The 139,551-nt window shown below is 49.8% G+C and overlaps 7 protein-coding genes across 13 annotated transcripts; 2 read left to right on the top strand and 5 right to left on the bottom strand.

Moving 5' to 3' along the window:
- Positions 1-44,346: 44,346 nt before the first annotated feature.
- Positions 44,347-53,661, bottom strand: CHRD (chordin; the record flags this gene model as incomplete). Of its 3 annotated transcripts, XM_081087577.1 has the most annotated exons (23): positions 44,347-44,810; positions 45,361-45,460; positions 45,631-45,785; positions 46,278-46,380; positions 46,829-46,932; positions 47,204-47,260; positions 47,376-47,469; positions 47,554-47,829; positions 48,149-48,262; positions 48,696-48,916; positions 49,259-49,415; positions 50,037-50,156; positions 50,275-50,381; positions 50,541-50,688; positions 50,767-50,849; positions 50,934-51,074; positions 51,187-51,328; positions 51,904-51,991; positions 52,116-52,215; positions 52,308-52,436; positions 52,591-52,720; positions 53,186-53,289; positions 53,514-53,661. In XM_081087577.1, 23 exons carry the CDS (start codon positions 53,659-53,661, stop codon positions 44,755-44,757), a joined length of 2,877 nt encoding a protein of 958 aa, XP_080943703.1. In that variant the 3' UTR covers positions 44,347-44,754. The 3 variants fall into 3 exon arrangements, with proteins under 3 accessions (XP_080943703.1, XP_080943704.1, XP_080943705.1); XM_081087578.1 differs by lacking the exons at positions 52,116-52,215; positions 52,308-52,436; positions 52,591-52,720; positions 53,186-53,289; positions 53,514-53,661 and having other exon boundaries at positions 51,187-51,278; positions 51,904-51,952; XM_081087579.1 differs by lacking the exons at positions 51,904-51,991; positions 52,116-52,215; positions 52,308-52,436; ... (1 more) ...; positions 53,186-53,289; positions 53,514-53,661 and having other exon boundaries at positions 44,347-44,807; positions 51,187-51,501.
- A 1,417-nt stretch (positions 53,662-55,078) lies between these two features.
- THPO (thrombopoietin) lies at positions 55,079-61,376 on the top strand (the record flags this gene model as incomplete). Its single annotated transcript, XM_081085965.1, is given in 10 exon segments — positions 55,079-55,088; positions 56,040-56,077; positions 56,080-56,130; positions 56,133-56,171; positions 56,173-56,279; positions 57,668-57,855; positions 58,119-58,246; positions 58,528-58,614; positions 60,329-60,496; positions 60,732-61,376. Coding segments are annotated over 10 exon segments (1,461 nt in total).
- Positions 61,377-65,319: 3,943 nt separating this feature from the next.
- On the bottom strand, positions 65,320-71,386 carry POLR2H (RNA polymerase II, I and III subunit H). 3 transcript variants are annotated; one of them, XM_081086588.1, is made up of 5 exons: positions 69,967-71,386; positions 68,345-68,428; positions 68,169-68,262; positions 66,624-66,707; positions 65,320-65,681 (listed from the first exon to the last, which is right to left on the bottom strand). In XM_081086588.1, exons 1-5 carry the CDS (start codon positions 70,037-70,039, stop codon positions 65,564-65,566), a joined length of 453 nt encoding a protein of 150 aa, XP_080942714.1. In that variant the 5' UTR covers positions 70,040-71,386; the 3' UTR covers positions 65,320-65,563. The 3 variants fall into 3 exon arrangements, with proteins under 3 accessions (XP_080942714.1, XP_080942716.1, XP_080942715.1); XM_081086590.1 differs by having other exon boundaries at positions 69,958-70,911; XM_081086589.1 differs by lacking the exon at positions 68,345-68,428 and having other exon boundaries at positions 69,967-70,172.
- Positions 71,387-71,999: 613 nt separating this feature from the next.
- On the top strand, positions 72,000-88,677 carry CLCN2 (chloride voltage-gated channel 2). The gene is made up of 24 exons (XM_081086585.1): positions 72,000-72,086; positions 74,381-74,537; positions 74,682-74,813; positions 75,154-75,282; positions 75,371-75,504; positions 75,611-75,688; positions 75,764-75,842; positions 75,962-76,087; positions 76,186-76,270; positions 76,358-76,459; positions 77,572-77,656; positions 77,795-77,950; positions 78,764-78,833; positions 79,067-79,177; positions 79,376-79,589; positions 79,873-80,006; positions 80,232-80,404; positions 80,528-80,642; positions 80,863-80,936; positions 81,150-81,209; positions 81,346-81,384; positions 81,560-81,664; positions 87,841-87,927; positions 88,058-88,677. The coding sequence occupies exons 1-24, from the start codon at positions 72,015-72,017 to the stop codon at positions 88,250-88,252; spliced, it is 2,712 nt and encodes a 903-aa protein (XP_080942711.1). The 5' UTR covers positions 72,000-72,014; the 3' UTR covers positions 88,253-88,677.
- On the bottom strand, positions 88,588-97,066 carry FAM131A (family with sequence similarity 131 member A). Of its 2 annotated transcripts, XM_081086587.1 has the most exons (7): positions 96,862-97,066; positions 95,642-95,702; positions 94,487-94,635; positions 92,249-92,342; positions 91,830-92,012; positions 91,538-91,654; positions 88,588-90,230 (listed from the first exon to the last, which is right to left on the bottom strand). In XM_081086587.1, exons 4-7 carry the CDS (start codon positions 92,316-92,318, stop codon positions 89,758-89,760), a joined length of 843 nt encoding a protein of 280 aa, XP_080942713.1. In that variant the 5' UTR covers positions 92,319-92,342; positions 94,487-94,635; positions 95,642-95,702; positions 96,862-97,066; the 3' UTR covers positions 88,588-89,757. The 2 variants fall into 2 exon arrangements, with proteins under 2 accessions (XP_080942713.1, XP_080942712.1); XM_081086586.1 differs by lacking the exons at positions 95,642-95,702; positions 96,862-97,066 and adding an exon at positions 95,290-95,481.
- A 631-nt stretch (positions 97,067-97,697) lies between these two features.
- Positions 97,698-117,156, bottom strand: EIF4G1 (eukaryotic translation initiation factor 4 gamma 1). The gene is made up of 31 exons (XM_081086584.1): positions 117,106-117,156; positions 116,408-116,494; positions 115,176-115,352; positions 114,826-114,925; positions 113,657-113,769; positions 112,760-112,852; positions 112,495-112,561; positions 111,336-112,175; positions 110,638-110,726; positions 110,363-110,549; positions 110,143-110,276; positions 109,857-110,015; positions 109,508-109,693; positions 109,140-109,337; positions 108,787-108,933; positions 108,347-108,583; positions 108,074-108,178; positions 107,796-107,955; positions 107,495-107,598; positions 106,791-106,893; positions 106,423-106,525; positions 105,959-106,191; positions 105,703-105,821; positions 105,405-105,577; positions 104,966-105,091; positions 104,742-104,823; positions 102,105-102,203; positions 101,874-102,008; positions 101,680-101,761; positions 101,399-101,539; positions 97,698-98,314 (listed from the first exon to the last, which is right to left on the bottom strand). The coding sequence occupies exons 2-31, from the start codon at positions 116,432-116,434 to the stop codon at positions 98,133-98,135; spliced, it is 4,701 nt and encodes a 1,566-aa protein (XP_080942710.1). The 5' UTR covers positions 116,435-116,494; positions 117,106-117,156; the 3' UTR covers positions 97,698-98,132.
- An 8,562-nt stretch (positions 117,157-125,718) lies between these two features.
- On the bottom strand, positions 125,719-135,015 carry PSMD2 (proteasome 26S subunit ubiquitin receptor, non-ATPase 2). Of its 2 annotated transcripts, XM_081088289.1 has the most exons (22): positions 134,838-134,986; positions 134,493-134,589; positions 134,344-134,400; positions 133,804-133,968; positions 132,756-132,877; positions 132,351-132,575; positions 131,896-132,054; positions 131,615-131,759; positions 131,396-131,456; positions 131,002-131,148; positions 130,729-130,835; positions 130,409-130,536; positions 130,105-130,192; positions 129,252-129,414; positions 129,025-129,126; positions 128,698-128,843; positions 128,354-128,437; positions 127,968-128,136; positions 127,780-127,874; positions 127,460-127,586; positions 126,211-126,329; positions 125,719-126,061 (listed from the first exon to the last, which is right to left on the bottom strand). In XM_081088289.1, exons 1-22 carry the CDS (start codon positions 134,867-134,869, stop codon positions 125,879-125,881), a joined length of 2,721 nt encoding a protein of 906 aa, XP_080944415.1. In that variant the 5' UTR covers positions 134,870-134,986; the 3' UTR covers positions 125,719-125,878. The 2 variants fall into 2 exon arrangements, with proteins under 2 accessions (XP_080944415.1, XP_080944414.1); XM_081088288.1 differs by lacking the exon at positions 134,493-134,589 and having other exon boundaries at positions 134,838-135,015.
- Positions 135,016-139,551: the final 4,536 nt, after the last annotated feature.

Below are 139,551 nucleotides of genomic sequence, written 5' to 3'. Positions count from 1 at the left end.
TCCTCTCTAACCTGTGGATGTATCTCAAGTCCAACCTCATTTGGGGTGGTCACCTGAGACCCCGTCCTCAGCCCCTGGGCATTCAGCTCCAGCCTTTAGCTACTGGGGAGCCCCACAGAGGAACGAAGACATGGAGTCCCTGCAGGACCTCTCTACTGTGAGGCCCACATCTGTCCAGAGGAAACTCGCATGCTTCTTATCCCCACAACCCCCACCCCCCCACCCCCCCACCCCCCAAAAAAACTCTGCAAGTGCAGGCTGGTCCCAGCATAGTGGCAGCAGCCCAACCAAAGCAGCTTGTGAGCCCTCCTCTCACTTTCCAAATTTCCCAGGTGGGACCAGAGTCCAGGCCAAAACGCCCAGCTGGGGGGGGGGGGGTCACACATGCTGCTCTCAGAGAAGCCCTGTCCCCCAGACACAAGACCTCAGGAGGCTTGAGGTAAGGGAACAGGAACTCACTTGTCCCCAAGATGGGACTCACAGCACAGCTTTCTTCAAGCAAATTTGCCCTCACAAAATCCTCCTGTCTCCTCTATTTTTCCTTTTATAGGGTCTCAAAGTGGACAAAGGGGTTTGAAAAGTCTTGGGACAGATTTAGACATTTCCATAGGTCACTTGGCACCTCCATTTGGATTTTCGCATCTATGATACATATTGGTGTCTGGTGGAAATTTTAGTTTTAAGGCCCTGTTATACTTACATGCATTGACCATTTTTATAGTCGAAAGTACAGATAGCATGGTTTCTCATTTTAAAGGTGAGGAAAACCTATCTCTGGGGGCTCGAAGAGGTAAGGCCAAGGTCACCCAGCCAGTCAGTGATGGAGCTGGAATTCCAACCAGGTGTGTCCCGCGACATCCGGGAGGTGTGTGCTCCCTGGCCTGGTACCCAAGGAAAGCATTTAGAGACACAGGGGGAGGTGCTCCCTTCGTTTAGGGCCCAGGCCCCAAGTCACAGCAAGAGGCTCCCGGCCACTAGAGAGCTGATGTAAGACGGCTCCTGAGGCTTGCTCCTGCCCACACCCTCACAGGACATCTTCTGGGACCTAGTTTCAGAGAGAGGGCTGGTAGGACTTGGGTTGTGGGAGAGACCAATAAATAATTCTACTGATCTGGCAGCGACCCCATCTCAGTGAGACTCGACGGGAAGGAGGATGCCAGGAGGGCTGACTCACCTAGTCTAACATCCAAGCCAAACACTGAGGAAAGGGCTCCGCTCAGCCAAGAAGACTGTAACTGCAGGAGGACGGGGAGTCTGTGCTGGGATCCCAGCCATGCCTTTGCCTCGATGTTTTCTCAGAGTGCTTGGGCCTCTTTTTCTCCATGAATTTTGTGTGCTTGGGAGCAAGGCATGCCAGGGCTCCAACTGGTGGTGCAGAAACACCACACAAAGGTGTTGAGAGGGGAGATAGGGAAGAACTGACTTAGGGTCCTTACAGGAGGGGGCGAACACGGCAGTGACCAGCTCCCAAAATGAGCTTAGTTTGCTCTTCAATGAAGTCCAGTCTGGTGGGTGTTTCCAACACAGGAAGTTAGTTAGTAAGCCGTGGTCCTTCCACAGTGAGAGGCCACTGAAGAGCACGACATAGCACACTTAATTATACGGAAAGATTATCAAGGGAAGAATGTGGAGAGCAGAATCCTGTGTGTCCTGGGATCACACCCTTCAATTAAGTTCCTTCTTATCCTCAGGCTGACCCAAAGGTGTAAAGTCAGGACAGGGCCCAGCCCCTTCCACTTCCTAAGGTCCGAACACCTCACCTCCATCGCTCCCACATCCTTTCTCGGGGATCTGTCGGCTGGTCTTCTACACCCTTCAAATACAGCGTTATCATTCCCCACAGCATTAGTCCCAGACAACTGGGCTCACTCTGACGAATGCTCCCTTCGGTGAGGAAGCCTTGCCCCATCCTACCCCCAGTTTCTGATGGGGCCACATCCCTGAGGCCAGAATGTGTTTTTGGCACTTCCTCGGTGAAGAATACAAACCAGCACGAACACACGTGCACGCACGCTCTTGTTTACCGTAATCTAGGACAATCTACCTTAACACAAACACACCTATAAATGTTGTTTGGGTTTTGTTTTTACACGCAATCGGCTCATAATAGGCCTATTAGTCTGCCACTAGGATTGAGCTAAATTCATGCTTAGGACTGAAACATTTCTCCAAGGATACAGTCTGCAGAGACGCAGCCTTGATGAGATGATCTTTCAATACGTTGGCAGGGCAGCCAGGTCTCGGCGCCTCAGACCTCTGCAAGCCAGACGAGGCTACAGGACTCTTAACGAAAGACCTGGAGGCAGATTGCTCAGGACAAGGAAGAGAGGTCAAGCAGCTATCTCCTCAACACTGTTGGTCGCTCCAAAATTGCAGGGTTTGGATTTTGGATTCTGTTGGGTTTATGTTGACTCTTATTCTCTCTATTAGAAGGAGGGCTGACTTCCTTGTTACGTATGTATGCCAGTATATGTATGCTTAGAGCAAATTCTGGAAGTAAATACAACAAAATGTGTAAAGCAGTTATGGAAATGACTTGAAATTAAAATATTCTTTTTTCATTATTACCTGTGTTTTCCTTCTCTGTTTTGCCAAAGAAATTGAAGCCATTGGCTTGAGCTGACTGAAATTCCTGCTGCCTTCTCTACACCACTCCCCTAAGTTCTCATCCATCTCTGTGACCACATGCATCCTTCCCTCCTTCCCTCCAAAATCAGAGACTGAGGCAAACTCTCCTTCCATGCCCTTATTTCCTCTCTCTGTGTTCTAACTATACCTAACGTGTAAAACTGATCTATTCATGCATTACAGAGTTGTCAGCAGTCATACTTCTGATAAATAAAAAGAGCACAGTAACGAAGATGATCATGTTTTGTCTCTTCGTACCTCAGTTTCTTCATCTATAACAGCGATGGCGAACCTCTGACACACGTGTCAGAGGTGACACGCGAACTCATTTTTTTGGTTGATTTTTCTTTGTTAAATGGCATTTAAATATATAAAATAAATATCAAAAATATGTCTTTGTTTTACTGTGGTTGCAAATATCAAAAAATTTCTATATGTGACACGGCACCAGAGTTAAGTTAGGGTTTTTCAAAATGCTGACACGCCAAGCTCAAAAGGTTCACCATCACTGATCTATAAAATGGGGTGATTATAGTACCTACCTCATAGGACTGTTGTAAAGATTAAATGAGTTAATTTTATGTTAAGGACTTAGAAGAGCACCTGATATACAGTAGGTGTCTATAAGTGGTTGCCAGTGTTAATATTACTGTACTAATTAGTGTTGCTAGTATTAATATTAGTGCACTAGAGGCCGAGTGAGTGAAATTCATGCATGGGGGGTGGGTGTCCCTCAGCCCAGCCTTCACCCTCTCCAATCTGGGACCCCGCGAGGAATATCTGACTGCCCATTGGACAGTAGGACATCCCTCTCACAATCCAGGACTGCTGGCTCCCAACTGCTCACCTGCCTGCCAGCCTGATCACTCCCTAACCACTCCCCTGCCAGCCTGATCAATGCCTAACTGCTCCCTTGCCAGCCCTATTGCCCCTAATTGCCCTCTCCTGCTGGCCTGGTCACCCCCATCTTCCCTCCCCTGTAGGCCTGGGTCCTCCCCAACTGCCCTCCCTTTCAGGCCTGGTCCCTTCCAACTGCCCTCCCCTGCTGGCCTGATCACCCGCAATTACCCTCCCCTGCTGGCCATCTTGTGGTGGCCATCTTGTGTGTTGGAGTGATGGTCAATTTGCATATTAACTCTTTATTATATAGGATTCCCTCATTTCTGCCAAAACTTTGATTCATCAACTATCTCCCCATATATATATACATACACACACACACACACACACACACACACACACACAGAGCCAGGTGCATGAAAATTCATGCACTGGAGGGGGGGCCCTCAGCCCGGTCTGCCCCCTCTCACAGTCCAGGAGCCCTCAGGGGCTGGAGGTGACCCAGTGATCAGGGGAAGATGACGCCCCCATCACACCTAGATTGGCTTTGGTTACCTGCACCTCAGGCAGACCTGAGCTGCTGGGCAGCCAACATCTGAGGCTTACCTGCGTCTTGGGCCAGCCCTGGGCGGCTGGGGGGCTGAGGGGACTGGGCGCCACCATCTTGTGGCTGTGGGCGCTGCCATCTTTGAGGGAGGGGCAGTCAATTAGCATATTCCCTCCTTATTGGCTGTGGGCGCTGCCATCTTTGTGATGGTGTAAGAGTCAATTTGCATATTTCTGCTTTATTAGATAGGATTTTTTTTAATCCCCACCAGAGCATATTTTTCCATTGATTTTTAGAAAGAGTAGAAGGAGGGGGAGAGACAGAGAGAGAGTAACATCAATATGAGAGAGATACATCAGTTGCCATGGCCCTGAGCAGGGCCAAGGATTAAGCCTACAACCAAGGTATATGCCCTTGACTGGCATCGAACCCGAGACCCTTTATTCTGCAGGCTAGCACTGTAACCACTGAGCAAAACTGGCTATAACCCCCCTCCTATATTTTAAACCTCTCTCTCTCTTCAGATTCCTTCCCTTAGTTTATTTAGAGTCAACAATCTTCAACCCCTAACTCCACCCTTGATTTTACTAACCTTTCTCCCCCCTTCAAGTCCAGACGTCTGAAAGAAGTGGGTTTTGAGGTTCACTTTCCACATTTACTCACATTCAGCACTTCGTCACTCATGATATAATACAATCTGCTGTCCCTCTCACATCTCCAGTGAAACTCCTCCAGCAAAGACCACAATGGCCTGCTTTTACCAAATTCAAAGACACTATTTTGTTCTTATCTTTCTGGACCTTTCTTTCTTATCTGACCCCACTCTCTCTCCTGAAACCTTTTTCCTTGCCTCTCCTGTCCTTCTCCTTCTCTGGACTCTCATCTCAGCCTCCTTGCCTGGGTTCTTTCTCGCCACTCAGTCCTCAAGCGTTGATGCTCCCCAAGGTCTGTGTGCAGCTGCCTGCCCTCCTCATTCTGTCCTCTCTCCCTAAGGAAGCATAGGCACTGCTAGACTACTTATCCTCATTTTCCTATAACAACCAAATTACACTTCTAGCTCTGGCCTGTCTCCTAAGCTACAGCCCATTTATCCTAGTACAAGCTGGATATTTACACCTGGAGGTCTCACAGCACTGTCTAAACCAGTGGTTCTCAACCTTCCTCATGCCGCAACCCTTTAATACAGTTCCTCATGTTGTGGTGACCCCCAATTTCATTGTTACAAATTGAACATAATTAAAGCATAGTGATTAATCACAAAAACAATATGTAATTATATGTGTTTTCCGATGGTCTTGGGCGACCCCTGTGAAAGGGTCATCCGACCCCCAAAGGGGTTGCGACCCACAGGTTGAGAACCGCTGGCCTAAACTTAAACTCACTGTCTTCTTAAACTTACATGTCCTTCAGGATTCCCCGCTTAAACAGGCAAAACTGTCATGGCCATCCACCATCGCCATCTTCTGAGCGAGAGCCTCAGGAAACAGCCTAGACTTCTTCTTCTAGTCATGTCTCAAGTCCAGCAGAGCTCATTTTCCTAGTTTTTCTCAAGTCCATCCACTTCTCTCCATAGCAGGCCATGTCAGATGCAGGCAGTGAAAGCATTGTCTCAATCTCTTTATCCATCCTCCTCCTAACTTTCCTCCTTTTTCATTCCCCTCTTGATCTGTTTACTCATTCAATCAGTCAGTCAACCAACAAACACAGGTTGGACATCTACAATACTCTAGGCCCTAGGGATACAGAAAGGAAATAGGCAATGTCCCCGAGGGAGCTTGGGATCGGTGAGAAAGGGCCACCCAGAAGCCCAGGTCATGAAATATGCACACAGGAGCTCAGGAGTCCTTCTGTCTGAACTGAGAGGATTTTTATATAATATTTCAAGCAAACAAAGAAGTATAGACACCAACATATCTTACATCTAAACACCCAGCTCTCTGGAATTCTGATATTTATCTTTCCCCTGTATACTATAAAATATATATGTATCTGTTATAATATTCCATGTTTTCAAACTTCATGTAAAATGTCCTTATGACATTTTTTCTCAACACTATGTTTTTGAGATATATTCATTGTTTACATCAGGAGTATTTTCACTGCTTTGTAGGATTCCATTTGCTTATTCTCCTGTTGATGGATATGTAGGCGACTTCCAGGTTTTCCAATATGAGCAATGTTATAATAAATTTTTATGCATGTCCCATAGGTGTCTCCTTGTGCACATGTAGGATTTCACTAGAAGTCCATTGTAGAGTTGAAGGACATGCATATCTGACGTTCCTTAGACATTGCCAAATTGCTCTTCAAAGTGATTGTACCACCAGCAGCCCATCAGAGTTTCTGTTTATCTACTCTACATCCTCGTAAACATTCAGTAGTATCCCTTTTTAATTATTGCCAACCCAATGGGTGGGAAATGGTATCTCATATAGCTTAAATTTTTATTTCTTTGATTATTAGTAAAGCTGCCTATTCAGTTTTCTTTTTGAGTAGCAAATACCTTCCCCTAGCCTGAGTCCTGTCTCCAAATGTATTTAAGATGTCTTCCTTGAACAGAAGTTGTTCTGTGAATGTCCTTCATTCCCTTTATGGTTGATTTTTGTGTCCTGTTTAAGAAATGATTACCTGCTCAAAGCTCATAAAGATTTCTCCGTATTTCATCTAAAAGTTTTAAAGGTTAGCTTTTTAGTTATTTATTTTGGAGGATGGAACTAAGAACCTAATTTAATGTTTTTCCACGTGGATAACAAATTTTCCAAGCATCACTTATTTCTAAAAGTAATTTCTTTCCCCTGCTGATTTGAAATGCCAACTGTTGTATATCATTTCCATATGTGCGTGGGTCTCTTCCTGGGCTCTCTGTTCTGCACCATCACCCCACTCTCTGATTATCATTCCTTTGTAATATCACTAAGTCCCGTTATCTTGTAGGTTAAGTCTTCCTCCCACCCCACCTCCTTGTGTTCTTTCTAAAATTATCTAGCTTTGCTCTTCCATATGAATTTTAAGATCAGTTTGTCAAGTTCCAGAAAGAAAAAAAAAAAACTTTATAGGGATTTTAAAATTGAAATTCAATTGAATTTCTAGATTATTTGGAAGAAATTGGCATATGTAGGATATTGAGTCTTCTGATCCATGAACCTATGCCTCTTCACTTGTTTTCAGGTCTTCTTTTGTATTCTTCCCACAGTGTTGTACAATTCTCTCCATAAAAATCCTCCTATCTTCTGTTAGATTAATCATGAGGCATCTCATACTTTATTGTGTCATTATGAATGAGATGTTTGTTTTTCCTATTACATTGCTAACTGTCCATAATTGATGTGTAGGAAGACTAGTAATTTTTCTCTGTTGACCTTGTGTCCAGCAATATTGCTGAATTAATTTAATACTTTTAATAGTTTATCTGTACATTCTTTTGAATTGTCTATGTAGATGATTACAGTCTGCATAACAAAACACATTTTTTTCTTTCCAATTTTTATACCTCTTCTTTTTTTCCTTGAGTTGTTGCATAGACTAGGTCCTCCAATGTGGAAAAGAAGTGATGATAGTAGGCATCTTGTCTTACTCCTGAATATAAAAGAAATGTTTCTGAAATTGCACCATGTGAGTATGCTTGCTGTTGATTTTTTTATATATTTTTATTGATTTCAGAGAGGAAGGGAGAGGGAGAGAGAGATAGAAACATCAATGATGAGAGAGAATCATTGATTGGCTGCCTCCTGCACACCCCCCACTAGGGATCGAGCCTGCAACCTGAATATATGCCCATGACCAGAATCAAACCAGGGACCCATCAGTCTACAGGCTGACGCTCTATCCACTGAGCCAAACCGGCTAGGGCATCCTGTTGATTATTGATGGATAACCTTTATCCTGTTCAGAAAGTTTTCTTCTATTCCCAATTTGGTGAGTTTTGTCATGAATGGATGTAAAATTTTATCAAATGCTTTCTTTTTAAAAAAATATATTTTATTGATTTTTTATAGAGAGGAAGGGAGAGGGATAGAGAGTTAGAAACATCAATAAGAGAGAAGCTTCTCCTCACTGGGGATGTGCCTGCAACCAAGGTACATGCCCTTGACCAGAATAGAACCTGGGACCCTTCAGTCCCCAGGCCAACGCTCTATCCAGTGAGCCAAACCAGCCAGGGCCCAAATGCTTTCTTTGCATCTGTTAAGTTGTTCATGTATTTTCTCCTTTATTTTTTTAATATGGTAAATCACATTAATAAACTTTCCTAAATTAAATATTCTCACATTCTGAAATAAACTCTAATTATACACTGCTAAATTCATTTTGCTAGTATTTTATTTATAACGTTTGCATCTAGGTTCTTAAATGAGTAACAGTTCTTCATGACAATAATAACAATTATCCCAGATTAGCTGATTAAAACAGCAATAAACATTTATTATCTCTCAGTTTCTGTGGTTCAGGAATATGGGAGCAACTTAGTTGGGAGATTCTGTCTTAGGGCACTCATGAGTTTACAATCAAGCCAGTGCTGCAGTCATATGAAGGCTTGACTATGACCGGAGGAACCACTTCTAAGATGACTCCTCATATGACTGATGATTCAGTGTTGGATGTTGGCAAAAGGCTCAGTTCTTCATCGTGTGGATGCAGCAGTTCTCAATATGTGGGTCGTGAACAATGGAAATACATCCTGCATATCAGGTATTTACATTACGATTCATATCTGTAGCAAAATTACAGTTATGAAGTAGCAACGAAAATAATTTTATGGCTGGGGGTCACCACAGCATGAGGAACTGTATTAAAGGGTCGCGGCATTAGGAAGGTTGAGAACCACTGCATAGGGATGCTTGAGTGTGCCCATGACATGGCAGCTATTTCCTCCAGAGCGAGGTATCCAAAAGAGTAAGGCAAAGAAGCTGTACTGTCTTTTATGAACAAGCCCCCAAATCATTTCTGCAGCATCCTATTGGACATACAGACAAGCCATGATTCATTGGGGGAAAGTACTACACAAGGATGTGAATAGCAAATGAAGGTCATTGGAGGCCATCATGGAGGCTGGCTACCAGTGAGATTGGTTTATAGTTTTCTTTTCTTGAACCTACCTTTTTTGGTTAATATCAAGAATATACTAGCCTCAAAAATTCATTTCCCTGTTTCAATTTTCTGAAGCAGATTTTTGAAGGTTCAGTAAAAAACCTTCCTGCAAAATTCATGTCTTTTGAAGGGGGATTTTTGATTAGTTATACAATTATTATCGGTTCATTCAAACTATTTCTTCTTCAGTCAAGTTTGATTACCTATATTTTTTAGAAAAGTATCCATTTCTTATTGTCAATTTCATTGATGTGAAGTTGTTCTATTGTTCTCTTACTATTTTTTAAAATTTCTGTTCCATTTCTAGTTTTGCCTATTTTTGTTTCTAATATTATGACTTTTTTCCTTGATAAGTCTTGCTAGAAACTTGTCTATTTTGTTAGTTGTCTTTTTTAATGAACCACCATTATTTTTACTCTCTCCCCCCTACTTTCCTTGGGTTTATTCATAATACCTTTTTAGTTCCTTGTATTGAGTCCCTAATTAATTTTAAACCTGTTCTTTTTGTAATAAATGCCTTAAAAATTATAATTGTTTTTGCTTTATAGTATAAGTTTTGCTATATAGTATTTTGTTATCATTTGGTTCTAAATATTTGGTAATTTTTGTTGTGATTTATTTTTAACTCGCTTTTTTAGGAATTGTGGGAAACCGCCTATTGTCTTCTCTAGCAGAGAGGTGTGGACAAGGAGCCCGAATGCTGGTGACCCTTGAGCTCTGGCAAAGGTCAGAGCTATGCACCCATAATGGTGGCTGAAGCAACTTCCCCACCAGATAGTCATGTAAATCCTTACTGATAAGATAGTCTGCCTGTTACTGGAACTTGCCTGCCTTAGGGCTATAGGTGTATCCCAAACTGAATAAAAGGATGACAAGGCCTGAGCACAAGCGGAGTCCATCCTCTTTGGATGGGCTCTCGCCTGGCCCCCCAATTTCCAAATTATTTATTGTCTCATCTCTTTCATTTGTGTGCGACCCCTCTTCCAGATCCTGAACCCTGAACCACGCTGGACGTGGGGGAACATTACACATCTGGTGCCTCAATGGGACATCTGGAAGAGAAGACTTTGCCTAGAGCGAAAAAACGAAGATTCCCCGTATAGGTAAGGGAGAATTCACCGTATAGTTGGGCACACCGTATAGGTGGGAAGATATTTTACCGCACGCAAAGTCCATGATCAGCTGCAGAATCGCGATCTGTAAGTAGGGTGGGAATGTGTCTTTCTAGCCAGGCTAATGGGGCAGAATTTGGCTTAAAAAGTAAGAAACTTTATTGAAGACTTTTGGTTTGCATGCTTAAGGAATTAAAGTTTCAGAAGGTATTCTCTTACAGTTTTTGCTTGATGTTATAGAACATAACCCTCGGTTTCATGAAGAAGTTAGATCTTGAATGTGAAGTATGGTAGCAATCATCTCAGGTAGAAACTATAGTTTAACTTTAACCCTGCTGTTTGGCTTCTGTACTTATTTGCTTTGTTTAACAATAGAAAAGTTATTTTGATTTTCTGAATTGTATAAATCATCCCATTCGATTGAATACCTTATTGATTGTAATGTGAATATCCCATTGATTGTGATCTTACTGGTTATCGAAGCACATTCTTCTGTACCTGGGAAACAGGACAGCACAATTATCCTAAATTGTCTCAGTGGCCACAGATAATGCGTTCCAGTTAACTCAGTGGTCCCAAGACCAGGACAGCACAATTACTCTAAATTGCCTCGATAGCTCTAGAAAATGTGTTCCTGTCAACTCAGTGGTCCCAGATAATGTGTTTCTGTCAACTCAGTGATCTGGAGACCCAAAACTATAATTAACCTGCTTAATTCTGCTTCTGTAAACTGCTTTTTTGCGAACCAGGTTCCTCATTCCAAACCCTGGGATGTAATCAATACCTTTGTGACATTTGCCTATAAATCTGGTGGTGGGCATGGGGAGGGCACTGTGAGATTTGGAGTGCATGGCTCCCTCGTAGTCCCAGATTGCAATAAATGTGACTCTTTGATTCGACTTCTTGAGGTGTCCTTCTGTGATTCGCGGGGTACATTACAACAAATGTTTCGCAAAGAGTTGGCCAGAACTTGAAAAAAGCTCAGCAGCAACTGAAAAACTTGCCTCCAAATTGTTTCCTTGTGAAACACGGTATTTCATTTGCTAGAGCCTTTAAGAGAGGCCAAGGAGGATAAATCTCCTCCCCTTACACCCTCAGCCCCTAAAGAAGAGAGAAAAGATAAGAAAAATTGGAGGAATGGCCTTCATGGCGCCCTCCACCTCCATGTCCTAATCCTGAAATGTTTAATTCGCCATTAATAGAATAACCTATGCAAAAAGCCATCAGAGAAGGATTGAAGGACATGATGCTTTTCCTATCATAGAAATGTCAGGAGCAAGCCCACGCAAGCTCAAATAACTTGTGAAAAGCAAGCAGGAGGTGGGGGAGGGGAGCCACGTGGCAATCCAATATGGACAACACCTCCCCGAGTATGCTAATTTAAAGTGTCCTTCTTATAATTGAAAAGTTTTACAAAATTTAGAAATGCGTCTGGGATTTCTGTGCACATGAAAAGAGAGAAACTAGCTTAAAACAAATGTGCGCACAGTCTGATTTCGGATTTTAAAGTTTTGAACTAAGCTTAAATCTCTTTACAAATGTACATGTTGTGCCCAGATTTCAAGGTTCCCAAAAAGCCCATCAGGGAGCCAGCGAGTCCGATGCAAAAGCAAAGAGTCCTTCATTTCGAACTAGTTCGGCTCCCTGACCACACTCACCGATGCAACAACGGTAAGCCCAGTGGCCGCGAGAGAGTGAGGCCTGATGGGATTGTGGGTTTTATAGTAAGGGCAGGGGAGGGGACTGTGGGCCCTGCCGATTGGCCAGGTGCGAGTCGGGTCTTGTTACACAGGATGTGGTCATATTGATGGCGTGCACTTCCCTTGATTATCATTGGTTAGTCCAGAGAAATGCTGGGTGTGGCCAGCAGAGGCCTGGGCCTCCAGGAAGAAGCCCCCACCAAGCACATGGCTCTGCCCAAAAATGGAGGACCCAGGGCAAGATGGAGGGCGCAGTCCTCGCCCCCCCAAGGGCGAGCTGAGCCCGGGCTCCAGAGGCCAGTCCGGTTGCCGGAGGTCCAGCAGATCGACCAGTTCCAGCCCAGACAGGAAGTCCACATCCTCCGTCTCGTCCCCGGGGGTGCCAGCAATAGCCTCCTCCTCCATCTCCTCGGGCAAGGGCACACACCCCGCCCCGCCGCCGCTGCTGCCTCGTGGGTCCTGTCCGGGGCGGCGGGCGGGTGGCGGCCTGCGCCAGGCTACCACCGTGGGCTGGGGAGTCGGTGCCCAAGGCCGCCAGCAGCGTGGTCAGGTTGTGCCTCATGGGGCCTGGCGGCCGGCCCACGTAGGCCCCGCAATGACTCGCCCTTTCATACAGAATAAAACCCCCCAAAAATGTTTTTTCCTAAGAAAGATGGCAGATTTGACCCAGGGAAAAAAAATACAGGCTAGGTTCTAACAACAAGATTGGTATTTCCATACTAAAGAGTAGTTTTTAAAATGCTAATGAAGCGTGTTCAAAAGTAAACTTTAAGGCCGCCAAAAGAAAATTCAGTAAATAGTCTCTGTTATAAAAATTTGCCAAAGAAAATGCCTTAAGACAATTATAATTGAATTAAAATTTCAAAAAATTGTTGAAACATAGATAAGTAATATGTTAATTATAAAGATCCAATCGCACAGGGGGGAGGCTAGCTATGCCTCTCTAATGGAGGAAGGGGCTAGTCGCCTTTCCCCCAGCAGAAAAAATATGGTCGTTTTAAAAATCAAGCAGCTAGGCCCTCGCCAGCCAAAAACCTAAGTTTCCCATCAGTAGCAACTTCTAAAGACAAGCGTGCTTCCCGGCTTCCCCTCCTTGGGGCTGGTCACATTTCCAGACCGAACTCTAGCAGCTTAATCTAAAAAATGCTAAATATTTGACTTGCCAGCTCTAAAAGTTCAAATTAAATTGGAAGAAATTAGGTAGTTGTGGTAACTAAATGCCTAAAGTATAGAAATTTCTTTTTGAGAAAATCTTGTATTTTCTCTAGAAAATTAATAATTCAAAATATATTATAGTCCATGTAGTAAAATTTCTACATTGACCTAATTAAAAAAGAGGATTAATTCTGTGATCCCAATGGAAAATTTTTAAATACAAAAACCAGTTTAAATTTAATTGCTATTTTAAGATAATTATAAAAAGTATATAATCTTTAAATTATATATATATATGTTTGATGGTCTTTCCAAGTTACATTTCAAGGATTTAACACAAGGAATAACCTTGAAGCATTTCACGGGCCCTGAAATATTTTCAAAAGTTTGCTAAATATTTTTTAATTTAGCCAATTTGATATACTTGAAATTGCATGGAAAGCTTTATCAAATAAAAATTAATAACTATAGTTTACTTATACACATATGTTTTGAATGTTGTGAAGGTTTTGGCCTCTAAGAAGGGCAAAATAAAGTACAAATATATTTCTTAAATACAGCCAAATTTTTCAGACAGAATTTTAAAAGACCCAGCCCATTTTTATTTTTTTTGAATAGTCCATTGGGGATATACTGAAATTTTAGAGAGGGGCAGTTCCTGAACCAGGGACAAAAGACACTGCTTTGGTAATTTTTAATGCTGGGCATTCTCTGGTGTAAACTTTTAGTGTGTTCTGCGTGCCTGTATAAGAGTGTTGATGTTTTTTGTGTTTCTTTGTTGTTGTTCAATTTATTTAAAGAAGAGGCAAGTCCCACTTTGGGAAGCCTAGCTGTGTGTGGTGGGGTTGAAAGTGTGAGAGCAATTGCAAGAATGTCCCAGCAGCTGCCGAGAATTCTTAATCTTGGGGGCTCTTCTTGCTCTCCCTCTCGGGGTTCGGCCACCAGAAACAGCTAGTGAGATTTCTGTTTGTCTGCAGTATAATGTTGACTGTCTATCTTTTAGGGATTTTGGATTGTTGTTCCCTTGTTTATTGTGAGACTAAGCAAATCATCTTTTCTGTTGAAGAACAGCTTAGACAGCCACATGTTGGCCACATGGCTTGCTGCTCCCCTGGGAGCTGCCATCTTGAAACAGCAAAGGCCAACCCCTCCCTTTGAATTAGCCAATCGGGAAAGACCGTGCACCTGAGCTCCAATCAAGAGCAAGGGACAGGTCACGTGTGTTGTTGAGGCACTCTGCTTCAGAAAGGAACTTACAAAGATTCTGAGCCACGTTCAAACAGAAAACTTTCAGGGGGGTAGCATGTGTCCAGTCAGGGACACTGGGCAAGCCAAGAGTCATCATTCCCTGTGGGGGTGTCTGCCAGTGATCCTCTGGGTATTTGCATTTCACAGATTGGGAGTTTATGAATTATTTTCAATGCTCAATACGCTGTTTGCAATAAGCCATGTGTCTCATTTTAAAATCTCACATATTATTTATTCTTTATATGCTGAAATTATAATTGAATCCAAGTAAAGTCTAGGAAAATTACTGAAACCTTCCATAATCCCTCTGTATATGCAAATAAGCCAAAGGGGAGACTCTTTAAAAATATAATTGCTAATATTTACAGGGTAAACTAAGATTGTTGTTAAAATACTAAATTTGACAGTAATTACAGTCACCATACATGAAAAATCACTTGAAATATATGGCTTTGCCAGCAGTATTTATTAAAATCTCAAAAAGCAACCATGTTTGTTACATTTGTTGCTTGTTGTAAAAAAGAAGGAAAAGTGTCTGGAAGGAAATAAAAAGAGGTTTCCTTCAGATGTCTAACTGTAATGAAAAATCAATATATTGGGCCTCATAAGCTAAATTAAGTAATTTGTGTTTTTGCCTTCCTAAACAAAGTTTATGTAAAGTTACCCAAAGACTAATAGCAGAAATTTAATTAAAGTCATTTACTGTCCATAACTTAGGACAAGTAAAGTTAAAAAATAAATCTTGTTTCAGATTGATTTAAATTGGCTAATGAAAATAAAAAAATATTCATAAAAACTTTGTTGTACTGGGCAGGAAACTGTTCCTGAAGTATTAACTAATTTTTTACTAATGGTTTATCTCATAGTAAACCTGCTTAACATGGAATGAATCCAAAGCAGTCATATTTCTGTGCAGAAAATTAAAATTAAAAAGTTATCAAGACTGCATTGCAAAATTTCCAAAAGCCTCTTAATATTATTTAAATCAAAAAAAGAAGGGGGATAGTGTTGTTGCAGAAGACCAAAGAAATACTAAGCACGCTTCCTAGAAAAAGGGAGGGACCTCGTTTATTAACACTAGATGACTCCAGGAATAATTTCCAAAGCAGAGTGAAGAAACATGCAGAGGGCTTCACTTTTTATAACCTTCTGGGGTCTTTGTCTTGCAGATATGATTCCGCCCCCTTTCATGGGCTTACAGAAAAGCCCCCAGGTGTTGGGGGTCCCCAGGACATATCCGATAATCTGTCCTGGGGCCAGTGATAATGACCTTCCCCCCACCCCAGGGCAGTGCATTGTTCACAGTTTTTATGGCCTGACACACCTTGCAAGACCAGTTTCCTCTTCAGAAGCACATTCTATAATGATTCTTTCAGTGAGGTCTTTATCTGTATGGAAAGGTTCCTTTTTGTCTTTATTTTTTTTTCTCTTTAATATTTTTTAAAATAAATATTGTTCAGATTATTACAATTGTTCCTCTTTTTCCCCCCATAACTCCCCTCCACCCGGTTCCCACCCCACCCCCTACTCTTATCCCCCCCACACACACTGTCCTCATCCATAGGTGTACGATTCTTGTCCAGACTCTTCCCGCACTCCCCTCACTCCCTTACCCCCGAGAATTGTCAGTCCACTCCCTTTCTATGCCACTGATTCTATTCTATTCACCAATTTATTCTGTTTGTCAAATTTTTTATTCACTTGATTTTTATATTCACTTGATAGATATGTACTTGTTGTCACTTTGTTGTTCATAATTTTTATCTTTACCTTTTTCTTCTTCTTCCTCTTCTTAAAGAATACCCTTCAGCATTTCATATAATCCTGACTTGGCGGTGATGAACTCCTTTTGCTTTTTCTTATGTGTGAAGCTCTTTATCTGACCTTCAATTCTAAATGATAGCTTTGCTGGGTAGAGTCATCTTGGTTGTAGGTTCTTGCTATTCATCACTTTGAATATTTCTTGCCACTCCCTTCTGGCCTGCATAGTTTCTCATGAGAAATCAGCTGACAGTTGTATGGGTACTCCCTTGTAGGTAACTAACTGTTTTTCTCTTGCTGCTTTTAATATTCTCTCTTTGTCTTTTGCCCTTGGCATTTTAATTATGATGTGTCTTGGTGTGGTCCTCTTTGGATTCCTTTTGTTTGGGGTTCTCTGCACTTCCTGGACTTGTAAGTCTATTTCTTTCACCAGGTAGGGGAAGTTTTCTGTCATTATTTCTTCAAATGTGTTTTCAATATCTTGCTCTCTCTCTTCTTCTGGCACCCCCATAATTCAGATGTTGGTACCCTTGAAGTTGTCCCAGAGGCTCCTTACACTATCTTCATATTTTTGGATTCTTTTTTCTTTTGATTTTCCCGTTGGGTGTTTTTTGCTTCTTTGCATTTCAAATCTTTGACTTGATTCTTGGGATCCTCTCATCTGCTGTTGGATCTCTGTATATTTTTCTTTATTTCAGTCAGTGTATGCTTAATTTCTAATTGGTCCTTTTTCATATCCTTGAGGGTCTCACTATATTTCTCAAAGGTTTCTAGAAGATTCTTGAGTAGCCTTATAACCATGGTTTTGAACTCTATATCCCATAGTTTGCTTTCCTCCATTTTTTTCATTTGTGACCTGTTTCTTTGTCTCTGCATTTTTGCTGCTTCCCTGTGTTGATAGAGTGGCTTTGTGTGCTAGGTGTCCTATAGGGCCCAGTGGCTGAGCCTCCCCAATTACCTGAGGTGGACACTCTTGGTGCATCCCTTTGTGGGCTGTGTGCACAGTCTTGTTGTAGTTAAGCCTTGATTTCTGTTGGTATCACTGGGAGGAATTGACCTCCAGGTCAATTGGCTATGAGGACCAGTTGTGTCTACAATGGGAGAACTTCTGTGCTGGAGACACCCTTATGGGGCAGGACTTGCTTCAGTGGGGCTTTGGTGCTCACTGAGTCTGCCCCCTGAGTGTGTCTCTTATGGATGCGAAGAGTTGTAATCTGGATGGTCTCACTCTGACCACTGGGTAGACTGGCTCTTGGATCTCCAAGGAGGTGCAAAGTAAGTCAGCCACTGCCTGAGGCCACCCCTCAGGAGCTACAGAGAGATCTGCAGATTCCTCCTATTTGTTTGGGGTTTGGAGGTGCCCAGATGAGGTGCAGCTGTGAAGTAATGCAGGCTGCTGAGGAGCCTTAGGCCTTCTTTTGGAAACTCTGAGGTTCTCCGACCCAGCTACAGTTTGACAGGTTTTTAGGCAGAGAAAGGCCAGGCCATTCGTATGCAAAAGCCTCTGCATACAGCTTGGGTGGGGTTGTAAATTGGGTGGGGCAGGATCTTAGGGAATCACCAGGGCGGAGCAAACCACAATGGCTGCTAGTCTGCTTTGCCTCAGAGAGGTCCCAGGGTCTGTGTCCCTCGGTCCCGTGCAGGAACAATGAACGTTGCAAGCACCTCTGCGAGAAAGCTGCCCTCACGTTCTGGCCCGATGCCAGACAGTCCAGTTTCTCTCCGTATAAGTCTGGGTCCCCAAATTCTCACCCAGAACTGGAGTTCAGAGCAGTTGGGAGCTTGTATCTCCCTCCCGATTGAAGAAGACAACAGTGTACCCAGCTTCCAGCCCCTTTCGCGCGCACCTCCGTACCTCCACACTTCCACACCTCTGCACCTCTTACCGGACTCAATGCGCTTTTCTCTTTCCTTCTAGGATTTCCACTCAGCCAGCCTTCCCATGGTTCTGGGTGATATTCGTTTTGTCTTTTAGTTGCAGTTTTAATGTGGTTGTACGCAGCAGCAAGTTCAGGTGTTTACCTATGTCGCCATCTTGGTAGTCCCCTTTTTGTCTTTAACGTCAACTGTAAGTTCACTGGGTATAAAAGTCCAGTGGTACTTTGAAAATACTACTCCAGATGGAGTATTATTTTTTTGCTGAGGCTAGAAGTTCCTTTGTAAGTAATCTGTCTTTCCTCAGGCCTATTGTATGGTCTTTTTCTCTTTGCCTTTGATGTTCTGTAATTTCCCCAGGGAAATTTCTCTGCTACTATTTCCTCATATATCACTTCACTGTGATTCCATTCCTTTTTATTTTTCCAAAATTCTTATTGGACATACATTGTCATTTTACATGCCTTCTTTCATGATTCATAAGTGCTTTTATATTTTTAATCTTTGTCTCTGTTTACTGTATTAGTATTCATTCCTAAGCAATGTCTTCTAATTCACTAAATCCCTCTCTTGTGTCTAGTCTAACAGTTTATTCTGTCTAGTGTATTTTTTAATGATCACTGTTTTCATTTCCAAGATTTCTTATTGATTCCTTTTACATCTACTTCTCTTTTTTTTTTTATCCACCCTCATTCATGTCTTGTTAAATTTCAATGGATATTAAGCCTTCATTTGCCTTTTTAGGCATACTAAACATTTTTTTTATAAGATTTTCACAAAGTTAATTTAATCCAGGATGGATTCCTATTACAAATGTTGATTCTGTTGACTGTTTTCTTACCACATTTTCATATATTTTGGTTCAAAATCCCATAGTGAGTTAAAGAATTTTTAAATTTTGTATTTACATCTATTTTTTAATCTGTTTCTACATGTCCTGAGCTGAGACCCCAGGCTCAGTTGAAAACCAGGTCGTATAATAGTGCTGCAGGGCTCCTGCTCTGCCGTGGTATGAGGACATCACAGATCCAGGAACATAGCCAGCGGACGGCTTGGCTCTGCTCCTAGTCAAGAGTTTGTCCTCATCTTCCCACATTTCAGGCCCCAGGCTGCATAGGAACAGCTGGCTTTTTTTCTTGCCTCTTTTCATAAACAGAGGGACCCTCACCCCACCTCGGACTACACGGAGCCAGGCTGCTGTCCCCTGTCTTACACGGAGCACTTTAGTTCTTCACCAGGAGCTAAGCCTCTGGCAGCTCTTGCTGCTTTTGGACCCCGAGGCCAACCTGCCCTCAGCCCCACATTTCTGATCTGCTCCTGGTACACAAAGATATCCATTTTGATTTGGGGTCCAACTATGTCCTTTTATTTATCATTATAAAAATTGTGTTTATTATTGTTATGTGTTTGGAGGAGAGGGAATAGGCCACAGCATGAACTCACTATGCCATCTTGGCTGGGAATTGAGAGCTGAATTGTGCGATAGCCATACCTACAGAGAAATCCCACGTTTCCTTTTATTAAATGTAAAAGACAATATGTCACTTTGTAGAAATTCGGTAGGCATTTATACGTGGGCTTTGCTATGAATACTGCCTGAGGGCCAGTGGTTCTGATGGAACACATTTCCTCCTCCTCAAGACAAAAGAGGTCCTCAGCCCTAGCCGGTTTGGCTCAGTGGATAGAGCGTCGGCCTGAAGACTCAAGGGTCCCAGGTTCAATTCTGGTCAAGGGCATGTACCTTGGTTGCGGGCACATCCCCAGTAGGGAGTGTGCAGGAGGCAGCTGATCGATGTTTCTAACTTTCTATCCCTCTCTTTTCCTCTCTGTAAAAAATCAATAAAATATATTTTTTTAAAAAAAGAGGTCCTCAGTTACTTATGTACCCACAACACACATGCGCGCGCGCACACACACACACACACACACACACACACTCATAGTGGGTTGTTCTTTGAAAGGGAAGACCACAGGATGGATGCAAACAATGCCTTAACAGCATCCACTCTTCTCTCCTCAGAGCAGAAGTAGGCCTGAGAATAACTGCAGGGAGTGGCCCTGTGCCATTGAAGGGGGTCGCCCCCTAGTGGCCAAAAGAGGAAGCTGCAGTGCTCGCAGCTAAGGAAATGTCCACAGGAGTTACGGTTTTCCACATACATCCAATCTTGGCCCACTTCTGACCTGTGGAGAGGGTACAGTCAACTCAAAGGACCACTTATACAGGCCCCAAGGTGGAATTCTCTCTACTGTCTCCCCTGGTGTGCCAAAATGTAGCCCACCCTACTCGGGCCTATTCTGTGAAGGCTGCCACTTCCTGTCTTGCCCTTCTAAGTATCAGAACCTTTACTCCAGGGGCCACTTGAATCAGAGAGCTCTTTGAATGGGTTCCTTAAGTCAAATATCCAGACTGTCCCATGAAGGCTACACAGAGGATTATGGGAAGTCAGAACATGGGTTTGGGGATTAGATCAACCTAATCATAACTCTGTCACTCACTAGCTGTGTATCTCTGAACAAGTTACTTAACCTCTCTGTGTCTCTGTTTCTCCCTCTGTAAAATAAAGATACTGGCTGCACATACTTTAATGGGTCATTGTGAGAACAGAACCAGATAATCAGGTAACTCCCTGTGTCCCCTATATGTGGTCCCTCTTACAGCCCCTTCCCATCCCATTCCTGGGACCTGAAGTCTTCAATCAGCCTCCTTTGGCCCTTGGGTAGCAGGGATGGGGGAATTTTTTAGAATAAGCCAAACCCAAGTGGAATCCACACTGCAGAGGCCCCACATGAAGGCCAAAGTCCTGTCTAAAGCTGCTCCTGAGTGTCAAAAACTCACTGACTGACAGTGCCTGGGTGGCTCCTATTTAACTATTTCCCACCCAGTGGCCTGCAAACCATATTCTCAGAAGACACATGCAGAATTCTGGAGCCCAAGCCAGAGGCACGATTCAAGCACAGCCATGCTGGGCACTCAGCTGGTCGGAAAGTTGTTAGGTGCCTGCTCTGTGCTGGCCCTGGGTTCGAAGGGAAAAGAGGTGATCCCTGTCCTCAAGGCATTCACAGCAGGGTGGGGAGACTGGCATGCAGACCCTCATGGCATGACTCTGATAACTGCTTTGAAGAGGGTTGCAGTGCGCACAGGAAGAGCATAGATCAAGGCCAGTCTGGGCTCACCAGGGACGGCTCCCAGCAGAGGGGCCTCCGGCGAGGCACTTGAATGTGGGGTAAGAGTCGCCGAGCACAGACTTCATCAATTCATTCAACACATTTCTATTCAATACCTACTGCCCTCTCCTCCAGTTTCTGTTCTCTGCACTAAGGATTCAATGATGATGAAGAGAAAGCAATCCCTGGCATCCAGGTTTTGCCCTGGCACCCACAGCCAAGCCGTGGCATTCTCCTGTTGAATATAAACCATTTCACAGAACATCAACCCCAGACAAGGCCACTCTGTGACCACGATGGATCTAGACAAAAACAAGCCCAAACCCTGCAGGCCCTTTCTGACGCCCCCATACTGAGGAGCTCCCGGTTCCCGGGGGCGGATGTTCTCCTTCACTGCATCTGGCAATAAACCCAACGCGCTCCACTGCAGGTGGGTTCCTGGCGGTCTTTGGGTGGAGGGCATGGACGGTGATGACCAAGAGGTAGGACTGGAGTGGAGACAATGAAATGAGGGGCAAGCCACGTGGAGACGAGCGGAAGACTATTCCAGGCAGGGAGAACAGCCAATGCAAAGGCTCGAAGGTGAGAATATGACTAGCATGTTTGAAAAACTAGGCTAACCTAGCTGGAATAGGAAAGTTACAGTGGGTATTCCAGGCAGAGGGAGCAGACTGCAAAACTGCATGTTCAAGAAAGTAAGCCATTGCCTGGCAAGTACGGGGAGTTCCGTGTGGTTGAACTAGAAAGTCAGTGTGTTTTGTTTTGGGGAAGAGGGATAAGTACAAAGGAAAGACACAACGAAGAGTCTGCATTGCCTTTTTTGAGAGATTCTTAGCAAAATCACCCTGGGTCCTGACACTCTGTTGGAGCCACTCAGGGTGGCACTTTTATCTGGCAAGGGAGTAAATAGATGAATACGTTCTCTTTTTGAGCAAGGTCTACCAAACACAACTTCACTTGTTCATAACTATCCTTCGTGTTATCACTAAGGGAAAAGAGAAAACAGATGCCAATCCCCCCCCCCCCGCCCCCACCTTTTGGTGATCCTGTGGGCTCACACTGTGGCTGTGTCGCCCTAGTCCATCTGGGGGAAAGCTTGTCCCTCTAGTCCAGTGGTTCTCAACCTTGGCTGCACATTAGAATCACCTGGGAATCCTTTTAAAATCCTGATTTCTGGGCCTGGTCCTCCGGAAATTCTGTTTCTTTGTTATGGGGTGAGGCCTCAACATTAGTAACAAAGAAACAGAACTTCCAGAGGATGAGGCCCGGAAATCAGGATTTTAAAAAGATTCCCAGGTGATTCTAATGTGCAGCCAAGGTTGAGAACCACTGCTCCAGTCTATCAGGATTACCTAAGCCAAGTATCTGTGTGGTCCAAGGTGATGGCATAGTGAGGAGACGGAACAAATTTTATCACCAGCTGTAATTTATGCTCCAGAAAGAATACAAAAAGGAGTCTGCCTTCTCACTGCTGGCAGCGTAAACCGGAAATTTCCTGCAGCTGCTCAGGGCTGCGGCCACGGGTGTGAACACACACACACACACACACACACACACACACACCATCATTGCACCCCAATTCCGACCAACTCAGGGCTCAGAGCAATTCAGCACTTAAAGTTTCCCAGAGAAAAAGGGACAGAAGTGATGCAGGTGAGCGCCAAACACTGTTCAGCATTGACATTTAGTAAAGAACAAAAGTGAACTTTTGACTCTATCTCTAGGTGTCCTGAGATTCCTGTTTCATTAAAATTAATAGAATCCAATAAAAAGTCTGATTTAGAATAAAGCCTTCAAAAAGTCATGCACAGTTTTCTATTTTTTTTATCGTGCTGCCAAGGGGGAGCAATGGGAGTATTTTGAACAGAAGGGAGGAGTAATCAGATTTAAATGTGAGGGATTTCAGATTAAATGTTAGAGAGCTCGTTCTGTTAGCTGAACAGCGGTAGACCGGGCCAACACCTTCATCCCCCGCGCTTTCTGAAATCAATTTATTTTAATATGTTTCTATTGATTTCACAGAGAGGAAGGGAGAGGAATAGAGAGATAGGAACATCGATGAGAGAGAAACATCAGCTACTGGCTGCCGCCTGCATGCCCTCTACTGGGGATCAAGCCCGCAGCCCAGGCATGTGTCCCGACTGGGAATGGAACTGTGATCTCCTGGCTCAACCACTGAGCCACACAAGCCAGACTGAAATCTTTTTTTTTTTTTAAGGTTAAAAATTCTTAAGGAAAAGAGAATAGGAGTGTCAATAGCAACATGTTAGAAGCTGGAAAGCAACTAGACAAAAGGTAACCAATGTACTTAAAAAAAACAATCCTGAGCTGTGGGGCAAGTAAAGGAAATATCCTATTAAAGCCGAAGAACTGCCAAATGGTTCAGGAATCAGTGGCACCAGGTACTTCTGAAAGTGGAGCGTGAGGAGGGATACTGGTGACGGTGGAGCCAAAAGCAGGACGATTGAGGGCCCTGCCCATCCCATTCCATGCCTCATTCCAACAAACGCTGGAGGTGGTTGTTTTTTTCTGAACTGGCATGGCAGGCAGAGTGAGGACAGGGCACCACACTGAACACGGGGCCCAATGCAAGGTTATGTGCTAAATGCTGAGACGTGCCCCCTCCCCTCCCCACAGCCTCCTCCCGCACACTGGCAGCCAGGTCCCTAACCCCCAGCCAGGACACTGGAACAGACATCTCCAGAAATCTGACCAGCTCGGGAAGAAATCCCTAAAAGTTCTAATAGCCACACTCCTGTGAAGCAGCCCCGCCCATGCCAGTCCCACATCCACGCTTGAGGCGAACTGGCTAGATCTGGTGACAGGGGGTCAGGGAGGGGAGAAGCCCAGACAGTGCCTGGCTTCTGTTCATCTGGTCCCAAAAGAGACTTCCCCCATGCCTTCTCACCAATCTCTTCCTCCTGACTTTCGACCTGGCTAGCTCTGTGAATCTCACTGAGAGGAAATGATAGCAAGGCTGTTATTACTCACAGTGCATTGGTTCTTCAGGAACTGTTTATATTAAAACTAGAGGCCTGGTGCACAAAAATTTGTGCACTCGGGGGTCCCTCAGCCCGACCTGGGACCCCTCGGGGGATGTCTACCTGCTGGCTTAGGCCCGCTCCCCGGGGGATCAGGCCTAAGCTGGCAGTCAGACATCTCTCTGGCAGCCCAGGGGCCCTTGGGGGATGTCCACTTGCCAGTGGGGAGCAGGCCTAAGCTGCAGTTGGACATCCTTAGCGCTGCTGAGGAGGCGGGAGAGGCTCCCACCACCACTGCTGTGCTGGCAGCCATCAGCCTGGCTTGTGGCTGAGCAGAGCTCCCCCTGTAGGAGCGCACTGACCACCAGGGGGCAACTCGTACATTGAGCATCTGCCCCCTGGTGGTCAGTGTATGTCATAGTGACCAGTCATTCCCAGTTGTTCTGCTGTTAGGGTCAATTTGCATATTACCCTTTTATTATATAGGATAGAGGCCTGGTACACAGGTGGGGGCCGGCTAGTTTGCCCTGAAAGGTGTCTTGGATCAGGGTCGGGGTCCCAGTGGGGTGCCTGGCCAGCCTGGGTGAGGGGCTGAGGATCGTTTTCATGCTGCCCACAGCCCCTTCAGGGTGCGGGAGTCCTGCTGGGGTGCCTGGCCAGCCTGGGTGAGGGGCTGAGGGCCGTTTTCAGGCTGGCCACACCCCCTTCAGGGTGGGGGTCCACACTGGGGTGCCTGGCCAGCCTGGTGAGGGACTGATGGCTGTTTGCAGGCTGGCCACAGCCCCCCAGCGTGGACCCTCACCCCATGGGGTTGTGGCCAGCCTGGGTGAGGGGCTGAGGACTGTTTTCAGGCTGGCCACACCCCTTCAGGGTGTGGGAGTCCCGCTGGGGTGCCTGTCCAGCTGGGTGAAGGGCTGAGGGCCATTTTCAGGCTGGCCATGCCCCCCGGCGACCCAAGCTCCCAGCCTTTCCTTTCTTTCTTTTCTGTTTTTTTTCTGGTATTTATTTATCTTCTATAATTGAAACTTTGTAGCCTTGAGCGGAGCCCAGGCCAGCCAGGGCAGACAGGAAGCTTGGCTTCCTCTATTGCTGGGGGCAACCCAAGCCTCCTGCTCACTCCAACTCCATGGCCACAGCCATCTTAGTTGGGTTAATTTGCATACTCGCTCCTGATTGGCTTGTGGGCATGGCTTGTGGGTATGGCTTGAGCATAGCGGAGGGGTGGTTAATTTGCATGTTTCTCTTTTATTATATAGGACTAGAGGCCTGGTGCATGAAATTCGTGCACCGGGGAGTGGGGATCCCTCAGCCTGGCCTGCACCCTCTCCAATCTGGGACCCCTCAGGGGATGTCCGACTGCCCTCTTGCAATCCAGGACCTCTGGCTCCTAACTGCTCGCCTGCCTGCCTGCCTGATTGCCCCTAACTGCCTCTACTTGCTGGCCTGATCACCCCCTAACTGATCCCCTGCTGGCCTGGTCACCCCCTAACTGCTCCCTTGCCAGCCTGATTGCCCCCAACCACCTCTGCCTTGGCCCCCACCACTGTGACTTTGTCTGGAAGGAAGTCAGAAGTCTGGAAGATGTCCAGTTGACTCAGTCTAATTAGCATATTACCCTTTTATTAGTATAGACCAGTGGTCGGCAAACTCATTATCAACAGAGCCAAATATCAACAGTACAACGATTGAAATTTCTTTTGAGAGCCAAATTTTTTAAACTTAAACTATATAGGTAGGTACATTGTTATTAACTTAATTAGGGTACTCCTAAGGCTTAGGAAGAGCCACACTCAAGGGGCCAAAGAGACGCATGTAGCTCGCGAGCCGCAATTTGCCGACCACTGGTATAGACAATATGGACCTTCCTGCCTCTGCAGTTCCCTAACACTGTTTAATTCATGCCAGTTCCATCACTACTCATGACACTGCATCACCCACAGTGCAGCCATGAGTGCTGGCTTCTAGGACTCTTCAAAGGTTGTACGGGGCTCCCTTGGTAATGATCACAAATGTAAGTCTTCCTAGAGTATGCAAAAAAGTATGTGCAATTATTTCTTTTCAGATCATGTTCAATTTACCCCTGTCTGGGGACTTCATAGCATAAACACAGACAGCACATTTCCAACCATAACTCCTCTAGAACTCTTTAGGCCTTAATCACTGAATTCCTAGAATATGATCTCTTTCCCTATTGACCACACCCATGCCTTCCACAGGAAGGAAAGGTGATAGGGCCCATGGCCAGAGTCCAAAGAACAGTCTCATTCATGCTCACCATAACATCACAGCAAGTAAAAGCATCCATGGGAAAAGCCCCTTGTTGTTGAGCTGGTGTTGAAAGCCCTGGGAGGAGATGAGTGACACCCAGAAGACTGCCTGGAGTGACCATCCTAGTGCCATTGGCAAGGTAGGGAGGGTGCCAGAGAGCCCTTGCTGCCAGCCCCACCACCTCAGGTGCTGTCGACCCGAGGCAGCGCCGCAGTTGGAGCACCGCCAGGAGAGAACTGAAGCCTGGCCACACATACAGTCAAGCCCAAGAGTTGGCAGTTGACCATCATTAGCCCAGAGCCTTGAATTTGTCCTGTATCCTGAATGACTCAGTTATATGATCCCACAAAAAAAATACTGTGCTGGCTACAGGAGCAATCCACTCACCAGGCTGCCCTCCTGGAAATGGGGCCCGGACCAGGATGACACCTGGTCCTGGTTCAACCATTCTGCTAGGAGGGCAGCTCTGACTGGTCTAAGTGGGCAGAGTGAGACTTCAAAAATTTTGAGCAACAGGCTTCTGGAGACCATGGGCCACACAGGCCCAGTGCAGGCTCAGGACACCTAGCCCAGCTGGTGCTGCCAGCTCAACCCAGACATCGAAGGGGATGGAGGAGAGGTTAGAACATTTTGAGGAAGGCACTCAGAAGCATTGAGTCCTCTGAGGCCTGGCCCGGGGCAGGGACCAGCTTGCCTACCTCTAATGGCAGTATTGGCCCAGTTTACCTCCAAGCTGTCCTCTCAGCCCTGAGTTTTGGGGGTCCTTAGTTCTTCTGGTGCAGATATGTATGATATTCAAGATCCTCCTCCACAGTCTTCCCTGGCCTGTCTGTTCAACCTCATCCCATCATCTCCTATTCCTTCTCCAACCCCACTGAGTCTAGGACTGAGTCTCTATAAACAAGTGATGGAAACCCAGATGAAACCAAATGGAGCAAAAGGGGGCTGCTCTGGCTCACCAACTGCTAAGCAAAATACTGCTTTGCGTCAGGCCCAGCTGTGTCTGTGTAGCAGAGTTTTGTCCTTCTCTCCACCTCTTGACTCTACTTGGATCTAGTTTCTTCCCATCATAGATGTAAAGGCCTTTAGAAGTGCCAGGGAAATGAGAATTCTTCCCATCAAGTTTACGGCTCTTACCACAAAGATTCTTTTCTGCCCACACTCTTGTGATTTCCCATCCCAGGGCCCTGAGGCCTTCCCTCCACTTGCAACATCTAAAGCTTAGCAATCCTTCAAGGCTCAGCTGAAATGCTACCTCCTCTGTGAGGTCTCCATTCCCCAAGCCGGGAGTGTGTCTGTCCCAGATCTCTATTGGCCTGTTGTTCTTATCATTTGGTGTCATGGGGACTTTATACGTATGTCAGGTCTCTCTAACTAGACAGTAAACACTCAGAAGACCAGGTCTCCATGGAGCAGAGCCATGGTTAGAATAGGAGCCCAAGAAAATAGCAAAAGGGCCCAGTGAAGGAGACAGGAGGAGGGGACCCATAGTGAAAGACAGGTTCTAGTAGCCATAGACGAAAGGAACCAAGTTATTGGTGGCACCAGGACTATTGCTGCCCACACAAAAATGTACCTGTCACATCAGGACTCTTTGGCTCCTAGGAAACATCTCTAAGGTGCCTGCCCGGCTCACAGTGGTTCTCACTATGAATTCCTCTGCCCACCTACTTACCCACACCCCCACAGAGGTAATTCCCTAGCAGCCACATTTTCCTGTGTGACTCCATTCTCTGGACAAATTCCCGCTCCAGGGACTTGGGGTTCAACCACAGCCAGGGAATCTCTGAGCTCAGCTAGGACTGAGTCTCTATAAACCCCACCCTACCCTTGGAAAAGCAGCAAAGACCTTTTACTATAAAAGGGAACTGAGGAGATGAGCCAAGATAGGAGGTATTGGCCAGGTCTCATTTAGAAACAAGTGATGGAAACCCAGATGGAACTATTGGAGCAAAAAGGGGCCGCTCTGGCTCACCAACTGCTAAGCAAAATACCGCTTTGTGTTAGGCCCAGCTGTGTCTGTGTAGCAGAGTTTTGTCCCTCTCTCCACCTCTTGACTCTACTTGGATCTAGTTTCTTCCCATCATAGATGTAAAGGCCTTTAGAAGTGCCAGAGAAATGAGAATTCTTCCCCTCAAGTTCACGGCTCTGCCCACAAAGATTCTAGCTGACACTGCTTGGACCACATGCCAGCCTTGAGCCAAAGTATGCTGATGGATGCCCTCCCCCAGTGTGTCTACCTGTGTCTGGGGGCGGAGGTGGCCTGGCTGAGGAGTCCCCAAAAGCACTAGAAGAAGGGGGTCGATCTCGCTGAGCAAACATGGTGAGAATCCAAACGTCCACTGAGCTCAGTCCTATTCAGAGCAAAGACAGCAATGCCTGACCCTCACAGCCCCAGAAAGCCAAGCATCATCTTATTAGAAATGATATCTGTTATATGTAACCAGAATGGCAAGGCAACCCCATTACATGCATCTATAACAGCACAGGCAGAAGACTAGATGGTTACATGAAAATCTTTTTTTTAATCATTTTTTAATTTCCACTTACAATTGACATGCATCATTATATTAGTTTCAGGTGTACACCCAAATAACCAGATATTACATAACTTAATAAGTGATCATCCCAATAAATCCCACACCCATCTAGCACCACACCTAGTTATTAGAACATTCCCTATGTTGTTACTTTACATCCCCATGACTATTCTGTAACAACCAATTTGTACTTCTTAATCCCTTCATCTTTTTCATCCATCCCCCTAACTCCCCTCCCTTCTGGAAACTAACAAGAAGTTCTCTGTATCTATGAGTCTATTTCTATTCTGCTTGTTCATTTTATTTGTAGATTCAATTGTTGATAGATATGTATTTATTGCCATTTTATTATTCATATTTTTTGTCTTCTTCTTCTTAAAGAAGACCCTTTAACATTTCATATAATACTGGTTTGGTGGTGATGAACTCCTTTAGCTTTTCTTTGTCTGGGAAGCTCTTTATATGTCCATCAATTCTACATAATAGCTTTGCAGAATACAGTGATCTTGGTTGGAAGTCCTTGCTTTTCATCACTTTGAATATTTCTTGCCACTCCCTTCTGACCTGCAAAGTTTATTTTGAAAAATCAGCTGAGAGTCATATGGGACCTCCCTTGTAGGTAACTAACTGCTTTTCTCTTGCTGCTTTTAAGATTCTCTGTTTGTCTTTAACCTTGTGCATTTTAATTATGATGTGTCTTGTTGTTTGGGACTCTTTGCACTTCCTGGACTTGTATGTCTGTTTCCTTCACCAAGTTAGGAAAGTTTTCTGTCATTATTTTTTCAAATAGGTTTTCAATTTCTTGCTCTCTTTCTTCTCCTTCAGCCCCATGATGTGATGTTGGTATGCTTGAAGTTGTCCAGAAGCTCCTTATACTCCTCTCTTTTTAAAAAATTTTTTTATTCCTTTTTTCTTTTTGCTGTTCTGATTGGGTGTTTTTTGCTTCCTTATATTCCAAATTAATGGTTTGACTCTCAGCTTCACCTACTCTACTGTTGATTCCCTATAAATTATTCTTTATTTTACTTAGAGTATTCTTCATTTCTGACTGGTTCTTTTTTATGCTGTTGAGATCCTCACTGAGTTCCTTGAGCATCCTTATAACCAGTGGTTTGAACTCAGTTTATAGTAGATTGCTTGTCTCAATTTTGTTTAGTTCTTCTTCTGGAGTTTTGTACTGTTCTTTCATTTGGGCCATGTTTCTTTGTTGCTTCATTTTGGCCACCTCCCTGTGTTTGTTTCTATGTGTTAGGTAGACTTGCTACATCTTCTAGGCCTAAAGCAGTAAGTGTCCTGTAGGGTCCAGAGGCGGGGGGCGGGGGGGGGGGGGTGATAAGATCCATAATAGAAGCAGCAACTAGAACCCCAGGAAAGAAATTACCATGAGGAAGTGGGCCAGACTCAACACCACAATGTGAAGATCAGGGGCAGTAGTGAGATAAAGGCTCCTGATTACTATAAACTGAGCTCCACTTGGAATGCAAAGATCTGAGGTTAAAGGGGCAGGGGGAAGGAGACATATATCATGGGGAACCTATTCAACTATGTTATTTTGGAAAATTACTTCTATGTACCTTGTTTTTCTTATCTGCACAATGGGGATAGGAGGATAATAATAACAATTTCATGTTCCTTGCAGGACCACATGTATATTAACTCTTATCATACTGCTCTTTGGTTCATGGTAAATATTCAGTAAACGGTCGTGATGGTGATGATGAAGGAAGCAGGCCTCATCCCAGAAGGCTCAGAGTAAAACTGGGGCCAGAGCGGTGAGGGGAGGAAACACCATTAGGAACTCAAGCATGGGACATACACATCTTCTCCCCTTAAAAAGCTAAACTGAAATAGAAGGCTTGTAAGCCCAGACATTTGGGAATAGGTGACAAGGCACTCTTGGGCACAGGCAAAAGAGTGAGTATTGCCCTAGCCGGTTTGGCTCAGTGGATAGAGCATCGACCTGTGGACTAAAGAGTCCTGGGTTCAATTCCGACAAGGGCACATGCCCAGGTTGTGGACTCAATCCCCAGTAGAGGGTGTGCAGGAGGTAGCCGATCAATGATTCTCTCTCATCATTGATGTTTCTATCTCTTTATCCCTCTCCCTTCCTCTCTGAAATCAATAAAAATATATTTTTAAAAGAAAAGAAAAGAAAAGAAAAGAAAAGAAAAGAAAAGAAAAGAAAAGAAAAGGAGTGAGTATTGTCCCGAGACCCAAGGACAGGGTGAGGATGTGTCATCATCTCTGCATGGGCAGCCAGCACCAAGAGGTACAGGAGGAGGCAGAGACTGGGGGTCAGAGATGACTGGCAAACAGTAGGGACAGATGCCCATGGCAGGGAGGTAGGAGATAGTTGACAATACAGCAGAGAGATGGTGAAAGCAGCGACCGAGAAGAGCTTCAGGGGCCTGCTCTAATGTAAATGAGACACCACACACACACCCTACCCCTGTCTTCATTCTCATCTTTGATCCCAGGACACCTGGAGAAATACAATAAGAGGAAAGGTTATGGTCCTACCTTTTGAAAGTTGATGGCAATTGACCCAGTACACTGGGGGCGGAGGAGGGGAGGGCGAGGGTAAACTAGTAACCTTACCCAGAACCCACAAGTGTGTGGGGTTTAGGAGACTTCTATGGGAGATCGCTGAACCTTCTGGTACTACCCAAGAACAATCTTCTCTTGGGCACAGAGAGCAGATTATCACCATTGCTTCTGACCACAGTATACCGAAGTTGCTGCGCCCTTCTCCGACTGGCTGCTCTGAGGGAGAGCTCTGAGCATGGTCACATCGCCTGACCTGCCTTGTCTTCATCCCTCACCTGCATCAGCATCCCATGGGGAGCTTTTTAAAACTGTTGAAGCCAGACTCCCACCCCCAGAGACTCTGGTTTAGGAGCCAGGCATAGGTGTTTTGTAAAAACTCCCAGGTCACAACTACTCCTCTACATAATCTGGACCTTGCAGACCTTTTAAAGACCTGCGATGAAACAGACACGACTTGCTTGAGAGTGCTGTGACCTGGATGAGGCCCCATGGAGCCTTCCCCAAGGGGACCCAGGCCCGGGACACTGACTCTGGGGATCCTTAGACATCCTGTCCCTCCCCTTAAAACTAACATGATCCCACCCAGCCAGTGTAGCTCAGTGGGTGAGCATCAACCCAGGAACCAAGAGGTCATGGTTAGATTCTCAGCCAGGGCACATGCTCGGGTTGCAGGCTCCATCTCCAGTAGGGGGTGTGCAGGAGGCAGCCAATCGATGATGTTCTTTTCTCATTGATGCTTCTATCTCTCTATCCCTCTCCTTTATTCTCTCTCTAAAAATCAATAAAAACATATTTTTTAAAAGATAAAGTAGCCTTAGCCAGTTTGGCTCAGTGAATAGGACCTTGGCCTGCGGACCGAAGGGTCCCAGGTTCAATTCCAGTCAAGGGCACATACCTCAGTTACAGGCTCCTCCTCGGCCCAGCCTGGGGCCCTGGCTGGGGATTGTGCAGGAGTCAACCAATCGATGTTTTTCTCTCACATTGATATTTCTCTCTGTCTTTCCCTCTCTCTTCCACTCTCTTTAAAAATCAATGGAAAAATATCCTTAGGTGAGGTTTAAAAAAAAAAAAAAAAAAAAGATAAAATAAAACGATCCCTTGAATTCATGTCCCCAGAGTCAGATCTGCATTTGAGCCCGCGCCCAACCACTTACTATCAGCGTGTCTTTGTATGCCTTGCCTAATCTCCTAAGCCTCAATTTCCTCTTCTATAAAGTGGGGATAATAGTACCTACCCCAGGGCATTATGGATGAAATTAAGAATGCATGACACAGCCCTGGCCAGTGTGGTTCAGTTGGTTGGGCGTCATCCTGTGCACCGAAAGATTGCAGGAGGCAGCCAATTGATGATTCCTTCTCTCTAAAAATCAATTTTAAAAAAAATTTTTTTTAAAGAATGAATGGTACAGTGTAGGCATGTAATAAATAATAGCTGTTGTCATTCATTATATTATTACCCCAAACCAGTAAGGACAGAATGAGCCCATTCGCACATCTGCCACAACCCCACACACACATCACCACCTCCACAAAGTACAACAGTGGGGGAACCAGACTCCACTGCCTGAAATGTGGCACTATCAGGACCAAGGATAGACACTCCCTTGTACCAATGACTGGCCTCCCTGATGTGGGTTTGCCCTGGATTCATTACTTGGTCCTTATCTTCCTCTTCTCCCATCTGCCTCTTTCTCCATTGATACTTCTATTTTTTCCCTTCTCCTCCTTTCTACCTGCTCTTACCCTATTTGTATCATAAAGTTTCATGACTTACAAACAACAGAAACTTATCCTAGCCATTGTAAGCAAAATGGGAATTGGTATGATAAGGAGGAGGAAGCAGGGACATTCTTGAGAGCAGTAAGAATGTCAAGGTCTCAGCACAGGACCATCTAGCCATATGCTGCTGCCGTTGACACAACAGAATTCACCTACCACCATCCTCAAACCTTTGGTCACTGCCCAGGAGAGGGTATCCAATTGGTTGAGCCCAACTCACCTGTCCACTCACAGCTGTCCCCGAGAGAGGGGTAAACGGTCTCTTTGGTTTATACAGGGGACTGTGCCTATTCCTTTTATCAAGACTTCTCTGAGTGGAGAACTAGGAGGCTGTGGGTGATCTCTGAGCCGGTGATCCTGGTGATCTGGGAGGTAATAGGATTGGGAGATTTGATTGGCAGCCTCAAAATGACAAGTAATCACTACACTACCATTCCCCATCACCCAGTTTGTATTAAGGTATATTTTACATGTGATAAAATTTACCCTTTCTTGAATTCAGTTCTGAGAGTTTTTGATAAATGTATATAATCATGTAAACACCACTATAATCAAGATATAGCCGAAACCGGTTTGGCTCAGTGGATAGAGCGTCGGCCTGCGGACTGAAAGGTCCCAGGTTCAATTCCGGTCAAGGGCATGTACCTGGGTTGCAGCCACATCCCCAGTAGGAGATGTGCAGGAGGCAGCTGATCGATGTTTCTAACTCTCTATCTCTATCCCTTCCTCTCTGTAAAAAATCAATAGAATATATTTTTTTTAAAAAGGTATAAAATTGTCCCATTCTCCTGTGCTCCTGTGTAGTCAACCTCTTCCTCAGCCCCAGTCCCTGAAAACACTGATCTCTTTTCTAGCCATATAGTTTTACCTTTTCTAGAATACCATATGAATAGAATCATACTTTTGAGCTGGCTTTTTTCACTGAGCGTAATGAACTTGAGATTCATCCACATTGCTGTGTGTCTTAGTAGCTCATTATTGTTTACTAGAGGCCCAGTGCACAAAAATTTGTGCACTCGGGAGGGTCCCTCAGCCCAGCTTATGCCCTCTTGCAGTCTGGGACCCCTCAGAGGATGTCCACCTGCTGGCTTAGGCCTGCTCCCTGGGGGATCGGGCCCAAGCTGGCAATCAGACATCCCTCTGACAGCCCGGCAGCCCTCAGGGGATGTCCACTTACCAGCAGGGAGCAGACCTAAGCTGCAGTCGGACATCCTTAGTGCTGCTGAGGAGGTGGGAGAGGCTCCCGCCACCACTGCTGTGCTGGCAGCCATCAGCCTGGCTTGTGGCTGAGCAGAGCTCCCCCTGTGGGAGCACACTGACCACCAGGGGACAGCTCCTGCATTGAGTGTCTGGCCCCTGGTGGTCAGTGTATGCCATAGTGACCAGTCATTCCCAGTTGTTCTGCTGTTAGGGTCAATTTGCATATTACCCTATTATTATATGGGATAGAGGCCTGGTGCATGGGTGGGGGTCAGCTGATTTGGCCTGAAGGGTGTCCTGGATCAGGGTGGGGGTCCCGGTGGGGTGCCTGGCCAGCCTGGGTGAGGGGCTGATGGCTGTTTGCAGGCTGGTCACATCCCCTTCAGGGTGGGGGTCCCCACTGGGATGCCTGGCCAGCCTGGGTGAAATATTCCTGTGGAAAACTTGAACCAGCATCCAATCAAGACTCTATATTTAACTTTCAGTTTTCTGGAACATAGGGGACGCGGGAACAAATTATATGGCACTACAAGGAGCCAATAAATAAATAAATAAATCTAGAATGTGGATCATTCTGTAGAGATAATTTAGTTTCTCCAACAAATCACTGGCATGAAATAAAGGGGAGACTATAACAGAATTATAAGACCTGAGAAACATAATAAGAACAAAAGATGCATAACCAAAGTTAAACAGAGAATTGCCATATAAGCCAGCCATGCTGCTTCTGGGTAAATATGCAAAGAATTGAAAGCAGGGACTCAGATACTTGTACCCCAGTGTTCATGGCAGCATTATTCATAAGAGCCCAAAAGTGGAAATAACCCAAATGTCCATCAACAGGTGAATGGTAAACAAAATGTGAAATATGCATACAATAGAATATTATTCAATCTTAAAAGCATGAAATTCTGATACATGCTGCCACATGGGTAAACCTCAGAAATATTATGTGGGGTGAAATAAGCCCAACACAGAGGGCCAATATTGTATGATCCCACTTCTATCAGGTGCCTAGAAAAGGCAAATTCAAAGAGACTGAAGGTATAATAAAAGTTATCAGAGGCTGGGGGGAGAATGGGGAGTTAGTTATTGTTTAATGGGTTCAAAGTTTCTGTTTGGGATGATGAAAAAGTTCTAGAAATGGATAGTGGTAATTGTTGCACAACACTGTAAATATACTTAATGCCACTGAATTATACACCTAAAAATGGTTTAAATGGTTGATTTTATGTTATATACATAGGGTGACCCCCAAAAGGTATATACATTTTAACAGCTGATAGCTCAATTTTGAAAATGAGATGTATTTTAATAAAATAGTGACTTTATAGTTATTCAATGTGTGTATATACATTTTTGGACACCCTATATATTTTACCACAGAAAAAGAATTCTATTTTTATTCATATCTTGAAAAACATTAAAGGAAACCTATAATCACAGGCCACAGCAACCTGTTAGAGCCTCTTTGCTCTCATGGCTACTTCCCTCTCATTCACATTGCTGCTGCACACTTCTCCCGCCCCAGAGCCTTGGCCCTGCCCCGCATCTCGCTCACCACTTGATTAGGTAGATTGGCTTAGCCTCACTCCCAGCAAGAAAGAATGTTTCCTCTTCTGGGCTGGGAAAGGAGGGTGAGGATTAGGCTGGCTACGAAAGACTCTCTTTGACAGTAGAAAGGCAATAATAATTTCTGTCCTATCACACAATAGAGGCCTTAGCACTCCATTTCCTCTCCCCAAGAATAACCTCACCCTTCCATGGGCATGCATAGCACTTTATACCTCCCTAATGAATCCCATCCCAATCTGGTCTAATTATAGTGATGTCATTGAGTGTCAACTCTATGCCAAGCATATTACATATCTTTTTTTCTTAGAATTGTTTATTTATTGATGAGAGAGAGAGAGAGAGAGAGAGAGAGAGAGAGAGAGAAAGCATTGATTTGTTTCACTTATTTGTGTATTCATTGGTTGATTCTTAAATGTACCCTGACGGGGAATCAAACCTCCAACCTTGGTGTATCAGGACAACTCTCTAACCAACTGAGCTACCCAGCCAGGACTGTACCTGCCTTATAACAACCATACAGAAAACCATCATTATCACCATTTTGCAGGAAACTGAGGCTCACATATGTCAAATGACTTGCCTAAGGCCACACAGCCAAAAAATGTCAGGCCTTGGAATGAAAGGAGATATTTGCAAATAATATTCCCAAAAAGGAGTTATATCCAAAATATATTTAAAAAGTCATACAACTCAACAATAAAAAAACTAACAACCCACTTTTTTAAAAAATGGGCAAAGATCTGAATAGATATTTTCCCAAGGAAGACATACAGATGGTCAACAGACACATGAAAAGATGTTCAACATCACTAATTATTAGGGAAATGCAAGTCAAAACCACAATGAAGTATCAATCACCTTACACCCATCAGAATGGCTATTATCAAAAAGATGAGAAATAACAAGTGTCTTTGAGAATGTGGAGAAAAGGAAACTCTTGTACACTGTTGGTGGGATTATAAATTGTTGCAGCCTCTATGGAAAACAGTATAGAGTTTCCTCAAAAAATTAAGAATAGAACTACCATATATCCAGCAATTCCTCTTTGGGTATTTATCTGAAGAATATGAAAACACTAATTCAAAAGATATATAAAACGCTATGTTCACTGCAGCACTATTTACAATAGCCAAGATGATTGGATAAAGGAAATGATAGCACTAGCTGGTTTGGCTCAGTGGATAGAGCGTCAACCTGCAGACCAAAGAGTCCTAGGTTTGATTCCGGTCAAGGGCACATGCCCGGGGTTTCGAGCTCGATCCCCAGTGGGGGACGTGCAGGAGACAGCCAATCAATGATTCTCTCTCATTATTAATGTTTCTATCTCGCTCTCCCTCTACCTTCCTCTCTGAAATCAATAAAAATATTAAAAAAAGAAGATGTGATATAGATATGGATGATAGATATAGATACAGATATAGATACATCTAGGTAATGGAACATTACTCAGCCATAGCAATGATGAAATATTGCCATTCATGACTACATGGATGGACCTTGAGGATGTTATGCTAAGTGAAATAAGTCAGAGGAAAAAGGATAAACTGTGGAATATAGGTGGAATATAAAAGAGGGGAAAAAAATGAACTAACAAAACAAAACAAACTCATAGATACAGACAAAAGATTGGCGGTCACCAGAGGGAAAGAGGATGAGGGAGAGTGAAATGGCTAAAGGCGGTCAGATGTTCAGTGATGGATGAAAACAAGACTTTAGGCAGTGAGCATGCTATACTGTACACAGATATCAAATTAGAATGTTGTACACCTGAAACTTACATAATGTTATTAATCAATGTTATCTCAAATTTTTTGAAGTGTCAGGCCCTGGATTCAAACCGCTGTACTAAGCTGCTGCTGCTTCAAGACATGCCATGTTTCTGGGAAGTTTTTACAAGTAAGTAAACTGAGGCAATAGAGGTCAATTGACCACGAGGGTCTCTCGCAAAGCAGTCTTTTCTTGCTCCTCAGGCCCGTCTCCACCACCATCCCCAACAACTGCCTCCCTTCTTCTCACAAAATGTTATCTCCTGAGCCCAAATCCACTCAGCTGAGTCTTCTTGGCAACCAAAACGAATACACACGTTGCAAACTATTAAGGTAACCACAGCTATGTGGAGAGAGCTCCTCCAAGCTTTGGAACAGCTTTTGCCTGATCTCTGGGGGACAGCCCCTCCCGCCCTGAAGGCACATCTGTGACTCCCTCTAACTGCCACTTGCCAGCATCTTCATGGCTTCCCACTGCTTCAGACTGTGGTTCAACTTAGGTGTCCAAACTCATTCCTTCTTTATTCCCGGCGCTGTCGCCACGTATCTGCCCTGCCATTATCCCACCAGACCGAGGGCCAAGTTTATCCCACGCCCGCACTCAGGCTGTGGGGTTTCAGCTTATCCCTCTGCCTCTGCGTCTGGCTTCACCCATATGTGGAAAAAGAGTCTCTTAAAACCCCAACAATCCATGGCAAAAGCTCATGAGATATGCAATAATAGGGCCAAGCAGAGAAAAGAAGGATATAAAAGTATAAACACAGGATAAACTCACCAAAACACACAAGAGGAAGAACGTATCTCAAAAAACTTTGTATTCTCTGCAAAAACAAATTCTGGATTTTTTTCTTTAACCAGATTTCCTACATTGTGCAAGCATTATTGTTATAATTTTAAAAGGTGATTCACTAGAAACAACCATCTGAAATGTTCAAAATAAATCATGGTATATTAATGTTCAGAAAAAGATTAGGAGGGAAATCAAAGTTAAATGAGGATTATTTCTGAGGTGGTGTTTTAATTTTATTAGGTAATTAACATTAAATTTCTTCACTTTACCCTTTTCTGTTTGACAAAACTTTTTTTCAATAAAAATGTATTAAATTTTACAGAGAGGAGGGGAGAGGGATAGAGAGTTAGAAACATCAATGAGAGAGAAACATTGATCAGCTGCCTCCTGCACACCCCACACTGGGGATGTGCCCGCAACTAAGGTACAGGCCCTTGACTGGAATCAAACCTGAGACCTTTCAGTCCGCAGGCCTACGCTCTATCCCAGTGATGGCAAACCTATGACACGCGTGTCAGAGGTGACACGCGAACTCATTTTTTTGGTTGATTTTTCTTTGTTAAATGGCATTTAAATATATAAAATAAATATCAAAAATATAAATCTTTGTTTTATTATAGTTGCAAATATCAAAAAATTTCTATATGTGACACGGCACCAGAGTTAAGTTAGGGTTTTTCAAAATGCTGACACGCCGAGCTCAAAAGGTTCGCCATCACTGCTCTATCCACTGAGCCAAACCAGTCAGGGCAAAACACTACTTTTTTAATCCCTGTCGGGAAGTTCCCTCGTTCACCTATCCCTGGAGGAGGGCTGGGGGAATTAAAAACTACCTCTGGCCCAGGCATGGCTCAGTGGTTGAGTATCCACCTATGAACCAGAAGGTCACGGTTTGATTCCTGGTCAAGGCACATGCCCAGGTTGCTGGCTCAGTTCCCAGTGTGGGACTTACAGGAGGCAGCCGACCAGTGATTCTCTCTCATCATCGGTGTTTCTACCTCTCTCTCCCTCTCCCTTCCTCAATAAAATCAATGAAAATACATTTTTTTTTAAAAAAACTACGTCTGAAGATCTTCCCTGGTGCCATTCCCAGTGGTACCTCATTTGGAACCTAAGTGATACCTCAGTTGAAACCTATGAGAAAAAAGTTCCTTCATAATAACGTCAGCCTTTCTTAAAAAAAAAAAAAAAAAAAAAAAAAAAAACTCTGAAAGTCAGGAAAAACATCGTTGATGTGAATCATATGTCTGAGTGGCCGAGTTCCCGCTAAGCTGGGAGAGTGCACAGATGTGCAGGACAGAAATTCCATCTCACACAACTATTCCTCGTGGAGGTCTGGAAGGTAACAGCCCGGCCCTTGTCAATGTCCCTGCCTGGACGGCTGTCTGTGCAGTCCCATTTCCTACCTCCTCACCCTTCCGTCGTTGTCAGCCTCTACCTTTTTTCTAACTCCCCTCTTGTCAAAAGGAAGAGAATCTGACAATAGTCATTTGCATTTGTTGACTGATAGGTTATACTTTAGCAGATGACCTAATATCTTAACCAGTTGTTTGCATTTTAAAACTCCCATCTTCCGGCGGTGGAAGGAAAAAACTCTTCTAAAGGAATTTCTGGCATCAGCCAGCAGGTGCAGTGATGTTTGTGTCAAGGGGAGAGGGGGATGAGTCCTGAAAGTAAATCTGATTTAGACCTCCTGGGACCTGGGGGGAGAGGGCTCAGAAGGAGCAGTGCTGGGCCACTCCCCAGGTGGGCTCCCCACTCCCCTGGGAAGACACCTGGGGCTGATCTGGTTCCAGCTGCAGGAGCTGCGGAAAAGGGGGGGGGGGGGGGAGAATGAGGCATCTTTTGTCCTCCAGCATCTAGGCCAGTGGTTCTCAACCTTCCTAATGCCCCGACCCTTTAATACAGTTCCTCATGTTGTGGTGACCCCCAACCATACAATTATTTTCGTTGCTACTTCATTACTGTAATTTTGCAACTGTTATGAATCATAATGTAAATATCTGATATGCAGGATGTATTTTCATTGTTACAAATTGAACATAATTAAAGCATAGTGATTCATCACAAAAACAATATGTAATTATATATGAGTTTTTCCGATGGTCTTAGGCGACCCCTGTGAAAGGGGTCGCAACCCACAGGTTGAGAACCGCTGATCTAGAGCCTTTCCAGGGCAGGTACCCGCCCCTATCACCTTTCCTTGCCCCCCTTCTTTCGCATGAACCCCTTTCCTGAGCGGTTTCAGGACCCCATCTGTGTTTTCTGCGTGGTGCTTCTTTAGGTGGCGTTCAGTGAGATTTTCAACCTACAGCCCCACCAGCCAACCTCTGCTGCCCACATGAGGACCAGACAACCTCGAGGCCTACCCAACACCCCTCTGCTGAGGAGCTGGTGGACTCTAGTCACTGCCCTGAAAATCAAATCACTGAATACCAACCAATCTGCCAACTTCTCTGAGTTGGTGAAAATTTTTTCCAAATTTCTGGGGTTTTGCCTCCCCTGCCAATTTAAATACAAAGGGTCAGATTTCCCTGAAATGCAATCTCCTGCTTTCCTTATTTGTGCAGACTTACATGTGCTCCAACTCCAGAGGTTATCACACGAATACCCTCAACTGGTGCAAGGACAGGCATCACAGCCACTCCACAAGTGGGGACAGAGGTGCTGCAGGGGCAGGACCCAGAGTGGGGGCAGGGCTGGGGCTGGGCAAATAAAACTCAGAAAAATACTCAGTGAGTTATTAATAGCGATTATGCAGGGGTTGGATTCTATCTTTCTAACAGGTGAATTTTTCTTTCTCCCCCACACATTTGTGTTTTACTATAATTGTTCGCAATGATTTACTTTTATGGTGAGCAAAAGTAATCCTGAGGCCCCCTTGACCCATGAAAACATACATTAGAGCCAAGCAATGTTAAAGGGGTGGCTTCGCTCTCAGAACTTTATAATCATTAACAGTCTCAAAAATTCCCTCCCTTTTGTCATCCTTAACAATACATTTCCAGTGTTCCATACATATTCTGTTTTTTCCTTCACATTTCATCTCTGACTAGCCGAAAATCTGATAAGCGAAAATGTGTCCCTTCCAGCATGCCTGCTGAATGCCCTCCTGGTCCTAATCCCGTTGCTTTATGAGACACCCCCTTCTGTCACTGTCATTGTGTCAGAAGGGTCACACTTTTGCCCTGGCCGGTTTGGCTCAGTGGATAGAGCGTCAGCCTGTTCAATCCCATTCAATCCGGTTCAAGTGTGTCTCTCTCACATTGATGTTTCTCTCTCTCTGTCTCCCCCTCCCTTCTACTCTCTCTGAAATGGAAAAATATTAGTCTCGGGTGAGGATTAACAACAACAAAAAGTGTCACACTTGTGTGTGTCTACTTCCCATTGTTTTCATAAAGACTAAGGGTGAAATGCAATAAAACAGTTGTCTGAAACTTTTTAGAAAGCCACCGACTCTTCTTTCTGAGAAGTGCAGCAGCCAACGTGGAAGCTGAGTGGGGGGCCCTGGACTCGCCACTCCCAACAAGCACCTGGGCTGTTCCACCCTCCACAGCCCCCATTCTCCTGCTGCCTGGAGGCCCTTTCACGTGTCTGAGGGTCTGAGGCAGAGTTTGAAAATTACCACTCATTGCCATAAACTACCCAAATACCTACACAGACACTGCTCCAGGTGACGGGCCCAATGCCAGCTGCCAGCAGCGCCACCATGTCACAGCCCACATGGCTGTCCCTCACCAGACACCAAAATGTGGATGTGGCAAATAAAAGATGGCACAGGGGTGTCACCGCAGAACGCACAAAGTGGAGGACTGCATGGGAAGGACACCTCAAAAAACGGGTGTATCAGAACCACCCCCTCTCTCCTCTGGCAGCCAGCGCCCCTGTGTATTACCTTCCATCTCTTTCCCAGGAGAAGCTCAGAGGCCCAGTCCAACCCTCTACCACATAGAAGGCTTGACTGACCCAGTTTTAAATCTTTCCAGCAGCTGATCTGAGACACTAAAATCCTTGCCCAGGATGGGCTCTCCTTGGGTTTTGTTACGGTTTTAGGGTTGCTTTTGTTTTTTTAGGAAGGCAAAGGACTCTCTGAGGTGATGCAGTTGCCTAAAGGTGAATGGATGGGTGCCCTCTTGAGGTCTCTGCAAGTCAGGGCTTCCAGGTTGTCTGACGTGTGGTTCCCATCTGCCCAGGGCGGGACCTCTGCAGTCACTGTACCAGGTCCCAGGATCTGGGGACAGGGCAGCTCTGGTTAGAATGCAGGCCCCTGAGGGGAAAGGTGTTTCAAGGACTGTGGTCTAAGAAGAACAATGGTCTGCCTGGATCCATTAGCTGTTCATTCCTTTGCTCAACTGACATCCACTGATGCTGCTCTGAAGGCTGGCTGGGTGCCTGGGGGCAGGATCCAGGAGCGAGGCCCTGCCTCTCGGAGCCCATGGAGCCACCCCGCGGATGCGCACTCTTCCTCTTGTCTTGTGTCAGTAGCAAACTCATGTTAAATCTAGGGATCAACATTTCCTTTCTCAACCCTTCTTCCCACCAAACTCCCTCATCGGTTTCTGGGCTAAATCCTCCATCACACCACACCTGGAGCTGTACTTGGTTCCCTGCATCTAGCCCCATGCCAATCCTGCTGCTTTTTCTTCCCTCTCTGACCCTCTAATACCCCTACTGACGCCAGGGCTCTGGGCCAAGTCCAGTCTCTCCATCCTCATCATCTTCTCATTGCCAGCCTGGCCTCCCCATTCAGCCTGAGCACCCGGCAGACTATCACACCAAAGTTGAAACCCATCGCCACTCTCCCCCCCAGATCTCTCCCTGCCTTTTATTTCAAACCAGCTCCAGGAACCCTACCTCAGCTCGAATGTCTTTGCAATGAATGTATGCCAAGCACTGAGCTGTGTGATTCACAAGCTCTGACTGGATCCTGTGAGGGAGATCTCTGTTTTACAGAAAGGAAATAGGGACTCGCGGAGGTTAAATCACTCAGTGAGTTAATAGCAGAACTGGAACTTGATGCTTCAATGGGCTAAGACCATAACTTCTCAAGCACAACACACCACGCCTGTCCCTAAATAAGAAGGCGCTGGTTTCCCCTTCCTACTACCCCACTAGGTCATAAAACTCCAGGCTCGTTTCATCCCACATTGTGTATACAAAAGACAAGCCTGCAGGTGCGTGTATTTGACAGCTCTCGATCCTGATGCTCCTATTTCCCACAAGCCTGTGCGGTCTGTGGGGGTGCCCAGGTGCTGGTGGCAGGAAAGGGGAGAAAGGAACAAGGGGCCTTATTCCGTGCATCACTTAGATAAGCTCAGCAAGAACTGGACTAGGGCTGATTCCAATCCACTCTGACCCAGAATTTCCCCGGAACTGGTCCAGAATGCACTTAGTTTCCAGGAAAGAAGATGAACCGGAAGTGTTTGCCTCATTTTAGATAAAGAAAATAGAGGCTGGTTATACTTTTCTCTCTTTGGAGCAACTTCAAACATGGAGTCAGCAAAAATGCCAGCCCCGGGTAGACCAGTGGAAACCAAACTTGCACCTAAGTTCTGCTTCAGAGTGCCTTCGTTCTTGAGGCTCTAGTCCACCTCAAAGATAGGCCCAAGCTTCTCTGTGGGATCAGGCCTGGCAGCCAGCTGCTGTGCCATCTGCTTCGCCTCGGGTCTCGTCCCGCTCCCCAAGGGTCCGAGCAAAGCTCCTGGAGCCAGAGTTCATCCCTCCACCCTCCTACTCTCAGCCCCTTGTCCATGGGGTCCCCGGCCATAAAGAAAGACCTTTAGCTCAAAGATTGAAAAAGATGTTTTAATAAATACAAAAATCTTCAATAATGACTCTGCTCAGCTCAGGGGCAGTAGGAGTGAAGTGGTGGGGGGCCCTTGGTGCTGAGTGAGGATAAATTAAAAATCCCAACAAGCCAGTGACATTATGTACAGAGGAAAGGGGGTGGGCTTCCAAGGCAGAGGCCAGAGGGTGACAGGGCAGGCGTTGGAGTGGACATGGCCTGGGTCTGCCCTGACAGCCCCTCCCCCTCGTGGAGTTGTGGTCCCAGAGGTAGTGGGGGAGGGAGAAGAGGCGGAAAAGAGGAGCCAAAGGCACTGGGTTTCCCGCAGGAGGATGCAGGGTCCTCGGCGCCACTCCTTCTCCCAGCCCAGGCCCCGTCCTCTTGGTCATGGGCCTTCCCGCTGCTCCCTAGGAGCCCTGGGCTTCTTTCTTCAGCTCTGGCGCTGTCCTGGTCTCCAGGGCTGCTGAGGACGAAGGGAGCGAACTTTGGAGGAGGCACAGAGAGCCCAGCAAAGTATCCCTGTTCTGGTCCCAGAAAGGTCAGTATTTTCTGAGCAAGTCAGCACAGAACAGCTGCGTAACCTTAACCCGATAGCCTAATTCCTCGAGCTTCAGAAATCTCATTTGTAAAGAAAGGACTACGCCCAGCCAGCGTGGCTCAGTGGTTGAGCATCGACCTATGAACCAGGAGGTCCCGGTTCGATTCCCGGTTGGAGCATGTGCCCAGGTTGTGGGCTTGATCCCCAGTGTGGGGCATGCAGGAGGCAGCCAATCAATGATTCTCATTGATGTTTCTCTCTCTCTCTTCTGCTCTTTCTAAAAATCAATAAAAACATATTTTAAAAAAATAAGTAAAAGACTACCAATAACAAGCCCACCAGGTCAGCTGTAAAGGCAGAATGGAGTGGCAACTGTGAAGCAGAGGGCACTGTCCCTGGCACACAGCGGGTGCTCCTTCCCTCCTCAGCATCCCACGGTCAGCCCAGGACCGCTGCCCCGGGTCCCCTCACTTACGCCGGCGGGACGTGCAGTGGGAGCAGCAGCGACTCTCCTTCCCTGAGCCGCAGGACAGTGGCAGCGAGCAGTCATCTCGCTCACAGTGGGGCACCCCTGCCTGAGGCAGGACAGAGAGATCCTGAGGGTCCCCAGAGGCACGGGGCACAACAGCCTTCAGCCTCTTCAGGGAGGGCTGCCCCCAGGAGCCTGCCCGCCCTGGGAAGGTCCCCCTAGTCCAGGTGAGGCCTCCAATGCCCACCTCACACAAGCCCCCCATGCCGCTCTTACCCCACACCTGCAGGTGATACAGCTCATCTCCCCAAAGGGGGGCACTGAGGGGTGCCAGCTCTGGCTCTCCGGAAACCACTGCCCTGCAAACCGGCAGCCCCGGGGCCCATCGGCCTGCATGGGGTCCCCCAGTTGGAGGTGGGTTCCTGACCCCACTGTTGGAAGGGAGAGAGGGAGAAGAAGAGGAAGAGGTCAGTAGATCTGCGCGCTATGAGGGCCACCCAGGTTTTATTTGTCTTTGAATCTCCAGCACCTAGCAGTTTCTGGCCCTTAATAGGTGATAAATCTGGATGGATGGATGGATGGATGGATGGATGGATGGATGGATGGGTGGATGGATGGATGGATGGATGGATGGATGGATGGATGGGTGGATAGGTGGATGGATGGGTTGGTTGGTTGGCTGGTTGGATGGATGAATGAATAGATGGGGCAGGAACTAGAACCCATCATAGCCCACTAATACATGCACATCTTTCCACTGTATTTAGAACCCTAGCTCCAGACTAGGCACAGAGTGGTGCTCAGGAAATGCTGAATTAGCTGAGAAGTCCCTTCCATCCACCCTCACTGTGCATCCCCTCACCCAGGACAAGGTGTGAAGGGCCCTATCTGCCCCAAGAGGCCTCAGTGCCCACCCCCCTCACCTGGACACTGTTTGCAGCAGTCAGTGGGGTTGGCGCGGACAGGCTGGGCACAGGCCAGCCGGGGACACTGCACCTTCTCACAGTGCACCTCTCCCGTGTCCCCCTGTAGGGATCCATTGTGTGAGGGGTGTTAGGAAGGAGGGGGAGCACTCCTGCTTCCTCCCTCTCCTTCCGCATACCTCGAGTAATATATCCACAGCCTTTTACTCAGGCCCTGGGCTGGTGCTTTATATTCCTGAACTAAATCCTTATTGTAGCCCTGCCAGGTAGGTGCTAGCATATCCGCTCACAGGAGAGGAAAGTGCAGCTCAGGGGGGCACAGGAAGTGCCCGCGTGATATGGAGCTAGTCAGCTGGCAGAGCCAGAATTCACACAGGTCACCCTTGCCCTTCTCCTGCAGGAAGCCAGCTCTCAAAGCCCAAAGGACTTTCTCATATTAATTTGATCCTTGAGCCCCCCTCACAAGGCTGGGCTCTTCCTCTCCTGAAGGCCCCTTCCCATCTCTGCAGCCCCACGGGGGTGTAGCACTGGAGAAGACTGAGCAGCCATACCTTGCAGGTGCAGATGGCACACTTAATTAAGCCAAAAGGGGGAACGACAGGATGCCACCGGGTACCCGCTGCCCGCCAGCTCCGGTCACCATCAAAATAACAGCCTGGTGGCAGACAGTGGCCAGCTGCCATTAGTACTGAGCTCATTGGCTGGATCCAAACACCAAGGCTTCAGGCTCAGGCCAACCCCACACCCTCTGACCCCAGGGCCCACACTCGGGCCAGTCACTCTAATGAAGCCTGTGAGGTGTCACTGAAACCTGTGTCCCTCAGCCTTCACCCACCCATATATACCCTCACCCCACCGTCCCCCTCCTGCTCCCACCCAACAGCGCCTCTTGGCTCCCCACCCTGGCTCATACACTGCCAGCTCACCCTCTCCGGGGTCCCTGCTCCTCTGCAGCCCTGGCAGGTCTCTGACATCTTGTTTCTCTGTGGAGCCAAAAAATAGTGAAGGCAGAGGGTGACAGCCTCCTTCCCTTCCTAGAGGCCTCATCCACCGTTGGCGGAGTCCCCATGACTGTCTCCACCCCTGCATGGCACTCACCGGGGCACACAGGGCAGCACTGGTCCGGCACCTGCACTGGACTCGGGCAGCTGAGCAGCGGGCACACCACAGGGTCACAAATCACTGTCCGCCTCTGCAGGGAGAGGTGGGAGGCTGACTGGAGCCCTTGCCCCAGAACCCAGGCCCCAGTACGCCCTGCCCTTCCAGGGCCTCCTACCTGGCAGGTGCAGAGTGAGCAGAGCGGGTCGTAGTTAGGTGCCCAGCGAGCCCCATGGGGGCGCTGCTGTCCCTCGAAGAAGCAAGTGTTGGGGTCTCGGGCTCTCCAGGGGCTGCCTGGTTTGACTGGCGCTGGGGCATCAGGGCCAAGCACAGCGGGCAGCATGGGCAGTGCAGCTGCGCCCACTGCCTCGGGAGCCCCAGGCTTCCGGGCCTCCTCCGCCCCTGCCTCGGCCAGGCGCAGGCCGCCCACCTCGCACTGGTTGGCGATGTGCACCTGGGAGGAGAGGTGAGCTGAGGCAGCGCCCGGGCTCCCCCTTGCGTCTCCACCAGCAGCAGCCAGCCCGCCAAGCAGAAACACCTCCTCCCCTGAGTGCCCCTGTGCCCCAAAAGGATGCTCTTCATCCCAGCAATCATTCTCGCTGCCAGGCACAGGGTGCCCTGCTGCCGGCCTTGTTATTTATGTGCCTTGTATGGCTTCATCCTCCCAAGCAGTAAATAAGTGTGATACTTCCACCCCCCAGGGCTGGGGGAGAGCCAGTGGCACAGAGACACACGGTGCCAGTCCAACTCTGACCCATCCCACTGCTGCCTACCTGCCCTCGAAGCTCCCCTTGGGGGCTCCCCTTGGTGGAGATCAGCAGGGAGGCAGTGCCCTGGGCCAGGTGCAGCAGCAGCTCAGGCTCCAGGTCCTTCACCACGCCCTGGGCCTGTGAGTAGATAGGATAAGGGATGGGAACAAGGCACTCTAGGGCTGAGTCTACTGTTCCCGATTTGCAGATGAGGAAACTGAGACCCAGGGAGATGAAATAAGGTCTCCAGGATAGCAAAGCTCATTAGCAATGGTATGGAGCTCAGGAACCCAGTCTCTCTGACAAGTCCCTGACCACCCATCTACTTCAGGGGGCTTGGCCACCCCACCTACACCCCTGGAGGTCCAGGATATTACATACTATTCAAGCGATCCCACCAGAGAAGGACGCAGGAAAGAGGATGAATAATAAAAGGCTGGGTCAGGTCACAGCCCGGTCTGTCTGACTCCTGAGCCCATGCCAGCTCTGCCATACCAGGCAGCCTGGTCTCTGCTTACACACACACACACCTTTAAGCTAAAAAGCAGATATTTTCCAATCACATCCTCACCTCTGGGCCATAGAATCCTTTCAGCAGCCGCCGGGGCCCTGGCATCCCATGTGGACCGAGGAGGTGGGCAGTGACAGTGCCCTGTTCTGAGCCACCAAGCCCAGCCAGCAGCACTTCATAGTGCAGGTGACAGTGGGTATCCAGGGAGAGCCAGGCATGCCCTGCTGCCTGACTCTGCACAGGGGGCAACACCAGGGCTCCTGCCAGGGGCACAGGCAGTGCTGGATCCAGACAGAGGAGAGGGGACAGATGAGAAGGTGGCCTAGAGCAGCCACTCAACCCCAGCATTCCCATGTTGCCCAGCACAGACTCCGTGAGCTGGCAGACACTGCCCATAAGCCCAGGGCTGGGGGAGCAGCAAGTTTGAGACCCCTGCACCATCGCAACAGGGAGGATCTCCCAGGAGGGCCACCCTTTACATCCCACCTATACATCTCCAGATGCAAGCCTAGAGCTCAGGCAGAGAAAGCCACATCAGGCTCTAGCGCTCTGACACCATCCCTTATGTACTTGAGTCACTGATTAGAGGGCAGCAAAGGGCAGGCAAACCTATGGGCACTCACTGTCATGGCGGGCGCTGTGCCCACTGTAGGGCAGGGCAGCCACATGCCCCCGCAGCTCTCCATCTGGAAAGTCCTTGGTGGCCACGTTCAGGAATAGCTCATTCTGCAGCAGCATATGAGCCCCTCGGGCACCCAGCCCAGGGCAGATGCCCATGGCCTAGGGGACAGTGAAGGGTGAGCCCTAGCTGGAGCCTGCCAGACCCCAGATGAACCCTCCTCAGCTTTCACACAAGCCTAAGATTCTGAAGCCTTTCCATGTTTTGTGCCTCCACTACACCCACACACACTTCCCCACACCAGTAACACTGAATAAGAACCTTGCAGGCCCAAGTTCAAGTCCCTTCCCTGCCACTTCCTACGTATGTAATAACCTTGAAGAGTTATCCTCTGACCCTTCACTTCATCATCTCTAAAATGGGTACTGCGAAGGCCAAAAATAACATAAGTAAGGCAACCAGTCTCATGCGCGGCACCTAGAAAGGCTCAATAAGCGGCAGCCATTGCTCTCACAATTAGTATGTGATCTCCTGCACTGGTCTCCCTGTCTTACGCCTCTCATTTGACATGAGCTTGCTGAGGACAGGGGCCATATCTGATTTTCTTTGTACTCTTTGGCCTGAGTCTCACTAAAAATGTGTCCGGTGAATCAATGTATCAATGAGAGAGCCTGTGAATGAGTGAATGATGCTGAACCTATCTGCTCACCCGACTTAGCTTCCCACAGCCCCCACATTGTGGTACAGGGGCCCTGCGGCCCAGCTCTGCCTGTATCACTCACTGTGTGTCCTCCCGCCTGGAGTCCAGCCATGTGGCACAGGACAGTGCGCTGGTCCCTCCGCTGAGGCTTGGTCTCCAGCGTCATGGCCACCACCTCGCTGCCTGTACCTACCACTTGCACCTGGTGGGCAGAGTTGGGTAGAGCAAACTGGAGTGGCAGAGAAGGCCTGGGGCCTGAACTGCAGGCCAAATCTCCGCCTCAGTCTACTGCCCTTCACCTGCTGCAGCCCCTGACTTACCTGGTAGATGAGGGAGCCGTTTCCTAGCAGTGTAAGGCTGGCTGAGCCAGCTGCACCTGTCTGAACTGGGCTCAGGGCATCGGCCCCACAAAGGACACTTTGCAGGACTGCAGAGGGGCAAGACAAGTGCAGGCAGGCTGGCCCCATGGCCATTCATGCCTCCGGCCCTCAGGATCCCTCCCACATCCACCCTGGACCTGCCCCTGGCACTTGTCTATGCCTCTCAGTGGCGTGTGCCCAGGGAGCCAGGCTCCACCCTGCCTCACCATCGCAGCTCTGCCTGGCAGCAATGTGTCCACTGATACGCAGCCCTGGGCTACCTGCCCTCTCCAGGGCTATCTGCAGCTTCCCCAGCACCAGCCAGTCCATCTCCTGGGCTGTCAGGTTAGGCAGCACCTCAGCGAAGCCTGGGTCCTAGGGACAGAGCAGGATAATCGGTGGGAGCAATAAGAGGCCAGAGCAGCTGGCAACAAAAGCCAAACCTTCGCTCACCTGGGCTGAGGCATTGGCCTGGAGCTCTCGCAATAGCTGCCCCTGGTGTAGAATCTGGAGCCGCAAGGGAACCTGGGCTGGTCCTGAAACGATGGTACATGTGGACACCGCTGAGAGCCAGGTGCTCTCCCTGCCCTTCTCACATGCCCTCCCCATATCCCACTTACCCCCACTCCTGGATTCCAGCAGTCCACGGAAGAGCAGCAAAAAATGCAAGGAGTCCTCTGTGTCACTGAGAGTGAGTAGGGTGATGCCACCTATGCCCTGTTGTGGGGTGCCTTCCAGGGTCAGGATGGCACTGAAGGTCTCTGGGAGAGGGAGGACCATGAGAGCCCATCAGAAAGCCCCCTCCGCAGCCCACTCCATTCCTTGGTATAGAGAAGACAGAACTTCATGCCCGGGGGCTGTTGCTCCCCTCACCTGCAGCCAGAGCCCGGTGCCGGATGAGGGGCCCCCAGACCTCCCCTGAAGGATGAGTGGGTGTCACAAGTGCCACATGTAGCTGTTCTGCCCTGAGGAGCCGCAGAGACAACCGAGGCACTGCTCGCCACACCCCACACACCTGGGCAGAGAGACAAGAAGACCCTACTCAAACAGTATGCAGGATAGGCCAGCGAAGAGGCCTATCTGATGAAGAAGGAATATGGGAAGGAGCCCCCATGCTCTCCTAGGAAGCTTAAGAATCCACCCCTAGCCTGTTTGGCTCAGTGGACAGAGTGTCGGCCTGCAGACTGATGGGTCCCAGGTTCCACTCTAGCCAAGGGCACATGACCAGGTTGCCGGCTCTATCCCCAGTAGGGGGTGTGCAGGAGGCAGCCAATCAATGATTCTCTCTCATCATTGATGTTTCTATCTCTCTCTCCCTCTCCCTTCCTCTCTAAAATCAATAAAAAATATTTTTTTTAAAAGAAGAAGGAATCCAGGGGTCCAAATCCTGGCTCCACCACTTACAGCTGTGTGACCTTGCGAAAATCACATTCTGCTTCTGAGCCTCAATTTCCTCATCTGTAAAGTGGGCATATGATGTCAGTGCCTTCCTCCCACTGGACTGTTGTGAGGACCAAAGGAGGTCATGCAGAGCACACTCTCAGCACAGTGTCCAAACTAGGTAAGCACTCATAAATGGCATCATCTCACCAAGCCATCTTGGGTCGGAGCTGCAGGGTGTTCGAACAGGACGCTGCCAGTGGAGTCTGAGAAGCGGATTCGGGTGGGACGGTCCAGCCTGGGAATGAGGGTGCGGGGGAGCACGGACTCTGAGCCTGGGCCAGAAGCAGCCCCTCCAGCCTGTCCCAGCTCTCCCGCCGCAGCGCCCAGCCCGCTCTTCCTCCCTCCTGGCCCGTTCTCACTGCCGGTAGGAGATGGAGAAGCGCAGACTAGAGCGCAGCAGTATCACTCGCGCCCTTGCCACGGCCTGCGACCTCGGCCCTGTCAGCAGCGCCACGAAGTCTGGGAGAGAAGGAAGATGTCCCCAATATCTTCACCCGCTGTGACGGCCGCGCCAAAACCGCGACCCCGGTCCTGGCTGGGTCCCTGCCTACCCGTGTGGCCATCCCCGCGCGCCCGGTCCTCGGCGCCCGGCTCCCCGCGGTCGCTGTAGCTGCGGTGCTCTGGGTCCCGCGGATACTCGAAGGCCAGGCCGGTGGGCTGCTTCTCCGGACCGCTGCGCTCTGCGCCAGGGGTGGGGGCGCGGGCTTCAGCGGGGCACTGGAAGGGCCCATTGGCCGCTCCGTGCGCTATCATGGCTCCATCCGCCCCGGAGGAGGGGCTCTGGACCAAGTGCGCAGCCCTGCCGCCCTCCCCTCACCACGGAACGGGCCTCACCCGGCGGGCAGGTCTGGCAGCAGTGGCCCGGCAGCTGGCGCGGCTGCCCGCAGGACAGGGGTGGGCACTCCGGTTTAATGTTCTTGCAGCTGACCTTGCCCGGGCCCCTCGCGCGGCGACCCCACGGAGGCTGCACGGAAAAGACAGAACAACTGAGTGTAAGCACCGACCCCTAAGACCCAGGAAGGCGGGGGAGGGGGGGTCAGAGAGCAAGGCAATGGGTCCCACCGAGGCAGACGCTGCTCCTCGAAGCTGCGGGACCCTAGACAAGTTCCTTACACTCTCTGGGCCTCGGGGTCCCCGTCTGAAAGTGGGGCTCATGACGGCATCTATCTAGGAGGGTGGTGCTAGGAGTTAGTGAGAGACTGATGAGATGGAGCTGGCAAACAGCCCGGCACATAGTGGGCGATCAATAACGGCCAACACCTGAGCCTGGAAGGGGCGCTTCCTGCCCCGGTCCTCCGCCAGGAAACTGTCCCGAATATCCGCAGGCTCGCTCCTTTCTCCTCGCCACCTCCGCGTCCACTCCGACGCCCCGGGACCCCAGTGCCCCCCGCCCGCGAGGGGCCAGGCCAGGGCCGTTCGGTGCACTCACCGTCTCGCAGGCGCACAGCACGCAGCGCATCACCCCGAAGGGCTCCCCCAGGTCCGGGTGCCACGTCTCGTCCAAGGCATAGACCTTCCCGCCGAAGGAGCAGCCTGCGGGGACGGCGTTGGCTGGCAGCCGCTGTCCCGCTGCCGCCGGTGCCCGCCCCGGGCGCTGCCAGCGGGCCCTGGGTCCCCGGCACCGCGCGCCCCGACCCCCGCCCACCCCTCCCGGCCCCCCGCCGCGCCGAACCACCTGCGCCCGCGCCCCCTCGGGGCGGGCACGGACTCGCCCCAAGCGGACTTCCCTCCCGCACCTTCCCCGGGCGCCCACCTACCTGCCGCTCCCCGAATGGGCAGCGGCTCCTTCTCGGGCCGGATGGGCAGCGCGGGCGGCTCGGGGCCGGCGCCGCGGGCCGGCCGAGGACCGAGCAGCAGCAGCCCGAGGAGCAGCAGCGGGCCCGGCGGGGCCGGGAGGCTCGGCATGACGCGAACCGGACAGCTGGGGAGGCGGGGGGAGGAGGCGGCAGGAGAGGGAGGAGGGAGGCGGGAGGAGGGCCGGGCCGGGGGCGGTGCGGCGGAGGGGCCGGGGCCGGGGCTCGTCGGGCGGCCGCGGAGTCGGCGCCGGGCCAGGCGAGGGAGAGGCCGGGAGCGCGAGCGGGCGGCTCTGACCCGGCGGTCCGCTGCTCTAGTGCCCCGGGCGCCGCGCTGGCCCGTTTTATGCCCCGTGCTCCGCACCCCGGCCGGGGGCCTCCTCCTCTGCAAACGGGGCGGCGGCGGCGGCGGCTCGGCGAGGGGCCGGGCTGAGCCCGGGGGGTCCGGCCCAGCCGCCGCGGCCCGGATCGCGAGTGGGGGAGGGGAGGGAGGGGCTGGGACCGGGCAGGGGAGGAGGGAGGGGCTGGAGGGCCAGGGGGAGCGGAGGGGGAGGGGAGGGGAGGGACCAGGGGGCGCGAAGAGGGGAGGAGAGGCAGGTCTGGAGCGCCCCTCCAGACCCCCTCCACTGCCAGTGGCCCCAGGGTGGCTGGACCCAGCAGGAGGTGCGTGTCCCGCCCTGGATGAGAACCCCAGGCCAGGGAGGGGCAAAGGCTAGGCCTGAGGCCTGGGCCGGCCACTGCGCTGGGATTCGGTGCCTGCGGGAAGGATGAACACTTGTCTTCAAGGGTGACAGCGTGCAGGAGAGGCCTGTCAACTGCTCTCCCCCTGACTCTGGGCTCACAGCACCTCTCAAACCCCACCCACCCACTTTCACTGCCTAGCCTGCGTCCCCACCTCTTGCCTGAGGTCTCCCCTCATTCTACTGTTCACCAGGACGGGAGCTTAGCCAGAAAGAGACTGTGTCCTTTCCGCCTGGTGACAGTTTCCCTCCCTGCTGTGTAACCAGTCCTCAAGCTCATCCACCCGTTATCGTCCCCACCTGACATGCTTTCTCACCCTCTTCCTTCACCCAGGGGACCCTCAGCCTCTCCACTCACCTCAAACTCCTCTGTCTTGGTTGGTTTCCTGGTCATGACTGCCTCCCTGTCCCCTCCCACCCACCCACCCACACCATCCCAGCCATCCCAGCACCCTCCTTCTTAATCTTGGGAGGCATCTCATCTGGTTGAAATGGAGAATTCCGGGATCTAGGCCATGCTCCTTAGCAGACAGCCCCATCCTGCCTGGGGAGGAGGAGCAGGAGAGAGCCTGAAGAAGAACTGGGGGGGGGGGGGGGGGGATGGGAACAAGGTCAGGCCAGGAGGCCCTGAGGACAGAGGCTGTGGGGAGCCTGGGATTGAGAGGAAAGCAAAGGAACAAGAGGCAGGGCCAAAGGAAGAGGGGGGCTAGGCCAGCAGGAGGTATTGGGGGGGATAGCAGCTGTCTTTCTAAGACTGGGACACATGGGCCTGGTTATTCCTCTTGTCACATGTGGAATGGTAGGAGATGGAAGAGGGAGAAAGACCCGGCAAGCAAAGGCGTACACTGGCAGAGAAGTGAGCTTAGCTGTCTGAGCCAGTGGGCCCCAGCAGAGGAGCACCTGAGCCCAGCACACACGCCCTCTCTGTGCAGTCCTTTCAAACTGCCCAGACCCTTTCCCGCACAACACTGACCTCTGACAGCGTCATTCTCTAATACAGGCAATACCCATGTTCCCACTCAGAAATCGGGTATAAGACACTACCCCCTAGGGCAGCGGTTCTCAACCTGTGGGTCGCGACCTCTTTGGGGGTTGAACGACCCTTTCACAGGGGTCGCCTAAGACCATCGGAAAACACATATATAATTACATATTGTTTTTGTGATGAATCACTATGCTTTAATTATGTTCAATTTGTAACAATGAAATTGGGGGTCACCACAACATGAGGAACTGTATTAAAGGGTTGTGGCATTAGGAAGGTTGAGAACCACTGCCCTAGGCCCTAGTGGTTGGCAAACTCATTAGTCAACAGAGCCAAATATCAACAGTACAACGACTGAAATTTCTTTTGAGAGCCAAATTTTTAAAACTTAAACTATATAGGTAGATACATGGTTATTAACTTAATTAGGATACTCCTAAGGCTTAGGAAGAGCCACACTCAAGGGGTCAAAAGCCGCATGTGGCTTGCGAGCCGCAGTTTGCCGACCACGGCCCTAGGGGCTATTGGAGAGAGAAGCAGGGAAGCAGGAGCCTTATTGGATTTCAGCAGCAGGTGTGGTATCTAGGGACAAGAAATTTGGCCAGCCAGGAACTGAAAACAAAAATGTCCTGCTGGATTCCTCCTGAAAAAAAACCTGTTCCCCTCCCATCTCCTCTCCAGCCAGGTCCCAGGTTGCCATTTCCTAGGAAAAGACAGAGCCTCCCGGTGGTGTGTGTGGGTGGAGGAGCCGGGCTGTGATAACAGACCATGGTCCAGGCAGGGGCTCCAGGTCCAGTGAGGGTGGGAGGAGAAGGCGTCACTTCCGGGGGCCCTTCGCAGTGTCTGGTGGCTCCCTGCTCTCTGATTGGGCAGAAGTGGCCCAGGCAGGCGTGTGACCCCACTGCTGGGAAGGGGCTATGCCCCAACGCCACAAGCTTTCCTACCCATCTGCTCCCCAGGGTGCCTTCTGCTCTGCACCTGGGTCCTGGAGCCCTTCTCCACCCGGTGAGTGGCAAGCAGGGCTTGCAGTTAAGTGAGGGTAGGAAGGACAGGAAAGAGGAATTGGGCTCTCAGCTGGGGGAGGGGCGGGCACACTGGAACCTGCAGGCACTGACCTTTGTCAGGAAGCGTGTGGCCTTCCCAGAATGGGAGGAGTAGGGCAGAGCAGGGGTAGGGGGTGGGGTGCTGGGTTCTGAGGGACTGGTCACAGACTTGGTGAAATACAGCACAGTCCTGGCGGGCACTAAGGAAAGGAAACATGGGCTGGGGGGCGGGGGGAGAATGAGAAAGGAAGTATATTATTAGGACTTGGGGAACACAGCGCCAAGGTGGAAACAGCTCCAATCTTCATTCTTATCCAGTCATTCCTAGTTAGCTTAAGGTTCTGGATCCAGGGGCTGGGAAGCTGGATCAGGCAAGCCAGGGCACAAAGAGAGGGTGATGGGAGGAGGGCTCCTGCATGTTGACAGACCTATAGGAAATCCCAATATTGAAACAGGTGCAGGCCTCTTTGCACAACTTGTGAAAGAAGGAGGAAGCCATGTGGGGGGTCCTGTGAAGGAACCGGAAGGGGTCTGAAGAGGGGGCAGGGAGGAAGGTATGGGCTATGAGATATGGTGGGTGGCCGTGGGGAGGTATGCCATGTGAGGTAGGCATCATCTCACTCAGTAGGTATCCATTCCTGGGCAACTTGCCTCAGGAAGAAAGTCTCGGGAATGGTAGCCCATCTCCTTGCCTTGGAAAACCCAGTATTTCAGAACTTGGAGGGCAAAGAAAAACTTTAAGAGGCTTTATGTGGGGGCGGGGGAGGGGGGGTAAATAGGGAAAAAATTAGAGGTTAATTTCTCCCATGCCACCTTCTCTTAATCTTTTAATCAATGACTTATATTAGTCCAATTTTTTGGTTTTTGTTGGTGTTGCTTATTTGTTTGTTTTTGCCTAATTCCATCCCCCACCCCACTCCACAAGCTACCCCTCGATACCTTGTACGTATTTGCTAGTTCCCCATCCTGGCCTTATTCCGGTTCCCCCCTCTTCTTCACGTTATACCACAGTGCTTCCCTTCTCTATCCCCATGCCAGACTTTCTCCAACCGAACAATCAAGGTGGCTCAGAATTTGAGGCCAATTAAGATGTGTGTTTGTGTACATATCCTGTCCTGCTGCTCTCGGCAGGAGGCAGGGGCACCAAACGCGGGTCAGATTCACTGAGAAACCCTGACAAAGAGGAGACACCATATGCTACAATCACAAGAAAACGTGGGAGCACTCAGAGCTTTGGCAGTTCTAGGCTGGTCGGCAGCGCCAGCCTTCCCAGCCTCTGTTCCCCCAGCCAGACAGAGTCTCCTCCTTAAAACTTGAATAATCCCCATTCATTATCCCCGTCACTTGCAGGATAGATTCCAGACCCCCCTCCTCAGCCCACCTGTGCCGTGCCCCACCCCACTCTGTGTGCCCCGCCCCACTCTGCCCAGAAGTGCAAGAGCCCAAGCCGCCTCCATGGCCCCAGGAAGGATTCAGGGGAGAGGCCCCATCCAGGGAGCCACTCCAACCAGACAGCCTGGCCAGAATGGAGCTGACTGGTAAGGACACACTGAGGGGCTGAGAGCCCAATCAGAACATGGTAGAAGGGGAAGGAAAGGAGATACGCTACAGTGTGTGTGGGGGGGGGGGGGTTGGGGGGGGCGGACGGGGGCTGGAAGAACCCACTTTCCAAGGAATGAGGCCTCTGAGTGGCAGAGTCCCTGGATTTCAGGTCTGGGTCCTACATGGGAATTCCTGGACCACCACCCAACAATGATTTCTTCCTTACCCACCCCTTTCACCCTCACCCTCCTAATCTAAGAACTGCTCCTCGTGGTCATGCTTCTCCTAACCACACGGCTGACTCGGTCTAGCCCGCCTCCTCCTGCCTGTGACCCCCGACTGCTAAACAAACTGCTACGTGACTCTCATGTCCTTCACGGCAGACTGGTGAGAACCCCCCAGCACTGTCCCCTCTGTCCGTTTAACTGGTAAGATACCCTCACTCCCATCAAATCCTCTCGCTCCCTGATCCAATCACTGTTCTTCCAATATTGTCTTTGGTAAGACCATGACCTCCTGATCAGCACTCCTTGACAAGGATTATGATTTGCAATCAAGCTCTCCTCTAAAACTAATCTGGACCTATTACTCATGGAAGCATCTTCGTCACTAGGTGGCCATGTCCCCTTCTCCTTTCTCTCCCCCTCTCCCACCAATTTTTTCAACAGAGCCAGTGCCCAGACATTAACCCTTTGTCCACGCCTGTCCTGCTGCCTGCTGTGGACTTCAGCTTGAGAGAATGGAAATCCCAGACGGTAAGAAAGCCAGCCCTTCCCTGGGCTTCACTAAGCCCTGTCTTCATCAGTTTCCTGTTGCTTCCTGTGGATTCTTTAAAATTCCTGAGCTCTCTGAAAATATCTCATCTTCAGCTTGGCCACTCTAACCCAATCTACATTCTACTGTGATAATATCCTCTGCACAAGATGACGACTTGCAGTTCCAGTGTGTCAAATAGATTCAAAGCTGAACACCATGAAAAGCTGGATAGAGGTCTCTCATGGGCCATGCCTTTGACTTATTCCAATTCAAGCTTCTTAAGTTGGCATGAATAAGTAAGACTGATCTGTCAGCCACAGATGACACAAAGCTGGGAACCACCACAAAAATAACAAAAGACAGAATCAAGATTCAAATCACTGAAAGGCGAGGTTCAAAACATGGTGGAATTTAACAGAGACAGATTAAAAATTCTACATGTGTAAAGTACTTGAGTAAAGTCCTACTCCAGCTTGCAGACCACAAGGCCCTGCTTCCCTCATAGAAACTTCTGGCCCTAGAATTTACTACGAAAAAGATCGAGGAGGGTTGAGTTGACCCCAAACTTCACATGTAACAAGATTATTGAGGCGGCTATTTAAAAACCTAGTGGTTCTGGGTAGCTTTCAATGTTTAGCACCAATAATGTGGAAATATCCCCATAAAATTCCGAGTGGACTGCACTTAAAAATACTGGACTGACTACTAGACACACGCGAATTTATTCAGAGGACCTATTAAACTAGCATGTACCCAGGAGGAAGCAACCTGAGCATGAAGAGGTTAGAAAACATGTTATATGAGGAATGGTTTTTTAAAAAAATACAAAGCCTGTCTGATTCGCTTGGACAAAGTGGCAGTCTCGTGGTATAGCATGGGGAGCTTTAGTCAGAGGCTCAGGAAACCACTGGGAAGGAGCACTCCATGGTAGGTCAACTCTTCTATCCTCAGGATCCCTGGAATCTCCTTCCCCCCTCAGATCTCCTAGGGGGCTGGGCTGGGGAAGGGCAGCTCCTATGGAGCCCTTAGTTCCAGCTCTGCCATGTACCCCCAAGCCCTTCCCTTCATCTTTATGCTCTTTATGATGGTTTCATCTCTACACTCAGTTAAAAAAGAACCACATGATCCTAAGGTTCTTTCTTTTTTTTTTTTTTTAAATATATTTTATTGATTTTTTACAGAGAGGAAGGGAGAGAGATAGAGAGTTAGAAACATCGATGAAAGAGAAACATCGATCAGCTGCCTCCTGCACATCTCCTACTGGGGATGTGCCCGCAACCCAGGTGCATGCCCTTGACCGGAATCGAACCTGGGACCTTTCAGTCCGCAAGCCGACGCTCTATCCACTGAGCCAAACTGGTTTTGGCGATCCTAAGGTTCTATAGCAGAACGAGATTTGCAGCACTAGAACCAAGAGGTAAATGCCATAAAAGGGCATATTTCAGAATAATGTAAGAAAGAGAGAAAAAGAGCTTTTCTGACTGAAAGTAAGTGTAAGACCAGGCAGGGTTACCGGACACTGGGGTTGTTCAAGCAGAGGCTGATGACCAATTGTCGGGAGACTGCGAAGGAATTCCTGTGCTGGGTGGGACCTGGGTCCTGTCCAGTTCTCAGCTTCTATGATTCATGCTGCTGGCTACTCCTCCGAGCTCCCCACCCGCTATTAGCATGTCCTTTGAAGCAGTGCACTTCTCTCGTCCACCTCTTTCCCAGGAGCAGACCAAGGCACAGGACGTTCTGGGGGCGACGACCCTCCTGCTGGAGGGAGTGATGGCAGCGCGGGGACAGCTGGGACCCACTTGCCTCTCATTCTTACTGGGGCAGCTTTCTGGACAAGTTCGCCTCCTCCTTGGGGCCCTGCAGGGCCTCCTTGGAACCCAGGTAAGTCCCCAGTCAAGGGAACTATAGAAAATGTCCCTCTTTTCTGACTCAGTCTCCTCAGAAGGCCTGAGGGAAGAGGAATTCTAGGAATCTTGAGGTAGAAGAGATGACCTCCCAAGGAATGCTCCCTCCCAGCCATAAAGCCTGGGTGCTGGTACCCTATCTACCCACATAGACAAGGGAGGCATGAGATCTGGCCCAGGTCTCTGGCCTCAGGCCCATCCTCTGCCCTCAGCTTCCTCCACAGGGCAGGACCACAGCTCACAAAGATCCCCATGCCATCTTCCTGAGCTTCCAACAGCTGCTCCGAGGAAAGGTGCGTTTCCTGCTGCACGTAGTAGGGCCCACCCTCTGTGCCAAGCGGGCCCTACCCACCACAGCGCTCCCACACAGTACCTCTCTACTCCTCACACTGAACAAGCTTCCAAACAGGACTTCTGGATTGCTGGAGACAAACTCCACTGTCCCGGCCAAAACTACTGGCTCTGGACTTCTGAAGAGGCTGCAGGGATTCAGAGCCAAGAGGCCTGGTCTGCTAGACCAAATCCCTGGACAACTGAACAGGACACACGGACCTTTGAATGGAACTCATGGACTCTTTCCTGGACCCTCACCCAGGGCCCTCGGAGCCCTGAATATTCCTCCAGGAACTTCGGACATGGGTTCCCTGCCACCCAACCTCCAGCCTGGATATTCTTCTTCCCTAACCCTTCCTCCCACTGGACAGCATACACTCTTCTCCCCTTTACCCACCTCGCCCACCCCCATGGTCCAGCTCCAACTCCCGCTTCCTGACCCCTCTGCTGCCATGCCCAACCCTACCAGTCCTCTTCTACCTGCGGCCCACCCTCACTTCCAGAATCTGTCTCAGGAAGAGTAAGGTACTCAGGCACTGCCAACGCCAGCAGTGTCTCCCGTGTGTAATCCTCTTACCCAGAGGAGAGGCCTGGGAGACAACTGCAACTCCACCAGATTCCCTGCTGGCCCCTGGAACCCAAAGCCCTGGTAAAGGCAGATACGTAGGACAGAAAGGGGGTTGTTTTTCACGGTTTAAAAACACCAGAAGCTTTTTTTTTTAATATGTTTTTATTGATTTCAGAGAAAGAAAGGGGGAGGGAGAGAAACATTGATGTGAGATACATCCATCGCTGCCTCCTGCATGCCCCCTCCTGGGAATGGAGCCCACAACCCAACCTGGGCATATGCCCTGACCGGAATCGAACCCGCGACCTCCTGGTGCATGGGACGACGCTCAACCAACTGAGCCACACCGGCTGGGCAGAAAAGCTATTTTTTTAACCTATCGATAATATTCACCAGAGCAGCTAGTTATCGTTGGTCTATTTTCTGTACAAATTTACAACTTACGAATTCTCTATATGCTTTTTCGTATAATAATTCCTCAAAGGCCTGGACTGGCCTGCCCTCTGAACAAAGGTAGAGACTAATCTTATATCAGAAAAACAGAAACGCTAGCTTTGGTCTTCTGCTCAGAACTAAGGTTAGTCTCTACCATAACCCTTTACCTCAGTCTCAATGGCATTCTGATCTCCTTTTCTTAGGAGATCCTTACCCCTGAGAAATGAATGAGACGTTGTCTCCCAGAAAGACTGTCTGAGCCTGTATCAATAAAGAATAAATTAAGTACCCAAAAGCTAACTGAAAAGAAAAAAATGTTCTTCTCAGAGGGCAACAGTTCTGCCCCTCTCTAACAAAACAAAAAGAAAGAAAGAAAGAAAAGCTAACAGGAAGCTTAGGATTGCCTCACACCTCAGGTAAGGATGTGCAGACAGTTCAGGCAAGACCAGACCTGGAATGACAGCTGAGCAAACAGCCAGAGCTTCAGCCGCTCAGCAGGAAGCTTCGCGGAGCTGGGGTCCTGCCTCCCTCCTGTGGAGGTCGGGGGAAGTGCAGGAAGTGGCATGAGTCAGTCTCCTAGGGCTCCCACAGCAGGAGACACAAGTACAACTCAAGTACAAGTTGAAGGCTGATTTCCCAATACCCAGAGGTAAATAGCATCTAAAAAGCAGCCTTGTGTGACCACCATAAACCCTGTTAGGGGATCTCTAGAGAAAAAAGCCAGGCTTATGGGGCTTTGCCCATAAATGCCATCTTGGTGCTAAGGGAGAGGAGGTTTATATGGCCCGAAACAAAAACTCCACTGCAAAGGTCAACACTACCTCCAGAGGCTCCTGTAGGGGAAACTAATGGAAGTTTCTCCTCTTCCCTCCCCACCAGAAGGTCCCTACTGAATATCTAACCCATTCCCAAATCATTGTCTCCTCTTCCCTTCACACAAAACAAAACAAAAAACTGTTATGACAAGGGAGTTCCTATCTCTATTCAACTGTCTGCCAGTTCTCTTTCTTCTGGCCCCAGAGCAGCTGGGACAGGAGGGGCACGTCTACAGTGTAGGTAGAGGAGCCAGGAACCAGCGTTCCAAACACAGCCACCAATACCTGGGATCATGCTAACGCAGAATGAAAGTCAGTGTGCCAGGAACCATAGGGCCTTTTCTAAGGCTCCGGTGACTCTCTATTTTATAGATGAGGGAGAAGCCAGGCAAGTTCCCAAGGTCTCACAGCCTGTGGGAGGGAAAACACCCTAGGCCGACTTAATCTAGAGCTCATACTCTCCCCAGTGCAGTGCACTGTCCAATGTTATTCAGTGATTCTATTTATTAGGAAAAATTTCCAAGTCCTTAGGGAGTAAATACATCAACAGATAAAAGAGTTCTGAGTAGAAAGCCCAAGCTCTTGGTACGAGTGACCAATTTAGACATCTCCAGGTGTCCCTCTCCCCCATTATGGACAGAACAGTTGCCATGGAGAAGGAATCAACAAATGCACAAAGCTCAAAAGTACTGTCCAAATCTCGAATGGTGTCAGTTTCTACGTGGGAAAGAATCAGCTCATCTACACTACAAATCCCAGGATGCAGTCAAGGGAATGGTAAGTGGAAATTTTAATTTACTGCAGTACTAGAGTAGAGTAAATCTAATAATCAAATGAAACCCTTTATGGTACATGAAAGAGGCAGCACCCAGAACCAGATATGTCAACAGGATATGTCAACAGAGACAAAGAATTAGGAGATCTCAGCACAGTCAGATGAGACAAAGATGGCAAAACTGCAAGAAGTATGTAAGCCAGAAAGTTCCAGGAATCCAGTATTGGCATCTGACTTGCTCTGGGGCAAATGTAAATAACTCATGGGATTCTCCAGTGTGAACTAATTTGTCTCTATTGAATATCTAACCCATTCTCAAATCTGTCTCCTCTTCACACAGAACAAAACAAAAAACTATTATAACCAGAACATCCCTATCTCTATTCAACTGTATGCCAGTTCTCTTTCTTCTGCCACCCAGAGCAGCTAGGACAGTCTGCTGTGCCACCCCAGAAACTACTATTGGTAATTAGGTTCTCCCACTCCAACCTTCCCTACCTGCCCCTAACCCAAAACTGGACTCTATGGAAAGGCTGTAGGATCCCATAAAAATCCATCCCAACCCGCACTGATCTCCAATTTCCCTCTCCACCCTCCACACCCCATACTAAACCAAAAGAAACACGCCCCCTGCAGGGACCACTCATTTTCAACCCATTTCCCTAAATACTCTAACACCTCATGTAAAGACCTGAAAATGATGGGGAAGGAGATACCCCAGGCATCCCACCAGGGACCAGCTCCCCTGGCAAAACGAGAGATCAATAGAGGCAACTGCTTAATACATACTCACAGATCTTTCTGGATAGTTACCCTGAGTTTCCCAGGGGTAATCAGAGTCCGGTATGCTTTCCTGGGGACCTTGCATGCCAGGCTGAAGAGCCAGCTGCCCTGCTGGAGGCCTTGTAAGCATCACCATTTCCTTCACTGTGTGCTTCCTCCATGTTTAAGGTAGTGACTGCAGTCAGGCTGCTGCACTGTCTCGGGCACTGGCACTGGCCTGCCAACCTCATTGGTATTGGTGCCCTGCCCGCTTCCCTGATCTGTGCAGCAGCTCCCTGTTCAGTGTCACCGGTAAGAAACTTACCCTCCCTCCAGGTCACCACTGGAATACAGAGCAGACAGCTAGCTCCTCCACCTGTTCCCATAACCACCAAATCCACTCTTCCTATTTTCTGCAGAGTTGTGTCCCATCTTGTGTATAAAAGCCTCTACCCAAAGCGTCCTTAAAAATGATGAACATTTCCAGGCTACCCAAGTGACTCATTCAAGTCAACGTGATTTGACTTCTTAAGCGACTGAAAGAGTTGAAAGGACACGAGCAGGGCTCCTTGCCAATTCAAAATTCTATGCATACCGGAGAAAGCATCCCGGACTCTGATTACCCCTGGAAACTCAGGTAACTAACTATCTAGAAAGATTTGTGAGTGTGTATTAAGCAGTTGCCTCTATTGATCTCTCGTTTTGCCAGGGGAGCTGGTCCCCTGGTGGGATGCCTGGGGTATCTCCTTCCCCATCATTTTCAGGTCTTTACATGAGGTGTTAGAGTATTTAGGGAAATGGGTTGAAAATGAGTGGTCTCTGCAGGGGGTGTGTTTCTTTTGGTTTAGTATGGGGTGTGGAGGGTTATCTTCTGCGCCTGGGGTGCCCCAGGAGCCAAAACCACCATAGCTTCTCTTGTGTAGAAAATCACATTGGAGGACAAATGTTGGGGATAGTCAGCCAGGAGACTGACTATGGAGACCAAAAGGCTGAGACAGATCTTGCATCGGCATGATCATCTGGCTATGGGCCAGAGACATAATATACCATAGGTAAACTAAAAAAAAATGATTTTAAAGTAAAGGGGGAAAAAAATTTAAGGGGAGAAGAAGTCTGAAAAAGTAAAGTTTAATTTAAAAAAACCATACACACAAAAACAACTTCTGGTTCATTTTCAACTCTCCCGCTGGGTCTTCCACAGGCAAGTCAGTTTCCCAGAGTCCAGACCAGGGAGAGAAGCACCACGGTGGACAGCCAGCCAGCCCCTCCTGAGCAGGACAACAGCAACTGCAACTCGGACTTGAACAAATGCCCATGACCTGAGTGACTGAGCAGCAAGGTTGGCTTCCCAGTGGTTCAGAAGGCCAGTTTCTTCATCAGCAGATAAACTCTGGAATCCACTTCAAACCCATGAAGGTTGTTGGCATCACCCTGCAGCCTCATGAGCAGGCCCCCATAGGACACGTAGGCAGAGCTGAAACAGAAGGTCCAGTCCCATGAGTGTGAGATTTGGAGCAGCTGTTACTCAGCGGCTTTCCAGCCCAGCCTAAGAAAAAGAGGCACCTTTCTAATGTTTTGTCACTAGGAACCAAAATTCAGACAAAAATGAATGCACAGACATATGCACGGCAGTGCTTTTGATATTAGCAAAAGTGGAAAATACTACATGCCCAGAATAAAGGAAATGGTCAAATCAATTCAGATATATCCATTTACTGGAATGTTAGATATACAGCTATTAAAATGTTTAGGAAAAGTTCTAAACTGACATGGGGAAACATGTTTTACATAACATTAAGCAAAAAGAGTAGAAGAAAACATTGTAATAAACAACAAGATCTCAAAGAAAAAAGCACAGAAGAAAAAAAAAATACCTAAATTATTCAAAAATGTTTATGCAAAAGGTTCCCTCTGGGTATGGAATTATAGATGATTTTTGTTCCTTCTTGACATTACTTCTCTGCTTTTCATATTTCTTACAAAGGGCACATATTGTTTTAATAAGATTTTAAAGAAAAGAAAAAATAGCCGTCAGGGAAACCAAAGAACTAGGGATTGGGTTGCAGTGTAGCAGCATATACATATACACACATATATACAAACACACACGCACAAGCACACCTAGCAGTTTAATTACTTGATGCTGCATTTATTTCCTAAGGAAGCAACCTTCCTTTGCACTGCACACAGCAAGACTGTCAGTCTCTCATTTGGACCACCAGGGCCGAGACCCTGACAAAGAGCAAAGTGAGCAGCCTACATTTTAGACTGACAACTCTTCCCAGAAGTTTCTTTCTGGGTCCTGCTTAGGTCTGAGGTAATTAAAGAGAGGGACCCAACACAGGAAGGATAAGCAAGTCCCAAATTCTCAGAACAGGGCAGGGTGAAAGGGTTCTCACAGGACCAAGGAACTTACAGGCGTGTTGCTGCTTCAGTAGAAGTTTCGTCTCCCTCAATCCTGTACACTTTTCCATACATTACATACTCAAATTGGTCAGCCCTGTGGAACAATAGTGGCAGTTACTCTTAAAAGTAGTTAACAATGCCAGGCCAGTGTTGCTCACTGGCTGGATGTCGACCCATGCACCAAGAGGTCACTGGTTTGATTCCTGGTCAGGGCACTTGCCCAGGTTGGGAGCTCAATCCCCAGTAGGGGGCATGCAGGAGACAGCCAATCGAAGTTTCTCTCATTGATGTTTCTATCTCTCTCTTCTCCCTCTCCCTTCCTCTCTCTCTAAAAGTCAATAAAAACATATATTTTTAAAGTAGTTAACAAAGAGGTTCTTTAAAATTGGTCGCCCTAATCAGTTTGGCTCAATAGATAGAGCGTTGGCCTGCGGACTCAAGGGTCCCAGGTTCGATTCTGGTCAAGGGCATGTACCTTGGTTGCGGGCACATCCCCAGTAGGGAGTGTGCAGGAGGCAGCTGATCGATGTTTCTCTCTCATCGATGTTTCTAACTCTCTATTCCTCTCCCTTCCTCTCTGTAAAAAATCAATAAAATATATATTAAAAAAATAAAAAATAAATAAAATAAAATAAAATTGGTAACGGCTAACTAAGTGCCAGCATTATAGCAACAGGCACTTCCCAAATACAATGTTATTTAGTCCTCACAGCAAACCTGTAAGCTAGATACAACCATCTGTCTTTCACTGAGGCTGAAAGAGGTTAAGGTTATTCAACAAATGAGTGGTAGGACTGAGATTTTAACTCAATGGGGCTCCAAACTCCCATCACACCAAACTCCCCGCCAAGACTCACGGCCCACACAGCCTAGGTCACTCAGTAGTCATTTCCTCCACCATCAAAAAGCTACAAGTCACAAGCATGTAATCACTGCTCTGGATTAACACCTTGTTAATTTTTTTTTAATATGTTTTCATTTATTTAAGAGAGAGAAAGTGAGAGGGAGAGGTAGAAACATCAATGATGACAGAGAATCATTGATCAGCTACCTCCTGTATGCCCCACACTGGGGATCAATCCTGCAACCCAGGCATGTGCCTTGATCATGAATCGAACCATGACTGCCTGGTTCATACGTCGACACTCAACCACTAAGCCACAGTGGCCAGGTACCTTGCTAATTCTTTTTTTTTTTTTTAATATATTTTATTGATTTTTTACAGAGAGGAAGGGAGATAGAAACATTGATGAGAGAGAAACATCGATCAGCAGCCTCCTGCACACCCCCTACTGGGGATGTGCCCACAGCCAAGGTACATGCCCTTGACCGGAATCGAACCTGGGACCCTTGAGTCCGCAGGCTGACGCTCTATCCACTGAGCCAAACCGGTTAAGGCCCTTGCTAATTCTTAAGTGCAGCAATTTCTTTAAGTTTCCTCAGATTCTGCTGATAATCATTTATTCCACGATTTAACTAAATAAGGGTCTTTCTATACCAATTATCTACTTTGTTCTCGGGCATATTTCAAGTACTCCTTTCTTCACTCCCTCACCTGGAAGGTCTGTCATCTGTGGGGTTATATTCACCATCATCCAAGGTACCATCTTCATACAAGGTACTGGCTATGACCAACCGGAACTTGTCACCTGAAAGTAACAGCAATATCTGAGAGTGAAAACAGCTGAAATGGCAAAAAGTCTCCTGCTGTTTTCTGTGTTCAATACTTACCCAAATCTACAGGGTAAATCTGAATGTTTACATCTAAGATAAGGTCCATCTTGAAAGATTCACTCTCACAATGCAGTCGGGACACTGGAGAGTAGAGAAAGAGTGGCAGAGGATAAGTGCCTGACCCAGGGTGACCCTGCAGACCCCACCTTGGGGGGCTGTATGCAATGGAAGATTCAACCTACCCCAACTAGAGGCCCAGTGCACGAAAATTTGTGCGGGGGGGGGGGGGGGGGGGGGCGGGGCGGTTCTCAGCTGGGCCTGTGCCCTCTTACTGTCTGGTAAGCCCACTACGGGGAGTGGGCCTAAGCAGCAGTCTGATCTCCCTCTGTGGGAGGTGACTGGCGGGCTGAATGGGGGATGGCACGGGCCACCAGTGAGCGGTTCAGTCACTTTGCATATTTGGCTTTTATTATATGGGAGGATTAGCATCCACTGGCCTCTCATCTGCTCTCAGAAGTGCAGGCTCAATCAGAACCAGATATGCAAGAAGCAAAGTGGAGAAAATCCCGGGAAAAGAATCAAAAGCCCTCTGGCAACAAAGAATATCCAGATTCTAGGCCTGCCTCGGTGATTAAGAAACAACCTATCTTTGGGCAAAGGTTTTGTCTTTCTGTGTCAGGCGCTGTGCTGAGGGGATTATTAGGACATGTAAGAACTGGTGTTTGCCTTGAAGAACATCTCAGTCTCCAGGCAAAGGGTAAGAAAACAGAAAGAAACAATTATTGATCAATGACAGAATAAAGAGTAACTCTTTATTATTCTAAGCAGTCAACTCTAACTCGGGGAGGGCTTCACAAAAAGCTAAGGATTCTAAGGGCAATACAAGAATATAGGTGCAGCCGAAACCGGTTTGGCTGAGTGGATAGAGCATCAGGCTTCGGACTGAAAGGTCCCAGGTTCGATTCCGGTCAAGGGCATGTACCTTGGTTGCGGGCACATCCCCAGTAGGAGATGTGCAGGAGGCAGCTGATCGATGTTTCTCATCGATGTTTCTAACTCTCTATCTCTCTCCCTTCCTCTCTGTAAAAAATCAATAAAAAATATATTTAAAAAAAAATAATATAGATGCAAAGAGGCTTTACTTTGGGCGATGGGCTCACGATGCAGTATGCAGATGATCTGTTGAATTGTACACCTGAAGCCTTTATGGGTTTGTCAACCAATGTCACCCCAATAAACTCAATAAAAACTAATAATAATAATAATAAAATAGGTTCTAGAGTCAGATTACTTGCTGTACAGCCTTGGGTGGGTTACTTCTCGGAGAAAAACGGGTAAGACAATAACTACCTCATGCAGACTCTTGAAAGAAATCAGACAAAGCGTGGAAGGTGCACAGTACAGCGCCTGGCAGAGCGGGCAGGGACCAGAAAGATGCCCAGGAGTTTACCAGCACCACGAGAAAAAGCCACCCAGGCACCGGGCACAGCATGTGTGAACGCAGGAGAGCTCGGAGTCTCCGTTCTTTCATCTATAAAGTGCTTCCTGAACGCGGTCCCTACATCAGGACCTGATGGGAGGCGCATGCCACGTGGGTTGGGTGGACCGGGGCCCGGGGGCGTGTCCCCGAGAACCGGACTAGTCCCTGACCCAAAACCGCCTCTACATACCTTACTTACCTCGATCAAACTTCTTGCCTTCCGGGTCAATGTCTTTGACATCAAAAATATCCTCAAACAGAATGCCGGCCATGGTAACAGGGCGACGAGGGTAACACCGGGGGCGCTGACCGCGCAACCACGACTACGAGTACGCGCACCCCCTCGCGCGGAGAAAAGGAGCGGGAGACGGGAATAGGTGCAGCCTAAACTGCAACCACAAGGAAATAGAATAACGCCTGCGCACAGGCAGGCGGGAGCGCGGCCACTTCCGTCGCCTAGCTCTCGGGGCTTCCTAACTTCCGCCCCGAACTACGCTCCGGCGACTTCAGTGTTGAGGGCGGTCCTCAGGTCGATAACCCCGCCCCAGGGCGGGATCACAATAAGACAGACCCCCACCTCCCGCCGAGGTGGCGCGGTTCCTCGCTCTCCGCGGAGGCTCGACTGCGCCCTCTCCAGTCTTCCTGTTGGGAACACTGGAACGCTTGGGGGCCTAGCCCAGCCAGAGACCTTGATCCTTGGCCCAGAGAAGCCCAGCCCAGCCCTACCCTGCCAGCACGCGTGCTTGCCGAGGGCACAGTCCGCGCCGAGAAAGGGCGGAGCAGAACCCCGCCCCCAGAGCGCCGGCTCCGCAGGGCGCCGGACCTACCTCGCCCCTGCAGCTGGCACCGAGGCCCTTCAGGCCGGCCTGGCCCAGCTCGGCCCTGCTGGATGTCACCCGAGCTGGGTCCTTTCAGTTTGGGAATTTGCCATGATGTCACTATGGGGAAGAGGAAAGCCTGCACTATCCCTTCCCCTGGCACCGCACCCTCCCCACCATTGTCCTCTCGCCTTGAGCCTGCTCACACCGCCCCTGTAGCCTGGCATTGACCCCATCACACTGTGCCCTCCGGAGCACTGCCCCTTCAGCTTGGAACTGCTCGTTCCCTCCCCACTGGACACTGATCTGTGTGCCCCTTCATCCTGGCACTCTCCTCTCCTGCGGACACTCTGGCTTGACATTGATCGCCCCTTCCCCCAGGAGGCTGGCTCCTCCCGCATGCCCCCTTCCTGGGCACCGTCCCCTCCTCCCAGCCAGCACCTGCACCTCCGCATGCCCCTTCCTCCCGTGGCCTCCTCCGGGGCACACTGCCTGTGTCCTGGCACGGGCCTCTCCCCGACACTATCTCTGACTCGCACACACAGCCCCTCCACCCTGTGCTCGCCCCACCCTGGGCTCTGTCCTTCCTCGAACCTGATGGAGAACCGAGAGCCCATCAGGCCATCTCCCCCAAGGCGGCGAGATGTCAGCAGCTACTCGGGTTCTTCTGGGGCCCCGCCAGGAAGAAGCGACCTCTGCCCCTCCGCGCCCGCCTCCAGGAGCGCGCTCTCCCGCACCTGGACCCCGCTTCCTTCGGGTCCCACTCCCCTCCCCGCGCCCCGGCCCAGCCCCGCACACCCCTCGGTCCCGGGTGCTCCAGGGGCACCTCCTGGGGAAGCCGCCAGGAAAGGGCGGAGGGGAGGGCTGAGAGAGCCCCAGGGCCTCCACTCCGAGCACTGCCCCCCCCCCCCCCTCCTGGACTCAGTGCTCCCCTCCGATCCCCGCAGCTCGGCTTCTCACTCCAGGCGGAGCCGCGGCGTCTCTGCGCTGCCCGCCCCGGCGCCTCCAGTCCCTCCCGCGCGGCTCGGGCACCGGGAGCCGCAGACCCAGCCCGCCCCTCCACGTGCCAGCGGACCCGCCCCCGCTCCGGCCCCGGGCGCCCCGCTCAGCCCCCCGCCCCGGCGGAGAGGGGGCGCGGGCTCGCGCGCTCCCAGCGCCCCCTGCCGCCTCTCCCCAGCGGAGGAGGCGGCCCCGAGCAGACCCCGGCCGGGCTGGGCCGGCCCCCGCGGACGGGCCGGCGGGCGGAGCAGCACCGTGGGCACCGCCCTCGGCCCGCCCGCCGAGGAGGGGACGCGAGCCGGAGGCTCTCTGCACTCGGCCGCCGGGGCTGCGGGGACGGGACGGGTGTCGGCGCGGGCTCTGCGGGCGGGGAGCCGAGTCCAGGCCGGAGCCCGAGCCGCGGCGGGAGGCCGGAGGGCTGCGCGCGGAGATGGCGGCCGGGGCGGCCGCGGCGGCGGAGGAGGGGATGGAGCCGCGGGCGCTGCAGTACGAGCAGACCCTGGTGAGTGAAGCCGAGCCGAGCTCCGAGGAGTGCGCTCCGGGCGGCTGCTCCTGGGCACCCTCCCTCCCGCGCGAGGACCCGGAGCTGCCCGAGCCCCGCCCCAGCCGTCCGAGCTGGGGAAACTGAGGCTCGAGGGCCTGAGCGGTCGGAGGCTGCGGGACGAGCTGCATGCAGGTTTCTGGCCGAGGCCAGGCCTGCGGAGGACAAGATCAGGTGCTTGTCCGAGGTGTCCTTCCCATTACCTCTCCCCCCAACACACCGCGTTTTCTCCGCTCCTCCCCCTGACCACCTGGACCCAAGCCTCAGCCCCCCGCTGCCCTCCCCGCACCGCTCACACCCGGCGAACTTTATCTGTCTGCACTTCTATCTCCACCACCAAGACATTCTCTCTGTCCCCAGTACGTGCGTTTTCCTGTGCTGGACACAGAAACAGGCGTGTGTAGAAAGATGGGCAAACCCAGCCCCCAGCATTGGCAGGAACCCCTGCGTCTATTCTTTGGCAAAAAAAAAAAAAAAAGAAAGAAAGAAAAGAAAAGAAAGAAAGAAAAGGTGGCCTGCCCGCTGGGGGACAGGAACTTCAGGGGGGATGGGTCAGGCAGGAATGGGTGTGGGAACTGGGACCTTTGTCCATGCTTACTCTGAGTGTCCAGCCCCTACCCACCCGGGGGTGTCCCTTGACCTCATTAGAAGCAGGGGTCCTGGGGTTCTGAGCTGACTCGTGGCCACACTGTCACTGAGTGTTGGAGAAGCCTTTCGCCCGTCCTTGTGTCACTGGGGTGGGGGAGCCCAAACGCTAGGGAAGGGCTCCTTTTCAAACAGCTGGTCCAGGAATTTGCCCAGGAAGGAGGCAGGGAGGGGATCTCTCCAGGAGGGGGGAGCCCCTGGCTGTAATTGAGGCCGGGAGGCGCCCAGTTAAGAGAGGGAATGACTGGATGGAACAGGATGACAGGGAGAGGTGACAGGAGGGGGTGGAGCAAGGGTATAGGGCTGAGCCTTCACATCGGGTGGGAGGTATCGTCCATCCGCACGAGCCAAGAATGGGGCATTGGTCTCGGAAGCCAGGCACCGGGCCCTGAAACGGTGTCTATCTGTTGCACCAGCCCCAGCCCCATCTCCTTCGCCTGGTCTTTATCTCTGGTGTGAGTTCTCAGGGTCAAGCTCTCTCCCGGGCACTCTCTGCTCCAGCCTCTCCCCCTTCTCCTTTCGATCCCTTTGTCTTTTTCTCACAGGCTCACCTCCCACTCTGACATTGTGTCGGCCTGTTTATACTCTTACTTTGTTTCTCTCCCTTCCTCCTCCCTTCTTCTCCTTCCTCTTCTCTGCTCCTTCCCCTGGCCTCTCTTCCCTCCCCACCTCTCCTCTCTCTGGTTCTCTATCTTGTTCTCTCTCTCTCTCTTTCTCTCTCTCTCTCTCTCTCATCTTTCCCTCCCTCACCACCACCACCCCCCAGTCCCAACAGGAGCCCTTTGTGTCTCCAAGCTCTGCGGGTGGCAGCCGGAATCTACTCCTCCCCACCCCTCAACACATGCCCAGCTTGGCAGGTCTAGCCATAGCTCGGAGACTCTCCGGTCCCATCACCCCAGCATCACAGCCCAGCCATCAGCTTCTGCTGCCCCCCCAACCTACCACTGGACTCAGGGCAGCTCCAGTGTGGGCTGAGGCCACCAAGTACTCCCCATCCACCCCAGAGACTTTCCACTCCCAGCTGGAAGCTGGACTGGCAGGCTGAGGGGGATTGGGGGGAGGATGGAGAATAGGGACAAGGGGATTAGGGTGGGAGGAAGGGGTACAGCTGACTCGGTCACAGGCCAGAGGCCCAGCAGGAACGTGATAAGGATTGAGGCCCCGCCTGTTCCTAGGCCCGACTCAGCTGCCCCCAGCTCCTTGAGGACCTTATTGTTACCCGTATGCCCTTGACCATCCCTTATTCTCTGACCTTCCCTCCTCCCACTTCCAGAGCTGTAGGTTTTTCCTTCTCCCCTCCTCTGGGGCTTCCCTCCCACTCCTCCTCAGCGCTCCCCTCCCCCAGGCAGCGCTGTGAGAAGAGGACTGATTATTCTGCCACCCCCAGAGCTGTGTCCCTGTACCTTGGCGGTCCCCATCACTCCGGCAGGACGGCTCCCACAGTCTGCAATGTGCATTGTTCCCACACCCCAAGCCAAAGTGGGACCTGTGGGTTCAAGAGGGGATATGTAATCTGGGGGCTGGGAGAGGGGAGCGGAGGCCCCAGGGCCCTCCCTGAATCCCCTCTCAGCCACGCAGAGCTGCTAACCCTGTTTTCCCCCATTGCTCAGATGTATGGCCGGTACACTCAGGACCTTGGGGCTTTTGCCAAAGAGGAGGCTGCTCGGATCCGCCTGGCAGGGCCGGAGCCCTGGAGGAGCCCGCTGTCCCCTCCAGCTCCCCTGGAACTTCTCGAATACGGGCAGAGCCGTTGTGCCCGGTGCCGCAGTGAGACTCTGGGGTTGGGCAGGGGATCTGGCTGTGCTGTACCAGGGGACAGAGCCATTCATTAGAGCTGCCCACTGTGGGTTGGGGGCGGCAGGGGGGAGGAGCACTTTGGTGCCAGCCCCGTTTTTCCTTCTCTGCTCCCAGTCTGCTCCGTACGCTGTCATAAGTTCCTAGTGTCCAGGGTTGGTGAAGACTGGATCTTCCTGGTCCTGCTGGGGCTCGTCATGGCGCTGGTCAGCTGGGCCATGGACTATGCCATTGCCGCCTGTCTGCAGGGTGAGGACAGGGCTGCAGGGCCGGGCTGGGAAACACCAACCTGCTTCCTCCATGCCAAACTTGTCCAAGTATCTTGGCTACTTGGCCTCCTGAGTGCCTGTCTTCAGACATAATCACTGCCACTCCCATAGGCCGTGACTCCTCGCCTCCCCTCTCCAACTGACCCTCTTACCTACAATGACCTCTCCCCCACTGAAGGCCTCTAGGGTCCCTCCCTGCCCCTTTACCTGGGCTCTGTATGAGGGTCCCTGGGACAGCCTCTCCTGTCGATATGGCCCAGCGGCCAGGCGGGGACTGGGTGTGCCCCGCAGGGGTCCAGCAGCACTTCCTCTCCCCACAGCTCAGCAGTGGATGTCTCGAGGCTTGAACACCAGCCTCTTGCTCCAGTACCTGGCCTGGGTCACCTATCCTGTCGTCCTCATCACTTTCTCAGCTGGATTTACACAGATCCTGGCTCCTCAGGCTGTCGGTACAGTAGGGAGAGAAGGGAAGGGCAGAGGTAGAGCCTCCTGAGCCGGGCCCATGACATTACTCTCCTGGGACTCTCCACTCTCCAGGGTCCGGCATCCCCGAGATGAAGACCATCTTGCGGGGCGTGGTGCTAAAGGAATACCTCACCCTCAAGACCTTTGTGGCGAAGGTCATCGGGCTGACCTGTGCTCTGGGCAGTGGGATGCCCCTTGGCAAAGAGGTAACCGCGGGTTGGGGAATAAAGGAGTCCCTCCTGGTGGAGGAAGAAGCCAGGCCAGGGTCAGGGGGTGCTGCTTCCCCTCTCACCTCCTGACCCCCTCCCCCAGGGCCCTTTTGTACATATCGCAAGCATGTGTGCTGCGCTGCTCAGCAAGTTCCTCTCCCTCTTCGGGGGCATCTATGAGGTAAGGCGTGCTCTGGAGGAGGGCAGAGGAGAGGGGTGGGCTGCCGAGCCCAGCTGATTCCACCACTCTCACCAGAATGAATCCCGCAACACAGAGATGCTGGCCGCTGCCTGTGCCGTGGGAGTGGGCTGCTGCTTTGCAGCACCTATCGGAGGTAGGCGGCCAGTGCAGCCCCCGGCCCTGCCCCAGGCCTTGCCTCCCTTACCCTTCTCATCGGCTCTGAGTCCTGGCCCAGGCCCCCGCCTGAAGTGGCGCCCTCCCGGCCCCTCCCAGGTGTCTTGTTCAGCATTGAGGTCACCTCCACCTTCTTCGCGGTGCGGAACTATTGGCGGGGCTTCTTTGCTGCCACCTTCAGTGCCTTCATCTTCCGGGTCTTGGCGGTCTGGAACCGTGATGAAGGTGGGGGCACCTGGGGGATGCGGGGAGCCCCTGAGATGGCTCAGGTGGGGCCCTCGATGCTACACCTGCCTCCCTCTGCTACTCTGCCTTCCCTTCAGAGACTATCACTGCTCTCTTCAAAACCCGGTTCCGGCTTGACTTCCCCTTTGACCTCCAGGAACTGCCAGCTTTTGCTGTCATTGGGTGAGGAGCTGTGGGGCTGGGGCTGTGGGGGAGGAGGAGGTAAAAGAGGGAAGACCCCTCTTACCATGATGCTTCTTCCCTCTCCAGTATTGCCAGTGGCTTTGGGGGGGCGCTGTTTGTCTACCTGAACCGGAAGATTGTCCAGGTCATGCGGAAGCAGAAAACCATCAACCGCTTCCTCATGAAAAAGTGGGTTGGCTTTGGGTGTGTGAGGGTCACAGGGCGGTGGGAGGGGGAGTGACAGGTGAGCTGGCATCTAGTGGCCCAATCGAAAACAGGCACTCCAGCCCTGGCCAGTTTTGCCCAGGGTTAGAATGTCGGCCCAAGGACCAAAGGGTCGAGAGTTCGATTCCGGGTCAAGGGCATATACCTCAGTTGCTAGCTCGATCCCCAGCCCCAGTCAGGGCACATGCGGAGGCAACCAATTGATGTGTCTCTCTCACATCAATTCTTCTCTCTCTCTCCCTCCTCCCTTCCCTTCACTCTCTAAAAATATCAATGGAAAAAAATACCCTCAGGTGAGAATTTTTAAAAATATAGGCACTCCATTGAGAAAATCAGCCAATGGTGTTTTCCTGGTGGATTGAACTGGCACTTTTGAATTTGTAGTCAGTAGCAGAGGGATTTAGATCTAAGATTTCCTAGCCCTGGCCTGGCGCAGATAGCAGGTCTCTGGGAGAGTAGATGAGCCTTTGTTTACTCCAGGGAAGCATGGAGATGGGTGAGACTTTTTCTTAATCTGCAGAGCACAGCTCTCTCCGTTGTGACCTGAGGGTTGGGAGGGGGAAGCCTGAGACGTGACTTTTGTTGGGACTAACGTCCTTCAGGGAAAGGGCAGCCGACTGCCTGCTCCCTATGGCACCTTCAGTCAACTTCATTGTGACCCCAGCTTCTTTCCCCTAACCCTGACCTTCAGCCTCAGTCACCACATAGAAACAGACAGGGCAGAACCTCTTTCCTCTCGCACAAAGCCCTGCAGCTAGGGCTGCCAGGGGCAAAGGCAGGAGACACAGCTCAGAGGTGTCCCGCAGAGAGCTGGGGGTGGACTTTCTGCCACTGCTACCCACCGAGGGACTTTGGAGCCAACAGAAAGTTGTTGGGGCTCATGGTAACCCCAGTGGCCACCACCCTCAGGGCCGTCATCTCATGAACAGCAAAGGGGACCTTCTCTCAGAACCGTGTGCTTTCATGTAAGAGCCAAGCTCTGCTGCGACCTCCGCCCTGAGGTGTGAGGGCGCCCAGCCTCTCCCCTGTAGTAAGTGCACCGCCCGTGTTTGATGCTGTGAAACCTACCTCTCTAGACGCCTGCTCTTCCCGGCTCTCGTGACCCTGCTCATCTCCACGCTGACCTTCCCCCCTGGCTTGGGACAGTTCATGGCTGGACAGGTAACCCCAGCAGAACAGGAGCGTGTGCTTTTTCCTCTGGGATGCACCCCTCCTAAAGCCAACAGCCCCTGCCCCGCCAAGGGCCCCTTCCCTTCATTCTGTGTGTTCCCCAGCCTGAGGCACCCTTTTCCCTTACAGCTCTCACAGAAAGAGACGCTGGTCACCCTATTTGACAACCGGACATGGGTCCGCCAGGGCCTGGTGGAGGAGTTAGAGCCTCCCGGAACTTCACAGGCCTGGAGCCCTCCACGTGCCAATGTCTTCCTCACCCTGGTCATCTTCATTCTCATGAAGGTAGGGCTCCTTACAAATGGATAGCTAATGTTACACAGGCTTATTAGGTGCCAGGCACTGTTCTCTGCACTTTCCACGTATTAACTCCTTTAAGCCTTACAACAGTGCTATGGAAAGGTACTATTAGCTTTCCTGTTTTAAAGATGGGCATTCAAGCCCAGCCAGTGTGGCTCAGTGGTTGAGCATCGACCCCTGAACCAAGAGGTTACCTATTTGATTCCCTGTCAGGATGGTCAGGGCACATGCCCAGGTTGGCCAATCCCTGGTAGGGAGCATGCAGGAGGCAGCCTATTGATGTTTCTCTCCCATCAATATTTCTATCTCTCTCCCTTCCTCTCTAAAAATCAATAAAATTTAAAAAGAGCCCTAGCCAGTTTGGCTCAGTGGATAGAGGGTCTGCCTGTGGACTGAAGGGTTCCTGGTTCGATTCCAGTCAAGGGCACATGTCTGGGTTGTGGGCTTGGTCCCCAGGGCGGGGGCATGCAGGAGGCAGCCAATCAATGATTCTCTGTCATCACTGATGTTTCTATCTCTCTTTTCCTCTCTCTTCCTCTCTGAAATCAATTTTAAAAAAAAAAGATGAGAAGTTGAGACATAAAGGGATCATAATTGGCCCAACATCACATAACTACTGTCAAAGTTAGAATTTAAACCCAAGCCATCTGGTTCTGGAGTCCTTCATCCCTGGGAAATCTGGGATAGCTGGTAAATCTACATTTACCTGATAAGCAATGTAGAGTCCTTGGGGTGGAGCTGGGGGCTACCAGGAGCCGGGTGGCACCTCTACCTGTTTGAACTGCCTTCCACCTACAGTTCTGGATGTCGGCACTGGCCACCACTATCCCAGTACCCTGTGGGGCCTTCATGCCTGTCTTTGTCATTGGTGAGTCCTCAGTTGCCTGTTTCCCCTTCCCACCTTCTGGCTACCCCCTGGCCATACCCTCACCGCCTGGGAGTGGGTTTTGGTCCAGCCCCCGTCCCAGTGCCCACCCCAGAGGACTGTCCCTGCACTGAATGACCCGCTGGCCCCTCCCCCACCCTCTGACCCTCTCTCTTCCTAGTGTTCCCACCCTCCCCCTCCACTACCTATTTCTCTTCCCACTTCACTCCCTGAAGGAGCAGCATTTGGGCGTCTGGTGGGCGAAAGCATGGCCGCCTGGTTCCCAGATGGGATTCACACAGACAGCAGCACCTACCGGATTGTGCCTGGGGGCTATGCAGTGGTGGGTGAGTGCTCCAGTTCCCCACAGGTAGGGCCACAGGGTCTGAGGCTCTGGTGCCCCCTGCTGGCAGGAACCAGGCTTCCTTCAAATGCAGAAACCCAGTTCTCAGAACTGCCCTGAGGGTACCCAAAGGACTGTCCCCAGGTGGGGAGGGTCCTCTGGTCCCTGGGCACCCTGAGGAGACTAAAGGTGGCTTCCCTAGGAGCGGCTGCACTGGCAGGAGCAGTGACACACACGGTGTCCACGGCTGTGATCGTGTTTGAGCTCACAGGCCAGATCGCCCACATCCTGCCCGTCATGATCGCCGTCATCCTGGCCAATGCTGTAGCCCAGAGCCTACAGCCCTCACTCTACGACAGCATCATTCGAATCAAGAAACTGCCTTATCTGCCTGAGCTGGGCTGGGGCCGCCACCAGTATGGAGGGCCGGGCAACAGAGGGGTTATGGGTGAGGGGCAGAAGGTAGCCTAGGACCCCCTCACACCCACTCCAGCAGGGTCCACAGTCAGTGAAGCTGGGCGACCATACACCTTGCTCCCCCTGTCCAGAGCTCCCCTTGTCCATACCCTGGCAGGGACTACTCCTTGGCCCTTAGTCCTTGTCCCCTTGGGCTCTGAGCCTTCCTTATGGCCCTGCTGGTAGTGCTCCGGCTGTCCACCCCCTGCTGACCACAAACCAAGTGCCTCTCTCTGCCCCCAGGCAGTACCGGGTGCGAGTGGAGGACATCATGGTACGAGATGTTCCCCATGTGGCCCTCAGCTGCACCTTCCGGGACCTGCGGTTGGCCCTGCACAGGACCAAGGGCCGCATGTTGGCCCTAGTTGAGTCCTCTGGTGAGACCAGCTAGGGGCCAGGTGCTATGAGCCTCTCCCAGGGTCGCTGCTCAGGAAGGGGGAGGGAACAGGAATAGCCGGCATTTGCCAGGCAGGGCTTGCCCCCTGGTGTGTGGCCTGTGTCCAAGGCCCCACTCTGAGTGCCGGAGAAGGTTGGGGGTGGGGAGGAGGGCCTCACTGTCCTGAGTCCTCAGGCTCCTGAGTCCTCCCACCTGCTCTGTTCAGAGTCAATGATCCTCCTGGGCTCCATTGAGCGCTCACAGGTGGTGGCACTGCTGGCGGCCCAGCTAAGCCCAGCCCGCCGGCGGCAGCACCTGCAGGAGCGGAGAGCTGCCCAGACTCCTCCGCCACCCGATCAGGAGAGCCCCCCCAGCCCTGAGAGCTCAGTCCGCTTCCAGGTAGGGAAAGCCCTGCAGTCGCACGCACCTCCTCCTAACTGTGCGTAGACTGTCAGGAGGGCGACCCAGAGGAGTCAGAGGAGTCCTGGGGCCACAGCCTCACCAGCCCCTTTGCCCGCGCAGGTGGGCACAGAGGGCTCAGGCTTCCCTGCGGCCCGGGGGGACACTCACAAGCCCCTGAAGCCTGCTCTCAAGAGGGCGTCCAGCAACTCCATGAGCCTCAGGGAGAGTCCCCCAGGTGAGCCCAGCACCCGCTAGCACCCCTCCAGGCTCCCACAGAGCCGAGCCCGGCCTCTGAGACCACACAAGGGTCCCTGCGCCCCTTTGAGCTGGGGCACACCCCAGCGAAGAGGCTGCCTGAATGGACCAGGGGTAGAACCAGGGTGCCTCTCCCCATGCCCTCCTCCCCTCTCCCCCAAAGATGACATTGCCCCAGGGCCTTGTGTTTGGGAACACAGGGAACGTGGAGCAGGCTGGCATCGCCCTCAGGAGCCTCTTCTGTGGCAGTCCGCCCCCCGAGGCTGCTTCAGAGGTGAGTGGCTGGAGCCTCTCCGTCTAGCTCTAATGCCGAGATAACCTCTCCAGTAGCCCTGTAGCACCTGCTTCCATTCTCCTGCCCTTCTGCCCTCCTGGACCCAGCTCTGTCCTTGCAGTGCACCATTCCCCCCCACCCCCCACCACGCTTCTCACCTCCCTCCTCCCTATAACATCAATTCCTCTTCTCTCCCCCTCGGCTCTAACACAGTTGGAGAAGTCGGAACCATGTGACAAGCGCAAGCTGAAGCGGGTCCGAATTTCCCTGGCAGTAAGTGCTCACTTCTTTCTGCAGCTCAGGAGCACTAGACAGGGCAGGGCAGGGTCTAGGTGATAAACCTCCCCCAGTGGGGGGACATGCCCCCTCTCCCCAGCCCCAGCTGCCAGCCTCCCTCCCTCTCTCCTAGAGCGACTCAGACCTGGAAAGTGAAATGACCCCTGAGGAGGTAAGGTGTGACTGGACTCTGGACTCTGTTTCTTCCGGGATGTGTTCAGTCATCATCTTGGCTTCTGTCCCCATGGGAGGGACCATGGGGTAGGAAAAGGGGCAGGCCAGCTTTCAGGGAGGTGAGGGCCGCTGATGGCCCCTTCTCCCTAACCCTCCTAGTCTCATACCCTCAGATTCTGGAGTGGGAGGAGCAGCAACTAGATGAACCCGTCAACTTCAGCGACTGCAAAATTGACCCTGCCCCCTTCCAGCTGGTGGAGCGGACCTCTTTGCACAAGGTAGGGCCAGCAACCTGGGGCTGGCCTGGGTGGGGGTCTAGGTCCTCCCACAAGTTTGGGCTCAAGCCAGTGAGCAAAAAAAGGGACAGCAGAGAGTGGGCTCTGCGCTGAGCTGTTTTTCAAACACATTGCTTCCAACGGTGGGAGGCCAGGCGCGAGGTCCCCTCAGCCTCTTCCTGCCTGCCGTGGGATCAAGCATCATTTTTCCTCTTCTCAGCCTTGCCCCCAGGGAACTCTGGACCGAAGCAGCAACAAAGACTGGGCTCAAGCTGGGTAGAAGCCAGGAGGCCAGGCCAGGGTCAGAGCTAGGAGGAAGGCTGCCAGCTCCCAACAAGGCTGATACACCCACACTGAAAAAAATGGGTGAGAAACAGGCAGGAAAAGAAAGTCTAATAAACAAGCTAACAAATATCCAAGTAGGGGTGGGGACACTGCAGAGAAGAGATAAACAAAGATGAGAAACGCCCAGTGGGGGGCTTGGAATGTCAGACCCCAGAAAGTCTCACTTCATGTAGACCGGAGGGAACCGGGTAAGGACGCAGAGAGAGAGCTCAGCAGAAGGCAAAACCAGCCTGCAGAAACGGGGAGGAAACTTGCGTGCAGACAGGTGGGTGGTGGGTGAGGCTGACATTAGAGAACAGGGCTCTCTGTGGAGGATGGACGGCCTTGGCTCCCCAGAATGGGGCAGTGGCATCATTGGGCACCTTCAGGCCTCTCAGTGAAGGCAGGGCGTGCAGGCACACCCCGCGGGCTGCTAGGGCAGAAACCAAGGGGGTGTTTCAGCTAAATTGTTAGATTTAATGTGCAAACCTCTGAGGTGTGGGGGCCGGGGCCAGTGGGGGAGCTCCCAAGGTCTGCAGTTTGGACAGCTAACTTAGATGCAAGCTGTGCCTCAAAGCCAGTTTAGTGTAGACAAGCAGGGGCCCTGGCAGGGAACAAAAGAGAAACAAAAAAGCAAAAAAGTATTAAAGGAACTTATAAGCCTTTGGGTAAAGACCTCTGTTCAAAGTGAGTGAGGAACTGCAGTGCAATTGCAAGAATAAAAGGAGGTAGGCCTAGGAGGTAGGCCTGAGAATAATACATTTGACTTTTATTTAAAGCAGGGGTGGGGAACCTTTTCTCTGCCAAGGCCCATTTGGATATTTGTAACATCATTCACGGGCCATACAAAATTATCAACTTAAAAATTAGCCTGCTATATTTGGTCAAACATTTTATTAACTCACCCCTACTGCCTTGGCAGGGCCAGACCAAATGATTTTGCGGACCTTATATAGCCCGCGGGCTGGACATTCCCCACCCTGATTTAAAGCCTTTCCTCCTAAGACCGCTACTAAAGCTTTTCCATCATCTTACTTAGTTCTCAAACATCACATAAAGATGAGGATGATGCTGACATTTTATTAGTGCCTGCTATGTCTCAGGCACTGGGCTAAGCTGTTCACATGTTTGATGTAATTCTCACAACCACAGATAGTGTGATATTTCAGTTTTTATAGAAGGGGACATTGAAATTCAAAGTAGTTAAGCAATTTGGTCAAGAGATCACATAGCCAGTAAGTAGCAAAATCCAAGATTGACCCAAAAGCCTGTGGATTTAACCATTTTAATACATGGGGAAACTGAGGCAGTGAGGTCACTTGCCTGAGTCAGTATAGCAGAGTCAGGCCTAGAGCCCAGATTTCCTGGCCCCAGTCCCAGTATTCTTTCAGAGGGCCACGCTGTCCCTCTCCCTTTCAATTCACTGTTCCCAAGCCCAAGAAATGCAGGCTCTCCAATGAGCTCCCTGGTGTCTAATGAAATTAAAATGAAAAAGAACAAAGTAGGTGTTTGTTACAAACTTAAAAAAAAAATCAGAGGAAGAGAAACCTTTGAGGAACCGACTACCAAAAGTACAAAGAACTGGAAGTGATAAGAACATAAGATTAGAATTCAAAATGTCCTTGCAGGCCCGAGGAGTCAATAAGTAGTAGCTCAATTAAGTTCAGGAGGGGAACATCTAGAGGGGCAAGGGAATACAACTGGAGACTATTTAGGAAGCTGTGCAATTGGAGATCACCCTATCAGCTAAGTACCGCATTCATTCAGAGGCCACCTACCGAGAAGCTGTGAGTGGAGGTGGGGGAGGAAGTAGAGTGCCAACACTGGGTCAGACTGGCTGAACCTAATCCTCACTCCACCCAGTGTTGGCTAGCTGTGTAACCTTGTCAGATTTCTTAGCGTCTCTGTACTTCACTTTCCTTATCTGTAAAATGGGGATCTTAGTCCCTACATCATAGGGTTTTCTGAGGATTAAGGGAGGTCATACATGTGAGCCACTTAGAAAAGTACCTGGCACATAGTAAGTATTCAATATATTTTAGAAATTACTACTAGTTATGCTTAGAGGTGAAAAATAGGGGGCTTTAAGAGATGGTATAATGAAGGAAGTGTGCAAGAAATTGATATTTCAGAATAGGGTGAGTGATTAGGTGAGGCTGGAAGCTGGAGTGTCTGGTGGAATCTGAGAATAGAGAGACAGACTGAGGTGTGCTTGAAAAGGGTCCTGTGGGCCATTCTGGGGTGTCTGGGCTCTAACTCGAGATTGAGAAAGCTGATAGGATGTCAGAGCCAAGTTGGATAGAAGGGAGGCAGAAAGGAGAACCCATTAAGATGTAATAGTCCCACCCTGGCCGGTGTGCAAAGTGGTTAGAGCATCAGCCTGCATACCAGAGTCTCAGATTCATTTCCAATGAAGTGCACATACCTGGATTGCAGGTTTGATCCCCAGCCCCAGTCAGGGCGAGTGTGCCTCTCTCACCTCTATGTCTCTTTTCTCTCTCTCTCTCTCTCTCTCTCTCTCTCTCTCTCTCTCTCTCTATATATATATATATATATATATATGTATATATATATATCCTTCCCTCCCTCTCACCCTATCTAAAAGCAATGGAAAAATATCCTCAGGTGAGGATTAACCAAAAAAAAAAAAAAAAGATGTTACAGTCCCATCCTGATCAGGATGGTGAGGGAATCAGGAAGAATTGCCAGGATGTTCAGGAGGTAGATTAGTAAGGCTTGGTGACTCCCCAGGACAAGTAGTTTGCAAACCCAAAAGGCATATAGTTTATCAGAAGCTCACTCTGATTAGGATTGTGGAAACTTTAGGGGAATGATTTAATAGGATCCTTGAGAGAGGATGAGATGGATTATTAAACATAAGAAGACAAAGCCGAGGGATTAATAATACAGGAAATCTTTTTTTTAATTAATTTATTTATATATATATATATAAATTATTTATATATATAAATTAGAGGCCCAGTGCACAAAAATTTGTGCACTCGGGGGGGGGGGGTCCCCTCAGCCCAGCCTGTGCCCTCTCGCAGTCTGGGACCCCTCGGGGGATGACCACCTGCTGGCTTAGGCCTGCTCCCCAGGGGATTGGGCCTAATCTGGCAATCAGACATCCCTCTGGCAGCCCAGCAGCCCTGGGGGGATGTCCACTTGCCAGCGGGGAGCAGACCTAAGCTGCAGTCAGACATCCTTAGCGCTGCTGAGGAGGCAGGAGAGGCTCCCACCACCACCGCTGTGCTGGCAGCCATCAGCCTGGCTTGTGGCTGAGCAGAGCTCCCCCATGTGGGAGCGCACTGACCACCAGAGGGCAGCTCCTACATTGAGCGTCTGCCCCCTGGTGGTCAGTGTGTGTCATAGTGACCAGTCATTCCTAGTCTTTCTGCTGTTAGGGTCAGTTTGCATATTACCCTTTTACTATATAGGATAGAGTCCTGGTGCACAGGTGGGGGCCGGCTGGTTTGCCCTGAAGGGTGTCCCGGATCAGGGTGGGGGTCCTGCTTTGGTGTCTGGCCAGCCTGGGTGAGGGGCTGATGGCTGTTTTCAGGCTGGCCACACCCCCGTGAGGGTGGGGGTCCCCACTGGGGTGCCTGGCCAGTCTGGGTGAGGGGCTGAGGGCCGTTTTCAGGCTGGCGAGTGACTGAAGCTCCCAGCCTCTCCTTTTTTCCTTTTTTTTTTTAATTCTGAGATTTACTTACCTTCTATAATTAAAACTTTGTTGCCATCACTGGTGCTCCCAGCTCTGAAGCTGCGGCTGGCTGAAAGCAGGTATCTGGGGTTTGTTTGGCTTCTATAATTGAAACTTTGTTGCTGGCCTGCTCGCTCCAGCTCTGAGGCCGAGACTGGCTGAAAGCAGGTATCTGGGGTTTGTTTAGCTTCTATAATTGAAACTTTGTTGCTTTTGGAGCTGTTGCTTTTGGAGCTGTTGCTTTTGGAGCTTAGAGCAGGCCGCGGCACGAGGAACCTTGGCTTCCTCCATCACTGGAGCAAGCAAGCCTCCTGCTCGCTTCAGCTGCATGGCTGTCGGCCGCCATCTTTGTTGGCAGTTAATTTGCATATCTCACTGATTAGCCAGTGGGAAACGTAGCGGAGGTACGGTTAATTACCCTTTTGTCTTTTATTAGATAGGATATATATTATTTCAGAGAGGAAGGGAGAGAGAGAACGATAGAAATATCAGTGATGAGAGAGAACCCATTGATTGGCTGCCTCCTACACACGCCACACTGAGGATCGAGCCCGCAACCCAGACATGTGCCCTGACCGGGAATCGAACCATGACCTCCTGGTTCATAGGCTGATGCTCAACCACTGAGCCACACCAGCAGGACAATACAGGAAATCTTATTATGATATGTTTCCCAATGAAATCAGATGAGGAAATTAAAGATAACGTGTAGCATGTAGGATTCAAGGGACTTGCTAAACAATGACAGTTATGACATAGGTATTAAAGGAGCACAGAAAAACTTATGCTAAAATTACACTTCCACCTCCTTTTATAAGTACTGTCATGCCTTAGAAGGAGGAAGTTAGGAAAGTTCAGGAAGTTCTTTCCTAAAGAATTCAGCAGCTGTATAAGAAAACATTTTTAAAGTGTTAAGATCATTACAATGATTTCTGAGTAGCTGGTACTCAAGAAGCTGGGGTAGTAATGCCCATTTCAATTCGAGCATTAAGCCAAGAGGCTTACAAGTAAACTATAAACAGTGTGATAACTGATAGGCCAAAAATTCCAGGAACTGCTGAGTCAGTAGAGTGTTTTTTCAAGACATCTGGCCCAAGAAAATCCACTTGGAGCACAAGGGGAGCTAGCTGACAATTTCTGAACCCTGGCTGATTACACTGGAAACCTTGGGGGAAGGGTCCAAAGCAAAAAAACATGGGGGTTGGGGGGTACTCTTGGCCCTTGGACGGTAAGCTACATGTCAACAAGACCTGGGATGCTTTGGGCCCCAGAAAAGGCAAACTGAGAGACATAAAGAGGGCGGCAGGCCAATATTGGGGGGGTCGGAGCCAGGGTGAGGGAAGCCTTACATGTTCAGCCAGCTGAGGGCAAAGGGGAACCACGTGTCAGCCACCCAGGTGGGGTAAGAGGAACAGGATTCAGGGCCAGTACCCCTAAGGGGGTGTGGAACTTTCCTCCTGGATATATCCATGACTAATCGGACATCCGCCTAGGCCCACTAGGCAGTGCCTCCTCCTAGAGCAGCGGTTCTCAACCTGTGGGTCGCGACCCCTTTGGCGGTCAAACGACCCTTTCACAGGGTCGCCTAAGACCATCCTGCATATCAAATATTTATATTACGATTTATAACAATAGCAAAATTACAGTTTTGAAGTAGCAACGAAAATAATTTTATGGTTGGGTCACAACATGAGGAAGGTTGAGAACCACTGAGTGTACTGAAAAGTGGCCTGGAGCTGCTGGGCCTCTTCTTACTGATGACCCCCACCCAGCAAGTCACTGCACCACTGAGCCTCATGCTGCCTGTCCTATAGAATGGGTGTCAGACTTCTCAGGACTGTGATGAAAGTACACACTGATTAATGTCAGACTCAGCCAGGTGCCTGGCCAATCATTAGGTGTCATATTTGAACAGCTGTTCTCTCCACCATTCTCCTTGCTAACATGGGATGAAGATTCCGTCCTGTTTCTCATCCACATAAAGATTCTCGCTATCAAGTTTCTGAAGATTGGTTGTACAATCTCATTACACTTTGGCCTTCCCCCTCCCCCACCTTCTGTAGCACCCCCTCTATCCTGCCCCCAACCCAACACCTCCTCCTGGGCCCCTCTCCCCTTGTGCATAAAGTCCAATGTTCTTCTCCCCACCCTGTAGACTCACACCATCTTCTCACTCCTGGGAGTGGACCATGCTTACGTCACCAGTATTGGCAGACTCATTGGGATCGTTACCCTAAAGGAGGTAAGATGATAGTGGCTGTCAAAGCCACTTCCACTTCCAAAAAGGCATGGAAGCTTATGCCCAGCTCACCTGGGGGTAAGGGCTGGAGAGTACGAGCAGGGAGCCCAGACTGACCCTCTCACCTTTCCAGCTCCGGAAAGCTATTGAGGGCTCTGTCACAGCACAGGGCGTGAAAGTCCGGCCACCCCTCGCCAGCTTCCGTGATAGTGCCACCAGCAGCAGCGACACAGAGACGACGGAGGTGCATGCACTCTGGGGGCCCCGCTCCCGCCACAGCCTCCCCGGGGAGGGCAGCCCTTCTGACAGCGATGACAAGTGCCAGTGAATTCCTCAGCAGGCAGCCTGGGGTGGCAGTGGCCTTGCTGTCAGCCCGGATCCTACAGCTCTCCTGTCCCTTCTGCCGTGGGAAAGCAGGAGGCAGCTACAGCCAAAGGTTGGGGCCCCAGCCCCCCGTCCAGACCAGGGGCACCAGCCTCTACTTGGAATCTGACACAGCACCCACCTGCAGTGTTCCAAGGGCAGGAAGATCAGCACTGCCCTGGCGGGATGGGGATGGGGCGGGGTACCTGACCCCTGCTGCCCCTTTGAGGGGGAAAGGGGTAGAACTAAGATGGGTTTATACTGGAACCTCCAATGACCAGATGTATATAGAGATTTACAAAGATTTTTATATTAATTTAATAAAACAAATTCTTAAATAGAACAAAATAAACACCTAATGAGCCACTTATATAGAGAATGCCTGTGCCCATCAGCTCGTGTTCTTACCTTGGGCCCTCTTACCTGCCAAAGCCTACAAGTCCTGAAATCTAGCCACCTACACCCCATGGCCATAAAACTCCAGAGCCTGCTGTCCATGGAGTGTAGGATCTGCAGAGGCCTCCACTGCTTGGCCATCAACACTCTGGCTGCCCCCAGTACTGTAGCTTCGGCCTTTCCTTCAGCCAAAAAGGCACTGCCCTCCTTCCTCCCCAAGGAGAGGCACTCCCTCATGACTGTCACCGGTTGGCACAATTTCCGCCCTGCTCAGGGCCACCCGTGTGGCCCCCTGGTGGCCCTCTCTGGAAGAACATCGAAGTCCCAGCTCTGTAGCTACCAGAGCCCTGTCCTCTTCCAACTCCACCCTACAGCAACCTGGTGGGCTGGGAGCCACCGGGGCTCTGCCCACACATCCTACAAGGGACTGGGAAAGGGCCCAGACCCCTCAGAGCGGCCAGGAAAAGGGTGGGGGTGCACGCTTTCATCATTCCAATGCCTCCCAGAGAAGATCTGACTGAAAGAACAGACCAAAACCCCTCTTTCTTTACAAAAAAGATTTAGAGACAATGGAGAGGTGTAGCACAGGATGAGCCCAGCTGGGAAAGGGACCTGGGGGACGGCTCAATCCGTAGGCTCCCTGGGTGGGGGTGATTCTATCAAGCACGGTACATGGACTTGGAGGTGAGGAGAGAAGCAGAGAGGCGGGGGAGGGGCAGGGGCGGCCGGGCTCCCTCCATTCTGTCCCACGTAGCCCAGTCATAACTGCCCCCTCAGAGGTTCACATCATCAGAGGAGGAAATGTGTGGCGTTTTTGATTTAAGAACATGAACATCACTCTGCCACTGCTGTAGCCATGCCCCAGGGGCCCCGGGCAACCCCCGGCAAGCCCCAGGAGTGGGGGCTGGACATGCGCCCCCAGCCTGGTCCCTGCCTCCTCTCTAGACACTTTCATGCAAAACACACAATGAGGAGTGAGTGCTCCCAGGAGCCCCCCAGGCTTTGGAGCTCTGCTGGAAGCCTCAAGCCCACAACTGGGCACAGCGGCTGTGCCACCGCCAGGCATGATCTGCGTCACTGTTCCTCTGGCTCCACCTCATCCTCCTCTAAGGACACCACCCCAGAAGAAGCCACGTCAGAGGCTTGCCGCTGGCGTTCCCAGCTGCCCACCGGTGGGCAGAGCGGCTGGCAGTCCTCGCAGGGGGCTGGCTCCACCTCGGCGGGGGAAAGGCAGGACTCTGTGAGGGGCGAGTTGTAGGGCGAGTCCTGGGCCTCCAAGGGGCCCAGGCTGCGGAAGGCACTTTCCCGGCTGGGGGGCAGTTTGGCAAGAAGCAGCTCTTCACCCAGCAGCTGGGAGGCCAGGTGGGCCGGGGAGCCCAGCAACCCGTCCTCCAGGCTGCACAGACTAGAGCACAGGGTCTCTGGGGACACTGTCTGCGAGCAGTCGCTCTCAGGCTCCACGGAGCCCTGGCGCACAGGCCGGGAAAATCGGTGGCCAGTGAAGAGGTCCTGGAGGTGGGGTCCCAGGGGCAGCTGCCCAGCCATGTCTGTCAGGGGAGAGAAAAGGAGAAGATAACCCTGCTAGCCCCATCTCAATTGGCCAACCTGGAAGCCACATCTCCCCACTTGGTACAGCTCTAGGGATGGGGGGTAGGACCCAGGGAACTTCAGACAAGTCACTTAACCTCTCTGCCTCAATGTCCTTAATGGTGAGCTGGGGATTCTTACATACCTACCTTATGGGGTTGCTGAGAGAACAGTCTGGCACACAGTAAGAAAGCAATAAATGCAGGGATACCCTACATGTCGTGCAGGCTGTTCACTGCCCACAGGGAGTGTGTCCAAGGCAGTAAGTGAAATTCAGACCACACTCTGCTCACCAAGCAGCATGCCCTGGCATGGGGCTGTGCCCACCAGGAAAAGGAGAACTTTTTTCAAATTTGCACAATGATTCCGCATGGGCTAGTAGTGGCCTTGGATAAATGCAGTTATTTTCATTATACCAGGGGTCAAAGCAGGCCTGGAACTCAATCAAACAAAAACATTGTGGTTCGGGTCTGTCTTCATCTCGTTCATCCCAATCAGTCCTCTCTGGACCACAGCAGCAGTCTCAGCTGCTTTAATGTACTGCCCACTTCAGAGAATGTTAATTAGCTCAAGGGATGAGGCATGTGGACGCAATCTTCAAAGACAAAGGGGTGGAAGGGGGATGGTGGTCTGGGAGGCTTGAGCCCAGAAGCTACAGAGAAAGTCAGCCATTTGGTCCCGGGAACGGAAGATGAAAGGAGGGCCTTGCACAGCTGCACAGCCCCACGGGGTCCCTTCTGCAAGCACCAGCGGAGAGCAAGGCCCACTAGCCTGGAATGGGAGGACACTAGGCTGGAGCCAAGCAGCCCTGTGGGCAGTCCCGGCTCAGCAAGCTTCCTGTTTGCCTGCGCCACAGCCCCATGAGGTGCTGTGGCTGCTGCACTGTGCGTCTGTGCTGCCTCGACCAGCCAGGAGGCTGTCTTGAGAGGACTTTCAGGGGCAAGGCACGGCAGACCCTCCCAGAGAGACAACATGGCTGCACAGAAGGTGCTGGCGAAGTCTCCGGCTTTTTTTTTTTTTTTGAGGGCCTCAAGGCCCAACTGCATAGATGGGCAGAGAAAGGAACTACTCCATTTCCACCTGCTGACTGCCCACCCACGAGAGTGGAAAGTCGAGGATTACCTGGACAGAGCCTGCCTCTCTCCGCTCCCCTTCCAAAGGCTGAGGACATTCCGGGTCTCCCCTTCCAAAGGCTGAGCTCTGGATCACAAGGCCTATCAGGCAGTTTCACCCCAGTTGGCAGTACTAGTACGGAATGTCCCCTCACCTGAGTCAGTTCCCCCAGCAAAGTCCTCATCGTAGGATTCATCGGTCGAGTCCTCACCATCCACTGAAGACCATGCCCGGAGTTTGGCTTCTGCAATGGCAAACTGCTCAGCCACTCCTGTTGGGGAAGACACGGAATTCATTAGCAGAAGTGAACTAAGGTTAGGGCTCAGCTTGGAGACAGGAGAGGGAAGACACATGGGTGTGGAAAGACTCCAAACCCCACATCAGGCCCAAGGAGATGAGAGAGAATATCCCTAGGACAAATGTGTGGCTGATTCTCTGTCACTCACCTGCCGCAAAGCGAGCCTCTTGCTCACCCTCACTGAGATCCGAATAGGAGGAAAAGGCTGATTCCAGGGCAGCAGGAGAGTCGCTTGGCTTGCTCCAGCCCTTCCATTCAATAAGGTGAGCCACACGACCCTGGGCCATGGCAGTGGGCTTGGTCACGTGGTCCTTCACCACCTGGGAAATACCTAGAGGTGAGGCAAAGTCAGAAAGCCTGGTAAGAGCATGGGTCAGAGAACATCTGGGAGGGGAGTGTAAGGGTGGTGGTAGTGAGGGTCCACATGTGCCTTTGGCGGGGCAAGGGGCAGGGATTCACCTGAGAAAGAGAGGAAAAGGGAGATAGCAGCAGGAGCTCAAAGGATACAATCCCCAAGGGCATGTAACAAAGGTCCAAATGGCCAAAGGCATGGGAAGGGGTGCATACCATGCAGGGAGGATCTGGCCAGTGCAGCGATCTCCTGGATAGTTAGGGCTCTCCGGGACTTGGGCAGCATCGCGACAGTGTCTCCAACATTCACCTTGGGTGACAGAATTAGAGGGTGAGTGCTCCTCTGACAGCATTGTCCTCCCACATGCCCATACCCCACCCAAGGCATCAAGGGGATATGGGAGCTGGGAAGAGATGACAGGGCAACACATGTTTCCCAAAGGCTGCTGGGATATGTAAAAAGGTAAGAAGCCAGGACCAGCAAATTATGCGCCCCCCCCCCCCCAGGGAGCAATGGAGATGTGGACAGACCCAAAGGAGCAGAACTACAGCTAAGCCTCTGCCTTCCAAGCTCCCAGAGGAGAATAAAACAGTTCTGGAAGAACATGGAGCAGGGTCTTTGAGAAAAGAGGAAAGGAGAAGGATATAACATCCAGGTCCCCTTCCTTTTACCCCTCTTCTCCTCTGTCTCCAGACCCACATTCTAACTGGTTCTGGAGCCTATCACAGCCACAAACTCAGGATGATCAAAAACAAACCCAACACCTTCTCCCCATATCTGGCCCTCACTTTGCATCATCCCACCATTCTCCCATTCAGCCTGGCTCCAAACCTCAGCATTACCACCAACTCCCACATAAGCTTTCCCTACGCACATCTGTTGTTAAGACCTAATGATTCCATCTCCAAACTGCCTCTAATACTACCCTCATCCTTTGCAAATGCTCCTTGCCCAGATTAGCATAGTGGCAGTCCCCCAAGCTCCTCCGACTCCATGCTATTTTCTCAGCCTCCTCTGTTGTGTAAGTGTTCTCCTTCCCCCTTTCCATGTCTGGCTGGCTCTTTCTCACCTTTTGGGCCTTGGCTGAAATATCACTCCCTCAGAGAAGGCTTCCTGGCCACCCTACCAGTTGTCTACCCTCCCTCTGCAATCTGTAACAAGTCACCATCCTCTACCAATGTATCTTGGGTGTGTAATTATGGTCTATTTTATGTGTTTCCTTATTTCTTGTTGGTCTCCCTCACTGGTCTTAAGCTCTTTCAGAAATTCGGTCTCTTTTGGTCACTGCCGCACGCCAGTGTTTAGCACAATGCCTGGTACAGAGCAACCTCTCAAAATACATAGGCCGAATGAACAAGGCAATGTATAAATGTACCCCATTTTCCTGGGGTGCCACTGGTCACCACAGGTCCTTATTTAAAATCTTTCCTGGGCCCCTTCACTGTCCAGTGAAGTGCAAGCTCACAGCCAGGCACTGAAGGACTCTGTGAGGCCCTGCCTCCTACCAGGCCTGCTTGGAATCCACCACTGATCTCCTCTGTCCATAAAACCCCACTTCTCACTTTCCTTGTCAGCAGGCAGCTTCCTGCCTTCCTCCAGGCAAAGAAACCCAGCTTTTCCCTGGGCAAAGAATGCCATCTTTGCCTGACAAATGCTCCCTACCGTTCAAGGCCTGACTCAAGTGCCACCTCTTACTGTGTTTTCAGTCGTTTTCCCATCCCCAGCATCACCCTTGCATCTCTCCTGAGGGATCTCAGGATGGCAGGGCCTGAGTCTGATTCACCTGGGTTCCTACCTCCACCCTGCACCTGGCTCTGTGCTCCTTGGCAAGCCCAGGCAAATGTTTCCCTCAGCAAATGAATGAAGCCAGAGGTACAGGCACCCTCCCTGGCATTGCCTAGCTCTACTCCATCAGTTCCCACCCCTCACAAGAGGGGCTCCACTGCCCCTTGACCTCAGGCCCACCCTCTCTGTCCCTCCCCTTCAGTACCTGGCTGACAAGGCCCCCAGGGTGGCGCCGGTAGCCTCTGGCCAGGCCTGGAGGGAGGAGCACCTGCTGGGTGTTTCCTGGCTCGCTCTCCCTCCCTCCCCTCACTCCCCCCAGCCGCCACCATCCGTGCCAGCACTCCGCGCAGCTGCGGCCCAGGCCCAGAGAAAAGGTGTACGTCTCCCTGGCAACCCATCACCATGCAACAGGGTCTCCCGGGATATGGCCCGGGATGCGCTGACGTCAGCGCCGAGGGCGCGAGCAGCCCGCCCGCCGACGCTGGCAGGGCGCCGAGCAGAGCAGACCGGTGGGGGCGGCCTCACTGCCGGCCGGATAGCGCCTCCGCTCGCAGGCAGAGGAAGCCAGGAACGCCAGGAACGGGCTGGCGAGGCGGCTGCGAGGGATACAGACCCCCTTCGTGTGGATACGGCTCCCCCACCCCCTACCAACACCAGGGGCCCAGCACCTCTGGCAAGTCCTGACTGTCCACGGAGGAAGAGGAAGGGCGCGAGGACCGGCTCCAGCCTCGGAGGGTACGAGCAGATCCCAAGGAAGAGAGAGAGAGGCCCCGAGGAAGTTCGATCCACTCCACAGCCCACGCGGGGTCCGAGGCCACTGAGGGGTGGGGGAAACGCTGTTCAGCTGGGCTCCCACTTCTGCCAAGATCCCCCCTTTTCATCCGGTGTTGCCACATCATTCCTCCCCCCGCTCCCCCCCCCTCTCAGAATACCAGCAGCCAACCACCTGGTGCTCCCGCAACTCTGCAAGCCCCTCTCCCACCACCCCTAGCCTTTCTGCTCCTGAGGCCATTTTGTGGCAGCCACTGACCACCTTCCTCCACTGGATATATTTTGCCATTAAAACCCTCGGGATGAAACCTAAACTTTGATAAATTCTGAATCCTCTCTGGGTTTCTCAGCCTACCCATTCCTCTTGGAAAGCACACCTCATTCATCCTTCCACCGCCATCCCCGGCCCCCTCCCCACCACCATCTTGGCCCTTTGCAGGCTTGCTGCCTTCCTGCTCTTGGTTCTTTCCTCTCGCCAGGCTCGGCTTTACTCTTCTTCTCTGACAAGCCCATGATTTTTTCTTTCGTCCCAGTCCCCTAAGGCTGTTTCCTGATGGCCTGTCTGGCCCCAGCCTGGCTGTTCCTGTTTCAGCCTGGTTCCCAATATCTAAGCCAAAGTAATTTTCCTCTTGCCACCTGAGCACCCTACTCCTCAGGTTCCCATCACCTCCCAGATCACATCTACAGTCCCTGGTCTCACCTCTGCGACTTGTCTGACAAGTCCATCGTCCTCCAGGCCCTTCACGCTGCCAAAGAAACATTTTGCCCAGCACAGAAATCATAGGCATGCTGGCTGTATTGATGCAGAGAACCAAAAGCCCAGAACTGCTCCAGGCTCAGCTCCCAGTTCTATTCCTATTTTGGTTCCGGATGTTGAGCCATTCTCCTCCCCACTTGGAACCTGTTCCTAGTCACATAAGGAAAGTGTTCCTGTCTCATGGCTTTGAGGAGGTGGGAGTGCCAGGGGCCCAGCCAAGCTCTGTGGAGCTCAGCTAGCTGAGGCCCTTCCCCTAGGCAGTGCCAACAGGCAATCAATGTATATCACAACTGACCTTTAGCTGGAGCAGCCGTCTCTGTCCCTGGACCTCATCCAGCTGGTGGTTCCCAGAAATGCTACCAACCAGAAGACAGACACAAGGTTACAGGCCATCCCTGGCCCCAGCTGGTACCTAATCCTGAGGTCAGCCAAACTCTCCCCTGACTACAGGAGGGAATGACCTCCTGAGCTCCAAGCCGTTACAGGGCCAGAGAGATGAGAGCAGCCTTATGCTTCTCAGCTTCAAACGCTGAGGCGAATGTGGTACTACAAATCCCAGAATTCCTCATGGGAACCCAAGGAAAGTACAAATCTGAGTCTTAGTTCCACAGGACCTCAAGTACCAACCAGACGAAGGCCTGTGTGACTGACCCACCTATGCTGAAACCCAGGACCCATCAGAAACGTAGCCCTCAACATCTTAAGTTCCTACCTGGCCTTAGGCTTGGCGAAATCCATGACACTGAAGTAGAGTGGCCAACCTCAGATGCACAGGACTAAGACCAGGCCCCAGCATGCACCATCCAGGGGAACCAAGGCAAGGGTCAGCAGTTGTGGGCAGGAAGACCTGATGGCCTCCCTTTAGGCTCCTGTTTCCCTCCTCAGGGTAGGGTGATTTGTTGTTATTGTTATTGTTGCGAGTGGGGGAAGGGAACTAAAAGAGTTGTAAGAGGTGAGAGGTGATCAGGTGCACACAGGTGCCCCAAGTTGGGTCTCAGTCCCGTTCATCAACCATCTGACTCTGAAGTGGGGGGAAGGTTTAATTAAAAATTCCCTGGTAGGGTACTTGGCCAGCGTTTGCAGGCTTAAGGAGGTTGGGACACAGACAGGAGAGGCAGGTTCCCAGGATAGGGCCATTCCCAGGACAGCAAGAGAGGTGTAGGAACTGGGTGGTGATGGTGATGAGTATATGGGGGTGGACAAGGACAGTCGCCATGGGCTGGTGAGGACTGACTAACCCCTCCCCAGGCCATGCGCCTCCTGCCACCCTCAGCGGTGGGAATCCAGGCGGAAAGACACGAGTCCACCCTGCAGAGCCCAGAAGCAGGCAGGCCCTGGGACCGAACCCAAGTTGATTCAGCCCTCTCCCCGCTCAGGCCTGCTCCACTCCCTCCTCTAGCCTGGCCCGCCTCCCTGGCGCAGGCTCCTCCCTCTCCCGACGCTGGCCCCTTCCTCAAGGCCCCGACCCACCCGCGCACCGCGACCGGTCTCCGCAACCAGTGCCCGGCCTCTTACCCTGACCCGCCGGGCTCCGAGAGCCGATACAGCCCATGGCCGGGAACCCAGGCACGCTAGCCCGCGCTCGGGACCCGGGCCATCGGCTTGCAGAGGGTCGGGCCGCGGCCGCCACCAGGGAGGGGAAAACCCGTCAGGGGAGGGGGGTGGGAACCGCGCATCCGCCACCGCTCCCGGGAGAGGGAACCGGTCCGGTGACGTCAACGCGGGGGGCGTGACCATTCACGTCACCGCCTAAAGTGAGCGGGTGGGCGGGGCCGTGTCGGCGTCAGGGCCACGCAGAGCCGGCGTACGGAGAAGCTTGTCCTCTGCTCCCAGGCCCAGCCACGGAGTGACCCCTCAAGGCGGGTGGAGCGGGGTAGGGTAGGGGAGTCGACGTGTCTTGGCGGGATTGACGGGGCCAGGCTGCCAGTAGCACTGTATGGGCCCATAGGACCTCACTGCATCCAACCCCCTCGTTTTATAGGTGAGCCCTTGTAACCAAAAAGGACTCGCGGGCTATGAACAGCCTGAAACTCAGGCCCACCTCCACGCAAGAGGAGTTTGGATCACATTCTGCTAGGAAAGTGAAACCAGCCAAGTGTATTCTACTGAATACCCCACAGCTATTGTCTCCCTCCCCCCTCCTAACCAACAGGGCACCCAAGCACCTCCACTTCAAGGCCACCCTCCAAGAAAGTGATTCCCAGCTTCCACAATCATGGACAGGGGAAGAGGTAAGAGGGGTGCCAAGTTCTAGGAAGCTGCTGTAGTGCCAGCTCTGGAAAGGAGGCTGCCCGCCGATCCATACCCCTTCTCCGAGGGAGAAGGCCATAAAGCAGAGGCAGTGAGCTTAATTGAATTCATGTTTAATAATTACAGGCACCGTGCCCCCCCTTCCCCCTGCCCAGGCAGCAGCAGGGGTGGTGCAGGGGCTGGGGCATATGCCCCCAGCAGCGAGGACGGCAGTCCCAAGAGTGATTTTCAGAAAATAAAAAAAGGACCCCAGGGGCAAGCAGTGGTGCCCCCCCAAGACACACCAAATTTCAAGACTTTATATATAATATATCTCTGTGTCCCAGGGGGAGGAGAGGGACACCTGGCAGCATCCTGGAGGGGGGCCCCAGGCAGCCCCACGCCATCCTGCCTCTTCAGCCACTTTATTAGCTCAGACACATCGCACTACAGGTACCCACTGCCACCGCCGCTGCTGCTGACCCCCCTGCAGTCCGGGCGGCTGGCTGGGCCATCCGAGTGTCCATGGGGTTCCAAGTCCCCGACCCCACCAGCCCTCAGTTGTGGTCGGAATCCTCCTCCCCCTCACGAAGCCACTTGAAGAAGCCTGTGACAGATTTAAGGGCCACGCCCTTGCCCTGCTGCTCAGCGGGGTCCTTGCTACTCTCCCAGCTGTAGAAGGCGTCTTCCTTCAGCACATCCTCATCGTACAACGCATCAAAGAACATCCCAAGCAGGTCTGCAAGGTAGGACAGGTGTAAGAGGTGTGCTGCCCACAGCCACCCCATCCCACCCACAGGAATCCCTCCCAAGCTCCACTGTTAAAACTTGGCCCTTGACCCACTGTCCAGACATCTATCTGTGACCATCTCAGGGTGACTAGGTCTTTGATGGGATGCTAACCTCATGATCTAAAGAGACTGGTGCACAGGAATGAGTCACTCAGCCAAACCTTACAAACCTGCCTAGCTTCACTCACCTCAGCAACTTCAAATTTCTTCACTTTAATAATATAATTAACGGAGAAAACTATGTAAAATTGGTACTCCTGAATTTGGAATCACAATCCCAGATGTATCACTCACAATTAAAGGGTATAACCTAAACATCTACTGGCCCCCATTACGGATCCTGACAAACTTGATTCCTTTCCACCTTCTGAACATAACACACCCTCTCTGGCCTTGACATTTTTCTGTGTGCTACATCTTTTGCCAGGAACATCCTTTCTCTTGTCACCTTCCTAGTGAATTCCTTTAGGCTCAACTCAAGCACCCCGTGCACTCTGACCCTCTTTCTCCCTCACCCCTAGCCTTCCTAAGCACTTGTCCTACAACCCTGAACACAACCTACTTCCTTCCCCACACTGCACTACCGGCATTTCCAAAGCAAACTTTATATTCCTAAAAGTAGTGAATATATTTCTTCCGGAAAAAGAAATGAAGCCCTGGCCGGTTTGGCTCAGCGGATAGTGTTGGTCTGCAGACTGAAGGGTTCCGGGTTCAATTCCAGTCAAGGGCACATGCCCGGGTTGCAGGCTCGATCCCCAGTAAGGGGCATGCAGGAGGCAGCCAATCAATGATTCTCTCTCATCATCGATGGTTCTCTCTCTCTCTCCCTCTCCCTTCCTCTCTGAAATCAACAAAAACATATATATACATAAATATAAAAGAAATTAATATAGCCCTGACCAGGTAGCTCAGTTGGTTAATGGCGGCCTGATACACCAAGCTTGAGGGTTTGATCCCCAGTCAGAGCACATAAAAGAATCAATGAATCCATACATAAGCAGAACAAATTGATGTTTTCCTCTCTCTCTCTCTCTAAAGAATCAATTTTTTTTTTTTTAAAGAGAGAGCAATAAACCATAGAATGTAGAGCCCAGTTCATTTGTGAAACTGACTGAGCTGCCTAAGAAGCTGCAATCCAGGGTGCTCTTAGGGGCATGCACACCCTCAAATCTACAACTGCTTGCCTGTGGGCAGCCTCCCCTCCCCATCCCACAGCAATGGCAGCAGTACATCATTTGTCCCAAACCTGTGCTTTAAATCCTTTGCACACCCACCCTGGGGACCCTATACACATAATCTGCCCTGTATTTTCAAGCCTAAGTTTCTCTGATCTCAACACAAAAGGACACCTTTACAACCACTATGTCATAACCAAACAAAATATTTTCATATTTTGACAGATTGAATTCAAAGATTTTTGTTTACATTTGCTGTTTTCTTTTCTTAGTCAAATACTACTCAGTCCTTTTCAATTAAGATCCTGCACTCTACTCCACCAAATAATGATTCTGCCAGGATGGCCTCCATTCTTTTATGCTGCAGAAGCCCTTAATTTTCAGGTCACCTCATGGAGTTCTTAAGCAGCATCTAGCATTACTGACCACTTCCCTCTCCTAAAATTATTGTCCTTCACTCATAGGGTCCTGTCCTGCTTGATCCCTATCTGTTGATCCTTCACCTGAAGGTACTATCTCAGGCCCTCATCACTCTCCCTCAGGCAATCCTGTATCTTTTTGTTGTTTTTCTACTTACGACTTGCATGTGTTGTTGCCCTGTGCTAAAAACTCACAGGTAGACCTCTATCCCTGATCTCTTCCTCTCCAAATGAATTCAGATATCCAGCTGTCTACCAACATCTCTGATCACCCCCACCCACAGACCACAAACTCAACTTGATCCAGTGTTTCCTACCACTCAATGGATGGTACCACACTATCACCTCACCTACTGAACACTAAAAACCTTCCTGGGAGGCATGACTCTCATCGCCCTCTCCCAGGTCAGTGTATGTCTCGAATCTGCCCACACCTCTCCCATCTCCACAGCCAGACTGAGCCACTACCAACACATCCTGGATTAGCTGATCCTACTGCATTCACACTCACCCCTATTCCAAACCATACTCTTCCCCTAATAGCCAGATCTAAAGACTGAATTAGAATTCTTTAATTTTGCTTAAGTCCCACAAAGGCCTCTTCTTGTCCTTAGGCTAAAGCCCAAAACTCAACCCCTGGCTTACATAGCCCTGCATGATCCAGCCTATGTCCATCTCTTGACCCCATTTTGCCTCACATGACTGGTTTCTGTGCTCTCCCACAATGGTCTTCCTTCAAGTTCTTTTACCTCTGTCCAGTGCTTCCTACTTCATGGCCTTCTGCACAGTTCCTTTTTACCAGTCTCCCCGTCCTACTTGTTATTTAGCTCCCATTTGTCAATTCCCACTCATTATCCCTTAGACCAGTGGTTTAGAACCACTGCCTTAGACCAAGCATGTCAAAATCTCGTCCAGCTGGCCAAGATTTTGACATGCTTGCCTTAGACTAAATAAATGTACTAAGGATCCATCTTCCAACACTCCTCACTCCAGGTCAGCATGGGAACTGTGCTTGATTTATTACTAACATCCCAGGGCCCCAGCACCTACCTATTTGCAGAATGCATAACCTCAGGAATGTTAACCTGACCCTCAGTCTCCCAAAATGGAAGAGGACAACACCATCTATTCTAAAGAATAGTTGTGAGATTAAATGAGGCAAGAAAAGCATCTCAGCCCTGTGCCTGGCAAAGGGAAAAAACATTTATCAGCTCTGCATTCCTGACATCTAATAGCTGGCTAAGCACAAAACAGGTGGTCACACCTTCAAGGCTGAGTCTAACTCCTCCCATTTGTAGACAAGGAAACAAACACTGTAGAGGAAAGGAATCAACCATCAGAGCATTTTGCTCTCTAATGACCACCCACCTTTCCATGACTGTCCCCGCTTTCTGGCGGTTCTTCCACCCCACCCCCAACCCTCCAGCCTGGCTCTTACTGGGGGGCTGTTCTAGGGTCACTACAAGGGCCTGGAGGGCATAGAGTGCCTGCAGCTCCTTCTGCTCATCACATAGGTATTTCTGTAGCAGTTTCGCTCGTGCTTTCAGCACTGCAACATCCACTCGGAGGGTAGTCTCAACTACGGGAAGAAAGACAGGGATAAGTGGGATAATGCACCCTCATTCTGGTTCAGAACTAGGAGGCAAAGACCAAAACCTCCCTCCCTCCATTTGTCTGTTGGGCCCACCCTTGCCCCACCATCTCCCTGGCTCCTCTTACAAATAATTGCGGAATAGCAGACAGTTTTCATGAGGGCTCGAACTAATGTGTTGGATGCTACCTGCTCCTCAGTCAGGTTGGCCTATGCAGGAAAAAGAAAAACATATGACCCATAAATTCTGAATTTTGCCCCCATCATCACACCAGAACAACTTCTCCTTTATCCTGCTCTCCTGGTATCAAGAGAAACGTACCTCTATCCAGTCAGACACCTGCTGGTTACTACTGTCCTCCTTGAGCAGCTTCTCCAGCTGCCTGCTCAGCTCCTCAGAGGAGAGCAACCTCTGGCCAGGGGCTTCTGACTCCTCTCCCAGGGTATACTCCACCTTCTGCAAGCAAAAGAGCCCATAGGCAAGAGGTAAGTGTACCACGTCAGTGAGATGATGGAAGACTGGCCAGCCCCAAATGGAGCTCCAGCCACAAACCTGTTCAGCAACAAACGCAGCAACATCCTGGCCTTCTGGTAGGAATTCTTTCCAGCTGAGTCCAGCTTCTCGCCATAGTGCCCCCACCTTTTGGGGACCCTGAAAAACACAAGACCAACTCAGCATCCCTTTCTCTCTCCAAGAAACTAACAGCACCACAAATGGCATATATCAAATATTTACTGAAAGGCCACTAGGTGCCAGCTAGAGGCTCAGGATGTTATAGACCAGTAGTTCCCAATGTGAGGCAAATGCCCCATGGGGGGGAGGGAATTTGATTTTTAAGGGGGGCAATTCAAGAATGAGTTATTAACAGTGAATTTTTTGCATTTCTTATGGTTCTAGGAGCCTCGTATACAGTATATTGTGACATATTTATGCATTTCAGTCTTTTATTATATGTTTTGAAACTTTTTTTGCTATTTTTTCGTATCACTTCATATTTTTTTAAAACAATTTCTTAGTGACTTCTTCCTCAGTACTTCAACTGTCCTTTTGTTCTTTTTTCTCTTTCATGGATGCCATGTTCTTTGGAAGCTTGTTTAGACAAAGTTAATGGCCTTTTAGGCCTCCTCCACATGAATAGTTTACTTTTTAAATAAGAAGAATTATATGTCGAGGTTGGGGGGAGGGTGCATCAGGATTTGAGAGATGCTTAGGTGGGGCATGACCATAAAAAAGGTTGGGAACCACTGCTATAGCGGTACAAAATAGGCACAGGACCTCCAAGTTTACAGTCTAGTACCAAGCACAGACATCAGTCGTAGACACAAGGAACTCATCCACTATGAGACTGCAGGTTTGGGGGTGAATGGCCTAAGAGCCTCCAGGAAAGATGTCAATTGCCTTTCACAGGATTATCAAAGAATTAATTGGATCACAAAAGGTAAACAACCAAATCCAAATAAATATCTCATCCTATTCCACACTCCTACATTTTTTTTTCTAAAAGTTTCATTTTTCATTACTCCAAGTAACAAATGCTGATGGGAAAGGACAACTAACAAGTACATTTATTGGTTCCCAAGTCCAGAAAATTTTAGAAGCATATACACCCACCCACCCCCAACGCAAATCAGAATCCTCACACAAACAGCAAGTCTGAGAGCCCATATCCTGTAAAAGGCAAGAGATTCTGAAAAGGATCACTTTCATAATCACAGGTATTCAAAATGATGACCTCAACCCTTAACAGGATTATTAATTATAGTTTATGGATTTTAAAGATGCTCATGGATTTTAACACCACTGAAATGGAGTTGTCTCAGTTATTATATTACAATTTCTTATGGTTATTTTTTTTTTTAAAGATCTTTATTGATTTCAGAGAGGAAGGGAGAGGGAGAGATAGATAGAAAAATCAATGATGAAATTGGTCGGCTGCCTCCTGCACTGGGGGATCCAGCCCACAACCCAAAAGTGTGCCCTTGGCCGGAATCAAACCTAGGACTCTTCAGTCCACAGGCTCTATCCACTGAGCCAAACCAGCTAGGGAAGTATATTACATTTTAAAAATATGACCATAAGTCTTTTCTTTTCCTTAGCAGAGTATAAATGCATCCTATAATCTATGGCACCTTAGATTCAATGAAAATATAGTAGTTCAACATGCTTTTTCTTTTTTTAAACATAAATTATCCTGGTACATAATTATGTATGCTGAAAGAACAATTCCTTTCCATTCCAAGTCTCATTCCTCCAGGTTCCAGGTAGCTAAACTCTTCTGAAACTGCACTTTCCAACTTTCTACTACCACTAAACCCCACACCCAGCTTGCCTTTCCTATCTTCCCACCTTCCTACCTGCTAGTCAACAATTAACTTTCACACTAGGCAGCTTCAGCACCTTTCCAGGAAAGCATACCATCATGAACATTATCAGACACTCCTTTGCAACTTCACAGTGCTTAAAACACTCAATTTCAACCACTTTATTTCATGCTTTACTTCACACTGTTGTTTTTGTTAAGTCGTTTTTCCTCTTTCAACTTTTTTTATTCACTGCTGTATTATCAATGCCTACTATCTAGTAAATGTTTGTGTTTCTTTAAACACTAGTTTAAAAAAAATGAATGAATGGGGGGGAGGGCAACGGGGGGAAAAAAGGACCTATGTAATACTTTCAACAATATTTATTAAAAAAATAATAAATGAATAAATAAAAAAGAATGAATGAAACAATCAAACAAGGGTCTAGGGCAGTGGTTCTCAACCTTCTGGCCCTTTAAAACAGTTCCTCATGTTGTGACCCCAACCATAAAATTATTTTCGTTGCTACTTCATAACTGTAATTTTGCTGTTATGAATCGTAATGTAAATATCTGATATGCAGGATGGTCTTAGGTGACCCCTGTGAAAGGGTCGTTTGACCGCCAAAGGGGTCGCGACCCACAGATTGAGAACCGCTGGTCTAGGGTCTTAAGATTCCCATTCTCCAGCCTTGACCAGAACTCTAAGAGGAACTGATCTGAGGGAGTACCAGCCTCTCTCTCTCAGATACTAACACAGCATTACCATCCATCCCCATTAACCCTATCCCGCCAAAGGACCAAGAGAGGCTTCAGTGTCACCCCAAATAGCCCAAAAAGCACAGTAGGAAAAATCCTGAACACATCATCCCTGAAAGGCTCTCACTCACCATGCTTTTGCATAGGAGCCCCAAGATCTCCAGCAACAGAGAAGCAGCTTTGCCCAGGGGCCTCAGAGGTTTTGTAATCTCCCTATAAGAAAATTCAGTTGTTTTTGTTAAGCCCTCAACATACTACCCCAGCCCTCCCTAAACATGGGCACCTTAGCCAACCACCCCTCCGTCCTCACCCCCCCTCTTTCTACCTCTCCCGACTTCCAGCTAAGGGAGCTCACCTGAACAGCTCCCCCATGGGTACTCCACCATCCTGCAGAATTGGCGTTACCAGTTCTGCTAGGTAGAGCCACACGTGGGGGATGTCAATTTCCATGTCTTCAGCCAATTCTAGGATTTCAAACAGCCTGCAAAGGGAATTCAAAGTTAGGGCATTCTAGGAAAGAGGAGCCAGGTGCCTACCCTCCTTTTGGGGTAACAAGGCATGACTAAAGAATTGAACATGGAGCCCATCAGGAATATTTCCTAAACATGGGGCAATTATCTCAAGCTAAGGACACCTTCTTGTCCTTAGATGGCTCAACCCCCTACCCCTGACAAAAATGATGTTGACCAGGATGTTTGAGGAACCTACATTCTTCCCCAAAGTTCCACAGGTCCTACAAAGGAAGGGAATTTGTAGTTTTGTAAAAGTGGGAGGGTCACAGAAGTTGGTCATACCCTTGATAGTACTGAGCAGTGGAGAGGTGCCCAGCACAGAGCAGCTGGTGCAGCAGCCGTCCCATATGTTCACGAGCAATGGCACTGCGTTCCAGTGTGGACTCAACGCCATGCCGCACAAAGATGAAAAGCAGAGAGGGTGAGGCCAGCTCCTGCACACACTGCACTGCCTCCTGCAGGGGGCACAGGGTACAGGAGAAAGAGAGCCGTCAGAATCTGGTCTAGACCCTACAATGTATACCAGGCAGCACAGTCTCTGCCCACTCTACCATCACTCAGACCCCCCCCCACTACCAACCTTCATGTCATTGAGATGGAGGTATTCCTCAATGATGGCCTTAGATTTCTTCTCCAGCTCCTCTTCTGATAGTGCAGCCTTAGGGGGACTCACAGGAGGCAAGGTGGCGTCTCGCTTCCCTGAGGGGTACAAAACAGATCAGAGACTCTTCAGTTCCAGTCTTTCCAGCAAACTGCAGCTCTGAAGACTGTCTAGGGACTTACTAGTCCCTAACCAGCCCACACCATTCCCTTCCCTTCCTCTCTCAACCCCTTACCAGCATCCCGTCCGCGGTCCCGTTCCTCCGAGAGGCTAGCTGCCTTGCGCAGCCCATCAGGCTGAGAAGGCCGCTCTCTACTCCGTTCCTCCACTTCCTTGCTGAAGCTCCGCTTGGTGCCAGGTGTCCGAGAGCGATCTAGCCGGTCCCCACGATCACCTCCCCGCTCACTCCGCTCTAAGCGGTCTCCCCGGTCCCCAGCTTTCTCACCTCGTTCCCGGCTCAAGCTACTCCTGGAAGAAAGACAAGCACATGGTCTCTCACCTGTACTGCCCAGCAGTTCGCTCCTTTACCCAACATGCTGAGCAACCATCAGGCCTTGTTCTTGGCATCAGGAATATGTCCCATGCTCAGCCAGGGCCTCTCAGCATTACAGTTGTGTGTGAGGATTCCTATGGCAACAACCCAAACCCAATCATGGTATCCTCCATGTGCGTGAAACACAGAGACCTAGGAAGCCTCACCTCTGGGCCACACGTCTGTTTTCTGTGCTTTCAGTAGGTGCTGCCTGTTGAAGGGCTGAGAAGCGATTCAAGGTACTAGTAGCTGGTCGAGCAGCTTCTGATGCTGGGGAGGCAGTAAATGAAGATTAAGATATATTTTCTTACATCCTATCACCTACTTGCCAGTTTAGGACTCTTGGTCCTAGCCCCAACACTAAAGCATTTCAGTCCCTAGTCCCACCAAGTAGTCCACGGCTCCTGCATTACCTAACCACACTGTACTGAAAGCCCCACAGACAGGCTAGGAGACAAGCCTCCCATAGAGACAATGCTCTACCCTCAAGAGAGCTCATTACTAATCACCCAGCTCTTTACATTGGCCTCCCTACCTGCGTCAGAGGGCTTGGCTCCTGAGCCTCCACTGCTGCCCTTGCCCCAGCTCAATCGACCTCCAGGTGCAAAGAGCTGGTTGTTTGAATCGATGGAGCCAGGCTGAGGAAGGAAAGGGGGTGAAGAGTCATAGGTCTGACCTGGCCAAAGCCCCCAGCCACACAGCCATCAACAGCCCAGACCAGGGGCCAGGCAAGCTTTTCCTGTAAAGGGCCAAATAGTAAATATTTTAGGCTTTGCAGCCACACAGTCTCTATTCTAACTACTCAACACTGCCGCTGTCACACAAGAGCAGTCACAGAGAATAAAGGGAATGAACATGGTTGAGTTCCAATAAAACTATGAACAATGAAATGTAAATTTTACATAATTTCACATCACATAACAACATTCACTTTTTTCCAACCAGTAAAAATCATTTTAGCCTGGGAGATGCACAGAACAAGAATGGACCTACCTAATTTGGTGTGCATGTCAGTGTGCTGACCACAGAGTGGCCCAGACCAATGTGATCACACGTCCTAGGGTTGGCAGTCCTGTCTCTAGTAATCTAACCAGTTAGTCTAAGAGGAAAATTTCAGCTGTCACTTTCCCAACCTCAGAGAATGAGGGGACGGAGACCCAAATTGTGTTTAATGCCTACTTTGATCCCTCATTACCCTCCTATTTCAAACATCACCCCCTCCAACATACACACCCCTACCTTCGTGATCTTGGTGAGTCGTGAGGTGTCAATAGGGCGGCTGCCCTTACTGATGGGGACTGTGTTCCAGCCACCACCATCATCTACAAGTGGAAGGCCACGGCCTGGAACAAAAAGGAGAGCACACTGAAATAGTGAGTAAACAGCCCTGTCCACCTGAGCTGACCCCAGCCTCGCTTCCTCAGATCCTCAGTTCCATCATGGGGTATCAGTGGCCCAGACACGTGGCACTAACAAGAAGTCATCAGTGGAAAGCACAACCCCTCACATTGCCCCTCCTCAATTGCAGCCTCAAACTCACTGATAGGTGGACCTGGAGGGCCACCCCGACGCTTGTCGCTGCCCTTGGCCATTAGCTGCTGCACTTTTATGTGCTCCCGATGCTCCTCCAACTCCGCCTCCTTATGGATCTGGTCAATGGTCTTGGGACCCTGATCCCCTCGGCGTGGCACCCAATTGCTCTGTAGGGACATGAAGCCACCCACAAGATAATTACATCAGAGAGGCCAAAGCAGGCAGCAACTGGGGGCTATGGGGTCAGAGGCAGCAGGTTAGTAGTGGGAAGGCGGGGACACACACCCGTCGCAGATCCAGCACGTCCTGCAGCATGAAGCGGATTCGGGATGAAGTCTTCTTTTCCTTAATTATTTTCTCCATCTGGTTGAAATACTGATCCATTCGGGGCTAGGGAGAAGCAGCAAAGAGATCAGGCCAGGAACTTCCAGCTACAGGCCCTTATCTCCATCACTGAGATTCAGTGGCCCAGACATGACAGCCCAACAGGGAGTTTATCAGTGGACAGTAGGCCCCACGTACTTCAGCTTGCCCCCTTCTACATCCCAGGACCCCTACCTTGGCTTTTTCAAAGTCTAGGTCTTTGCCAATGGTAGTGAGCAGACGGCAAAGGCATTCAAGGGACTCTTCGTCGTGGTTCTTAAGTAGTTTAACTACACAGTCGTGCATTATTGCCTCTGTTAACATCTTCAGCTTGAACAACTCCCCAATAAACTTGATATTCCCTAAAGAGCGCCGCCGGGCTATATCTCGAGCCTCTTCCAGCTCTTCCTTCAGGCGTCCCCGTTCCTCTGCCTGGCAGTCATGAGACAGGGAACACATCAAAAAGATACCCAGCCACAAGGCTAAAACCCTCTCCTCCACCATCTGGATTTCTATACCCAGCAACAAGCACTCATGTCCTCAGGCAGAGAAACCCCCATAACCACTACCCCACCCCCAATTCTACAGCTAAGTAGCTTCTGAATAAGCAGTGGAATTGGTTGGTTTTCTCTCACCGTAGCAGCTTCATCCATCTCTTTTTGTTTCTTCTCAAAAACTTCATCATCATCTTTGTCTTTTTCAAACTCCTTCTGACATCGATTCAACAACAGTTTTCGAAAGTTTACAGTCACTGTTGGCTTTTCTGTAGTGGGCACTTTCAGCTGTATGTCAAAGAGATTGTCACATTCAGGTTAGTCTAGGGCAGGGAAGACCCTCACAGTCTTTACCTAAAAGCCAGGAAGACCTTTAGCTCCGGCTCTGCCTCCTCTTGGCTGCCATCAACAGCACAGACTGGAGGAGAACCAAGAAGCTGGACTCAAGAAGTGGGAGGCCAGACCACATGATTTAGAAAATAGTGGAAACTAACCGCCATGAGGCAGCGGCACATGTTGGCATAGGCCACAGAGAAGTTGGGCTCTGAAATGGCCTTCTCAAAGATGAGGTCAATGACCCCTTTCAGGCGCTCCTCAGTGTCGATGGCCAGCTGCGTCACTTGCTTCATCAACTGCTGGAACATCTGGGGTGTCAGCTTATTCAGAATGGCGCGCACCCTGCGGAACAGGTCCTGGTGGGAGAGGGAATAGGATCCAGTGAGGTTCTCAGAGGCCACTGGGAGGGATGGAAAAGGGTATGAGAATGAAGAGGCCAGGGATAGGATGGACAGAAGCAAAATAAGCAAAGTTGGCTCAGCAAACCCTGAAGAGAAAGAATAGAGACCAAAGGACTTGCCAGTACCTGGGTTTTGCTGCCATCAGCATCCTCTTCCCCTCGGTCCTTATCAGCTGCTGTCCGCTTGCTGCTGGGTTTCCAGGCCTTCTCTGCTTTGTTCAGTTTTATATCTTCGGTCATTAATACTGTAGCAATGATCTTGCGTGGCTCCTTTCGGGGGCCCTGCTGAGAGCGCCGGGGTCCCAGACCAGCCTGCTAAGCAAGGGATGAGGACAAGAGAAGATACAGTACTCAGCACAACCTGACACCACTACCACACATCTTCAGGGCAAACTTCTCATTCCCCAATGAGGTACAGAAGGCCACACATCCCCACTTCCCTTGCCCAATTGCCCATCTAGCTAGTCCCACTCACCGGCCCTCGGGGCAGCTCCCCACCTGGCCCACCCCTTGGGGGCCCACGGCTGCTGAGGGTTGGTCGGCCAAGGTTGGCAAAGGATGGAGTAAAGTCTGGGCCACAATTTATGCCTTGAAGTCTAGCAGGATCCAGTGGCCGCAGTGGTGTTTTATTGGCCTGTGAAAAGAACAGAGAAGGTATCAGAAACAGGCTAGGGCCACTGACTGCTCTTTCAGGACCTCGGGCTCCTCCCCATCCAGCCAGCCAGGCAGTACAAACTTAGCTTCCCCTCAAGCCCACCAACCTTGTCCAATACGACATCACTGATATGAGGCAGTCCCTCCGGCTTCTGCATACTGGCAAAGATGAACTGAAAGCCAAGCAGGAACTCACGGTCATAACGCTTTTTCTCCTCAAGGTTTAGAGGCTTCCACTGATCTGTAAGGAAGACAGATGAACCAACCGTACTGTCTCCTGAGTCCTGATAAGAGTACTCAGCCCTCTCAACCCTTCCTTCAGCATACCTGACTTATATTCATACTTCTGTTCCCCAGGTTGGATATTCTCAGCATTGTGGATTTTGTCTTCCTTTGAGTCCCAGGTCTCATCTGGTTCCTCAGGTCGTGTGGGCACACTGCTGCTCTCAGGCTCTGGACAGGGGTTGTTGCCTACAGAAGGCTGATTTTCCACCTCTGGTACTCCTGGGTTTGCCTGCAACCATGGGGACATTCCGTTTGGTTGCAGTTCAGCCACTGTTCCATACCCAAACTCTGCCCTCTGCTACTATCTGCTTCCTTACCTCCTTGAAGGCATCCAGAAGGTCTCCTACAGCTTCCTTCTTATTGAGCTCCTTAATTTTCCGTCTCCTCTTTGGCACAGATACTGCCACTATATTTAGGGCGGGGGGGGGGGGGGAGGAATGGGAATAACTTAAGAAGTGCCCCTGTATTATTAATATTATTATTATTAATGTATTATTTTCCATACCAGCAACTCTAAACCTACTTTTTGCCACATCCTATATTTTCCTAATACCCTGTTATAATCTCTCTTTCCGTCTTTCTCGGTCCTCCATGCAGCCATGAATTTTCTTTTCTTTACAATAGAATAGTTCATATTGTTCATAATTTTATAGGCACTACTTGGTGTGTACTCTGTAACAATAACTCGTTTCCTCCATGTACATAGAAACTTTGAGATTCAACACAAATGCTTATGTGAAAAGATAAATTACTTATTTCTGAGTAGCACTGTGTTTGGTGAATAATCACTATATATATTGATATGTAAAAAAAAAAAAAAAAAAAAAGGGAAAAAGCAGTCACTGTATAACATTTCCTCTTTCCATCACACCCTCTCTTAAATTCCTTAATCTAGTTCTTAGTTTCCATCACAGAGCTTCTGACCCAGACATAACAGCACAAATGGGAGATCAATAAATAGAAAGAACCACACCCTCCAGGCTTGACCCACCTCCACCATCCAGCCGCATCTTACCTTGGGTGGCTGCTGCTGCCTCCAAATTCTGGGACAGGTGGGCTGGAACAGGGGTACTCTCTGGGGGAAGCAGTTCCTCTCCTCCCTTCTCACTCTCAGCTTCTCCAGGTTCTTCTTCCTCCTCCTCCTCCTCCTCTTCCTCCTCCTCCATTTCCTCCTCTGGAGCAGGGGAAGTCACGGGAGGAGCCATAGCTGGAGTGGCAGAGAGGATGGTGCGGGGAACCACTGGTGCTGGAACCTCCTTGGCCTGCTCCTTTGGCTCACTGACTGGACTCAAGTCCGCAGCTGGTGGTGAGGGGGCTCCATTGAGCAGTTCCTCGGGTTGGGCAGTTGGAGCAATAGGCATGGGGGATTCGGAGGGACAAGCGGGAGGAAGGAGAGGGGAAAGTTCTGGGTTTGAGGACTCTAGCTCTGGTTCTAGATCCTCAGATGGGACCGTGCCATTAGGCTCAGGAAGAATTTCCACCTTGGGAGATGCCAGGGGGATGGAAACCTGGAGAGGACTGGAAGAGAACTCAGATTCCGGAATTGGTTTGCTAAGTGTCACTTCTACTTCCAGTATGGGTTCAGCGAGGGGAGTGGGTTCTGGAGAGAGACAATATGTCTCCCCAGTTTCACGGGGCATGGGGGATGATTCTTCTACAGACATTTGTATTATCCCAGTTGTCATAGTGTCCCCAGGAATAGAGAGGACTGCAAGATTAGGCTCAGATCCTGGTTCCAAGATTGGGGGTGGTGATGGGGTCGGAGAAGGTGATGAAGGCTGCGATTCTGAAGGGCTATGCTCTGTGCCAGGCAGCCCCGGCCGGCCCCCAATGATTGCTCCCTGTGACCGGTCATCTGCACCACAGGAAGAAGAATGAGTAATTAAAGGCAAGTCTTTCTGTTGTTCTTCCACCTCCGCCTCCCAGCCAAGGCATTCCCAACCTAATGCTCCCTTCCCCCAGTCTTCTCCCACCTAAGCCTTTTCTCTTTTCACCCAAAACCCAACCCACACTCAAAATCCACTACCTGAAACTTAAGTCATTCTTCTCTGGCACCTGGTTCAAGCCACCACCCCAACTCCTTGTCATTTTATTTTATTTTCTACACCTCCTTGGCATTTTAAACTGTCGCACTCCTTTTCCCCGTAAAAGCTCTGCTCCACATGCTTACACACCTGGCCGGACAACAACAGCAACCTGGGGAGTCTCCCCATTAGCTTGAGGCTCCAGGCCGACTCCCGTCTGCAGGACACAAAATGTTACCAACTTTGCCCTAAAGAGGCCCACAACCCTCTTTACTAGAGCCATTTCTACTTTAGCTCTACCTAGAAATCCAGGAAGCAGGGAAATAAATCCCTTAGTTGAAGGAAAAGACCACCGGACTTGGGAGTCCAGAGCAGAATAGCCATCCCAGCCATGGTGTTACTTAGCAGACAATACCTGGGGAGGAGTGGGTGTGGAGGCGGTTCGGGCCCCAGACATGATTTCCTCCGTGATATCCTTCCCTCCTTGGTTTGGATCTCGAATTCGGATCTGAGGAAAAAAAGCTACAGGATCAGTGGAAGGCAGGAGGAGCCCACCTCTCCACCCTGCCTCACACGTAAGACTCCAGGCCAACCCTCCACCCTCCCACTGGGAACAGGTGGGCGGGTGCCGGAAACCCTATGAGTTCTACTGTCAACCCATCCGGCTGCTCTTGTAGTCCCTGCCCTGGTCCCCACCCCTGAGACCCTCGACCTCACAGAGCAGCCCTGTACATCACAATGCCCCTCCCTCCCTCATCCCTGCCCCAATAGTCCCCAAGGCAGTGGCTGCACACCCTGGGGCCCAGGACCCCCATCTAGGACCCATTCGGCTCACTTGTGGCTAGCCGGCCTGATCTCTGGGGGCAGGGCCCAGATCCAGTGGGTGGAGCCAGGGTGACTCAGCGGCTTCCCCAGCCCTGGCACCCTATTCTGGGCACCACGCCCAGGGCTTGAGGATTGAGCAGAGGCGGAGGCCTCAAGAGCTTCCAGGACTAGGGGGTGGGGGTGGGGCCACAGAAAACTAACCATTTCTAAAGCAATCCACCAGAAACCTAAAACCAAACACAGATCTTATGGACCCCAGACCCCAGGTCTCTCAGACATTTCCCCACCAGCCACTTTAGTCTTCCCATGCGCTTCTTCTGAAGTAATCTTAGCAACATACAAAAAAAACGAGCACTTCACAGATCTCCATTCTTTGCCCATTTCAACTGAAGATCTCCTTCCTCAACTTCCTGCTCCCTGACCCACAATGCGCCTGATCTTGATTCTCCCTTTCCAACATGTCCGAGAGCCCCTTGTTGCTACTCACCGTTTTCCGCTCCCTCTTGGGAGCAATCTGGGGTGGCTGGTTCATCAAAACCGGGGCGGGGGCCACACCAGTGGGAAACTGCTGCACACCCTGGGCTGGGTAGTAGGTGCCAGCTTGGCGGGAGAGGGGGGAGACGACACAGGGAAAGGAAGAATGGTGGCAGCGTCAGGGCACAACCATATACAAATGCCTGTTTGAGTACCTCCCAAGCCCAGAACTTCTCATCACCCACAGCCGGCCCCTTGCCCTGCCCCACCTTCCTCCCCAAGGGAATTAGGTGTCTATCAAAGCTGGGGAACCAGTCTGAGCTGCGTTTACAAGAATTCCTGACACTGGCACACACACCCCTTATAGGCAGGGACTCGTTCCCCATCATACACCAGCCACCACGATTCTGTCTGTCCTTCTTCCACCTGGTACCATGCTGTATGTACCCCACCCCAGGCACCACATACACATATACTCTGAGGGAGCAGCAACTACTTAACCTGAAACAGAATCAGGTCTTTGGCTGGGAGTGAGAAAAAGATTTGCCAACCCTATCCACTCAACATGAGTCCAGTTCCAGTCTCCAGCCCTTTGCTCAGGAGCAAGGAAATAAAAAGTAAAATTATGAACCAGGCCCAGGATGAGGAAAAATTAATTCCTTAAAAGCAATGGTCTCCAAAGTGGGATACATTCTTTAATCTCATCCATAATCTCCACTTGTTTTTCACAAGCAACCTAAGTATTATTTGTTTAAATTATGCAAATGTATAAACAAAACCATAACATTAGAGGTACCTAATCAAAATTTTTCCTGATAGATGATCAAAAAACTCTGGAAACCACTGCCATAAAGAACAGACTAATCCTCTCCAAGAATATAAATGAAAAACAGCCACAAAAACCTCCCAAATCCATGGCTCCCTGCACCCATGGAATGAGTATCACAGGAAATGTTTACTTACAGGCCCTCAAACTGGTGCCTGATCCAATATTCCTTGCGATGGGGAGGACTCCAACTCACAGAAATAGGATAAAATGCCCCACCACCCACACATATCCCTACAACCTACTAGCCCTATCATTTTTAGACCAAGAGACAAGCCTAGAAAGGGTATTAGGAATTAGTGAGTTTAGATGTCCCTTGTACTCAACTCTCACCTGATTCCCCCTCCCCTGCTTACCATAGGTCCCAAACTCTGTAGGGCTTGCACCCGGATAGAAACTTGGGGCTCCAGGCTGCACAGGATACTGCTGTGTCGGAACAACATATGTGGAACGCCCCTGGTGAGGGGGAAGGGAGAGGAGGAGGGGGAGAGAAAGAGATGAGGAAGCTGAGTATCATATCAGACTACAAAGAGAATGTAGGGCAAGATAGGACAAGCCATTAGAACAAAAAGATAGGACAAGCCAGCTCTGGGCAGTGACCAGAAAGAAGTCCTACTCTACGGAGAAGAGATGGGATTGGAGGGTCAGGATTGGGGAGATGAGGGTTGGAGTACAAGATTCTGTGGCTTCCAGCCCCCAGCCTCACCTGTCCAGGGATGTAGTAGGCCCCCTGGGAGGCTGAGTAGGAGATCTGGGAAGGGATCATCATTACTTGGGATCCAGCAGGGTAGACATGGGCAGCTGGGCCAGGGCGGGCGGGGGCTGCACTCTGCACTCGGGAAGCTGCACTGCTCGGGGGCTGGGCCCGGCTAGGGTAGAAGTGCTGTCAAGAGGGAGGAAGGCAGTTGATATTAGGAAGGGCCACTCAGCAGTGTCTCTAGTCTGGAGAGAAGTACTAGGGCTATGGAGCATGGGGCCCAATCCTTCCAAGACCCACTTCACCAAATGATGGTTAAGTGGCCTCTTGTACCTACACACGCCTTCCACACTGAGGTATACACTTTGCACCCTGTGTATTTACTCCCTCACTGCCATGCACACTCATGTCACCTCCACCAGGCTACCCTTCTGCAGAGGCTTCCTAACCCCCAGATGCATTATGCCTAACTAAAGCCTTTTAGGACAACATACTCCCAGCATGCACTGCTCCACCCTGAAGTACTGAGGAACTAACATGCAAAGGTCACCCAGTTGCCAGGTATACAGTGAAAGATTTAGCCCCTAACATGCATCCGTCAGTCGCAGACTGAAAACCTCGACAGCAAACAAGTTCCCACCCTGAAGCCTCCAGTCCCTAGGCCTAGCCCCGGACTAGGACAGAGAATAAGGGTGAGACCCGGAGAAGGTCCAGAATTAGCAAAGGGGTATTACCTGCAGAGACCTGAATCCTCCCTGAGAGCACATGGGGACAGGAAAGAAGAGCATTATCCCCAAGGTGATGGGGGAGGGGGGAGGAAGTAGGACAAGAATCCTCCCACTTCGTGAGGAAGAATTTAGGGAACACAGAAAGGCAAGCAGCAGCTGGAGTGTTTTATCTTGCCACAGTCCAAAGAGAAAGAAGGGAAGGGGAACGGAGCAATGGCAGCCTCCCAGTAAAAGGAGGAAATAGGAAAGGAGTTGGCAGCAGGGCCCAAAGTACTGCCCCCAATTCTCACGGCACCAGGACCCCTAGTAATGTCACCCCCACCAACTACATACTCCCCAAAGGGCCACAAGTCATCACCAGTGCCAAGTGCAGAGTCGCATGAAAGAACACAGGGCAAGCGTCAGGAAACTGGGGCAGGTACAGGCCCTCCAGAGCTTCCATCCAGCCCAAGCTGGCTTAAGCTTTCCACAGCTCCCACCCAGGCCCCTACTCCCACCCCCACAGCCCCTCACCTGACGGGACTGAGAAGGCGTGTTCATTTGTGTCGCTTGTGGCGTACTGAACACCACCGGTGCTGTCTGCCCCGGGGGAAACGCTGGCTGAAGGGGGAGACCAGAGTTCAGCAAGAGGGGAAACCCGGGTGGGGCAGAAACCCAAGCTGGTGAAGTAAGGGGGGCAGATCTGGGGCGAGAGCCTCAGCAGTCCACATACCCCCTCTCCATGACAGCCCCTGGGAACAGCCAGGAGCCCTGTCTCAATCTGGCAGCAGAAATCTGCACTTTGCCCTGACACAGATGGGGGTGGGAAAATCCAGAGGGTTTGGAACCTGTTCCTGACCGGCTGCCTGATCTCCCCCACCCCCACCCCAGTCTCGGCTAATTCCTTCCTAATTACCTGTGGGAGTCCAGGGGATGGGGCGGGTGGGGGGCCTGTGGGCTGTGGAGCTTTGTTCATTTCATTTGGTCCACATCAGGGTCCCCCCAACACCTGTTGGGAAAGAGTGGAACTCGGAAAGGGGAAGGGACCCAAGCTGAAGGCTAAAGGAGTGGGGGAGGGGGGAGGGAGGCAAGGGCTAGGTCCCACACGGAGCCCCAAGAGACGCAAGGGGGTGAAGGAGCAGGCAAGAGACAGCTGATGCCCCCACCAACACGTTGTCAACCCGCATCACCTCCAACCACCCCTGACCTGCTCAAACAGCACCCTCACTCACCCGCTCGGTTAAGAATAAGTCCACGGTGCGGCCTACAGGTTCTGGGCATCCGAGGGCCTGGGGTTGGGAGGTGAGGGGTATCAACCTGGCTCCGCGGGGCCCAAGACCAACCAGACCGGAAATTCCAGGTCTCGCTGGCACCAGGCTCCCGGATCATAAACGGAGCTAGCAGCTTCGGCCGTGGTGTCCCCACCCCCCACCTGGGGACACCGGGTTCCGGGCCTGGCCCAGGGGCACACAAGGCACGCCTGCTGCGGGTGGCCACGGGGGCACCCGCGCGGGGCCAGAGGCGAAGCCCGCCGCCGCCCAGGAGTGGAAGCCAGGAAGGGCGGGAGTCGGGCAGTAAAAGGCCAGGCGGGCGGCGGCCGAAGAGAAGCCGGTTTCAAGCGAGGGTCGGCCTGGAGGGCGGGCGGGCGGGGCCGGGGGCTCCTCCCTGCCCACCGCCGTCGCCTCCCTCCCCTGCGCCCTCCCTGCGCAGAGCCGACCAGTGCCAAAGAACAACGTGTCACTTCCCGGCGGCCGGGCCGCAAAGGGGGGAGGGGGCGGCGGGCCGGGAGCCGCGGTGCCTGCGCCGGCGGGGCCTCCTCGGGTCAGACCGCAGCGGGACTTCGTGGCCGGTGAACCCGGCACCCTCCCAGGCCGCAGGGACCGCATATTCTGGCCCCGCGCTTCCCCACCCCCACCCAGCCGCCGGGCCGGGCCAGGCCGGGCACACGTGGGCCGGGGATCGGGCCCTGGCGGGCGGGGGCCTGGGCTTGAGCCGCGGAGCCAGGGCGCCGGGGCGGCGGCCCAGGGTGGCCGGTCCCGGCCCGGATGGCGGCGGATGCGGGGGGAGGGGGTGGGGGGGCCGGGTCGGGCCCGGACATGGCGGCTTTACCTTCAGTCTCCTTCAGTCCGCGCGGCCGAGCCCCACGCAGCCGCACAGACGTAGTCCACAACCATTTCCGGCTCCCCGCACAGATCCCGCTCGGCGGCCACCGCTTCTCCGCAGGCGCAGCCGGCGCCCCCACGTGACCGGCGCGGAGGGCGGAGCCGCGCCCGGCGCCGCCGAGCACATGGGATTTGCTCCGCCTCGTCATGTGACAGCCACGGCCCGCCCCCGTGTCCCCTCCCGAACTTTAGAACTCCAGACCGACCCTCCAACTCTGAGTCTGTGTTCCGCAGTCCTTCGGTTCATTCATACTTTGAGCCAGCATTTATTGAGTGCATAGGCGAAGTGCTAGCTAGGGGTCGAGAATACTGAAATCAAAGACTCAGTCTTGCCTCAGTAAGTCATGGTACAAATAGAATATAAAATGTTCTATAAAAATACAAAAAGAAATATGAACTACACAGCCTTTGAAAATTATGTAGGTTAGATCATTGAATGTTATGCCCTGGCTGGGTATCTCAGTTGGTTAGAGCGTGGTCTGGATACACCAAGGTTGCGGGTTTGATCTGTTCAGGGCACATAGAAGAATCAACCAATGTTTTAGAAGCTGTTTTTTACATTAGTAATGTATGTTCATTTAAAAACTTTAGAAAATAAAGATAAATGAATATAAAATTTTAAAAAAAACAATAAATGAGAAAATAAGGGGAACAACAAATTGATGTCTGTCTTGCTCTCTCTCCTCTCTCTCACCCCTTCCTCTCTCCAAAAAAAGTCTATATAAATAATTTAAAATTTAAAAATATATAAACTGAGTGCTATGTTAAAAGAATTGCAACATTCTAACTATGAAATTAGTATAAGGGATATGTCTTTCACAACGTTCAGCCACTGTCAGAGAGTAAAAATCAATCATGGGAAATTCAGAATGATGGACGAAGTAACCCCAAAACCACTGCCCCGCAGTCAAAAGAATTGAGACCCCAGAAGGGACCATACTAAAGTCAAATCCACATACCAGGAGTCAGGTAGGTAGCCTGGGTTTTAATCCAAATTCTCCTACTTAATACCTGGCAATATACCTACTTTATATACATATATATATATATATTGTCCCCTTGGAGTTCAATCGCTCGTTATGATGTGTGCTGACCACCAGGGGGCAGCACGGAATGAAGGAAGGTCCCAGCCAGCACCCCAAAGGCCCCGATTGGCCCTGCTCCCCGGCCAGGCCTAGAGACCCTACCCGTGCACGAATTTCATGCACCAGGCCTCTAGTACAGTTATAAAATGGTAAGATTTGAAACCAGGCAGTCTGGATCAAGTCTAAGCTTTTAACTGCCATGCTTTTAATCTCACAATGATAATGTGGATTGTGAGGATTAAAGGAGTTAATTCATGTGAAAGTGCTTAAACCCAGCCTGCATGGCTCAGTTGTTGTGCATTGACTTATGAACCAGGAGGTCATGGTTTTGATTCCAGGTCGGGCAGGGTTGAGGGCTCAATCCCCAGTGTGGGGCATGCAAAGAAGCAACTGATTGGTGATTCTCTTTGATGTTTCTCTCTCTCTCTCCCTTTCTCTCTGAAACCACTAAAAATATATTTTTTTAAAAGTGCTTAAAACAGTACATAGGTTTTTGTTCACTCCCTTCTCCCTGTGTATACACATAATCTCAGAAGAAAAAGTATCTCAGCACCAAATGATGAACTGGCCACTTAATATGTATGACTTATGTTACCTCAATCCTCACAATTGCCTACAGAATGGATTGTATTATCATTCCCATTACATAAGAGGAACTGAAGCTCCAAAGGTAGGAGAGCAAAATAGATACATAGAAGAGGAACTACAGTGAGAATGAAAATGCCAATCTAGATCTGGAGTATTCATTGATTTAAATGCTGTGACTTAATCACATAGGGCTCCCTACTCTACTCTTCTCATTTCTCTTTGTCCCTGAGCAAACTAAGAAAATTAGCCCTGATGGGGTGGCTCAGTTGGTTGGAGTGTCATCCTATACACCAAAAGATTTCAGGTTTGATTTTCGGTCAGGACACATGTGGGAGACAACCCGATCAATGCTTCTCTCTCACATCGATGTTTCTCTGTCTCTCCCCCTCCCTCTCTTCCACTCTCTCTTTAAAAAAGATCAATAGAAAAAAATATCCTAGGGTGAGGATTAACAATAACAACAACAACAACAAAAATATCCTCAAGTGAAGATTAACAACAACAACAAAAAAGGCAGCATAGAACAGGCTGTGGAATCTGAGGGAAGGCAGGAGAGGGTGGGTGGGTGGGAAATGATCAACCAAAGAATTTGTATGCATAACCTATGGACACAAACAATAGGATGGTGAAGGCCTTGGGCAGGGGCATGCTAGAAAGGGAAAAAATGGAACATATGTAATACTTTCAACAATAAAGATTCAATTTAAGAAGTCAGAGGGGAAACCAAGATGGCGGCATAGGTTAACGCCGGAGATTGCTGCCTCGAACAACCAATCAAAAATACAACTAAAAGACGGAACGGACATCATCCAGAACCACAGGAAGGCTGGCTGAGTGGAAATTCTACAACTAGGAGGAAAGAGAATATCATACCCAGACTCAGAGGAGGCGCAGTGCTGAAGTGAAATACTAAGGTGCAGAGTGCATGCGGAGCGGGCGGACAGCGGAGGGCGCAGTTGTTGTTTTCAATCGGGAGGGAGTTTCAGACTCTGAGCTCCAGATCCCAGTGAGTCTCTAAGGACCCAGACTCAAACGGGAGGGGAGAAGCGGGACTGTCTGACTTCGGTCGGAACTCAAAGGCAGCTTTCTCTCCGAGGTTTGCAGCGGTTGCTGGGACTCTGTGAGGCAGAGCCCCTAGGGACAGAACTGAGAGCAGCCATAACTGCTCGCTCAGGCCCGCCCTGTAGATCCCCGGGGACCCGCCCTGCCCAAGCCCTGCACAGAGCCATTTGCCGGATAGCCTAAGGCAAACGCTAGATTAGCACCGCCCTAGACATCCAGCACAGAAGCTCTCCCACTGCAGACACAGCTGACTCTCATAGCCAGTTAGCCTGGAGGTCAAATCACCCCCGGTATTGCCGACAACAATCAAGGCTTAACTACAACAAGACTGCGCACAAAGACCACTAGGGGGTGCACCAAGAAAAGATAAAAAAAATGCGGAGACAAAGAAACAAGACGCAAATGTCAGAAATGGAAGATATAGAGCTCAAAACCACACTTTTAAGGTCTCTCAAGAACTGTCTAGAAGCTGCCGATAAACTTAGTAAGGCCCTCGAAAAGACTGGTGAGACCGCCAATAAATGTAGTGAGATCCTCAAGAAATCTAATGAGACCCTCGATGTTGTGATAAAGAACCAACTAGAAATTAAGCATACACTGACTGAAATAAAGAATACTATACAGACAACCAACAGCAGACCAGAGGAGCGCAAGAATCAAGTCAAAGATTCGAAATGCGAAGAAGCAAAAAACATCCAACTGGAAAAGCAAAATGAAAAAAGAATCCGAAAATACGAAGGTAGTGTAAGGAGCCTCTGGGACAACTTCAAGCATACCAACATCAGAATTATAGGGGTGCCAGAAGATGAGAGAGGGCAAGATATTGAAAACCTATTTGAAGAAATAATGACAGAAAACTTCCCCCACCTGGTGAAAGAAATAGACTTACAGGTCCAGGAAGCACAGAGAACCCCAAACAAAAGGAATCCAAAGAGGTCCACACCAAGACACATCATAATTAAAATGCCAAGAGCAAAAGACAAAGAGAGAATCTTAAAAGCAGCAAGAGAAAGAAACTCAGTTACCTACAAGGGAATACCCATACGATTGTCAGCTGATTTCTCAACAGAAACTTTGCAGGCCAGAAGGGATTGGCAAGAAATATTCAAAGTGATGAATGCCAAGAACCTACAACCAAGATTACTTTATCCAGCAAAGCTATCATTCAGAACTGAAGGTCAGATAAAGAGCTTCACAGATAAGGAAAAGCTAAAGGAGTTCATCACCACCAAACCAGTATTATATGAAATGCTGAAAGGTATCCTTTAAGAAGAGGAAGAGGAAGAAAAAGGTAAAGATACAAATTATGAACAACAAACATGCATCTATCAACAAGTGAATCTAAGAACCAAGTGAATAAATAATCGGGTGATCATAATAGAATCAGGGACATAGAAAGGGAATGGACTGACTATTCTTGGGGGGGAAAGGGGTGTGGGAGATGCGGAAAGAGACTGGACAAAAATCGTGCACCTATGGATGAGGACAGTGGGTGGGGAGTGAGGGCGGAGGGTGGGGCGGGAACTGGGAGGAGGGGAGTTATGGGGGGAAAAAAGAGGAACAAATGTAATAATCTGAACAATAAAGTTTTAATTAATTAAAAAAATTAAAATTAAAATTAAAAAAAAAAAGTCAATTACTACCTACATGTCAATCCATTCCTACCTTAGAATCCACTCTTGAACTCCAGTTAGAACAAGATTCTACCTAAAAGAGATCTTTAAAATATATATATACTAGAGGCCCGTTACACGAAGAGATTTGTGCACTAGGCCTTCCCTTCCCCTGGCTGCTGGCACTGGTTTTCCTCCAGCACCCAGGACCCAGGCCTTCGCTCTGGCCGGAGCCTTCAGTCTTCGCTGCTCCAGCGGGAAGTCTTCAGTCTTCACTCCACCACTTTGCACCTATGTATGCAAATTAACCGCCATCTTTGTTGGGTTAATTTGCATACTCCTGATTGGCTGGTGAGCATAGCAGAGGGATGGTCAATTTACATGTTTGTCTATTATTATGTCTAGGGAACCCCAGACATAAATGCCTGAGGCCGCAACCCAGGCACTTGCCCCAACCGGGAATTGAACTGTGACTCTAAAAGATATATTCACCTGCCCTAGCTGGTTTGGCTAAGTGGATAGAGCATCGGCCTGTGGACTGAAGGGTCCCAGGTTCAATTCTGGCCAAGGGCACATGCCCAGGTTGCAGGCTCAACCCCCAGTAAGGAACGTGCAGGAGACAGCCCATCAATTTTCTCTCTCATCATTGATGTTTCTCTCTCTCCTCCCTTCCTCTCTGAAATCAATAAAAATGTTTTTTAAAAAAGATATATTCACTTAATCATCTCACAGGCATCTCAAACTGTGTATGCCCAGATAGAAATTTGTCATCTTTCCCTACTCAATAGAGTTCTCCGCCTCGACCCTAAACATGTTGTTGCTCATGTATTGTATTAAACACTGCCCAACCAAAAAATCTGGGATTCATCCTACATTCCTTCCCATCCACATACTACATCTAATCAGACACCAGGTCTTACTGGTGTTTGGATCAAAATCCAGTCTTGTTGATTTTCATTTAAAAAATCTTTCTTTGGCCCTAACCAGTTTGGCTCAGTGGATAGGAGCGTCGGCCTGTGGACTCAAGGGTCCCAGGTTCGATTCCAGTCAAGGGCATGTACCTTGGTTGTGGGCACACCCCCAGTAGGGAGTGTGCAGGACAGTTGGTCGATGTTTCTCTCATCGATGTTTCTAACTCTCTATCCCTCTCCCTTTCTCTCTGTAGGAAATCAATAAAATATATTTTTTAAAAAAATCTTTCTTTGCCCAGCTGGTGTGGCTCATTTGGTTGAGCGTTGGCCCATGCATCAAGAAGTCGCCAGTTCAATTCCAGGTCAGGACACATGCCCAGGTTGTGGACTCAATCCTCAGTAGGGGGCATGCAGGAGGCATGTTTCTATTTCTCCCTCTATCTCTAAAATCAATAAAAGCATTTTTTTTTAATCTTTCTTCGACTCTCCCCTATCTCCCCATTTTTACTGCCCCAATTTAGGCATTCATTTCACTTGTGCGGTCTCTGAGCCTCCATGTTACACTTTCCCACCCAGATAGCTAGCTGATCATGTCACTTTCCTGCTCTTATTCAGTGATTGAGATATTGTCAATTTCTTAGCACAGCAAAGCTCTTCTAAACCTGATCAGAGAAGGCTTAGAACTGTACCTCCGACCACACTTTCCCTGGCTCCACTCACTTATCCATGATTTCTGAAAACAAATAGCTTTTCCACCTCTCTGCTTTTGCTACTCCTTTAGCTATATCCTACCCTCTTTTCCTCTGGACAAACTCATCTTCTTCCAATTCTGTTTCCTCAAAATCCCTCTTATCCAGGCACTTAGGCCCTATTTCAATGATATCAGGGTAACTTGTTCACAACCTAGTACAGTATTGATCACAACTGTTTTCTTTTCATTATGTAAGCTTTTTGATAGGATTTTTCCCCCAAGTTTTGCATCCCCACAAACTAGAATAACTAATGCAGAATAAGGCTCCATTCATTATTTCTTGCTGAATGAACAATAGAATGTGAAAAGATTAAGAGCCACCATGAAACTTTCCTACTCTAAAGCGTAATCCTTGATTTGGGAGGGAATTATCCTTTTGTTTTCAGTTTCTAATTTATTTTAACATCACCACCGTTGGATACCAGGTAAGGCAATTACTATATCCCCCTTATACAGATAACAGGCTCATCAGACATGCCGATTTGCTCAAACTACAACAGGTCTCATGAAAGGGGTTTGACAGGTCTGCTCTCCCAACGTCAGTTCTTTAACCTCTTATACAGGTTTTATACAGGCTGCCAAGTGAAAGCAGAGAAGACAATGGAGACACTCAATCCAAAGTTGCTGCTTCTCCAGCTAGCCAAGAGCTTGGACTACAATGGGGTCCACAAGTCTCCAAAGCTACATAGACAGATTAATATAGTGAATTTACAGGCACGGGTTTTGGAGTCAGATGGATTTAGATTCCAATCCTGACTCCACCACTTACTACATGACCTTGAATAAGTTACTGAATCTCTACTTTACATTCCTCATCAAAATGTAAGAGTAATACCTCTCTCAAAGTTGTTGTGAGGTCTCAGAGTATGTAGAGTTATTCTTTCAACATTTATAGACCTATTAAGTGCCAGTCACTGTTCAGAGGTTAATCCCATAGTATTGCATAAAATGCTAGCAATTACTGCCAGGGCCACATGTTCTCTGCTGCATCCACAGAGGCCCAGGCCCCAATAGTCAGTGCAACTATACTCCTACCAGCCCCACAAGTACTGCAGATCAGGAGTGATTACATCCCAGGAAGGAGGCCATTTCTCTTTCCCATTGCCACACCAAGGGAAGGTCAGGGTCAAGTTTCTTATACTGTTTCTGAAAGGACAGCCCAATAGATGTTAACATGATCAAATTTCTCAAACAGCAGCCTCCCAAGAGTGACAGAGGGTCATAGGAGCTAAAGATGGCCTTCCCGTACATCAACACAAAAGTCAAATTATAGAGTGGGGCTAATTCTGCTGCCTCTTAGAGCAGGGATCCTTAGTTTAGTCCAAAGTCAGGGAATGATGGGCTTGAGATGGGTGTGCATTGACAGGGTTGGGGTAGGAGGTGTATGGGTCCACAAAGCCCTCACAAAGTTATTTGTAAGAGTTTGTATAAAAATTTGTGTATATACATCTCCTAGAAAGAAGGCCCATTACATTTATCAGCATCTCAAGGATTTGAAGATGAACCATTGTCTTAAGATGATTAGGAAAGAGAGAAGGAAAAAGGGTTTAGTTCTTTCCATTCAGGGCTGCTAGCCAAGGCTCAGAGTTGCTGCAAACAATACTGGCTCACATCTACTTCCCATCCCAATCTGGCCTCTGTCCACCATACCCCAGAAAACAGACAGAGAGGGACCTTGGGGATAAAGGTCTTTATTCAACAAAGTGATCTCACTCAGTAACAAAAGAACAGGAGGTATCAACTCCACCAAAGGTCTGGAGCAGTGTCCACCTCTGGCACAGGGAGCATGGCCCACTAACAGATCAGCTGCAGCTCAGAACCTTTGGTGGCCACTTAGAGGTCATAGTTGGGGTTCTTCCGAAGGATAACAAAACCTTCCAGAATGGGGGTAACAGGAAGATATTCCTCAGTGGCCAATTCTGCCCGTTCCCCGTGGGCCAACAACACTGGGGTTGTGTGTGTCTGGAATCCTGTGATAGCCTTAGGTTTGCCAGCCTGGCCCACCACATCCACTGCCTGTAGGGTGAGAAAATTGAGATGAAGGGACCCCAGATAGCAATGCAGCAACAACCCAGAGCCCATACCAGTTTCAGAGAAGCAGGTATATGTGCATTCTCCAAGTTATAGAATACAGTCTGAGCCCTCCTCTCCACTTAACCCCTCACCTGGCCCACACGGACAGACACTGGCAATGGTCGCAACTCCTCATCAAATGTAACCAGCATTCGGGGCTGCATGGCAGCCACCAGCCCATACAATACATAGTGAGATTTGCCTAGGATGACTGAGGGAAGAACACATGACAAACATAGTTAGAGACATTAGCACAAGCCTGATCTGAACCTAGGGACCCCACTCCAGCCCTGACTCTTTAACCCGTTATATAGCTGAACCCACATTCCTCTCCTCATATAACCTACTATAAACCAGAGATGCCCCCACCTTACTCTGCTCACAGCCCTCAAACTTGATAATCACTTTCTCCCAGGCACTCAGGAGCAGAAACTGCACTCAGTTCTCCTTTCTCAAAAGAAAATATCTTTGGGCCAGATCAAAAGTATGCTAGATATGCCCTAATCGGTGCTCAGTGGTTACAGCATTGGACCTTGGATGGAAGGGTTGCGGGTTTGATTCCCAGTCAAGGGCACGTACCTTGGTTGCAGGTTCCCCAGCCCCAGTAGGGGCGAATGTGGGAGACAACCAATCAATGTGGCTCTCTCAAACTGTTTTCCCCCCACCCCCTCACTCTCTCTGGAAATCAATGGAAAAAAATATCCTTGCCCTAACTGGTTTGGCTCAGTGGATAGAGCGTCGGCCTGCGGACTGAAGGGTCCCAGGTTCGATTCCGGTCAAGGGCATGTACCTTGGTTGCGGGCACATCACCAGTAGGAGGTATGCAGGAGGCAGCTGTTCGATGTTTCTCTCTCCTCGATGTTTCTAACTCTCTATCCCTCTCCCTTCCTCTCTGAAAAATCAATGAAATATATTTTTTAAAAAAATCCTTGGGTGCCCAGCCGGCCTGGCTCAGTGGTTGAGCATTTTACCTATGAGCCAGGAGGTTACAATTCGATTCTCAGTCAGGGCACATGCCCGGGTTGTAGGCTCAGTCCCCAGTGGGGGCGTGCAGGAGGCAGCCAATCAGTAATTCTCTCTCATTGTTGAAGTTCCTCTCCCCTCTCCCTTCTTCTCTGAAATCAATAAAAATATATACATTTTAAAAATCATTGAGTGAGGATTTTTAAAAAAAAGTGTGGGAGATAAAAAAGTTTCATGAGGTCCATCACAGGCTCTAAAAACTTTTAGAATGGTACAGAGCTAACTCAAAGCCTTGCTCATAAATGATCAAGATGGCCCTGGTAGGGATGGAGACAGGGCACCAGGTGCCACCATATAAGATTCCTGACAGGAACTCACTGTTGCGGACATCCAGGAAAGAGACAAGCACAGTGAGCAGCCCAGCCACAGCCACTTGACTCATAAGCTGCCGGTCACTGTGGTAGGGGCAGAGGGTCAGTGTGCCCTTCCCTAAATGCGTCAGGCCCTGAAAAATACAGAAAGTAGAGGTGAAGAGTCACATCTGAAAAGACATCACCTAACTTAGCTACACAGAAATCCAACTCATTCACATCCTCCCTCCAGACTGAACTCAAGGTCCCCTTCATGTCACTACATGTCTCCCATCCCCAGAGATATGTCCCTTAGCAAACTCTAAGGAACACAATTCTATTCTTTACCTGTGCCAAGCGCACCATGAAGAGGTTGTTGGGGTCCTTGGCATGATACTGGGCTAACTGGCGCAGCATCGCAGCCAGACGGGCATTATTGGTACCTGGAAATGTTAAGCATCACAGAGTATTGAAAAAAAAAGGATCCTCAAACCTTCCCCCAAGCTGCTTATGATCTTTTTCTGACTGATACTCACCACTGCCCACCATGCCCATGGCAAAGATAGAGTTATAGGAAACTTCTGGGTCAGCATCATGGGAAAATTTGCTTAGAGTATCCAGGATGTTGAGTCGTGGATTTGAAACAGAAATTAAGGCCAGTGCTAAAGGCACAGCCCGTCGGAGTGTGGGCTCCCCATATCTCAGCTGGTAATAAAAGAAAATAACAAGAGCATCACAGAAAACAGTAAAAATAAGCTTTGTTACAGGAACAGACTAATAGGTAAAAGAGGCTTTAAACAAGTTTATAGAAAGGGCACAGAAAAAACATTTCTCAACCATGAAAACCCATCAGGAAAGTTTCCTCTAGGGAACCCCAGGCATCAAAATCAGTATATTCTCATCCTCTCCATGCGATACTCACCAGGTGGCCAAAGGTTCGTAGTGCCATCTCCGCACCAATCTCCTCCCCCATAGCAATAAGGGCAATCCCCAGCACAGCCACTCCCTGCAATTGAAGAGGCAGCAGAACCCAGTAAGCTCAGGCAACAAAAGACTCACCTCTGACTGGAGTCCTGCCTGGAAAGAAAAAGCTGTCCTGTGGGGCACACGCTTCCCCCTCATGTATGAAACCCAGCCATGTGCTATGTCAATACACAGCCATACTCAGAGGGGTTCAAAAGCCAACCCAAACCAGCCCCGCCCTCCACCCTGCAAACTTCTCTTCCCTCAGAGCTCACTCCGAGAGGGCCTAGCTGCCCACAGCACCTGATGTGCTCCCATGTCAGCGGGAGCTTCCTTCTTGTCCTTGTCCTTCTTTTCCTTCTTGTCTTTATCTTCCTCCTTTTCCTTGGAGTCAAAGTGTTCACTACAAATGTGGAGCAGTTGCTGCACCTTGAGTACATTCCCAGAGCCTGTAGCAGGATGGTGAGAGTGAGGAAGGGTAGAAATGAAGAGGTACCAAGGAAAAGCATACTCCAAGAATAGGAGAAGCTAACCAATCTAATACAAATCCGAATGACTGAGCCAGGAGAAACAATCTGGAAAAAGGTCCAGGAGAGAAATGGAGTCACTGGGAAGCACAAAGACACACACCTGCATAGGCACACACATCCACCAGTGTGTTGGCAAAGCTGCGGAATGGCTCTGACACAACCTCCAGCGCAGCCAGGATTGCTTCAATGGCTTCTCCCTTCCCTACAGGACAGATTCAAGGGGTCAGAAGACACTTGCTTCCATACACCACAGCCTGACACATAAACTGTCCCTGTTGTATCCATTTATTGTCAGCCTTTTGCCCAAATAGAGAGACATCCCCTCACCCAGGTGATTGAGGCCCAATCCAAGAGGAAGCCAACGAGCATAAGTGTCCTTGAGCTCAGTCTCTGACTTCTCCATGATGGTCTGAAGGATAGTGGAAGTGACATCTCCATTGCAGGATCCCACTGCTATCATTCCACAGGCTAGAGCTGTCACACCTGCCACCTAGAAACAGGAAAGTCAGTATTGCACATAAGTTGTTAAAATAGTTGTTTACCTATCTTAACTCCAGACAGCGAATCCCTACAATCTGCTGTAACTGCACTCGGTAAAAATTCCTTTCTGATGGTAGGTCAAAATAACAACAGTAGCAATAATTCACTGAATACTTGCTATGTCAGCCACTATGCCACCTGCTTTGCATACTATTAACATTTAAGCACAACAATTCATGAAATAGTTCCTACTGTTGTTCCTCTTTTATTGGTGAGGAAAACAAGCCAAAAGAGGTTATGTGTCTAAGATCACATTGCTGATAAGCAGAGGTGGGAGGATTTGAACTGAGGTCTTTCTGACTAAAGCCTATGCTATACTTGCCATCACTAAAACAACTCTGCACAAGTAAGAAAATTTAGGGTTGGCCAATAACTAACCCAGTGAGTGAGAATAACCCACCCAAACTGGGTTAAGTTACTAGCCACTCTAGTCTGGTACTTCTCATGGATCCCAAGGGCTGGAACTAGCAGCAACACCACTGGGACTTAGAATCCCAGTTCCAAGGGATTTCACTGAAAGTAATATAATTCCCCACTCTCCCAGCCCCAACTCCATTTCTTCTTTCACTATTTATTACAGGGGGTGGTAGGACTTGAGTATTTCCCCACCTCCCATAAATGACCAACAGTCTCTATTCACCTCCATACTGGACTTGGAATCTCCCATCACAGGCAGCAGCAGTGTTAGAACATCTTCACGATTTGAGCCAGCATAGGCCAAGCCTAGCCTGCAAAAGCCAGGGAGATGCAGTCCCCAACACACATCCAAGGAAGGAACAAAAAGAGGAATGGTCATTCATTCATCATTTCAACAGTCACAAAGAGCCAAGTACTCAACAGGCATAATGGTAGTTCTTGGCAATACAAAGGTGAAAAGGGCCAATTCTCTTTTTCACAGAGATTTCGGGATGAGCACAACCAGAAAGAGAAGCAATAAGCCTTACCCAAAGATAGAACCAAGTCTCATAGTGTTGCTGTTGTGGAGAACATAGTCTGAGAGCAGTGCCAGAGCAGGGTCACACTCATTCCGGACCGCAGAGTTCACAATGCCACAGGCCAGGAGGGCTCCGGACTGCAAAAATGCAGAGATTCTTCACTCAGGCTACTCTACCTTCCTTATCACAAAGACGCAATACAGGCCTCAGAGCAGCACCTGCCTAAACTGGCGTTAAAAACCAGATAACTTACCAGTGAAAGGGAGGCCCTGTGGGCCCTAGAACAGGGATGGGGGATGTCCCCATTAGTGGGCTATGCCCAGACCAACCTTGATGTAATCCTCAGAAGAGTACAGGTACTTGTCAATCTGGGTGAGACCACCGTCCACATCCCACAGCAGAATCATGCCAAGGGACGCAGCTGCACTCAACATTCCTATACCAAGAAAAAAATCTGTCTTAAAATGGTCCTACCCTGAGAAAACTGTTATAAAGAGCTCTCCCAGGAACTGCACTGGGGAACACTTGTCAGGTAACAGATGAACCTAGGAGGGCAAGTGTGACCAAAGCAACACAAAGATAAAGTAGAAACAGAACCATACCATGGTCCTTGTTCTTGTAAAGCCATTTGTTGCCATCATCTGTCAGCAGCTTATCCTGGCCAAAGGCTGCATTCACAAAGCCATTCACAAAAGAAGAGGCCAAGTTCATGCGGGCAGAGTCCACTTGAGAGCCACTGCCCCCAAACCCTGCACAGGAGGGAGAGGAAAGAAAGGTTGGTTTAGAGTGGGGCAAGAAAGAAACCTGGAAGCTTTCTTGGTTCTGAGCTGGCCACCTAGGATCCTCTATCTCTGCTCCCACCAGTGACCTGGAGGAAAGGTATGTGGGAATTCTGAGCTCTACAGGATAAATGTGTTTGGCCAACCTATCACTTCCAGTACAAGGGGCATAATTAATAATCCTCCAATCCCCACACACATGCAGATAGCTACTCACTATTGTTCTCCAGGTGGGTTTTATAGATGTCATCAGGCACCTTGGGCTCCATGATATCCAGCTGAAGAGAAGTCAGAGGGTCACAACTGCTCCCCCAGTCCTCCCTTAGCTGTCCCTTCTGATATCCCACTCAATGGAAATTCTAACCCAGGAGTCCAGTCAGTTACAGTCAGGTAGAATCACAACCAAGAAAGCTTTGATAGAAAAGGGCAGTCTCACCTCCCGAGCTAATGCCAAGAAGTTGCTATTGAGCTGCACATTGGACATGATCTCTGTCAGGTCCTCATACTCCTCCACATCTTCACTCAGCTCCAGAAACACCCCATGCCGGCCCAGCATGAATGCCATCTGCTTCTGTACGACCCTGTGGGAGAGAGCCATCACAACTGCTCAGCGCCTACCCACTAAGGACACAGAACAGCCCCTCAAGCTCTAACCAGAAACTACATGCTCCCACCCACGAGCTTATCTCTTCCTCTGCAGACTTCTTCCCTACATACACATCCTTGCAAGAGGTGAAGATGTCTTCTACCAGTTCCATGTCATTGAGCATCAATGCCAATCTGAGAGCTTCAGGGAAGCGACTGAACTTTCGGAACACACCCAAGGCACAGCGCAGTAGGGCAGAGTTCTCAGGCTCAGGCACATAATTCACACAGCTACAGAGGTAAAAATAAAGGAATCAGAAGTTTCAGACATACATATACCCCATTTACTTCACTTACCAAAAATAAATACTAAATACTATATATATGGTATCCAGGCACTATGCCAGAAGCTGGAACTACTAAGGAGACATGATGTTTCTGTCCTCAAGCAGTTTACAGACATCAATAAATTAACTACAGTTTGACACTACCTATGATGCAAATGCTCTGAGAAAGCAGAGGAGGCACAGTTAAGAGAAGAGTGCTGGGACAGTAGGCCTGCCATCATTCCCTACCACACTGCTCACCTGGTGAGATAGAGGCAGACCTTTGCATACGCATTCTCATCAATGTCCTTCTCCAGCATATCCACCTGCTCAATTTCCATGAGCAGGTCGCAGGCCTCGTGCTCTGCGTTGTGGGCCATGTTGTATGGGACAATCTCCTTCACCAGGGTCAGCAGTGGCTCCCGCTGTGTTTTCTCCGCGTCATCCAGCTCCTGCCACTCCTTGGCCACTTCTCCTGCTAGATGCCTAATGGATAGACCCACACCATTAGGGGACACAGCTTCAAAGGAAGCACTTCCCTGTGGGTCAAGGAATTCAGTGTCTGGGAAACTCAACACACTGGTACTCCAAGACAGATAACACTCTAGGACTGAACTCAGAATTATGTCTCAGAACCCCCTTCAGAGTCCCAAGAAAAGGTCTTACCTGACATACTCATGACCCCACGATGCCAATTCCTCCTGGGAGCCCACTAGCCGATATTTGAGGCACTCACGCTCCCCACTCATGGTCATCGCCAAAACAGAGATGATATCAGCAGCAAAACGCTTTAAAGAAACCAGTCTTTAAAGTTAAATCCAGGGTAAGGGGAGTATCACACTATGGAATCAAGATCACTTGCCACTATCCCCAAAATTACGTATTAACTATGCACCAACCTCTAGAAATTTACACGTTAATTTCTAAGTTAAGCCTCACGGTAACTCCAGGGTTAGTACTGATATCTCCCTTTTATTTGTTTAATCCTCACCCAAGGATATGTTTTTATGGATATTTAGAGAGAAAAACGATGTGAAACATGGATCAGTGCCTCCCATACACACCCGACCGGGGATTAAACCCACACCCTTTGGTATATGGAACCAACCAACGAAGCCACCCGACCAGGACCCTATTTCCCTTTTAAACAAACATGGCTGAAGGATGGTGATAAGGAAGGAGTGGAGAAAGATGGACTCAACTTTATTCTATTCACAATAATAAACTACTAAAAGCTTTTAAGCAGAAAAGACTCACAATCTAGAAAGACAACTATGACTGCTGTATGAAAGACAAACCGTGTAGGAAGTAAAAAATACAAAGAAGAAGGCCAGTTAGGAGGCTGCTGCAGTAATTCAGGTGAGAGCTGAAGACTTCCTAGTTTAGGGTTGTTACAACAAGCAAAGAAGTGACTGAACTAGGTAGGTGTTATTTTAAAGATAAAACAAATGAATGTACAGGGGATATAAGGAAAGGAAAACGTTAAGGTTAAACAAGTAAAATAGGTCATGATAATAAAATCCCAATGTCTGACATGAATGACAGGAACGGTATCTTCTGAGAAGGCAATCCTCCTATCAGCGCTTATGTGTTTTGACTATGACAGCTCAGGTCTCAGGTCTAGCAGGTTGCCTGTGACTTCCATGAGCGCCACGGCTCCTCGTGAAAAGGAGTTCCTACACTAGGCCTCCACCAGCCTCTGAAACGGTTTTACCTTATTCTCCCCGGGGGCCATGTTCTCATAGATTTCCTTCAGCTTGCCATAGTGTGGGCGCAGGAACTTGAGAGGCTTGGGCACTGAGGTCATGGAAGTTGTAGAAGAACGAATCTGTCTCCGCAGTTCCTCCAGGGCTGGCCGGTACAAAGACGTGTCCTTCTCCTGATCAGGAGATGTGGGGGGCAGGCAAAAAAAAAGAGGCACGTCCCTGAAGTCACAGTGCATGTGTTTAACGGCTCCCCTGGGAAAATCACTGCCTGTATTCCTCTGCGATTCCCCAACCACCTGCACACCGCTTGGCACAAAGACAAATGACCCGGGCGAGAAGTTCACGCATTGCTTCTCCCGGAGAGAAAGCTACAAAATGCTTCAACTGTCTTTTGTTACATTCCTCCCTCACAACATCATCATAACACTGATCCTAACACGGTCCACCTTTCCCTACGCCTCGCATCGTGTTGCCTCAGAATGGAGTAAAGCAAACAGGTGGGAAAGCAGCAAATACCCACCCGCTTATGTTACCATATCGTGACTCACCCCCAGCCGTTCCACGAGCATCTCCAGTTCATCCTGAAGCTGTTTGTCCTCCTCAGACTGGAGGGTTGGAGGAAGAAGCTCATCAAGAGAAGGAATCGCACACACATCCTCCCCGCCTTCCCCCTGGGGCAGGTGGCCAGTAAGCCTGCCTCTTCAGGAGAGATCAGGTGGGCGAGGAAAGGCCGCGGAAGGGGGAGCCCTGCTGGGCAGGCAGCTGGCTTCTGGACCAGTCCCGCTGGAATGCCGCTTTGAAACAGGGGATGACAATGATCCATCCACCTCGGACCACCTCACGAGGCGGTGATGAGGGCGAGTGAGGGCGGCGGGTGAAACAGCGCGGAATTGTGGATGCGGGGCAGAGAAGCAGGGTGCCCGGGGCCCGGGGGGTACCCATCCGCCCTCTCCCGGGGACGGCGGGGCCGTTGGGAGTCTAGCCCGAGGCCTACGGAGCCGCCGTGACTCAGCCCGCACCGGGTTCCGGAGCCACGCCTCACCAGCTCCTGCTCTTTGTCCTTGTCCCCGGCATCCTGCCGCTCCTTGCCGCCCGGCTTCTCCTCCGCGCCACCCGGGGTCGTCGATGGGGGCTGTTGGGGCTGTACCGATGTCTTGTCCCGGCCGCCCTCCTCCATCTCCACTGCCACTGCCGGCCAGCTGCGCGCGCACCCCGCTCGCCCCGCCCCGTTTCCCAGGGAGCCTCGCGCGTCTCTCTGGGCGCCCCGCCCTCCCGCTCCGGAGCCCGCCTGGGACCGGAAACGACGCCTCGGCCTGGGTCGGAAGCTGCAGGAAAACTACAGTTCCCAGCTGCCCGCGCGGCACGGGCGCAAAGCTGGGACCGGGAGTTTCCTGAATGCCGCGAGACTGGGGTGTGGGATTCGGGCGTGCTCGCTGCGGAGGGAGGTGAGCCGGCTGTGCGCCTGGAGACCGCCCATCGCTTTCCTCTTGGCGCTGTGAATAGTAACCCACAGTGACACCCCAATTGGCTGCCGTGGTGGGACAAACGGACGAAATTCTCGAAAGCCGGGACACTTGATTGCCGTCTGTGTGAAGTTTGTGTAATCTATGTGCAGCCTTACTCCACTGTGGAGTATTAACCTTATTACGTTCCCTCCCCGCTCCCCCAGTTGAAGGAGTGTGCTCTAATATTACCATGAGAATGTGGCTACCGTCTGAAATCCATCTGTGGAGCCAAGGGGAGTATTATGCCCCGGTGCTGTGTCGGGCTAAAAACGGAGCAAGGCAGCGTCTTTGCCCTCGGTGTGTCTTGGTCTTCCTCAGGTAGGACGGACACCGACATGACTGATTTTAAGTATCACCGACTGTCTCACAGCCTTTTGAGTTTGGTAGGGTTGTGTCCATTTTACAGAGGAAATCATATATGGTAAGGAGTCGAATTAGGATTGCTCAGTCTTCCAAGCTCCTGACTTGCAGGCAAACCTCAAAGTTTCTTCAGTTCGGGCTATGTGTATGTCTCTAGGTGAGAAAAGAGGAAGTAATTCTCCCCTTCATCTGGTGAGAACACTCACCATTTGGCCTAGAGTCATTGTATGGGTTCTGAAGCATAAAAGAACACAGAAAGTTTATTTAAAAAATCAAAAACAGCCCGGCTGGTGTGGTTCAGTGGTTGAGTGTCGACCTATGAACCAGGAGGTCACAGTTCAATTCCGGTCAGGGCACATGCCTGGGTTGGGGGGCTTGAATCTATGGACGAGAGGGGCCACATGCTGACCTGACAAGCTCAGGGGAGGCCTGCTTGGTGGTCTTGCAAACTCAGAGACCTAAAGTAACCACAAAGGATGGTCTGAAATTAAACTTTAACTAAAAACAGTTATGGTGGGCAGTTATGTCCTAGGCCAGTATCTTCACTGACAAGGTCAACCTTTATCTTAACTGAGCCTGTGTGTCTCTTTGCATCTATGATAACATACCCTTGAAATGTCTGGGTAACTTGTAACTTCCCTTTTTCTGGAGCCCCTGGGGCACAACCAAATGTTCTGGGTGCCAGGACAGATACCACCAATTCCTTCATTATCATGTTAATTGATCCTGCACCCACCTAAGTATGTGTCTATCATTTCACTTTTTATTCAATCCCAGGGGTTTCCCCTGCTTTGCTTATCCCTCCTCCTTAATCTATCACCAATGAATTTCATGTAACCCACCTACGTTCCCTCCTTTGAATGCAAATGCATAAATACAAATGTAGACCCACCATTCTCCAAAGCATTATCTCAATTCGTTGAGGTTCTGCTTCCCGGCATATGTCGACAGTTTGGCTCAAATAAACTCACAAAAATTCTTTACAGGTGTCAATGGTTTTTATGTTAACAAATCCCAGTAGGGGGCGTGCAGGAGGCAGCCGACCAATGATTCCCTCTCTTCATTGATGTTTCTATCTCCCTCTCTGAAATCAATTTTAAAAAGTAAAAAAACAAAAAACAACACTAGCACAGTGTGGTTAGCACTGAATGAATGTTGGCTAAATATTTGTATAAATATAGGTGTAACGGTCTGAAGCCCATTTTAAAACCTGTTGCTTTTTTCCCACTCAATGCTAGGATTCTGGGGATGACTCCTGACAGACATTGAGTAGACTATAGCTGTTCTGCCTATACTGTCTCTGACTTCAAGATGTCCATATATGGTCCTGCTTTCTTCAGTCATCTGTAAAGGTATTTCTCCTAAATCTCTCATTTATCCATGACTTCCTTGTATCAGAGCACAGATTTTGTCTTTGATACCAGTTATATCCCATCTTCGAGGAGATGGGGTGATGTGGCATAAGACACAGGCTGTTAACAGATGACTCCAGATGAAGAGTATGTGAATGTCTGTTGTATACTATGTTTCAGCTTTTTGGTAGGTTTGAAATGTTTCAAAATAAAAAGTTGGGGGTGGGAAGAACAGAAGCTTCCAAGAGCAGCAGGCCTGGCGTTTAAAGCCAAATTCTGCCCTTCACTAGTTGTGACCATTGGACAAGTTTTCTAACCTCTCTCAGCCTGGTTTCTGCCTCTGTGAGTACCTCCCTCATAAGTTGTTATGAGAATGAAATAAGACAATGTATATAAAGTGCTTGTCTAGGTACCTGACAACTGGAAAGCAGGCAGTAGTCATTCTCCACCTACCTAGAATCTGCAGGACTGCGGTAAATGGAAGTTATTTCAAGGCCCTATGATAACATTGACATTCCGCCTCAACTTCATTTCAGTCAGATTGCCCTCCCAGAAGCACTCCTTCCTACCATTTGGCCAAACTCCCAGCCTTGTGGCCAAATTGCTCTCCAAACAGGGCCAGCCCATCACCTGTCTTCCTACCGCCTTCCTTCAAATTGCATCCACCAGCCTTCCATGCTGCCCCCAAGCTCACGGCCTGAGATATAGAGCTATGCATCTTATGGATGTCTGTTCATCTGAGAACCTTTCAAGCCGAAGCATCACCTAAATAACACAGCACCAGAAGTGCTCTTGGCAGGACACGGCATTGCACTGTTTCCACTAGGTTGCTACTTACTTTGTGTGATATTTTTCAAAGAGTCACATTGCACTATGGCCCTTGTTACTGTTAATCCCCAGGATAGCAGATGTTGCAATGCCCTCTTTTCATACCTGCTGTTATAACTTCTCTTCTCCGGACTCTGAACCACTCATTATGCCTATTTCATGTACCCCTTCTGTTCATTCTAAACATGTCGCCATTTCTAAACATGCCCTGCCCTTCAAGCTGATTGGCCTTATCCTTGTGTATGGAGTGCCCTTCGCTGTTTTCAGCTAGCAAATTTCTCCCATCTTCCGCACTCCAGCTCAATGTCACCTGTCCAGGACACTTCCTGTTCTACCCTTCAAGTGACTCATTTCTTCCCTGTACTTCCACCATGCTTGATACATATTTCTCTCCTTCCCTAGACTCTGCGCTCTCGGAGAACAGGAAATGTGTCCTCTCCATCTTTGTGCCCATAGCCCCCAACCTAATACCTGCCTTGTGGTAGGCCTTGACAAATATTTCTTTTAAAAATATATATATATATATTGATTGATTTCAGAGAGGAAGGGAGAGGGAAAGAGATAGAAATATCACCGAAACCGGTTTGGCTCAGTGGATAGAGCGTCGGCCTGCGGACTGAAGGGTCCCAGGTTCGATTCCGGTCAAGGGCATGTACCTGGGTTGCGGGCACATCCCCAGTGGGAGATGTGCAGGAGGCAGCTGATCGATGTTTCTCTCTCATCAATGTTTCTAACTTTCTATCTCTCTCCCTTCCTCTCTGTGAAAAATCAATAAAATATATTAAAAAAAAAAAAAAGAGATAGAAATATCAGTGATGAGAGAGAATCATTGATTGGCTGCCTCCTGCACCCCCTCTACTGGGGATCAAGTCTGCAACCCAGGCATATGCCCTGCCCAGAAATGGAACCATGACCTCCTGAGTTATAGGTTGATGCTCAACCACTGAGCCACACAAGCCAGGCTGACAAATCTTTCTTTCTTTCTTTCTTTTAAATATATTTTATTGATTTTTTACAGAGAGGAAGGGAGAGGGATAGTCAGAAACATCGATGAGAGAGAAACATTGATTAGCTGCCTCTTGCACACTCCCTACTGGGTATGTGCCCGCAACCAAGGCAACCACGGTACATGCCCTTAACCGGAATCGAACCTGGGACCCTTGAGTCCACAGGCCGATGCTCTATCCACTGAGCCAAACCGGTTAGGGCTGACAAATATTTCTTGAATGTCATCTTTATATACAATAAGGGCCTGGGGCTCTCTTTGGAGCCAGAGTGGGGCATTGAAAAACTGTCCAGATTCTCCTTTGTGAGTCATGATAGACCCACTGAAACTGTCTCTTTTATTTTTTTCACCCAAGGATATATTTTCCATTGATATTTAGAGAGAGGAGAAGGAAAGGAGAGAGAGAGAAAGAAAAGCATCAATGTGAGAGACACATCAATTGGTTGCCTCCTGCACATGCCCTGACTGGGGCCTGGGATCAAACCTGCAACCCAGGTACATGCCATTGACCGGGAATTGAACCCACAACCCTTTGGTGTGTGGGCCAATGATCTACCACCAAGAAACACTGGCCAGGGCTGAAACTGCTTATTTTATAAGGGACTCTCCTTCAGCCTGACATTTCCAGCATGCTTCCAAGTGTATAAGCATATTATTTGACATGTTACCTAGTTGTGTATGGGAACTAATCATACTTCCTAATGG

The sequence above is a fragment of the Myotis nattereri genome (assembly GCF_964212035.1).
Source record: "Myotis nattereri genome assembly, chromosome: 3".
NCBI lineage: Eukaryota > Metazoa > Chordata > Mammalia > Chiroptera > Vespertilionidae > Myotis > Myotis nattereri.
Note: the sequence above shows the minus strand (reverse complement) of the source record. Positions and strands in the feature narration are given on the sequence as shown.

Coding starts and splice junctions, on each gene's coding strand:
- POLR2H (XM_081086588.1), bottom strand. CDS start 70,039: ATGGCCGGCATTCTGTTTGAGGATATTTTTGATGTCAAAGACATTGAC. Junction 68,263..68,344: donor GATTTACCCTGTAGATTTGG/GTAAGTATTGAA, acceptor TGTTACTTTCAG/GTGACAAGTTCCGGTTGGTC. Junction 65,682..66,623: donor ACTGAAGCAGCAACACGCCT/GTAAGTTCCTTG, acceptor CTTCTGTTTCAG/CTCTGCCTACGTGTCCTATG.
- CLCN2 (XM_081086585.1), top strand. CDS start 72,015: ATGGCGGCCGGGGCGGCCGCGGCGGCGGAGGAGGGGATGGAGCCGCGG. Junction 76,271..76,357: donor CCAGCTTTTGCTGTCATTGG/GTGAGGAGCTGT, acceptor TTCCCTCTCCAG/TATTGCCAGTGGCTTTGGGG. Junction 77,951..78,763: donor TCATCTTCATTCTCATGAAG/GTAGGGCTCCTT, acceptor TTCCACCTACAG/TTCTGGATGTCGGCACTGGC.
- EIF4G1 (XM_081086584.1), bottom strand. CDS start 116,434: ATGAACACGCCTTCTCAGTCCCGTCAG. Junction 114,926..115,175: donor CCTACTACATCCCTGGACAG/GTGAGGCTGGGG, acceptor CCCCCTCACCAG/GGGCGTTCCACATATGTTGT. Junction 98,315..101,398: donor GACCCTAGAACAGCCCCCCA/GTAAGAGCCAGG, acceptor CCTACCTTGCAG/ACCTGCTTGGGATGTTCTTT.
- PSMD2 (XM_081088288.1), bottom strand. CDS start 134,972: ATGGAGGAGGGCGGCCGGGACAAGACATCGGTACAGCCCCAACAGCCC. Junction 133,969..134,343: donor TGCTCGTGGAACGGCTGGGG/GTGAGTCACGAT, acceptor TCTCCTGATCAG/GAGAAGGACACGTCTTTGTA. Junction 128,844..129,024: donor GGATGTGTGTGCCTATGCAG/GTGTGTGTCTTT, acceptor ATCCTGCTACAG/GCTCTGGGAATGTACTCAAG.
- FAM131A (XM_081086586.1), bottom strand. CDS start 95,377: ATGCCTATGATTTCTGTGCTGGGCAAAATGTTTCTTTGGCAGCGTGAA. Junction 92,013..92,248: donor GGCCAGATCCTCCCTGCATG/GTATGCACCCCT, acceptor CCTCACCTCTAG/GTATTTCCCAGGTGGTGAAG. Junction 90,231..91,537: donor TGCTGGGGGAACTGACTCAG/GTGAGGGGACAT, acceptor CTCCCCTGACAG/ACATGGCTGGGCAGCTGCCC.